At 46.4% G+C, this 144179-nt stretch overlaps 2 protein-coding genes and 1 long non-coding RNA gene across 27 annotated transcripts in view; 1 reads left to right on the forward strand and 2 right to left on the reverse strand.

Moving 5' to 3' along the window:
• The first annotated feature begins 12827 nt into the window (after window positions 1–12827).
• On the forward strand, window positions 12828–90647 carry LOC131501916 (uncharacterized). Of its 2 annotated transcripts, none has more exons than XR_009256925.1 (5): window positions 12828–13109; window positions 14514–14684; window positions 16611–16729; window positions 68513–68713; window positions 89994–90647. It is a non-coding gene; the product is annotated as an uncharacterized LOC131501916 (long non-coding RNA). The 2 variants fall into 2 exon arrangements; XR_009256926.1 differs by having other exon boundaries at window positions 12829–13109; window positions 14514–14609.
• Window positions 76643–77536, reverse strand: LOC131501915 (ferritin heavy chain-like). The gene has a single exon (XM_058712412.1). It carries the CDS (start codon window positions 77349–77351, stop codon window positions 76803–76805), a length of 549 nt encoding a protein of 182 aa, XP_058568395.1. The 5' UTR covers window positions 77352–77536; the 3' UTR covers window positions 76643–76802.
• A 29655-nt stretch (window positions 90648–120302) lies between the features above and the next one.
• The window catches only part of DMD (dystrophin), a 2138536-nt gene continuing 2114659 nt past the window's right edge, over window positions 120303–144179 (reverse strand). For 16 of the 24 annotated variants that reach the window (XM_058713880.1, XM_058713888.1, XM_058713891.1 and 13 more), the window contains 2 exons: window positions 135926–136018; window positions 120303–122588 (listed from right to left, as the gene is read on the reverse strand). In XM_058713880.1, coding sequence (XP_058569863.1) covers window positions 122491–122588; window positions 135926–136018 — 191 coding nt within the window. In that variant the 3' untranslated portion in view covers window positions 120303–122490. Of the gene's footprint in view, window positions 122589–127752; window positions 127785–135925; window positions 136019–144179 lie in introns of all 24 variants that reach the window. The other 8 variants (XM_058713887.1, XM_058713893.1, XM_058713886.1 and 5 more) reach the window with 1 other exon arrangement.

The raw sequence follows: 144179 nt of genomic DNA on the forward strand, positions 1-144179 counted from the left end.
TGGGACGATGACATAGAGAAAAGCAGGTGGGGTGGGGGGTAAACAACTCGTTTAAAGTCTTGGAGCTTCATTTGTCTCATCTGTAAAACGTGGCTAAGAATATTTAGCTCATGGGATTGTTGTCAGGATCAAAGAGATGATTTCTGTGAAGTGCTCCGTTCATAAGAGGGGCCCAGTCATACAGAATTGAGATCACTCGTGTGTGCAGTTGTTGATAATTTTTGTGTGCAGGTTGTCTGGAGTGTAGACCACCTACTACCAAGTCTCTGAGCATTTCTCCAAGGAGACAAGGGCATGCTGAAGGCCTCCTTCCTAGGGGTATGTGGAAACAGAAGCCAAGCTTGGCTTTAAGGCCCAGCAGATTGCCGGCCCCCTCTTGTTTTCCTGGTGGCAAACTTCCTTGTCATTAATAATTAGGCTCTGCTCTATTCTGATTATGTTTCTCCTTGTCAGCTTGATTTTCAGTCTCCCTCCTCTGCCTTGGCTCAACACATGACATCTACGTGCTTGAAGGACCACAAGGAAAGAGATTTCCATCAGCATTCCCAATAGCCTGAAGGACTCTGTCATGCTTTCTTCTGCTTTGGGGTCCTCGGATAAGACTCAGGGGTTCCAGAGGGCCCAGGAGGTTGAGTCTAGATGAATGGACCTGAGTGCATGGTTGCCAGGGAACAATTCGTGTTAAATCCTTTGATCCAAAATCTCAAGGACGTTCAAGGAATGAGTGGGACCAGGCCAATTCTAAAGGACTGAGATGGGGGCACCTGGGTGGCTCAGTCGGTTAAGCGTCTGACTTCGACTCAGGTCACGATCTCACAGTCCGTGAGTTCGAGCCCCGCGTCGGGCTCTGTGCTGACAGCTCGGAACCTGGAGCCTGCTTCGGATTCTGTGTCTCCCTCTCTCTCTGCCCCTCCCCTGCTCACACTCTGTCTCTCACTCTCAAAAATGAATACCCTTCAAAAAAATAAAATAAAGGACTGAAATGGATGCAGATTCCCTGGTAGGCCAGCATGGCCCCTGAGTGGAGGCAGTTAGGGCAGTGCTTCTCAAGCTATCTGTGGGAAAGGATTTGATATTTGAAACGTTTTCCAGCCCACAGTAAAGCAACACTTGTGTAAAAATGCAGTAAAACCAAAATACTAGAAAAATAAAAGAAAAAGACCCAAAGACATAAAATTCAAGTCTAAAATGTTTTATTAGATTCAACAGACGTCAAATTACATTTCAATAAATATAATCAAAGCAAATAACACATAAAAAAGAAAAGAATCACAGACGCTATGTATGTTGTTTATGAAAATGTGCATATAGGCTATTAATATAATCACCATCAGACATAACTTCTTGTTATTATTCCACAATCACAACTAAACAAAAGTTGAGCAAAGTAGCAGTTCCTTATGTTAAATGCCTATGCGCATTTTTAATTTTTTTTTTTCAATGTTTTTTATTTATTTTTGGGACAGAGAGAGACAGAGCATGAATGGGGAAGGGGCAGAGAGAGAGGGAGACACACAGAATTGGAAACAGGCTCCAGGCTCCGAGCCGTCAGCCCAGAGCCTGACGCGGGGCTCGAACTCACAGACCGCGAGATCGTGACCTGGCTGAAGTCGGACGCTTAACCGACTGCGCCACCCAGGCGCCCCCCTATGCGCATTTTTAAACAAGCATTGTATATATCAGTATTTGTGGTGCCCACATAACAAACAGGCACGCTTCTCGCTCGTTAACTAATCTAGACATGACTACTCCCAGAGCATAATGCATATCTAAAATGTTTCTGTGTTTTGTTTTAACAACACTCATAGTAGAGACCTCAGTCGTTTTTTAAAAAAAATGTTTATTTATTTATTTATTTATTTATTTTTGAGACAGAGACAGAGCATGAGCAGGGGAGGGGTAGAGAGAGAGAGACACACACACACACACACACACACACACACACACACACACACACAGAATTCGAAGCTGTCGGCACAAAGCCCAACCCGGGGCTCGAACTCACGGACTGTGAGATCGTGACCTGAGCTGAAGTCAGACGCTTAACCGACTGAGCCACCCAGGTGCCCCAAGACCTCAGTCTTAAGTAAGAGTGCTGAGGGAAATGGAAGAAGGTATTTTAAGGCAGTGTCAGCATGCTGGGGATATTTGTTTTTAACTTTTATCTGGAATGCATGAAGCAATGCTGTGTTTTCAAATTCATCTGCGATCTTTTATCAGCAGCCAGTTCTAACAATTAATCTTGTAAACTAGAATTGAATTTAAGATCTTAGTTATTTGCTTAATGCTTATTTATTTTTGAGAGAGAGCAGAGGGTGGGGAGGGGTAGAGAGAGGGAGACAGAGGATCCGAAGCAGGCTCCGCGCCGTGAGCACAGAGCCCAATGTGGGGCTCGTGAGATCAAGACCCGAGCGGAAATCAAGAGTCGGCTGGTTAACTGACTGAGCGACTCAGGTGCCCCTTACGTTCTTTAAAAAAGAATTTTTTTTTAACGTTTATTTTTGAGAGAGACAGAGACAGAATGCGAGTGGGTTACAGGCAGAGGGCGAGGGAGACGCAGAATCCGAAGCAGGCTCCAGGCTCCGGGCTCCGAGCTGTCAGCACAGAGCCCGACGTGGGGCTTGGGCTCACGAGCTGTGAGATCATGACCTGAGCTGAAGTCGGGCACTCAATCGACTGAGTCACCCAGGTGCCCCAAGTTTTTTTTAAAGAAAGGGATGGGGCAAGTGGGCCACTCAGTCGGTTGAGCGTCAGAGTTCAGCTCAGGTCATGATCTTGTAGTTCATGGATTCGAGCCCCGTGTCAGGCTCTGTGCTGACAGCTCAGAGCCCGGAGCCTGCTTCGGATTCCGTGTCTCCTTCTCTCTCTGCCCCTCCCCACTTGCACTCTGTCTCTGTCAAAAATGAATAAACGTTTAAAAAAAGTTAAAAAAAAAAAAGGCAGGGATGGGTTAAAGATCCACGAATTTCCTGTGTGTGATTTTTTTTTTTTGAAGGAAAATAAAACTCAAAATGTTCTATCAGATTTGTAACGTATTCAGAGAAAACTTTTTGCAGGTAGGCAATATCGAGGTCATTATTCAAGCCCATGATAATTGTTAAATTATGGGATATGCCATAACAGTCTCTGCAAACTTTGTTCTTCCAATGTTTTAACTTTCGTCTTGGTTTTTAGACCTTAAGTGCCATCAAAAAACACATCGTATGGTGTCCTTGCATGGGATCAGTACGGAGCTCAGATCATAATCATCCTGAAAGTTTAACACAAAAGTATCAAACGGGCTGTCCAATTTGTACCTTTAAAAAGCTGGATTAAACGGGTTTCCTATGTTGCAGAGGCAGTGAGCATTTATTCTATAGTTCAGACGTTCTCAACAAAACTTTTCTCAGCATGCACTAATCATTGTTTAGGTTCAGCTTCCATGTTAATCACAAAATATAGAGAACAATCTGAAATGTAATGCATCAGTTTTAATGTAATTATCAGATTGATCATGACAATAACCACACTGTTTAGTTCAGCTGACCTTATTTTCGTAGCAAGAGTTTCGTGATGAAGGGAAGCGCATTGATTTACATTCTGGAGACACCTTGATCTGAGTAACTACTTGGAATGTTTTTTTTTTTTTTTTTTTTTTTTTGTAATTGAGGGAGACACAGAATCCGAAGCAGGCTCCAGGCTCCGAGCCGTCAGCCCAGAGCCCGACGCGGGGCTCGAACCCACAGACCGCGAGATCGTGACCTGAGCTGAAGTCGGACGCTCAACCGACTGAGCCACCCAGGCGCCCCCGACTTTCTATTTAAAGTACTCTTTTTGTCTCAAAGATTTTTTTTCTTTATTTTCAACTTATTTCTTTAGGTCTGGCCTATAAAGGCTGCTTACGTTTTGAAATTTTTATTGCCTTTTTTAGCTAGAAAATCTCTACAACTAGCACACTTGGCTTGAAGCACGTTATCGTCAGTTACGGCTACAAAACTGAACTCACCACTTGAAGGAAAATACTTGTGAATAAAACCACTACAAATTCCTCTCGGCCTTCCTTTTTCGGGGCTCAACTTTGATTAGCATCATCTGGTTTATTACTCCTGCTGCAATCAGAAATGGTGTGTCCGCTTCACAAAAATGTTCCAGTGAAGCTTGTTTTGTCAAATGCAATTCAGCACTAAATTTTACTTCCTTAATTTAGTTAATGATGTTAATCTCTAAAAGTTAAAATGTTGTAAAAATGAAAAACTACGAAAAGAAATACATTCCTAAATTGCCTCTGATTTGTATTCACTGTAGAGTGACAGGTGACAGAGCAATCCTAAAACATGACCTATTGTAATGTGCTCCTACTGTGTAGGACTGCGCCCTGCTCCATGAGACGAGTCCACCAATAGACCCTTAGCTGTTGTGGCAATGTCAGGCTGTTCTAGAAGTTTCCAAACATTCACTCTTAATTTCGCTGACCTTGACGGTAACAATTCATGGAACAGCAGTGGTCTGGGGATCACTGTTTAAAGTCCAAGATTCTGGGGTGCCTGGGTGGCTCAGTCGGTTGAGTGCCCGACTCTTGATTTTGGCTCAGGTTATGATCTCGGGGTTGTGGGATCGAGCCCTGCATCGGGCTCCAAACTGCGTGTGGAGCCTGCTTAAGAGTCTCTCAGTCTCTCTGTCTCTCCTCCTCTGCCCCTCTCTCCCGCTCGCACTCTCTCTTAAACAAACAAAGTACAAGATTTGGAGTCTAGAGAGATTTGATTTCAAAACCAAAATTTTATTACTTACTACCTACGCGACCACAGGCATATTTTTGCAACCTCCTCTTTAAAACGGAACTCACAGCATCGATCTCATAGGGTTGTTGTGAAGGCGAAGCAAAGCGTTCACGCGTTTGTTCAGTAAACAAGCATTTCCCGAGCCCCTACCATGTGTCAGAAACTGAGGATCTTGGGTTCCGTCAATGAACAAAACAGACAATGGCATGGGAGAGAGAGAAAAAAACAACCAAAAGAGTAAAGTATAAGGTCTTTAAAGGGTGCTAAATGTTATGGGAAAGAATGCGCCGGAGAGTATGGTAAGGGGACGCGAGTGCTAGTACTTAGTAAATGGTAGCTTAAAAAAAAAATTCATATTTGAGAGAGAGAGCGTCAGTGGGGGAGGGCCGGACAGAGAGGGGACAGAGGATCTGAAGCAGGCTTTGCTGCAAGCCCGACGCGGGGCTCGAACTCACGAAGCGTGAGATCATGACCTGAGCCAAAGTCAGATGCTTAACCGACTAAGTCACCCAGGTGCCCCTAAATGGGAGCCTTTATAACTAATACATGATTACTTCGTGTTGCCCTTCGTGAGAAAGAGAAAATTTTGGGGGCGATCGGTAGAACTGAGTGTGTGCACACGTACAGACGGTCACGTGCCATAGAAATTTGGCGTGGATTTAGCCGTCTTCTAGAGCACATGTCCAATTGCATTCATGATCATTTGGGGGCCCAGATAAGTGGGAGTTAGATGGGTTTGGTGGTAGAATAGGATGAAATGAGAGGCTCGTGAAATTCTTTGCCAATTAACCCAGAGGAAGTGTCATCAGGCCAAGAGCAGCTTTTGGTTCCATCCTCTTTCTCTGTGCTTCTAACTTGACTCTTCCTCCTTATTTTGTTGAAGTGCCACTGTCTCTTGTGATCCTATAAGATGCATTGCATTTGGCCAAAGCCATGGGACAAAGTATATCAGACAAGTGAAAACTGTTGTCAGCGAACCTTTACAGTTGCTGTTTCTAGAAGATTTACCTGACCGTCGCTACCTTTTCAGGAATAACTTACTCTTACAAAATTGTACACGCAGCGTGATAAAACTTTCATTAAAAAAAAAAAATACAGGATGGGTGTCTGTAGAAAGAACGGTTACTTAGAGTGGGGGAATTATGGGTATTTTCCAATTTTCTACGATCAGTATTTTTTTTTTTTTTTTTTTTTAGTAATCAGAGCTAGCCGGGAAGTGTTATTAAAAAAAGAAGAGAGAGTGTGAAAACAGCCTACTCTTGCTGTTACAAAAAGGCTTATTCTTTTGTGCTTTCATTTTTATGCTGGGGGAGGTGCAGGAGTGGAATTTATTGGTTTGGGGACTGTTTTGAGAATTTCTCTTTCGGATTTTATCTTCACGTTCTCTGAAAACCTCTATGTGAATTTACTACTCAAACTGCTTTGCTGTGTTATTATTAGACCATCCTCCTCTAAACTTGGCCGGAAATCAAAGGCCCCTCCAGATAAGGATCTCCACAATGTGCATTTTCAGAGCAAGTCAGAAGCTGTTTTGTTCTAACACTCAAAGAAAGCTTTTGTATTTTCAATTTCAAGTGCTCTGCCGTAAACCAACGGTCTGTAAAGATTATACAAAAGGGTCATATGTTGGTTTGAGCTGGTTTCTGGGGGGAAAAAAATCACCACGGAGGAAGAGCAAGTGTTTAAACAATGAACTCACAGCTGCCGGTGCATTAGATCTGTCCACGGGGCCAACTCCCTCCCTCTTCGATTTCGCTGTGATCTGTAGACACGACTCTCTGTGGCTGAGCTGCTGGGGGCGGGCTCGATTCCAACAGCATCTGCACTTCTCAGAGCACTACCTTTCACCAGAGACCTTTCACATGAGGTCCTTTTTAAGGAAGACGAACAGTGCCAGCCTGCAAAGGTAGAAGAAGGAAATGTGTACCGATTTCGAGTTCCGTATTGGCCATTGAGGTCGTTGTAGAGTGAGCCCTAAAAGCTTGAAGCTCTTGAATTCCACTGCATTCCCGTGACCCTTCTCAGGAGTATCAGGATCCATCCTTAGCTGAAGTTGCGTGCAAAAAGCTAAACCTCATAGTTGGCTAAATTCAGTGCTAATTAATGATAATGTCTGTTTTTATTTATTTTTTTATAATTTTTTAATGTTTATTTTTTATTTATTTATTTATTTATTTTTAACGTTTGTTTATTTTTGAGACAGAGAGAGACAAAGCAGGAACGGGGGAGGGTCAGAGAGAGGGAGACACAGAATCTGAAACAGGCTCCAGGCTCCGAGCAGTCAGCACAGAGCCCGACGCGGGGCTCGAACTCACGGACCGCGAGATCGTGACCTGAGCCGAAGTCGGCCGCTTCACCGACTGAGCCACCCAGGCGCCCCTTTAATGTTTATTTTTGAGAGAGAGAGAGAGAGAGAGAGAGAGCACGAGTGGGGGAGAGGCTGAGAGAGGGAGACAAAGAATCTGAAGCAGGCTCCAGGCTCTGAGCTGTCAGTGCGAGCCCGATGAAGGGCTCGAACCCATGAACTGTGAGACCATGACCTGAGCCGAAGTTGGATGCTTAACCTACTGAGCCACCCAGACAGATAATGACTGTCTTTAAAAAATATCTTTGTGGTGATAGGCTCAAAGAGGCGAAGTGAAACTTTGGGAAACTGTCATCCTCTTAATTTTCTCTTCTCTGGAGTCCGATGTTAGTAATCATCAGCCCTTCCAGACAGCCCAGGGGTTTGGTCCAGGGTTTCACGGAAGAGTGAAAAGTTCTAGGTGAGGACAAGCCTTTGATTCTGTGGACCAAGGTCCTTCCTCATCTTTGATTTGATTCTCTGGTGCGTTGCTTTTTTCCATCAGTCTCTTCGAATGTCTGCCCTTGGGGTCTCTGGATTAGCTTTTCGGTGGATGTTTATACCTGTGTTCTGGCCCAATGCTTACCGTGACGTCACCTCAGCTTACTCCCTTCTTAGCCCCATTACTTCATCTCACCTCTGATCCTTAATAACTGTCCCTCCGCTTTCCTAGACAAAGCCGAACCTGCCGGAGGATTTAATCTTTGTGCAATTCGGGAGCAAACTTTTGTCCTGCACTAAATGGTAAAGTGAAAACAGAAAATCGGTCCTGTCTCAAACAATGTCAGTTTTTAGCCCTTCTTTTTCCCCCTGCAAGAATGCTGAGTACTGAGGACATTTGGTAGGTGTAGAGAATACCTTAAAAAAAAATTTTTTTTTGATCTTTATTCATTTTTGAGAGACAGAATGTGAGCGGGGAGGAACAGAGAGAGAGGGAGACAGAATCCGAAGCAGGCTCTAGGCTCCGAGCTGTCAGCACAGAGCCCGACGCGGGGCTCGAACTCACGAACTGCAAGATCATGACCTGAACCGAAGTCGGACGCCCAACCAACTGAGCCACCCGGGCGCCATGAGACTACCAATTTTAATTTCATGGTTTAAAGTTTCAGGGGCGCCTGGGTGGCTCAGTAAGTTGGGCATCTGACTTCGGCTCGGGTAATGATCTCACGGTTCGGTTTGTGGGTTCGAACTCCACATTGGGATCTGTGCTGACAGTGCAGAGCCTGGAGCCTGCTTTGAATTCTGTCTTCCTCTCTCTGTGCCCCCCCCCCCACCTTTCTCTCTCTCAAAAATAAACATTCAAACATTTAAAAACAAGTTTCATAGTTTGATCGCACAGCAGAAAGAGGCTGACTCCTTTATCAGACCCAAGTAGATAATGATAGCGGTAGTTTAATATGAACAGCCCAGGACACTCAAAATTGATGCTATGAGGCCTGCAGTGAGTAATCTCTCTGTTATCTAGAGCCCTCCGCCTAAGACCCTGTTCACACATTCGATTCCATTGGGTTGTTATTGGTGTTTGAGCTCTTGTTCCTCAGGACAAGCATAAACGCCTTGAGACTGGACACCTTCACACTCCTATCTGCACCTTTCACAATGCGTAGCTCCCAACCCGGTGCCCAGTTAAGTCTCCAGCAATCACTGGATTGAATTGAATTCATGGCTAACCTGAAGAAGGAAAAGGTTTGCGCTGAAAACTAGAGATTTGTGCGATTTCTTTAGGTGGTAACGCAGGAACGAAGGAGGATGTGAATAGTACCTTAGTGGAAGTGCCTCGAAAGAACCTCGAGGGAGCCTTTAACCGCTCGGAAGGCACCGATGTCATATCGCCTTGACTGTGGGGGAAGGAAATCAAAATAGCTGTAGTATTCAAACAGCCACCTAAAAAGTGAAAACTGCTGCTGACTAAATCCAGAACGATGTTTTTACCAAAAAGTCAGAAGGCACCGGATGGCAAAATAACATTAAAAGATTCATCAGTCCAGTTTAATTCATCTCGACTGAGATGAGCTGGGGGGCAGTTTTATCTGGTTGTGGAGGCATTCAGCCTCCTCTCTCTCAGACAGAAACAGTCAATCCAATGAGATGAAATGCAAACCCTGAAACATTCTCTGTGTATCATCAGAATACGGAGCAACAGAAGTTATAAAAAATGCTGAACCAAGTCTGAAGTACGGCCACTGTCAAAATGCTGACATTGATTTTATTCACTTCTTGAGATCTAAATTGGAAAATCAAAAAGGAGCAGATTGGACACAGGTCTTTATGATATACCATAATCAAAGACAATCCAGGGCTGGGACTACAATGCATAATGGAAGGTCTCGCGGGACGGAATGTGCTGATTCTGAGACGGAGGAATGAGCTGCCATTATCAGAATGAGTTTGTTCCACAACTTAGTGATTTATTACGCACGTTGCCAATTCACAGATCATTGTCACGTCACTCAGACAAAGACATCTGAAGCTCTGCCAGGAATAAATAAGCAAAAAGGAAAGACCCAAACCCACAAAATTATGCGCAAATAAAGAAGGGGGAAAACTCATTTGCTATCAAATGGCTTTTATCTTTACCTAAAAAAATATACAGAAGCACAACGAAGCGATTCTTCCCTGCAGTGTATATAAAAGAGTCGCTTAAAATTTTTTCAAGAAATCAGCTTTCACATAGAAATGTATTTATAGAGAAAATAGACATGCCAAAATGGAGTTGGGAGAGCTCCAGTCTGAAATCCCTGCTTCCTTTGTCAGATGATTGCTCTGTTAATTAATGCACTAGGTCAGGAGTTGGTAAACCATGGCTCACTGGCCAAATCTGCCCCGCAGCCTGTTTCTGTACAACCCAAGGGCTACCGATGGTTTTGACATTTGCAGATGGTTGCAAATTTTTTTTTAAAGAATAATATTTCGTGACGGCTGAAAATTAGATGAAATTCAGAATTCGGTGTCCATAAATAAAGTGTTATTGGAACACAGCCTCCCCGTGCTTACAGATTGTCCAGGCGGCTTTCATGCTACAAGAGCACAGCCGAGGAGTTGTGACAGACCGGCTGGCCTGAAAAGCCTAAAATGTGTGTCATCTGGCCCTCTATGGAAAAAGTTGGGCAACCCTTGTATTATAGCATCAATGACATATTTATGCTCAAAAGAGAACATGTTTAATTTTTTTTTTCATTTTTATTTTTGAGAGAGAGAAAGACAGGGTGTGAATCCAAAGCCGGCTCCAGGCTCTGAGCTGTCAGCACAGAACCCGACGCGGGGCTCGAACCCACAGATTGTGAGATCGTGACCTGAGCCGAAGTCAGACGCCCAACCGACTGAGCCACCCAGGCGCCCCATGGATACTTTTGGGCAATAGAAAGGTGAATTTACCTACTCCCTAGAGAACTACTTGTAAGAGGAGATCAGCATTTGGAACAGATCCCTGGTGGTTTTTCTCTGTTCTCTTTAGGACTGGAATAGATGGGCTGCATTTGACTGAGCTATTTCATAAAATTCTAGACATATACAGAAAGGAGGAACACCGAGGTCAGGGTCTTTCCAAATTTAAATACATCAAATGTCACCGGCACCAATGAAAACCCAATTATTCTTAGGAACTTGCCACGTTAAAAAACAAAAACAAAAACAAACCAGTGCAGCCTCTTTGGCTCCCGTAGCCCAGGATGCATGCTAGGTTGTGTGTTATCTGAGCACCGGAGGACGTGGCCCGAGAGAAAATGGAGCATGCGCGGGAAAATAGATCGTTGAGTTTCCCGGTTACGGCTTTCTTATTTTAGACAACTCAAGTGTAAATGCAGTCCTGACCTTTAAACATCCACCCGTTGATATATGAAAAATATATGATACAAGCAATAAACAACCGGCCAAGCATTCTATTTCTAACTAGTCTGCTGCTGTCTTACAGCATGCTGATTTGCTAAATATAATTCGTAGCGTTGCCATTGGGCAGAAAGCCGCTGCCCACAAAGCGGGCTCTCTGAGTAAAAGTGTCCCGTAAAATATCTTTAATCGAAAAACAATGCATTTTAAAACATTTCACTTGCTGTACGCATGAATGACCCCGAGGATAAAAATAACTCGCATGTGGATGCAATATATAAATCAGGAGATAATATGGAACGCTACTAGCTAGTTTTTTTTTAGAATATTCTCGTGCTGGAATATTGTGATGTCTCTGTAGGACCCAGTCACTGCAGAGGCAAAGCAAGCGACCGCGAAACAAGAAAGAGAAGCCGTGTGTCGTTCATGGGAAGGTTTACGCACACGGGACTTCGAAGAAAGTGCGTCTAGAGAGGATTTCTTCTGCCACAGACCGTGGGATCGATTGCAGAGAAGGCCCCAAACTCCTCCCATCTCTGTATGTTCTCTCTCTACAGCAGTTAACTTCGCTGCTTCTCCCAGCAAGAGAGTTTCCCACCCCCTCAATCTGGACTTGGCTGAAGGAAGGTAGCCGATACGACACCAACAGAATCTTCAAGAGCCTCCGGCCTCCCTCTGGACTCCGCCCTCTCTGGGTGCTCTTCGCAAATCTGAGCCCGCCGTGTGCAGAAGCCTAGGCTAGCCCGCTGGACTTGATGGGGCGGACAAACCATCCCAGCTGTGGCCCTGAGGCCAGCCACCCTGCCAACTGCCAGACACGTGAGAGAGACCACGCTAGGCAGGCCAGGGCGCAAGAACCTCTCTGCTGATCCACAGAATCAGGAGAATTAATAAACGCTTATTATTTTAAGCCGCCACATTTGAGAGTGGCTTGTATGCAGCACGAGCTAGAGTAGGTGCCCCGGTGGTGGGCCCCGAGTGGTTCCTGCCTCGGGGAGCCAATCGCGCTGCTCTTGCCAGAATGTGCCTGACTGTGGGAGCCGTTATTTACAAGTCTGTGAAGCCTGCTGGGCTACATGCTGATTGCTGGGGCTTGTTTATGGGGTACAGGGTTGCCGTAGGTAACATGTGATCGTGCCAAGCCCTAGGGGACCTTCTTGGGCTGGCAGCCACCTCCGTGAAGCGTCTTATACATTCTGGTTCCTTGGGGTTTCCTGCTGGCCTGCTGAAATGACTCAGGTCCTTGAAGTTGGGGACGTTCTGGGACTTTCTCCACCAGTTAAGAGTTCCTTATACTCCACAGCCTCTGAGGGTCCTCTGACATTTCCATATATTTCTTGGATTTGTCCTGACTCCAGCGAGAATCTTTGGGATTAGTCCCAGAAGCTCCAAGGACAGCGACAAGGGCAGACATCCAGACTCTAGCTCAGAGGGCAGGAGGGTGTCAGGCTCTCTGGGGGCAAACGTCACTCCTGAAGAGGGCGTTTGGCACTCCTCAGAGGCTGGCAGGTGCATTGAGTGCCTGGGTTCCACACTGGATTTGGCCACAAACTACCTCTACATTTCTGACCATAAATGAACAAACAAACAAACAAACAAGATGTGTCACTTTGCTGGGTTTCGGTTTCCCAAATCTATGAAGTGGGGAGAAGTGGGTTGGAGGCTATCTGCTGTCTTTGGTGGATTTCACCAACGGTCTCCGGGAGTCATCTCCCAGACTTCGCACCCTGCCCTTCTCCATCTCTCGCTTCTTTTGACTCTGCTCTGTCATCCCCCGCCGCCAGAATCATGACTTTCGGGATTTGGAGGGAGAAGGGAGGCTGGCCCATTTCAGGATGAGGACAGGAGCCACGCACGCAGGCTGTACCAGCGCTCACGTAACTGAGGTTAGTGACTTCTCTCAGGGGAACGTTAGCGAGGGTCTGGCAAAAACGGATGTAGTGTTGGAGGTCTGGCAGAAAAGGAAGTGTTGGAGGCGGAGGAGGGCGCCGCCCCAGAAGCAGCCTGGGAAGTGTCCGATCTATTACGCTGTCTTGTAAATAACCTCCTATCCGCGGAGGGGCGCTCTCTCTGGCACGCTCGCTCCCACTCCCGGTCCCCAAATCTCTCTCCCTCTCCTCTCTCCTGCTCCCGCTGCCGCTCCCTCCCACGCTGCCAGCTGATCAACTGTTTTGCAACACCAGGTAAGGACTTCAGCCTGTGGGTTTCCTTAATTCATTTTTCTCTGCGATTTCTGTTATCCTGACGAAGTTTTGGTTTCTACCCTCCATTCATAGACTAACCACGCTAAGTTAATATGTAGGGGTTTTCTTTTGCTTTTTAATGGGGTCAGGGCTTGGGTTTTTTCATATCCTGAAGGCTTACAAGCTAGTACCAGTTCAAAACCCGCCAGTGGCTCCCCATCAAATAAGACCCTTACTGGTTCCAGTGACCTGAACGTCGTCGCCCTGGAACAGCCTTTCCCGCCGCCCTTCCCACTCGGCTCTACCTGCGGATCCTGGAATACACCAACACTGTTCCCCCCCCGCACGTTGTGAACCCAGGTTCCTCTTGCGACACACTGCTCTAGGGGGAAGCAGGGCTTTTCAGATCCTCCAGGATGTTCTGACGTGTGACCAGGGTTGAGAATAACTGAACTAGAGTTCATTTAGGCTCAAAGCGTCTCCCATGTACACGTGGGTGTAAACCACCTGGGAATCTTGTCCCAGTGCAGGTCCTGATTCCAGAGTGGGGAGGGGCTCGGGCGTCCACAGTTCAACTCCACTCCCAGGTGATGCTCATCGCGACCCTGGGGTGAGTTTCCTAAGATCAGGGAACCCATCTCATTTCATGCCAACTGTGAAGGTTTGCCGACTGAAAGCCTTGCGAGTTGCCTCGGCCTCCAGTAGGTTCTCCTGACCTCACATAAGATGGCACGTGCCACCTAATCAAGACGTCGGGCTCTGTAACATGCATCTGGATGTTGTAACAGGACTTGACGTGGGTGAACATTTTGTCTTAAACCCTTACATTCTAGAGCCGTGACGGTTTTGTTCTGGACCACGAAGGAAGCTTTCATCTCTCCCGCGATCATAAAATGGGCTTTTGTTCTTCAGGTTCCTCCCCATGGCTGTTATCCCCTCCTCAGTCTTGCTGGGTTTGACACGGAGTGAGGTAGGCTTCAGCCCGAGAGATTTTCTGAGGGAAAAAGTGGCAAAGTAAGAGTGCCGCTCTCCTTTTGGTAGCTAGTATCCTTTGCGTGCTCATAAATAGCCCTGATTCCTGACACCCATGCTACATACTTAGATTTCCGAGTCTGTGTTGTGTCAACATCTTGATCAGGTGCCTGTATAGCGTTTTCTTCTGAATTCTTCTTTGTGCCACTTTATATAACTTCCCTGCCCAGAGCGCCCGCACCCAAAAGTCCTCCCTCAAGCACCCCACTTAGTCACCCACTAAATCCGAAACGAAGTCACCCCTGGTCTTGCCCCATCTTGTCCCGGCGGAGGAGATCATCGAATTTCCGCAGCTGCAGCCTCTCTCCTCCCCAGAGTATAAGAGAATGGCATTTCTTCCTAACGAGGCTAACAGGGGTATTGTTGTTTCAGGGTTTGTTGACAGGCGGAAGATTTATCCCCTCCGCTCTCCTTCCTGACTCAGAAGAGATTGCCGACCTGGAAGCTGCAGTGCCTCTGGGTCACTTGGTAATTTAAAATTGATGACTTGGAAAGAGAATGGAGATAAAGATGCTGTCCTGGGATGTGTCCTTTTATAGAGAGGTATTGTAATTCGGGGGCATGACGTTCCCTCATGCAGTCCTTTGGAAAAAAAAAAAAATAGCACGCAGTGGTTTATGGATGTACTCTGATCGCTGAGTTAGTCAGCCCGATACGCACGGCCACCCCTTTCTGAGCGTAGAGACAAAGATGTACCCCTTGCTGATTAGAACAGGGGATTGCGAGGGTGCTAATTAAAATCTTACAAGTAAAATAGTATGATTCCGTTCTGTCCCATTCAAAACCAGACATGGCTACTGTGCTCTTAGAAGTCAAAATAGAGGCTACCTTGGGGTGGGGGTTAAGGACTGGAAGGAAACACAAGGAGTGCTTCCTGTGGTTCTGAACATGTTCTGTTGCTTGATTCCTTTACCAATTCCACCAATCCGTACATACTTCTGGTTTGTGCACTTCTCTTTGCATACCGTCCTTCATTAAAAAGCTTACCAGTAAATATCCGGCCCCCTTAACACTCTTTTTAGTCAAGTTCTCTGCTTATGAGTACGTCATAAGTTGAAGAAATCACTGTCCGAAATGTATTTGGAAATCAGTGGTTTGATTAAAGGACAGACGCCCCCCTCCAACCGAGTGTTCAGTTTCCCACTCAGGCTTCAGTGCCGTGTGTGTGTCAGTCCTGTGCCTGATCCTAACAGCTTGGCTTTGGTGACGCTTTAACGCCGGAAAATCCATGACTTGGATGGAGCTGCGACCTTAACGGGCTTCTTTATCTTACTAATGAATTATATCTTAGATATGTGCTTGCGTTGAAATATGCAGCCTGCCATTTAGTTATTAGTCACTGAAACCGCCCCACATCTTGGTGACAGCACTCCCTCTCAGTGCCTGCAGGACAAGACGAGGGACCCTTGTGATCAAGCCTAGTGCTTCCTGGATGCGAATTCTTTCTCCACACAATGGCGCAGGCTTTGCTTTTACCACGTTACGGAACGAATCAAAACGTTGAGACGGATGATACGGGTGCCCGCTTTACTCCCTAGGAACAAACCAGATGTAATAAATGAATCCTTGGTGTGTTTTATTTTCCCCCCCTCCCTGCTGTAAATTTATTTATTTCATTTCTAGCGTGGCTATACCTTCACATGGCTCATGAATCACAAAGTACAGATCGTATATAGGCAATGGTATTTCTCCCACCTCTGTTCTCCGTCAGCCAGTGTCCACCCCCCACCATCGCTGTCGATAGTGTCTTTGTATCTTCCAGAGACTATTAGTGTATATTCAAATACAATTGGGAAATATTGGTAAGAGCATTCTGTCAGGCTTCTATGATCATTAAAAAAAAAAAAAAAAAAAAAAATCCCTGTTTCGGGATCTTGCTGCTCAACTTGTGATCTTCGGACCCGTAGCATCGGCGTCACTTGGGAATTTGCTAGAAATGCAGAATCTTAGGCCCCGGTCCAGAGCCACAAGTCAGAATCTGCAGTTTGCCAAGATCTCCAGGGGATCTGTGGAGCCTGAAAGCATGAGAAACAATGCTGTGGGGGAAAGGGACCTTGGGAGTTAGGAGATCGGTGGATTACAAAGGTACCCAGCTTATCCCAAAGGAATTCTTTGTTCTTGGGAGGAAAAACTAACTCAACAGAGCCTCATTATCCTTGTCACAGTTTCATCAGAGATTTTTTTTTTTTTTTAGGATTCTTTTTTACAAAGTTATTTATGTTGGGAGAGAGGCAGCACAAGTGGTGGAGGGGCAGAGAGCGAGGGAGAGACAGAGAATCTCAAGCAGGCTTGAACCCACGAACTGTGAGATCACGACCTGAGCCCACATCACGAGCCGGACGCTTCACCGACCGAGGCATCCAGGCGCCCCACATCAGAGAGTTTTCTGCTGTGCGGGTATGAGATGATGCTCAATTGTCTTCTTCGTGTATGGTTCTCTGAATGCCTGCCCGTCTCCTCTGGCCCTAGCGTTTGAGGACTTTCACCTGTGCGTGTCTGGACCGGCATGTTGGCTGGCTGGGTGTTGAGCAACGGACGTGGCCCCCCCCAGGGAGTCGGTGCCAGGGCCTGCCTAACAGGAGAATTTGGTAAGTTGCTGGCCTCCTAGTCCTCTTTCCCCAAAGTCCCTATCTCGCTCCCCCAGTCCGTTGCCGGCGTCTGCTTGCCTTCAAGCCTCTGTCCAGTGCTCTCAGTTGGAGGCAGCGCCAGACTGCTTTCCAGCTGCCACCCTCACCATCCTTTGTCTTCGCTCCGGGCTGTTCCTTTTGGGCTCAAGGATCCTACCCACAGACCTCAGACACGTTGTCCTGTTCCAGTCTGAGGATCTGGAGCCAGTTATCAACATGAAAAACAAGGGAAAGCAATTGCGTTTAGATTCTCATTGCTTCTTCGAATAAGAACATAATGATACTGTTTGCGGCTGTTAGCGGAGGGAAGAAATTCCACGGGTTGGTTGCGTCCCGCACTGCCGCGTGACCTTCTTTTTTGCTGGTTAAGTCTGTTGACGGGAGACATTTTTGGTATTGGTATTGGTATATCGTGGTTTTTCCAAGAAGGGACGTAGTAAAACTTGACACACTTCCTTTCCTCTACTTTTGCAAGTTCTTTCCTGAGTAGGTATCAGCCACAGAACATACCTTATACCACTCAACCATTGGCTGCTACTCTAGATTTCCTTCCCTGCAATTTACAGTCACTGGGCATCTGTCACAGTCTGATGCTGAGAATTTTGTCTAATGACCAAACCACATTTAAAAACTTTTTACTCCGGCAGGTGCGCTTAACATGCGACCTCCCCTCCTAACAGACTTTTAAGCGCGGGATACGTTATTGTTGACTGTTGGTACAGTGTTGCATAGCAGATCTGTAGAGCGCGTTCATCTTGCCTAACTGAAGCCTTATGCTTGTCAAATGAATTTTCATTACGTTATAAAACGTACGTATACGTACACGTATAAAACGTATACGTACGTTTTATACGTGTGCGTATACGTTACGATTTTTAAGCAGGATACGTTGTTGTTGACTGTTGGTACAGTGTTGCATAGCAGATCTGTAGAGCGTGTTCATCTTGCCTAACTGAAGCCTTATGCTTGTCAAATGAATTTTCGTTACGTTGTAATATACATACAATGGTGCACATCAGTGAGCTTTCAAAGCAGGTTGCTCCCACGAAACCAGCACCCAGATCAAAACAAAACAAAACAGAACATGAGCTCCCTGTGCCTCCTGCATGGTCACCACGTGCCTCCATGGGTCTTGAGTCGTAAAATCATACTAAACCGGACTGTGTATGCTTTACGTGAATGTCATCCTGGACTGTGCTCCCTTGCGCTTGGCTTCCGTCACTAAGCATGAGGCCTGTATGACGCTCCAACCGTATTATGTGCAAAGTTGATCATTCATTCTCGTCGCTGCATCATTTATCCATTGTCCTATTGCTGATTGTTTTGCGGTTTCCAGTTTGAGGCTATTATGACTAGCACTGTTATGAAACTTCCTATACGTGTCTCTTCATGAAAATACATTAAGTTTTTCTCTTGGGTATATACCAAAGATGGAAATTGCCGGGTGATGCTGACTTTTTAACGTATCAAGGCCGATTATCTCGTATGCGTGAGTGCCAAAGAAGCAAGGTATGTGATTAGACGGGTACGCACGCATTCAGACACCTAAGTGCAAGAATTGGAACTGGAATCTCCACCCCCCCCCCACCCCCCCCAGCCTTGTGAAAAAGGATCTTTTTGCCTACCAGCAATTTCTGAGCTCCTGCCTTATTCCAGCTTTCCAAGGATGCAGTGTTGATTGCTTTAGTTTATTTTATGATTTTAATGAGATCACCCCCTGCGCCAATAGCTTTTCCAAGCATGACATATCCCGGCTCCATAGCGAGAACCGAGTCAACTCTCAGCTGTGTGCCAGCAGCAGCTAAAAAATGGCTCTTCCTGATTTTCTGCCGTAGGGTCTCCATCCTTGAGGGTGAATAGTAGAGGCAGGACACGCCATAAGCAGAGGAGGTGGTCGTCTGCATGCTGTCACTGGAAGCTCTGCCTGGCCCTTAAATAGCGCTGCCGTAAGCACCCTCTTCCTAGAGGGCGTGGGACCCCCACCGCCCATGCTAGCGTTTTAGGTTAGACCACGGAGGCAGGGGAGATGCTGCTGGAAGGCTACTGCTGAAATGTATGTGCTTCCTGCAGAGAGAAGAAGGGTCTTTGTCCGTCTCCCAGGGGGGTTAATAACTCATAAACTTGGCAGTCAGGAGAACTCAGTGCGTGTGGCACAGGAAAGAGGGTTTTAATGGAGGTGACAAGGCTAGGAGGTGGAACAGTGGGGACCTGAGGGGGAGGAACAGAGTCTTAGGGCAGTGTAAGGAGAGCCCGGGCCTGGAGGGGATTCCTGGCAAGACCCTACGGACCACCTAGAAGGCAGGGCCGGGGTTAAGAGAACACCCAAGAACAAAACGTCTACTGAGAAATCACTCGGATCTTTAATGGTCTGTACTTTCGATTCTCTGACTTCATCCGTTGAATAAAACAGTATTTTGATTCTTATACTTAAAAATCTTTACTGTTTGTACTTTTTTTATTATGCTGATCTTATTTGGTATATTTTAGTCATTTCTTGTGGGAGAGGGTAATGGGGCCATAATTTGATAACTTCTCAGCTCCAGGCTGTTCAAGACTTTTTTCTGTCAAATGTGTAATATTTTCTCTTTATTTATGAATATATATATATATATATATATATATATGTATATACACACACACATAATACATACTATATATATATATGTATATATATATATATACATATATATATATATAGTGTTGGATATCATTAAATTCCATCATAATGGTGATTTTGAGGGAGAGGAGGCATGTTCTTAGAGATTCACCCACATTGAACAGACTTCAAGAACCTTTATTGTTTTTCTGATTATAAAATAAGGCATACTCATAGGAAATTCAAATTTTACAGAAGTGAAGAAAGTAGGAACCCAAAACCCTGGATACCTTGAGCGTATGTTAAAGGTATAGCGGGACTCAGGGATATCTGTTGCTCATATTTTTTGATAGTAAGGGCATACTTTTAAAGAAGTATTCTGACTACTTCTCATACAACAGGATTAAATGCATATATTAAATACATTCCTTATAACAAATGTCCGATTGGCCATGGGATGTGATGGCCCTTCTGGGAAACACAGCAGAGCCTGACTTTTTCCTTTGCCTCTTCCTGGCCCCTTCTCTGTCTTCCACTGAAATTTAGGAAGCAACGAGAGTAACTACATGACAAGACAACTCCATGTATTCAAAAGGAATTTTTAAAAACCTAAGAAATGTATAAAAATTGCCACAAAAGATTACATAAGAATGTTCATAAGTCTTCCTCATCTTAGCCAAAACCTGGCGATGATCCAAATTTCCATCAGTGGGATAATGAATAAACAGATTGTGGTGTATCTGTGGTGTATCATTTGACATTATCAGCAGTGAAAAGGAATAAGCTACTGATCAGGCAACATTAGGAGTGATTCTCAAGAGTGTTTTGTTGACAACAAAACTAAACAACAGAATGGGAGAAGATATTCGCAAATGGCATATCAGATAAAGGGTTGGTATCCAAAATCTATGAAGAACTTATCAAACTCAACACCCAAAACACAAATAATCCAGTGAAGAAATGGGAAAAAGACATGAACAGACACTTTTCCAAAGAAAACATCCAGATGGCCAACCGACACATGAAAAGATGCTCAACACCATGCATCATCAGGGAAATACAAATCAAAACCACAATGAGATACCACCTCCCGCCGGTCAGAATGGCTAAAATGAACAACTCGGGAAACAACGGATGTTGGTGAGGATGCGGAAAGAGGGGACCCCATTGCTGGTGGGAATGCAAACTAGTGCAGCCACTTTGGAAAACGGTATGGAGGTTCCTCAAAAAATTAAAAATAGAGCTATCCTATGACCCAGCAATTGTACTACTAGATGTTTATGCAAAACATGCTGACTTGAAGGGGCACATGCACCCCAGTGTTTATAGCAGCACTATCAACGATAGCCAAATTATGGAAACAGCCAGATGTCCATCAACTGAGGATAAAGAAGATGTGGTGTATATACAATGGAATATTACTCAGCCATCAAAAAGAATGAAATCTTGCCATTTGCAACAACGTGGAGGGAACTAGACCGTATCATGCTAAGCGAAATAAGTCAGACAAAGACAAATGTCATGATCTCACTCACACGTGGAATTTAAGAAACAAAACAGGCACACAGGGAGAGGAAAAATAAGATAAAAACAGAGAGGGAGGCAACCATAAGAGACTCTTAAATACAGAAAACAAACTGAGGGTTGCTGGAAGGGAGGGGGGTGGGGCGATGGGCTAAATGGGTGATAGGCCTTAAGGAGGCCACTTGTTGGCATGAGCACTGGGTGTCATATGTAAATGACGAATCACTAAGTTCTCCTGAAATTAAAAAAAAAAAAAAAAAAAAAGAATGTGTCTTTGAGCAAAAGAAACCAGAATCAAGAGTACCTAGTATATATGATTGAATTTATGTGCAGTTCTCAAACAGTTGAACCTAATCCGTGGTGACAGAAATCGGAACAGTTGTTGGCTGGGATGGGGACTGGGTTGGGGGAGGTCATGGGCAGGGATTGGCTACAAGGGGCACAAGGGACTTTGGGGGATAATGGAAAGGTTCCATATCTTAAATGAGGCGGTGTGTTCACAGGCATATACATTTGTCACAATTCACCATTGTGTCTTATTATGATCTGTCTTCTGTGTTGCATAGAAATTCTATTCCAGCAAAAACAATCTTTTAGTAACAATTTTAATGTTTGTTTATCTTTGAGAGAGACAGACAGACAGAGTGAGTGGGAGAGGGGCAGAGAGAGAGAGAGAGAGAGAGAGAGAGAGAATCTGAAGCAGGCTCCGGGCTCTGAGCTGTCAGCACAGAGCCCGAGGCGGGGCTTGAACTCATGAGCCGTGAGCTCATGGCCTGAGCTGAAGTCGGATCCCCAACTGACTGAGCCACCCAGGTGCCCCAGCAAAAGTAATTTTAAAAGAATCCCGTAGGGGCACCTGGGTGGCTCAGTCGGTTGGGCGTCCGACCTCAGCTCAGGTCACGATCTCCTGGTCTGTGAGTTCGAGCCCCGCGTCGGGCTCTGGGCTGATGGCTCAGAGCCTGGAGTCTGCTTCCGATTCTGTGTCTCCCTCTCTCTCTGCCCCTCCCCCATTCATGTTCTGTCTCTCTCTGTCTCAAAAATAAATAAACGTTAAAAAAAATTTATAAAATAAAAAAAAAATAAAAGAATCCCGTAGTAAGTGAGAGAGGGCATGTAGCACGTGGCTCCATTGTCCCACCGACACACCTCTTACTGCTCCTTCCCTTCTGCCCCAGGCCTTCCGCAATACCAGGGACATGCTGAATGCCCACTGAAGGACTTCCCATGAGTTACCATTCCTGGGGCCACCATCAAGCCCTGGGGGACAAGAGCCCGTGGATAAATACTCCAGCTTGTCAGGTGGACGATTCTGGAAGGTCTTCTATGGGCCGTTTGGTGGTCTTCATGGAATGGAGTCACCGTAAGCTGTGTAAAGCACCTTTACAGCGGCCAGTTCTCCTTCCCTCTCGCTCTCTCCCTTAACTTTCGCTCCTCCATTTTGGGATCCACTCCCAAACAAATGACCTGCCTCCCTACCTCAAGTTCTGTCGTCAGAGGAACCCAAACTGTGTAGGGCAGGAATTACTCCAGCATTCCCCTGCTTCCTTATTCCTTTCTTTCTCCCTTCTCCTTTCATTCTCTAAGACTGTGTTTTAGGGAAAATAGAGGGGAAAGAAGATGCATTAGAGGGAGGGTTAGTAAGAGATATATATATATATATATATATATATATATATATATATATATATATTCCCCATGAAAGCACCGTAATCTTTTTTTTTTTAATTTTTTTCAACGTTTTTTATTGATTTTTGGGACAGAGAGAGAGCATGAACGGGGGAGGGGCAGAGAGAGAGGGAGACACAGAATCGGAAACAGGTTCCAGGCTCCGAGCCATCAGCCCAGAGCCTGACGCGGGGCTCGAACTCACGGACCGCGAGATCGTGACCTGGCTGAAGTCGGACGCTTAACCGACTGCGCCACCCAGGCGCCCCGAAAGCACCGTAATCTAATTGCAGAACATTTTCATCGCCTCTGAAGAAAACCTTGTGCCCACGGGAAGTCACTTCCCACCCCCACTTGCCCCTGGCTCCTTCACTCTCCAGCCTCTGGCAGTTCCTAATCAGCTTTGTCTCTCCGTGGTCTGCCCATTCTGGACATTTCGTATAAATGTGTTTAGTCAGGAGGTATAAACAACCCAAGACCATCAAGAGATGATTGGATAAACGAAACGTAGTACATACGTACCACATAGTATTATCCAGTCACGAAAAGCACTGAAGCTCTGACACGTGCTACAACGTGGACCTTGAAAATATTATAATAAATGAAAAAAAAAACCCTCAATCATAAAAGACCACATCTTGTACTATTCTATTTGTAGGAGATGCCCATTTACGTGGATTGGCCCTACCTTTTGGCTGGTGCGAATAGTGTTGCCTGAACCTTCAAGTACCAGTTTTTGTTTGGACACCTGTTGTTAGTTCTTTGGAGGTGTATACCTAGATGTGGATTTGTTGGGTCATTTGACAGTTCTGTGTTCAGTTTTTCAAGGAACCACCAGACTTTTCCGTAGTGGCTGTGCCATTTTATATTCCCACTGGTAATATATGAGCGTTTCAATTCATACGTTGCCTTTTTTCTTAACCTATTCCCCAAGCTTTCCCTCAACGTTTGTGGGAAATACATATATAATCATCCCTCATTTACTTCTCGTAAAGTTGTAGATTTCTCTTACTAATCTTCCTCGAATGCACCTCCCTCCACCTCTAAAGTTCCTAAAATGCGGTCCTTCGTACTGACAGAATTCCATTGGGACGATTTCAAGCCCTGAAAGAAGTAAGACAGAGGTCACGGTCTCTTTTCTCCCAGAAGATTCTTTGGTCCCTGAGGACATTTACCCACCTCCTGCCCAGAACCAGCCCTGTGTCGTAGTGAGTACTGGGAGACAGAGCTTTCGGCAGCACCTAAAATGATAACGGTAGTTACCCCTTGATAGAGAAACTTCACCTGGCTTTTCCCCCCCTCCTCTCTCCTCCCTCCCTCAGAATATTTTGTATAACTTTTTATGTCATACTATAAGAATGTATTGTTTGTAACTAAAAAACAATCGAAGGAGAAAAAATGTGAGGCTTAAAAAAAAAATGTCCCCAGCGATGTCTCAGTATTTAAACATGCAACACCAGTTATGTTAACTTAAGGTTGCTTTTCAAATTCCCTGTAATTCACAACATGCTAAGTTGATGTTGGAGCCCCTCCCTCTGAATTGGAAGAAAGTCTCAGTTCTTTTAGCAAATACTTCTAAGAATCTCTTGGGATGCTCGTGATGCATGGTGTACAATTGTGAATACACTAAGAACCACTGAATTAGTGCATTTAAATCAGTGAAATTTCTAGTATGTAAGTCATCTGTCAGCAAAGCTGTTAAAAAAAAAAAAAAATTAGCCCTGGCCCAGGGAAGGGAATCAGCACCAATTTTAGCAAACAGTGTTCTTCCATTTTAAATTTGGTTGGTAAAATTCCAAGGATCATAAACAATGGAGAGAGAATTAGACACCTGTACTCATGTACTCTTTTCCCCAGATGTCCTCTTTTCTGCACCCATTCATTAGTTAAATTATTTAACAAATATTTAAGTATTAATTAGTACTGTGTGCATCTAGATCAGTTGTTAATTCAGAAAGAGAAACAAATTTCTTTAAAACAACACCCAAACCGGGACTATATGGAAAGGGGCCCTCTGACTTGAGAGCCTTGTGAGCCTTTGCTTTCGGGGGACAGATTTGGACTGTGGCCCCCTCTAGCCCCCTTCCTTTCAATGAGGAACAGGGACATAGAAACTCGCCTGATGCATCAGGATGGTCCCTAATCAAGGCTCATGTATTAGTGATATTTTCTCTCTTCTTTTTCTTTCTTTTGTCTCTATTCTCGATGCTGTGGAATCAGGGGCTGGGGTGGGGGTGGGGGTGGGGGACAGCTGACCCGAAAGGGATGGTCCCTCCCAGGGTTGGCTAATTCCTGGAGAAAACCGACAGTTCGACCTGGAGTGTGCCTTTCATATGCAAACGAACAAATCCAGACCCCATACCTCCTCCACCTCTTCCATCTCTCTTGGAAGAATGGCTCTTCCATTCCAGGCTGATATTCCCAGGTCCTAATCCCCCCGGGGGCCCAATCAGACAACTCAGGACAGCCCCAGACCACACTGCAGAGATTATCCAAACTAGGCAACCCTAAACCTGTTTATCCTGTCCTTGCAGCGAAAACCACAGTAAAGGCTTCTACCCACATTGTCTCTTTACTCTTTCTGCCTCCTGATCCACGCTGTTCTCTGTGCCTGTGCGACCCTGCGCGGTGTGGCGTGCCCCTTCTTTCCGGGATCTGTGAGTAACAAACTCTCTTTTCAATGGTAACATCTTTTGATCTGTTGGCTTCGTCATATATTACTTGAATAAGAAAAACCTTACCTTTTAAAATAGCCGGCCGTATTTAAGGCTGAGTCTTCAAAGAGCAAGAGAACCAGGCGTTGATATGGGTGGCTCCGTTCTGCCCTGGGCCTAAGTATTAGAGGGGAAGATTTGTTCTGCACATAAAATACAGTGACTATCAGGATAGATTCAGAGATGCTGATAAGCATCCCTTTAGACTGTAAGAAGTATTTGGTGTGTGTGTGTGTGTGTGTGTGTGTGTGTGTGTATAGGCCTTGATTCAATTTCAGTAGGTCAAGACTCCAACATCATTTTAACATGTCATGAATTACAGGGAATTTGATAAGCAACCTTAAGTTTGCATAATTTAATAGAGTTGCATGTTCAAATATTGAGACACCACTGGGGGGATTTTTTTTCAAAAACGCTCACATTCTTTTCTCCTTTGATTTATCGTTTTCTAGTTATAAATAATACATTCCTACAGTACAAAAAAATAGAAAGCTACACAGAATTTTCTGAGGGAGAAAGAGAAAGGAAGAGATTGAAACAAGAAGAAAAAAAAAAAAAACCAGGCGCAATTTCTCTACCAAAAAGTAACTACCGATATCCCTTTAGGTCCTGGTAAAGGCACTATCTCCCAGTACTCAGTACGGCCCAGAGCTGGTTCTGGGCAGGAGGTGGGCACATGTCCTCAGGGACCGAAGAACCTTCTGGGAGAAAAGAGACTGTGACTTCTGTCTTATTTCTTCCATGGTTTGAAATAGTCCCCGTGGGGGTTTGTCAGTGGGAGGGACATGGAAATCCCCAAAGGGACCATCACAGAGACGAACCCTTGATGGGTGATTGGGGTCCAGTACCAGGCCCTACATCTGGGCGGATGGGAGGTTGTCTCGGACACAGTGTGTGTGATCCGGCTCCGACAGCTTCCCTTACAAAGAAAAGGGGCTTTAGGGACAGTAACGGAGTGTGTGAATGTAAACTTGGTTAGAGCTCAATAACTAACTCGAGTGGTATTGCGTTTCCTTGAGAACCGGCTGTGGCTGGCAGAGATCTGGACGAGGGTGAGGGTCCCAGGTTCCCAATGGCACCTTATGGGGACCACAAAGGCAAGAAACAGAGGCTTACTAGGGGTCGAACAGAACATATCTAACTTTTGTGCCAAGTCTGAATGTGTCACATGCCTTTATTTATTTAACCCTTATACTTTAACACTCACAATACAATGAGAGGGTTGCAGTAAAGAAATCACTCCCGTTTACAGAGGAGCAGGTGACGCACAGAGCATTGAAATACTTCACAGCGCTCCTGAAGGGCTGCGCTAAACTGTACTCTTCGTCGGACATACTCACTTTCCTCTCCGCACACCTCCTTCTTGCTCTGTTGACTGGGGACTTGACCCCTGTCCTTCACTCACCTGTTCTCGCACCACGGACTACCCCAGAAGTTAGTGGCTTAAGACACGACTTGATTAGTCCTCATGATTCTGTGGTTTTGCTGGCGCTCAGCTGGAGTTTCCTCTGCTGGTCTCACTTAGGGTCTCTTCATGTACCCACCTCAGCTGGGATCTAGCTGAGGCCAGGATGGTCTCTTATCCTTCAGGACTCCCCTTCACATGGATTCTATTCACTCTGTTGTTCAGTCTGGATTTTCTTCCAACTTGTGCCCTAGGACACAGGAAGTTGAAGCTGCCAGCCTTCTTAAGAGCTGGGCTTAAAAAATCCTCAAGTGATGGGAATGCAGGCTGGTGCAGCCACTCTGGAAAACAGTATGGAGGTTCCTCGAAAAATTAAAAATAGAACTACCCTACAACCCAGCAATGGCACTACTAGGCATTTACCCACGGGATACAGGTGTGCTGTTTCGAAGGGACACACGCACCCCCGTGTTTATAGCAGCACTATCCACAAGAGCCAAAGTATGGAAAGAGCCCAAATGTCCATCGATGGACGAATGGGTAAAGAAGATGTGGTATATATACACAATGGAGTATTACTCGGCAATGAAAAAGAATGAAATCTTGCCATTTGCAGCCACGTGGATGGAACTGGAGGGCATTATGCTAAGTGAGATTAGTCAGTGAGAGAAAGACAAATATCCTATGACTTCACTCATATGAGGACTTTAAGAGACAAAACAGATGAACATAAGGGAAGGGAAACAAAAATAATATAAAAAATAGGGAGGGGGACAAAACATAAGAGACTCATAAATATGGAGAACAAACAGAGGGTTCCTGGAGGGGGTGTGGGGGGGGCTAAATGGGTCAGGGGCACTAAGGAATCTACTCCTGAAATCATTGTTGCACTATATGCTAACTAATTTGGATGTAAATTTAAAAAAAATAGAATTAAAAATAATACTAAAATAAAAAAAAAATCCTCAAGTGACCCTTCCTGCCACATTCTGTTGGTCCAAGCAAGTTCACAAGGCCAGTCCAGATTCAAGAGGATGGGAAACAGGCCCCACTTTTTGATGGACATAGCAGCATATACATACGGAAAAGGAAGGAATTGCTGGTAGAAACCATACCATGTGACTTACTTTATTTAGTAAAAAAAATATGAGTGGATGTGACATCCAAGCAGAAGCTTTAAGAGTGTTTGCAGAGTATAGTTTAGTCTCTGCTGTCTTCCACTAGAACATGTATTTCTCAAATCAAGATCCCTCCTTCAGTCAAGAAGGCACACGGTACAGAGCCTATCACGACCCAGAGTCAGGATCATAGTCAAGGCAGCTTACCTATGGCTACCTACACGTCGGATGAAGGAGAAATATGTATTTGTTGCTGTAATCAACATTTGTTTGTTAGGCAGCGTAACCCAGTGGTAACTGACTAGTACACACGTAGAGCTGGGATTTGAACTCAGGCAGCATAGTTTGGGAATCCAGACTCTCAGCCAGTACCCTCTACACTTGATGTGGATTCAGTGATAATCCAAGTTCAACTTTGGATTAAGGAGGCCTGGGATGTTCCGAGACAAACGGAAACCGTTGGGGAGGTGCTAAGAGAGACGTGGTGCAGGTGTGAGGAGGTATGGGCTACAGGAAGAAAGTGAACTGTTAGAAGGATATATGATCAAATTTGTATCAGAAGCTAGACAAGTGGGCCATTCTCCTTATTCAACTACGATGTGCAACCCAGCTCTTGCCTCAGCTGTACCTTAGCTCCCCTCCTAATTAAAGGAAGCTTTTACTTTTATTGTTTATCACTTTTAAAAACCTGAAAAACAGAACCAGGTTACCTTGTATGGGGGAGACATACTCCCTCTGGAGTCAGCATTGCAAACATGTTTACTGACGTTAAAGCCCGAGACAGAACTGTTAAAAATGTCATTTTATTTTATTTATTATTTTTTACGATTATTTTCTTTTTAGAGAGAGATAGAGAGAGAGCCTGAACCGGGGAGAGGGGCAGAGGGACAGAGAGAATCTCAAGCAGGCTCCACGCCGAGTGTGGAGCCTGATGGGGGGCTCGATCCCAGGACCTTGGGATCCTGACCTGAGCTGACATCAAGACTCAGATACTCAATTGGCTGAGCCACCCAGGTGCTCCTAAAAATTTCATTTTAAGTGCTGAGAGTTTTCTGTATACCAATGCAACGGTCACCTCTCAGGTCTCATGTTACCCGACCTGCGAGCATTATGAGACAGAGCCGAATGCCCCTCATCCATTAATTGCACTTCCTCCATGTGGCTTCTGAAACCCTGCGCCCTTGGGGTTCCTCCTCCCGCCCTGGTTGTTTTTTCTCCGTATCTTTGGCCAGGTCCTCCTTTCCCGAGCTCCATTTTCAGTCGTTATCTTTCCTCTGTCTACGCCCGCTTCTTTGGTGAACTCATTTGATCTTGAAATAGTTGACATTCTGTCCGTGTACCAATGACCCCAAATTTACCTGCAGCCCAGACCCCTCTCCTCAACTCGAGGCATGCTCGTGTGACTGCTTATTTGACATGTCCATTTGGACGTCAGACCTTTCAAAGTCAGCATTCCGAATGGAACTCCTGGTTTCCTCCCGCTCTACTGCTGGTGTTTCCATCTCAGTTGATGGCACCTCCATCCTTTGGGGAGTTACTTAGCCCCAGATCTTTGGAGCCATCTATATTCTTCCTTTTTACCCTCCGTATTCAGTCCATCAGGAAATTATGTTGATTCTACCTTCCACATATATTCACAATCCCCTTCCTTCTCATTACCTCCCCATAACCACGATGCTCTGAGCCCCAGTCGTCTCTCACCTGGTTCATTGCCATTGCCTCCCTATGGGTGCTCTTGCCTCTCCCTTCACTCCCTTGCAGTCACTGTCAACAGAGTCAACAGACTGATACTTTGAGACGTAAGATCACGGCACTTCTCTGCTTCAGTGGCTTTTCATTTCATATTAATACAAAGCCACAGTCCTTAATTTAACTTGCAAGGCTCTAGATACGATCTGTCTCCCGTCAGACAGAGAGCACTTCGTCTTGTACCCTGAGTGCAGGCATCGATCCAGACACATAGGAGGTATATAAATATGTACTGAATGGATAAATGAATGAAACTAGTTATAGGAGAAAAGCCTTCAGTCCCCCAGCGGAAGGTAAGATATGTTTGTTCAGAATAGAGGTGTTGTGTTTTGATCGTTCAAGTCAGAAGTCCAGCGGGGTGTGTTCCTGTTTTTCACAAAAGCTGGTAAGACAGTAAAGATGGAGAGGAGTTTAGCCTACCTCACCGAATTCTTTTCTTTTCTTCTGCTTCCAGGACTGGGTTGGATGAATTCAGCAGCCCTCAGCTACACTGTAATGGCCCATGGCCACATCTGGCTTCTCTGAGCTCACACAGCTGTTCTGTCAACTCCCTGTGGGTTTATGTCCCCTCCTCTTCTAGGAAACTGCACTGCCTATTGGCAATTAGCCCTAATGAAGCAGCAGGAGTTTCCTGAGGGGAATGCATTGCTGACAAGTATAATTACTATTCGCAGCTGTGGGGCCTCTGGCTCCGTGAAAGGAACCCATCCACCTGTCAGAGCGGGCAGCAGGACTGCTAAAGCCGCACCTAGCAGTCAGTTCATGTCTCTAAGCCAGGCCAACTCTGTGCCGAAAACAAGAGACTGGCATTTGGAAACCAATTGAGAGCACTTAACTTCAAATGTTCAAGTTTCTGCAGCCCAGCTGCATGGGTTGTGGAGCCGTAGCAAATCGCCAATTCACATCTCTCCGTTCAGTGCGATCCTGGTCTCTTCCAAGCATCCACAATGGCTGCCTATCCTTAGAAAGCAGTGGGGACCCCTCACAGGGATGCAGGAATGTCTAATTGTGTTTATTTTGGTCAAAAAAGAAAGGAGACAGGTTTTGCTGATAACTGACTGACCCTAGTTTCTTTAGTGGGTCAGCGTATGAGACCTTCCCGTCTCTTCTGGGAGAAGATGTGCAGTTCTCCAGTGAGGAGAGTTTATGGTGGCGCCCTTTTGGTGCCGTGTTTCCATGGAACTAAATGTGATTGCCGATTCTTTTCTGCGTCTGAAAGATGGAATCTAACTGTACTCCCACTTGAATCCAAGCTTAGTGACTTACTTGACCAACAGTGTATGATAGAAGTGACTCTGTGCCAGTTGTGGGGCTCGCGTATGAAGAGACTAAGCGCTTCTGCATTGCACTTTTAGAACCTCGGGCAACCATGCCGTGAGGAAGCGCAAGCTATGCAAATGGAGAGGCCGTGTGGGGAGATGGCTGGTGGCCCCGGTGTTCTGTCTCCCAGCCAACTCATCCTAGATGACGTCCCAAGCATCATGAAGCAGAGATGAGTTGTTCTCACTGTGCCTTGTCCAAATTGTTGACTGACAAAATTTTAATATTGAATAATACTGAATTATTGTTTTAAGCTCCTGTCCTTGGGCATAGTTGTACAGCAGTAGTTAGTAGAAACGATGGCCAGTTTTCATAATTGAGAGGATTTTGTGCTTGAGAGGATTTAGAGATTGTATTAAGAAGTTTAAATAAACTCTTGAGACACTGATAGGGACCTCAAGAGATTCTTACAAAGAATCCTCAGATGGATGAAAACACCAAGACTAATACAAGTAAACTTAGGAGCTGACCGTCGTCCTCGTTCGAACTAGGTTTTCATCACCCATATTGTGAGGTAAAAATGTGACACTTTTATGAAACCTAACAAGTAGTTATCCCCAAATCTGAGATTATTAGAGAAGACCATTTGAAAAATTAATAGACACCCGCTATCATTAACACTATACGTCACCCTGAGTATATACGAGTCTTCAGAAATTAGCTAACGTGAAGCTATCGTGATTAGCAAGACATTAAAAGCTAAGTGTTCAGAACATGAAACCAAACTACAGTTCACTAGAAGTATATTTTTGATACCATTAGTTAAAAGACTGTTTAGTTTATTTTACCCCGCCCTTTGAAATTGTCTGTTTTTATGTGTTTTGTAATTTCTACATAGTGTGAACTGTACCATACACGTAAACTACACATGTAACGGTGTAAAAGGTATATGTGCAAATTAAATAATAATAATCAAGTGCGCATTCCTGGACCTACCACCCAGCTTCAAAAATAGAACATCACCACCACCTTAGAAGCCCCCTTAGAAGGTCATGTTGCTCACCTTCCACGTGAACAGTAGCCTGGATTTGAGATTGCCGATCAGCTCATTTGCTTCATAGGGGTTTTCTTACCTCGGTGTGAATATATCTGTTAATGATACACTGCTTAGTCTTCCCCGGTTAGACCAGTAGACGATTGGATTTAAGCTGGATGGATTCTGTAGTGACCTGGCCTTTTCACTGAACTTTGTGTCTCTGAGTCTCATTCGTGTTGACGCATGCGGCTGTAGTTCATTCGCGTCCACTGTTGCAGCTCATTCCAGGGGATGAATGTCTCAGTCTGATGATCTTGTTACTTGTGATGGAGAGTTGGTTATTTTCAGCATTTTGTTGTCAGGGTGAAGACTGCTGTAAGCATTCTTTCTATACCTCCTCGCACATGTGCAAGAAGTTCTCTAGCTTACATATCTACAAGTGGGAACTACTGGGTCATAGATATGTACGTGTTCAACTTCGCTTTTCCAAAATCGATGAGCTTCTAGCAACAGCGGCTGAAAGCGCGTGTTGGTTTACATTTTTTGTCCACCCTTGTTATTACCTGACTTCAATCTTGCCATTCTAGCCTGTGCAAAATGGTAGTTTGTAGAGTCCGTTTGTGTTTCCCTGAATGATTAGTGATTTTAGCATCTTTGCGTGTTATGGCCATTTTTATTTCCTCTTTGGTGAGACGTCCGCATCCATTTGTCAGGAGCACCCTGTCTTAAATGTTACAGCCATTAAATAAGACTTGATGGCTCCTAGGGTATGTCTTTCCACCTTATTTTTCTTTTTCAGGAGTGCTGCGGTTATTGTTGGTCCTATTCTCTTCTATGTGATTTTAGAATCAGCTTGTCAAATTCCACCCTAACCCCACTGAGCCTTTGATTAAAAGAGCATTGACTGTATGGATTCGCCTGGGAAGAGTTGACATCTTTACAATGCTGAATCCTCCAAAACAAGAATTTGCTCTATGTCTCCATTTATTTAAGTCATCTTTGTGTTTCTATCTAGGATTCTAATTTTCCCATAAGGAACATACTCATCTGTTGCTAGATTTATTCCTGGAAACGTTTGTCTATACTGCTCATTTTAAATGGCAATTTTTAAAAAAATTGTATTTTCTAAGTACTTTTTTCCCGGGGCATAGAAAATCGATTGGTTTTCGTATTTTGTGTTCATATTCAGAAATCTCGCCAATCCATCTTTTATTTTTTCCCCAACTGAGCCGTTCTTTCTACCATGTTCGCTCCTAATAATGTATCCTGTCTCTCTCACTTCCCCACTGCGTACATTTTCCCCTTTCACGTCTTCATTCACCCAGGCTATTTTTACCACCACCCCCCCCCCCATTTCATCTTTTTTTACCCTCGGCGAACACTCACACCAGTATCTTTTTTCTGCTCCAGATTGCCAGCCCATCTTATTAATTCTAATAATTTATCCGTAAATTCTCCCGATTTTTCTGCATCGGAAGTTACAATCACATATCGAAAGAATTTTGTTTTTCCTTATCGATCCAAAACCATTTTGTTTTTTGCTCTTACTGTATTGGCTAAAAGTTCCAAAACAATGCTGACTGGAAGCTGTATCGGTGAGCTCAGTTATAATATAGTAACAAGAGCCCTGCAAATCTCAGTGGCTTACAAATTTTTTTTTTTTACTTGTGCTTCTTGTCTGCATTGGGCTGACCGTAGCCTCCAGTTTATTTTCATTCCGGAACCAAGGCTCAGTGGGCATCCTCTCTCTGGAGGATTGCTAGGAAGTTAAATATGGTAGAATCAACACTCTTGTTAAACCTAGAACTAGGTTTCTAGTTGGGCAGTGGGCGCATCACTTCTAATCACTTTCATTAGTCCAAGCAAGACTATTGGCCAAGGCCAACACCAGCAGGGCGGGGATGTAGAATCCTAAACAGGGAGCAGCAGCAAACATTGTGCGCAGTAAAGCAATCCACCACGGGGGCTGTACCCCCATTATTTTACTACTGGGAGTGCATCTTCAAAAAGTGCTTCACCTTTTGGAAGCAAGTTCAACTTCGTCTTGTGGGCATTTTGGCTTTCTCTGTCGCTTCCTTCTCGTAGCTGGCTGCATCTTTGTTGCTGCCTAATGTGGGGTCTGTTCTCCTGTCAGTGATCTCTCTTTATATTTCCCCACTCTCTTTTTCCTCACGTTCTTCAAGCCCTGGTGGAGGAACGACTCTTCCATGAATCCTTCACCGACTAAGCCCAGCTTTCCGTATTAGAATCCCTAGAATGTGCCCTCCATGTCACCAAGCCATTGACTGATTATATAGACCATTGTGCTCTTCTCGTATGAATCAGTGCTCCAACATACGTCTTTTTTTTTTTTACCTCATTAAATAAGCTGTAAGAATTAAATGAGATATGTGGAAACTTCCTCCTACGTAGTACCTAAATTATGTGTTTCCTTTATTATTTAAGAATATTTACTTATGCTCTACAGAGAACAACGGAAATAAAGGCAATAGGTGACATAAATAGAGAGGCTAGAGATTGCTAATAGATTGAGACATATTAGCCATGGTAAGGCAAGTAGAGCGTATATATTGAACATCGACAAGAAGGACCCAGTCAGACTAAATACCCACAAGAATTGTAGATTTCGTAAGTCAGCTACCCATTAGTGACTCCCGTTCTGGCCCCACATGTCCTCTGTTTGAGACACACAGACAAAAGCAGCAGAGTGGCAAATTGTAACAGTGGCCAGGCATACTTGTCCCCCTTTCTCACCGATAGAGCAAGAATATATTACCTCCAGGTGCTTTCTCTTTTTAAAAAATTTATTTATTTTGAGAGGGAAAGGGCTGGGGAGGGGCAGAGAGAGGGAGTGAATCCCAAGCAGGCTCCGCTCTGTTAGCACAGAGTCTGGCACGTGGTTGGAACTCATGAACGGTGACATCATGAGCTGAGCCGAGATCAGGAGCCAAACGCTTAACCAACTGAGCCACCCAGGTGCCTTGTCTCCAGGTCATCTCCATTTGCTGAGTCTCCTTGTTCATTTTTAACTCTGATCTTTTTTTTTAATTTTTTTTTTAACGTTTATTTATTTTTGAGACAGAGACAGGGCATGAACGGGGGAAGGGCGAAGAGAGAGGGAGACCCAGAATCGGAAGCAGGCTCCAGGCTCCGAGCCATCAGCCCAGGGCCCGACGCGGGGCTCGAACTCACGGACCGTGAGATCGTGACCTGAGCTGAAGTCGGACGCTTAACCGACTGAGCCACCCAGGCGCCCCTTAACTCTGATCTTTATAACCACGTCACCAGTAGGTGATGTGACAGTGGGATACAGGACGTACACATTTGGCGTAACTCCTGTTTCAGGCGGCGTGGTCCTTCTATCCCACGTGTACCCGATCCCAAATGTGTCAACCACTCTGTTTCTTTCCCTTTACTTCTCTCTTTTTCTAAGTCAACTCAAACTATGTGATTCGAGCACTCAAATTTGATCTGTGAGCCTTTCTGTTTCTTTTTTTTTTTTTTTAGTGCTTATTTATTTATTTTGAGAGAGGGGAGGGGCAGAGAGAGAGGGAGAGGGAATCCCAAGAAGGCTCCACTCCGTCAGCACGGGGCCCCGACGTGGGGCTCAAACTCAGGAACTGCAAGATCATGACCTGAGCCTTAATCAGGAGTCGGACACTTAAAACAAGTGAGCCACCTAGGCGCCCAAGCCTTTTTGTTCCTGATCCTTTGGTGTAGCTTGTCTGCTGATGTTCGTGGAGTCTCCGGATTCGTCAAGATAATTTCCTCCCCAAACAGTTTCTGTCACACAGGTGTCCGTCAGTATTAATTACTGTCAAAAACAAAAGCACAGACCCAAAATGGAGTCACTTAAGGTAGACCACATCACCAACGGGGCGGGGGGGGGGGGGGGGGGGTGCTTAATACCTAACCTAATTAGGGTACTTAGGCAGTTTTGACCCCCCCCTAGAAATGTAGTTTTTACTGGCCAGTCAAGAATTTTCGGGTCAGCACCGGTGGGGTCATCTGTCACACAGGGTCTCTCCATTCCCCAAAAGGAGGATGAGGTAATCTGCATGATAAGACCCCCAGCTTTTCCACCTAAGGGCAAGTGGCCTTGCCTGACACAGTCCTTTCTTATTGATGAACTTTCCTCCCAGTTTCATGTAGGCAAGATGTGAGAACCAAGGCATTACATTCCATCATATGAAGTTTTTGTTTTGTTTTGTTGTTGTTGTTTTTTTAAGTAATCTCTGTGCCCAGGGTGGGGCTTGAACTCTCAACTCCAAGATCAAGAGTACCATGCTGTACTGACTGAGCCAGCCAGGCGCCCCCGGCCATATGAAGGTTTACTTCCAGCTCTTAATGTATGTAATCTTGAAACGATAGTGTTTTCACGTACAGTATTCCAAGCAATTATCGAGGCGTGCGCGCGCGCGTGTGTGCGCGCGCACGCGCACGCACGCATCCACACTTCCGTGTGTTGGGAGAGTTGTGGGCAGTGGGGGAGGCGGAGGAGGGAGTAAAACTTACTGTGCAGTTACTCTGTGATGTGGCTGCTTGGCCTTGTGCCAGTTATTTATATACATCACATCCTTCAATCCATTACCACAACGGTTCTCAAACTTTAGCCCGGTGGAATCGCCTGGAGGGCTTGTTAAAATGCAGATGCCTGGGCCCTGCCCTCAGAATTCTTGATTCAGGGGCTCTCAGGTGAGGCCTGAGAATCTGCATCTCAGACCAGTGCCCAGGTGATGCTTCAGCTGCTGATTTGGGAACACACTTTAAGAGTTACTTGATAGCCAATGTGGAAAGTAATCACTATTCTACGGATGAGGAAATATAGTTGGACAAGTAAAGCACGTTTCCCAAATTCACACGGAGAGTCAGTTGGAAAGCTTGAATTTGAACCCTGGTCTTTCTGACATGAAATGCTGGGTAGGGTGGAAGGAAAGAGTCCCATGACTGGTTTCCTTGACTTCCAGGGAAGAAAAAGCCTTGGGGTCTTGCAGAGACAGATGTATGGTCTGCAAGTTAACAGCAAGGTGTTTTGAGAAAGCATTGTCTATGAAACACGTGTTGGATCGAGTTCAAGTGCTACTGAGTCACTGCTGTCGTCTGTGTTCGCTATATAGCCTTGACGGTGACGTGCCCAAATCCAAATCGTTCCTCTGTAGCCGCGCCTTGACTTTGAACAATTTCATGGTGTCAGGTGGTCCTCCTCTGCTTCCCATCTACCCTTGTACACCCACTTTCTGTTCCCATGGTCATTGGTTCAGTGGGGGTGCAACACAGTTTTAGTTCAGCATAAACATCATGGACATGTGTCTATTTAAAAAAAAATTTTTTTTTAACATCTATTCATTTTTGAGAGTGAGAGAGACAGAGCATAAGCCGGGAAGGGGCAGAGAGAGAGGGAGACAAAGAATCCAAAGCAGGCTCCAGGCTCCGAGCTGTCAACACGGCCCGTCGTGGGGCTTGAACTCACGGACCGCGATATCATGACCTGAGCCGAAGTCGGACGCTGAACCGACTGAGCCACCCAGGCGCCCTGACATGTGTCTATTTTTAAAAACAGTTTTTGTCATCCTAATCTAGGGTTTTTGGTCACTCGCTTCTCAAGTTCAACCTGAAGGGTCCTGATACCAGATATCATTATCAAGAATATGAACATTGGGGCACCTGGGTGGCTCACTGGGTTCAGGGTCCAACTTCGGCTTAGGTCATGATCTCACGGTTTGTGAGCTCGAGCCCGCATCGGGCTGTGTGCTGACAACTCAAAGCCTAGGCGTCCTTCGGATTCTGTGTCTCCCTCTCTCTCTGATCCTCTCCTGCTCACATTCTGCCTCTCTCTCATATAAATAAATACTAAAAAAAATAAAAAAAAAAAGAATATGAGCGTCTATTTATATGTGTATAGACCTTTCAAGTTTTGAAACTGTCTGAAGATCTATATTCTTCTTATCTGGTCTTTTCAGAAATTATTTGAAAATATTATTAATAATCCTCATGTGCAGAGGAAACCATAAGCTTGTAGATGAGAGAAGAAATTTGCCTGAGGTTTCCAGACACGTTCTAGGGATTCAATAAATATTTGCTAAATAAATTAATGAATAAAAATGAAAAAGCTAATACATTATGAAAGTAGGCCTCTACTTTATAACATTATCTTCATTTCCAGTGATTCCCTTTTATATACTTTTTAAACCCAAAACCCTTCCACAAAGAAATGTCTAGCAAAGTCCATTTTTTCCCTTTCTTCCATGTTACCCTAATATCCATTATTTATTGAGCTCTTGTCACATGCTAGGCATATCTCAAATTCCATCTTATTTATTCTGTAAACTAAGATTAGGAAAGAATCTCATTTAATCCTGTGAGGTGGATATTATTATTCCCATTCTAAATATAAGGAAGATCCCAACTGAAGGACATTCTATAAAATAATTGGCAGGTTCTCTAAAAAAAAAAAAAAAAAAAAAAAGTCAATATTACCAAAGACGAGGAATAGGAGGATAAAAACAGATGAAAATTAAACGCGATATGGGATCCTGGACTGGATCCTGGAGTGGAAGTTTTCTTTTGGGGACAGTTTATGCGTTTGGAATATAGACTGTTGATTAAATAAAAGTATCGTGTCAACGTTAACTTTCTTAAATTTGAATTATGGTCATATAAGAGCTTCTCCTTGTTCTAAGGATATCCACACTGAAATATTAAAGGGTTACGAAGCCTACAGCTGTAGTCTGCTTTCAAATGGTCCAGAAAAAAATGAAACCGAGAGAGAGAATAATAAAGCAAGTTATTTGGACTCTTGTTGATTTCTCTAGTCGAAACTTTTTCAAATTAAAAAGTAGAACAATAGCAATAATAATAAAGCTCAACAGGATCCAAACCTGTCCAAGGACGTTTCATAATCAGCACCACAGCCTGTCAGGTTCCTCACCACCCCCTCTCACCACTCAGGCCCTGCTTTCCTTACTGAACTTCCTCCACGGGGCTTCAAGGCCTTGAAGGTGTTAGGCCTCACAGGAGGTGATGAGCTGGCCCACTTTGGCTAGAACTGTCTCAGTTTTAATATTGAAACTCTTGTGTGCCCTGAAACCCTCAGCCCTGCCTGGGCAAACGGAGCGATTGGTCACCCTACCCCATGAGTAAGCTTTTACCATATGTACTGCAGAGTGAGTCTAGGACCCAGGAAGGAGGTTTTAAGGCCCCACTACACTCTGGGAGGTTAAAACCTGTTACCTGTTCCCCTTCAGCACCAGCCTGGCAAACCCCATCCACAGTGCCCTTGAAAGGGTCACTTAACTTGCCCAAGGTCTCACGGCTAGTAAATGGTATAGCTGAGCTAGAACCCAAGCTTGGGGCCAGTGCTCCATTTATTCATTCATCCATGAATCTGTCATCTAAAAACTGCATTTAGTGATCACTTACTATGTATCAGCCAGTGTTTTCGGGCCCTGGGATATAGGGGATATAGCTGTGAACGAAATAAACAAGATCCCAAACTACCTTAGAGTAGCGAGGAAGATGGGTAGTACACAAATGGACAAGTCAACAAGAAAGAGTGAGAAGGGATTTCCAGAGAATTAAAACAGAGTCCTGTGCTAGAGTGAGTATGCCTGGGTAACTGCTTTAAATTGGAAGAGTAAAACAAACATAGAATGACAAAAAGGAGACTGCCACGGAAGTTTAGGGAGGGACATTTCTGGCTGAAGGTAGAGCAAATGTAAATTCCCTGAGGCAAGAATGATGTTGACGTTTTCAAAGAACAAGAAGAAAGCCATGTGGCTGGTATATAGTGTGTGTGTGTGTGTGTGTGTGTGTGTGTGTGTGTGTGGTGTGTATCAGGCGGGAGAAGGAAGGAAAGGAAAGGGGAAAGAGAGAGAGGAGGGAGAAGGAGAGAGAGATAGAGCTTGCTCTAAGAACGGCGGGAAACCATTTGAAGGTTTTAAGCTAGGTCGGTGACATGACCTTGATATGTTATTTTTATTTTTTTTTAATGTTTATTTATTTATTTTGAGAGAGAGCAAGAGAGCAGGAAAGGGGCAGAGAGAGAGGGAGAGAGAGAATCCCAAGCAGGCTTTGTGCTATCAGCACAGATCCTGATGGGGGGCTCTATCCCATGAACCGTGAGATCATGACCTGAGCCGAAACCAAGAGTTGGACCCTTAACCGACGGAACCACTCAGGCGCCCCGACCTTGATATTTTAAAGGAGAGTGAATTTGTCAGAGTGCAGTGGTTCAAGTAAGATGATGGTGACCTGGATTATGTCACTGGTGACGGACATGGAGGGAAGTGGGATTTGCAGGAGGAGTTGGCAGAGCTTACCGACAGATTGGATAGAAAGGCTGAGAGAATAAAAAAAAAAAGCAATCAGGTCTAATTCCTAGAGTTTTGACTTGAGCACTTCTCTCTAAGGCAACTGTGTACTGAGATGGGGGAAGGCGGGCAGTGGTGGGGAAGCCGACTGAGAGGCGGCCACCCAAGGGTTGTGTTTTGGCCACGTCACGTCAGGTGTCTGTCGCAGAGCCCCACGGAGTGGTTAAATAGACACTAGGGGCTGTGAATCCGGTGTCCTAGAGAGGGATCAAAGCTGGAGATTTAGTGCTTGGAGTCTTCGGGATCTGGGGAACCTCAGCATAAACTTGGAATTGAACGAGGTGGCCCGTGCTTCTCCCTGGCTGCATGTGCTGCCTGGACTGAGAGGCTGGGCAGAGGGCTAGGAGCCAGCCCCGGAGACCTAGTGGAGCAAGAGAGGGACTGGAGGCCAAGCGAGGAAGCTCTTTGATTAAGGTCCGCTCCCCCTGTGGGCAGGGTAATTTACACATAGCCCGATATTTACACGAGGTCACAATAATCCTTTAAACTCAAAATAGCGCTGTAGGTGAGCGAGGGTTTTGGCCCAGGTTTTCTCAGGTAACCGGTGCGACAGTCCCGTGAGGTGTGTTTTATTATCGTCGTCTCGCATGTGAGGGACCTGCTAACGGACATGTCAAGTGAGTGTCCAGGGTCCAAGTGCATCTTAGGTCGGGTTCCCTAGAAGCAGAGCCTGAAGCGGGGGCTCTTGTTCGAGTGGCTTATTGAGCAAGTGCTCTTCGAAGGGGAGAAGGGAAGTGGAAAAGGGCAGAGGAAGAGAGCCCAACAAGGACGTGGTCTGGACTAGATAGAGGCTGATTTCTGCCGGATCCACAGGAGCCCCAGGGGCACACGAAGCACCACGAACTGGTCCTCCCTTGAGATAGTCGGCCTTTGGTACTCTTGTGGCATCACTCATTGGCTAGTGGCTGCCCCTGGGAGGGGAGGGGGCCTTAATGTCCTGGGACAAGGGACTCCCACTTGTCTGAGAGCAGTTGCCTGGAGAAGAAGACAGCCATGAGCGGGTAGCTGCCTACAGTGATAGCAGCTGGGGGACGAGCGAACCCGTCAGGGAGCCCAGTGCTAGTGGGCATTAGGATTTGAACCCAAGTCTCCTGGGGCTACGTCCCACGGAGTTTTACACCATGGTCACACGGCACTATGATGTCAATATGGGGTTCTTTATGGAGTGTGGCTTTTTACCATGGGGCGGGGGGTGGGGTGGTGGGTGGAAGAAAGAAAGAACTGAAGAGTAGGAAGAGGGCAGAATCGTAACTGAGAGGTTCTAGAACGTGAAGCAGGGGTGAGGTAAGATACTAGAAGTAAAGGATGAACTTGATCCTTTTATTAACATTCCATACATTGATGAAAATAAGTCCTAGGTTCCCATGTCTTCCATATTAGAAATTTAATCTGCGAAATGGGTAACATGAAAACAAAAGAGTCAAATGCCGGACAAGCGTCTTCTTGCTAATGGGAGGCAGTGCTGGTTGCTAGATGGTTCTTGTAAGCATTCAAAACATCTTCCTCTGCATAAGTCGCCTAGGTTGATTTCAGGTGTTTTCACTGGCTTCTTTTCACAAGCTCCCTTTTTGAAGACACTGCTGAAATTAGTGGTACTTTGCTATAAAACCCCTAACAACTTTCATGTCCATTTTTTCCTTCTGTGACCTCCGGATAATTAAGTGCCTTTTCCTCCCAAGAAGAAATGTGAAGCATGTGGCGAGCCTGCTGGCCTATTTGCTGATTTATGGGTCAAGTCTCCAGTTATTACAGACAAAATTTGAAAGTCTCGGCTTAAGAAGCCCTGCTGATTTAAGAATCTCGCGAGAAATATGTGCATAATGAATTATCTGCAGATAATAATTCAGATTGTCCCTGGGTGATTCATATCACCCGCTCTTATTAAATTATCCATTTTCTGGGAGATATTCAGGTCTGCACAAAGTAAGATGTAGGGATGCACATAATATTGTAAGAGGTTGAACAGAAAACAGTTTTACTGCAGAAGAGCGTTGACTCCAAATTTAAAGCTAATTTTCACAAGGCGAGGAGTATGTGTGTGTGACTTATACACATGTGTTGAAGAACATTTTCTGTCTGTACGTGTTGGAGCTCTTGGCGTGTTTAAAAATGGTTTTCGCAAAAAAAATAACCATTTCCTTGTGAGTGGTGATCGAGAGGAGCAGGATAAAAATAATCAAATTATTTCTTTAAAAAAAAAATGGAAACAGCAGTCATCAAGGTCCATTTTTAGCAAGGCACATGGGCCTGACAAGGCACTAGTTAGGAGAATGTGTCACCCTTAAATATGTGGGTTTATTTAACAATGGAACAAGTAGATATATAAAGAACAGAGCTCCAGTACCGAGAATTCAGAAGGACCTATTTTTCTTTGTTTCTTCCTTTTTCTTTGTTTCTTTCTTTTTCTTTCTTTCTTTTTTTCTTTCTTTCTTTCTTTCTTTCTTTCTTTCTTTCTTTCTTTCTTTCTTTCTTTTCTTTCTTTCTTTCTTTCTTTTCTTTCTTCCTTTTCTTTCTTTCTCTCTTCCTTCCTTCCTTTCTTTCTTTCTTTCTTTCTTTCTTTGGAACGAAGCTTATTTTTCCAATCTTGTTTTATATAACAAAAAGAAGGAAAGAAAACCTTCACAAAATAGATGCAGGAGTATTCCAGAAGGCAGATGCCAGAGTCAGTAAAGAGGTTCCCCCAGAGTCTCTGCTCTCCTCCGATGAACATGGGGGGGGGCGCACAAGCGGGTTGGGGGTGCCAGCTTTCAACGGGGTCTCGGCTCCTTTTCACCTGAAAACCTGATTGAGGTCTGCTCTTACAGAGCCCGGCTGGAGATATTGAGGGGGAGGAATTGCAAGCAAGCATACAAACCTTCTGGAAGCTCATCGAGGCCTTCCGCTTCTCCACGTTTTGATTTTTCGGGTTTTTTTTTTTAAGGTTTTCATACCTCGGGCAAGGTGATTTATTATTATTGGGACTTTATATAACTCTTTATTCTTGCAAACTGCTTTACAGTCATTTTTCTCTCCTTACTGAGCACCGTGCCTTTCCTGTCCGCCACTATAATTGGTTTTGGGGGAGGGGGCACTTCCTTTCCTGGGGAAAAGGAGATGCTGTTTCTGATAGTAGGCACCTTCTGAGGTTTTTTACCCTTGTTTCTCCTTTGCTGTTTCTTCCTTTGATCTCGTTCCCTCCAGCCACCTGTCACCTTGTTTCTTTGCTGCTCTTCAGACCTGCTCTCATTTCCTCCACCTCTGTCCTCAGGTCCCACGTAGCCCTCTTGTTCGGTCTCGCCCCCACCGCTGGATCCCTCTCTCCTCTCTGGACGCCAAGTGGTCCAGAGCCAGCCTGAGGTCTGTCCTTGGGAAGCGGGCGTTCCTCTCGTGCCCCACCTGCCCTTGGAGCTCCACCGATGGGATCTTACGTTAACAGAAGGGAGGAGCGCATTCGTCCCAGGCCACTGCTGAAAGTGTCATTCCCTTTTGTGTGCGGATACTCTCTTTTTTTTAATGTTTATTTATTTGTTCTGACAGAGAGGGGGGGAGAGAGAGAGAGAGAGAGAGAGAGAGCGCTCACGCACCTGCGCATGAGCGGGGGAGGGGCAGAGAGAGAGAGGGAGACAGAGAATCCGAAGCAGGCTCTGGGCTGTCAGCACCGAGCCCGACGCGGGGCTCGATCTCACGAACCGTGAGATCATGGCCTCAGCCGAAATCACGAGTCGGACACCGAACCACCTGAGCCACCCAGGTGCCCCCGGGAGGCAGATACTCTGAAGTTGAAGCCTGTGCCGTTATCATTTGGGTAGCGATTTGAATAGTAGTGATTTCACGTGCTTCAAACTAAATGCTATTCCCGCGTGACCTTACAGTTCATATGTGTGATGCCTGGGTTCCGGGAGAGCCAGCCCTACCCCTTCTCCTCAGCCACCAGGGAAAGTTGGGGTAAATTCTTTGAAAACTTTGTAGACGGTCAAAAGCCCCTCTGCCGGTTTTCTCTGGTCCCTGTTTGCTACGAGATGCGACTCCTTCCACTTACCTTTCCTGTCCGCTCACGCCGTCCCCTCCGCCCCCGGGAAGCTTGCAACTCGGATCCCGTGCTCTGCTTGTCCACGTCCTCGCTCGCTCTCCCTCAGTCCTAACTGAAGCCTCGTCCCCTGTGGGTCTTTCAGGCGGTGGTCCCCCAGCTCTCATTCACAGGGTGTCAGGTTGAAGGGGGGGGGGTGGCGGGTCCTCGCCTGGCTCTTCGTGCTTCTTCCAGACCATTTTCCACCCTCGGGGCTTCTGAGACTCAGGTGGGGTAACTGCCATTCTCTCAATGTCCTCATCTCTGTCAGCGTCCGGCTCGCTGGTCACTCTCCGTCAGTCAGTGACTGTCCGTTGTTTCCTCTACACCCCAGCCCTGCTGTCATCCTCTGAGCTCCATGGCCTGTGTAGATAACAAGCCACCCCTAGGCTTTCAAGGTGCGTATCTTCTTCTGTGACCTTTGCCTACACCCCCCTCCGGTCACGCGTTCCATGGCCTTGTTGTAGAACTTGTCACTCTTAGAACCGCACCCACTTCTGGTGTCCTTCGTTCGCATCGTCCGCTCTGACCACGGTCTCCTAAACGTCCCCTCCCGCTGCCTCCCTCAGTTGCTCCCTCTACCCCTGTTGGTCAACCTCAAGGGAGCGATCGTCGCTTGACCCACTTATTTCTCCCTGCGTGATACTGGCTCCCTCCTATCTTCCCTTTCTTGCTTTCGTGCATCTGGCGGTCTGTCACCCTAACCTCCCCCCTGCCAGGATTCTTAACGTCTTTGTTCTATCCCTTCTGTCAAATCCACGTGCCAAAACCCTATTCTCGCATGGACCCAACTTCTGCTGTTTGCTTACATCTAAACAGTTGAGCGCTTCTGGGCAAAATCTCGCCACTGGTACGACCATTAGCCCGTGACTCGTGAGTTCACCCAAGACTGCCCTCCGTGGCACCTAGAAGTCCCTCCGTGTTTCCATAGTCGACTCCGTCCTTCTCGGTCTCCGCTGTGACTGTTTGAAACCTTCACTCTCACCTTATCTCTGGTCTCTCCCTCACCCCTCAGTCTCTGCAGAGATGCCCTGGTTCCTAGTTCACTGAGAAAAAAGGTCACCAGGTAGGAGCGCACAGAATTTCTGCCCACCAGACTTACACATATCTCTGTAACTGCCCCCTTCTCTCTCATTCCACCTGTGATGATGGAAGAGATGTCCCTGCTTGCTATCAACCTTTAAAAACACTTAAGCCCTTCTACTCTTTTGTGGTGTGTGTGTGTGTGTGTGTGTGAGAGAGAGAGAGAGAGAGAGAGAGAGAGAGAGAGAGAGAGCGCGGGCAAGTGTGCCCATGAGAGAGAGAGAGAGAGAGAGAGAGAGAGAGAGAGAGAGAGAGAGAGAGCGGGCAAGCATGCCCATGAGCGAGGTAGAGGGGCAGAGAGGGAGAGAGAATCTTTTTAAAAAAGTTTTTTTTTTACTGTTTATATTTGATACAAAGAGACAGAGCATGAGTGAGGGAGGCGCAGGGAGAGAGGGAGACACAGAATCCGAAGCAGGCTCCAGGTTCCAAGCCGTCAGCCCAGAGCCCGACGCGGGGCTCGAACTCACGGACCGCGAGATCGTGACCTGAACTCAAGTGGGACGCTTCACCGACCGAGCCTCCCAGGCGCCCCAGACCTTTCTCCTCTTAATAAGCCCTTCTCATTCCATGTTCTCCGTCCTCTTCTTTTTCCCCATTCCCTCCCACACCTGAGGGCTAACTTTCCTAAAAGGCTTGTCCACACTTGCTGTCTTCATTTAATACCTGCCATAGCCTCCCCGACTCACTACGGTCTCCCTTCTGCCCTCACCACGCCACAAAAACTGCTCGGGCCAGAGTCACCAGGAACCTCTCGTGTTGGGGAACCCAGTGAAGTCCCTTCTCCTCAGTTCTCACTTGCTCTCTTGGCATCCTCCTTGTGTTGAAACACCCGTTTCCTTGAGTTCGGTGATATGGGCCACTCCAGCTTCTCCTCCCGCCTTTCTGGCCACTCCCTCTCAGGCTCAGGCTCAGCCTATACTTTTAGTATCGGTGCTCCCTGGAGTTTGGTCCTTGGCAGTCTTGTATTGCTAGTCCATAGATGCCCTGGGGAGACCTTGTCCATGCTCCTGCTTCGGTTATCGTCGGCACGCCTCTCTCTTCTCTTGTGTCCATGCGATGGTTTCCTGTTTTCTTTTCTCTCTACTCGTTATTCATTTCCTTCGTCATTTGGTGCCTGGATCGCTTTCAGCCACGGAGTGTATCCAGCTCCTAAGTATTTCCGACACAACTCCGGTCACTTTTTATTATCTGTCGGCCAAATGAAAGCTCACAGTTAACCAACTACGGTTCAGTGGCATTTGATTTGGTGTGAGAAAAATTTCAGTTAGATCCTGGTTCTAGAACCCATATTAATCGACTTCATGGTGATCATTTATTTGGACAAATTTTGGTTTTCTTGAATGAGCTTGAGATTCCAAATTATATCCAGAGAAATCTGTTAGGCTTTAAAAAAGGCATTTGAGGGGCGCCTGGGTGGCGCAGTCGGTTAAGCGTCCGACTTCAGCCAGGTCACGATCTCGCGGTCCGTGAGTTCGAGCCCCGCGTCAGGCTCTGGGCTGATGGCTCGGAGCCTGGAGCCTGTTTCCGATTCTGTGTCTCCCTCTCTCTCTTCCCCTCCCCCGTTCATGCTCTGTCTCTCTTTGTCCCAAAAATAAAATAAAAAATGTTGAAAAAAAAAAAATTTAAAAAAGGCATTTGAAATTCTTCCATGCAAATGAACATATTCCAGCCTGTGTATAAAAAGCAGAAGGAGCCTGAGACTTATTTTGGGTTACTCAGTGGTGTTCTGAGACGTCCCCCTGATTCAATACAGCTTGGAGAAGGATTTAAGAAAGTGGGTTATGGGGCGCCTGGGTGGCGCAGTCGGTTAAGCGTCCGACTTCAGCCAGGTCACGATCTCGCGGTCCGTGAGTTCGAGCCCCGCGTCAGGCTCTGGGCTGATGGCTCGGAGCCTGGAGCCTGTTTCCGATTCTGTGTCTCCCTCTCTCTCTGCCCCTCCCCCGTTCATGCTCTGTCTCTCTCTGTCCCAAAAATAAATAAAAAAACGTTGAAAAAAAAAAAAAAAGAAAGTGGGTTATGTGGTTATCCTCGACCAACAATAACACCATAACCATCTAATAAAGTGTGCATGGGGCGGGGGGGAGCTCAGAATGAGTATGTGATTTGAATGTGATGCATCAGCCTTGCAAATAGTTACTCCCAGAGTGAGTTGCAATTTGCTGTGTCAGATGAATGCTAAAACGGTTGTATTCATTCATTGCATGATCTCTAAATCTCCCGGGGGGAAGGAAAGGGAGATTTAAAAAGTTCTCGGTTTTATACTTACTTTTCAGGTTGCAGAATATGAGGTTGATAGAAAACCTTGTACCTTGTTCCACTGAATGGGGCTCCTCAGATAATGTTTACAGATGATGAGTCTTCTCTTGCCAAAATGTTCAGCAAGAGGAACAACACACTTTGAAACTGCCTATCAAAGGCATTTAATCATAGTATAAAGACTCCCGGAGTGAGCCTGGGCGGGTAGTGCGATCCTGCCCTGTTCACCATTACAGGCTTATCTAATATATTCTGCACAGTAACACTTCGTACGGCAGTGAGGGCGCTCGATTCAGGCTTCAGGACGTTTCTGATCCTCCGGGAAGCTTTTCGGCTTGGGCAAGATTTAGGTTCTATGTCCTTCCGCACCAGGCGGCTGAACTGCCTTTCTCGAAACACCGAGAGGGAGGTAGGGAGGGGTTCCTTCATCTCGGTCCCTTGCCGCGTCCAGAGTGCGCTTTGTCAGGAGAGACTGTCAGATAATTTGTGCGGGGACATCGTACCCATGTGATAAAAGACCTTGCCCGAAGATCAGCACAATAAGTTCTGCCCATCTGTGCAAAGCCCTTCTGGGCAGCATCTTAGTAAACTACAGAAGTCATGCTCTAGACACAAAACAACCCAACTGGAAGCATATGCATAGAGCCTGTATTAGATAGCTTTTGCCGTGTAACAAACTTTTCCAAAACTTGATGGCTCTGACCATCATTTTATTCTTTCTATCTATCTATCAATCTAAGAGAGAGTGCAAGTAGGGGAGAGGGGCAGAGGGGGAGGGAGAGAGAGAGAGAGAGAGAGAGAGAATCTTAAGCAGACTCCGCTTAAGGCATGGAACCTGATGCGGGGCTCAATCCCATGACCCTGGGATCGTGACCTGAGCCAAAACCCAGAGTCCGACGATCAGCCGACTGAGCCACCCAGGCGCCCCCATGATCATTTATTTAGCTCCCAATTTGGTGGGCTTCCGGGGCAGTTCTTCTGGTCTAGGCTAGCTCTACGGATTTCTGTGGGTTTTCTTCCTGAGTACACAGCTAGCTGGAAAGTTCGCAGGTGGCTGGGTGATCCAGAATGGCCTCATGTATGTGCCTGGCTGTTGACTGTCTATTGGCCAGTAGCTGACTGACTACAGTCCTTCTTCCTGTGGTCTCTTAACTTCCAGAAGGCGAGCTGAGTCAGTCACAAGGTAGCCTTAGGGTCCCAAGCATAGCAATAGGGCAAACCTCAGCGTGCGAGGACTAAAAGCGTCTGTCCGAGTCATGTTGGCTATTGTCCCATTGGCAAGAGCAAATCACATTCAAGGACTAGAACACGCCGTGATGGGGAGAGCTGCAACATGAATACTGCACGTGTGTGGATCTAGGGGTTGGGGGATGATTTGGGGCCATTTTTGCGATCAAGCACCCAGCTCTTTGGAACTTGCCAAGTGTTCTCGTGTGCGTTATCCTCGCTGCAATCATGTGGGATGGAAACTACGGTTCCCATTTTACAGATAAGTAAAGTGGCTCACAGAATCTAAACAGCCTAACCAGCATCCTTGCCCCACACAGCAGCCTGAAGTATAAAAAAAAAAACACAGAGAAACTCTCTGTTATACTGTTAGCTCTAAAAGCATATGCTCAGTATCTCAGCATTTTTTTTTTGTTTCTTATGTCACGTGGTTCCCAAATTTAATGAGAATCAGAGTCGTTTCCTGGCACTTGTTAAAATTCAAATTCCAGGGGCGCCTGGGTGGCTCAGTTGGTTGAGCGTCCGACTTCGGCTCAGGTCACGATCTCGCAGGCCGCGAGTTCGAACCCCGCGTCGGGCTCTGGACTGCTGGCTCAGAGCCTGGAGCCTGTTTCCGATTCTGTGTCTCCCTCTCTCTCTCTGCCCCTCCCCCGTTCATGTTCTGTCTCTCTCTGTCTCAAAAAGAAATAAACGTTTAAAAAAAAATTCAAATTCCAGGGATCCACCTGAGGTTCTGAATCCACACTGGCTTATGACACTGGGCGTTCCTAGCATGGTACATTTTTATGCTCCAGTGGACACTAAAATTCCTGTGGTTGGCTTTCCAGATCCACGAGTTCATAGCATTGGGACAGTGATTAATTTCTCTGAGACTTTGTCTTGTCGTCCGCGAAATAGGGTAATAAGAAAGACACCCCCCCACCCCCGCCCAGAGGGCTGGAGTGAAGACTAAATGAATAACCTAGGAAACGTTGAGCCTGGTGGCCGGGAGGTGCTCAGTAAGTGTTATTTTTTGATCTCTTCATCCTGACAGGCTGTAGGACCTGATGATGAGGAACATCAACGCGAGGGGGAGAAATTGTGTCCACTGTGCTTGGCAGACTTGCACGGTCAATGCCCATACCTGAGAAATGATGGTCAAATGTGCATCAGCACTTCAGAAAGCACATAGCTCTGGGGCACCTGCGGGGGGGCTCAGTCGGTTGAGCGTCCGACTTCGGCCCGGGTCGTGATCTCGCGGTCTGTGAGCTCGAGCCCCGCGTCGGGCTCCGCTGCTGACGGCTCGGAGCCCGGAGCCTGCTTCGGATTCTGGGTCTCCTTCTCTCTCTCTCTGCCCCTCCCCTGCTCCCACTGTGTCCCTCGCAAAAATAAATAAACATTAAAAACAAACAAAAAAAAAAAGAAAGCACATAGCTCTGTTTGAGGGGGAGAAGATACCAGATTCTTCAGAAGCCTAAGAATCATGACTGGAAAGAGTGACAGGCCTGGTAGGCAACAGCTGTTGTCATTAGAGACCAACTATATGCACAAGAGGCGCAGAAGGGCTGGTCATGCCTCAACCCCTCCAGTCTTTTCCAAATTGCTGCGAACTTCAGTGTCAGCACTATTGTCGGTGTGTCCCCAGACAGGGACAAAACGTACAATGATTCTCTGTTACGGCTTCGCCTCATCTGAGTCCGTTGTGTCAATGTGGAGAGAAGCCCACCACACAGTTTCTTCCAACAATTCCAAGGAAGGATCTAAAACGTGGCATGTAGTAGGTAATTTCCAAATAACTCGAGACATCCTCTTGAAGTCTCTGCGTCAAAATGATGATCAAACGGCCGGTTTCTTAAGGTTTTTTCATTTTGGCACGTTCTCTCCTATTTTTTATGCTGCTTCCCCCGTTGTGTCTCCGTCCGCTGTGTCTCCCTTTTCCTTCGTGGCTTCTGTCTTTGTAGATTTCATGGTTTTCTCTGCTGGTTCCTTCTTTCTCGTTTTTGAAAAGGAAAAGGTGCCTTTTTCCTTTTTGAACCCGAACGACCAGCATCCATTTTCAAACGTGTGCCTTTACTCTGTTTTTATGGTGTTTGCAGCTCATCTCCTATATTAACCTCCGTGGGGCGTAGGGTGGGGTGTTTTCCGCTCATCTGTCATTGTGGCTGCGGTGAAATCGTAGCTGCAAGCTGGAGTGATACAAAGCACACCTCCTAATCTTGGCTAGACTAGAACATCTACTCTTCTGACTCGTGTGAGCAGCGCAGGGCTTAACAGCCGCTGGTCCGGATAGGTGGTAGCTGAAAAATAACGAGGGGTCGTGCACGTGTGTGCGCCTGTGTGGCCAGCGTTTGTGTGTTGAAGACCGAGCAGCTTTGTGCCAGAGGGACCCTCTCTTCCCCGCTCGGTCCCTCCCTCTCCTCCCCAGTATTCCTTTTGGCTCTCCGGACTTCACCTCTTGGCCGTTTCTCCCGAGGTTCAAGGCTCCCGACACGCACCTGTCCCAGGACCTCAAAGCAACAGGGCCCAGGGCAACGGAGGACCCCCTGGTGGCACTTGGGGCAGCCCTTATCTCCGGTGGCACCGCTGTCACTGTCTTTCCTGCTGTTGAGCAGCCATCCGTTAATGGTGGGCTCAGGGCGGGGAGAATTTCCTGATTTGCCCGCTTTAACTAAAGTTACTCAACACTGCTATCAAACAGCTGATCTGATCTTTTTCATCAAATCAACCAGCTGTTGTAACTTCGCTGTATGTTGGGGAAGGTGCAAGCGTCAGCTTTTGAATGAATTTGTTCCGCATGTTGCCTGCCGTGGTATCGTGTGCATTTGGGGACTTGTGTTTAGAGTTGGCCAAAGGTCCATCTGAATCAGCTGGGGTACTTGAAATAAACCCACGAATTCACGGATGCTGTTTCTGTTCTGTAGCATTAGAATCTTTTGGCTTAGGGCTTGGGAAGTTGCATTTTTAACGGGTTTGAAGAAATACCTGAAGTTTGAGAACTTAAGAGATGTTGCTGATCACTGATTCTTTGGTGTACCTCACCTGTTTTGGCTGGGCGTCCGCTTTCCAGCCCCGTTCTGGGGAAAACAAAGCTTAGGGGCCATGTTCTGTGCAGGACAAGTTATTGTACATTTTTCTGAGTGAGGGCTGGGGTTTTCTTTTTCTTTCTTTCTTTCTCTTTCTTTCTCTCTTTCTTTCTTTCTTTCTTTCTTTCTTTCTTTCTTTCTTTCTTTCTTTCTTTCTTTCTTTCTTTCTTTCTTTCTTGTTAGAAGTTTATTTATTTTGAGAGACAGAGCAAGAAAGCACACAGGGAAGGGCAGAAAGAGAGAGAGAGAGTGAGAGAGAGAGAGTCCCAAGCAGGCTCTGTGCAATCAGAGCCCGACACAGGGCTCGATCGCACGAATAGTGAGGTCACAACTTGAGCCCAAATCAAGAGGCGGACCCTTAACAGATTGAGCCACTCAGGTGCCCCGGGACTTCCTTTTGTAAACATAGTTTAGAAAAGCTCGTTTGAATAACTTCTCTTTGGGGGAAGCCAACCACTTGCTTCTATCGTAATTAAAGGACGTTTGCCCTGAAACTTTCTTAGAACCCTGGGCTGGCATCTTACGACACCACCACCAACCTCTCTCCTTCAACATATTTGAAGATCCTAATATTTATTATCTACGACCAGGGCCTTCCTACTAAAAGGCCAAAATACTTACTGCCTTAAACGGATTAGTGTAGAAATGTGAAGATTTGGCTGATACCAAGATGTTTTCCAAGTTTCCAGGATTCTGCCAGCTGCCTCCGAGGGGTCTGTGGCAAAGGCTCACGGGTGTCATGTCGCCTTCTCCCTTTTCCTTTAGAAAAGAACCCTTGTTGCCTTCAAGGGGTTCACACACTGCCCTGAATCTGATCGAAGGCCGCGTTTTCCAGCCTCTTTTGTGCACGGTCGAGGCCATGTAACTAAGTTCCGGGCGATTCAACGTAAACGGAAATGTCCCATGGGATTTCTGCTTCAAGGTCACGGCCTAATTTGGGAGGGTTTCCCCTTCCGTCTTTTTTCTGTTGTTCCTTCCTGTTCCTCTGAATGTGACATGTGAGTGCTAGAGCTTGACTGGTCGTCTTGGACTGTGACGCGCCCTTCGGGGCGAGAGGCAGGGCTGAGGGTGGCCAACCTGCAGACTTTCTCGACATAAAAGAATAAATCTGCTGTGTTTCGCCACTAATATTCTGAGTTTTACATTCTATGTGCAGCTGAAACTAGTTCCGATACACATTATAAACCTCCTTCTGCTTCCCTTCTGTGCTCAAACTTTATCCTGTACGAGAATTGCCTGGTGGGGGTTGGGGGGGTGCTGGGTGGCTCAGTGGGTTAAGCTTCCGACTCTTGATATCGGCTCAGGTCGTGATTTCGTGGTCGTGCGACTGAGGCCCGGCCCGAGTTGGGCTCCGCGCTGACAGCGTGGAGCCGGCTTGGGATTCTCTCTCGGCCCCTTCCCTGTGCTCTCTTTCTCTCTCACTCTCTCTCAAAATAAAGAAGGAAACACTTAAAAAAACCAAAAACCAAAAAAAAAACCCCACGGTCACCCGGAAGGCTTTTAGACGCACAGGTTTCTGGGGCCATCCCCGGAGTTTTGGAGTCAGTAGATGTGGGGTGGGGTCTGAGAACTGGCATTTCTAACAACCTCAGTGTGAGGCTGACGCTGCGGTCCCGGGGCTGCGCTTTGAGAACCACTGTCCTCTCGAGATGATCTTGCATCGTCGGGCAGCTTCCGACTCCAATCACTGAGAGTGAGCACAGGTCAGCTAAATTTCACATCTCTCAGCTGATAGTGCAAGTGCGTGCTCCCCAGCTCAGGGAAATTAATACAAATGCCACAGTTGATTGGCTTTTGGAGCCAAGTCGCTTCGATCCCTGGGTTCAAGAGCACGGCCGTGTGCGCGTTCTTCGCGGTTGGCCCGCCCCTCCGGCTCCAGACCCCCCGATACCAACTCCTCTCTCATCCTCTTCACCACAATATGCAGACAACTTCCGGAGAAGCCCCCCTACATTCCACAGGGAACTCCTTGGCTGTCGTCCGTTCGTCCCAAGTTCGAGATGGAGGGGGAAAGCATTGCATTGTCTTCCTTCATGCTGGGCAAGACCATTTTCTTATATAGCTGATGGGGGGCAAAATGTCTGCCGGCGGAAAGGACGCCTGTGTTCGTGCTCAAATGCGAAAGTGCTGACTCGAACTTGGGATCTCATTGGTGTTTCCTACCCCCGGTCAGTGCCGACGTGCCGTTCGTCACTGCTGCTTGCCAGGAACTGCTCCTTCTTTACACCGTTTTGCTGGATGGGTTAAGTCCAGTCTTTCCCTTATGACCCTTCCCACCTCCCGTATCCCACCCCAAGTCCTGAGGAGATCCTCTCTCAGTTAACATTCCCCAGTCTTTTTTCCTAAGTCCGTTATACCATGTACTTTGGAGTCAGACGTACCTGAGTTTGAAGCCAGTCTTGACTACTTCCTCACCGTATGAGCTTCAGCAAGTGACTGACCCAGCTAAGATTCCGTCACCTCATTTGTCATAGTGCGGCTAATCATGTGGACTCCACAGGGCTGAGGTGAAGATTAAGGTAGGCAATGCTTACGAAGGGCTTAACCCAGTTCCCGGTTCCTGGTACGTGCATAATACCTGGTGTTCATTATCATGAATGGTGGCCTTTCAATCCGCTGAAGAAGAGTTTAGTCCCCCTGTGATACCAAAAGCATGCGCCACGAAAGAAAAAAAATGGACACGTTGGACTTCGTCAAATGAAAACCTTTTGCTTTACAAAAGCCCCTCTTATAAGAACGAAAAGACAGAGAATATTTGCAAATCACACGTGCCACAAAAAACTCACATCCACAGTATATAAAGAATTCTCTCAATTCAACGGTAAGGAAACAAACAGTCCGATTAGAAAATGGACAAAAGACTTGAACAGAAATTTCAGCAAAGAAGATAAACGGGTGGCGAGGAAGCGCATGAAGAGTTAGTCGACATCACTGGCCGTTAGCGGAAGGCAAAGTAAAATCACGAGAAGATCCCACTACAGTAGAAGGGCGAAAACGAACGTTACCCATCATACCAGATTCTGGCAAGAACGCAGAGATGTAGGGGCGCCTGGCTGGCTCAGTCGGTGGAGTGTGCCACTCTTGATCTCAGGGTTGTGAGTTCGAGCCCCATTTTGGGTGTAGAGATTACTGAAAAAATAAAATCCTAAAAAACAAACAAACAAACAACCCAAAACAAAAGAAGAATGCTGAGACACTGGATCTTTCGTAATTGGTGGAAATGTAAAGTTGTACAATCATCTAGAAAGCAGTATGGCAATCATCACACACCTGGGCGTTTATCTTAGAGAATGAAAACTTATGTTTACGTAAAAACATGTACGTGAGTACTCATGGAAGCTTTATTTGTAGCCCCAAACTGGAAACAGCCCGAACGTCCTTCACCAAGTGAATGGTTGAACACATTATGGTACGTCCAATCCAATGGAATACTAGTCAGCAATAAAAAGGAATCGACTATTGATAGAACAACTTGGATGGATTTTAGGGGAGTTGTGTCCAGTGTCTCAATCCATTTGGGCTCCTGTAACAAAATACCACAAGCTAAGTAGCTTATGAACAACAGAAGTTTACTTACCACAGTTCTGGAAACTGGCAAGTCCAAGATCAAGGGGCCAGCACGATCTCACTCTGGTGAAGGTCCCTTTCTGTGTTCATAGCCTGAACCATCTTGCCATGAAGGAAGGGGCAAGGGACCTTAGTGAGGTCTTTTAAAAAAAACTTTTTTTTAATGTTTATTTATCTTTTTGAGAGAGAGAGTGTGTGTGAGCAGGGGAGGGGCAGAGAGAGAGGGAGACGCAGAATCGGAAACAGGCTCCAGGCTCCGAGCCGTCGGCACAGAGCCCGACGCGGGGCTCGAACCCACAGTCCGTGAGATCGCGACCTGAGCCGAAGTCGGACGCTTCACCGACTGAGCCACCCAGGCGCCCCGTGGGATCTCTTTTATGAAAGCAAGAATCCCGTTCACAACAGCCCTCCCGGCACGATCTAAGCACCTCCCAAACACTTCCTAACAGCCTCATCTTTGGGGGCTGGGATTTCAGCGTGAGAATATGGTGGAGTTGGGGCACAACATTCAGATCATAGCGCTCAGTGAAAAAGGCTAGTCTCAAAAAGCCTTACATTTTATGGTTTCACTTATGTAACCTCCTCAATGTTACATAACATTTGTAATGGCAAAATTACGTTTTTTTGGAGACGGAGAACAGACAGGCGGTTTCCAGGGGTGAGGGAAGGGCGGGGGGGGGGGGGAAGGAAGGAAGGAGGTGTGACTAAAAAAAGGAGACGGCTCAAGGGAGTTCCTTTGTGGTGGTGATGTCGCACGTTCCTACGTGTGACAAGATGCCACGGAACTCTACACGGACACGGAAAGATGATCGCAGGCAGAAACTGGTGAAACCAGAATGAGATATGTGGTCTGATAACTTAGGCCATCTCGTCGCCCAGTTTTGACGATGCGTGATAGCCTTGTAAGTTGTCACCGCAAGGGGAAGCCCCGTGATGGGCACATTGTGTCGTACTGTTTTTGCAACTTCCCGTGAATCTCTAATCATTTCAAAATTGAAAGTGAAAAAAAACAAAAAAATTAGCGGCAACAAAATTGCAGCCCCAGTCGCCGAGTCCACGGCCCGTTCAGTCGGCAAAATGAGAGAACAAAATTACCCTCCTGCTATTGGTTTTCGTGGTGACTTCCGTGGAGACGAGCTACACTCTGGAGAGATCGATGCTTGATACTGGATTTTCCTTCAGACAGTTACTAGGTTGTGTTTTTTGCTTTCTAGAACTGGATACGTGTCGTGTTCTCATCAGAGCTTTACCGATCCTACGGAACACTGAGTGGGAATACAGTTTTAAAAGGAATTTAGCGTTGGAATCATTCTCTGATCGCCATATAGGCTTCTTCCCGTGGTACCCATGTCTCTTTTTCTGGCCACGTTGCAGAAAGGTCTAATGTTCTGCCCACTTCTCAGTTGCAGGCAGCAAGGACCAGGTGACTTTGGTAGTGGCTTTTCCTAACCAGGAAGAGTTAAAAGTGGGTGGTGAAAAAGTCACCCAAGAGCTGTATGTGGTGAAAGGACAGCTTTAAAAGAGCAACAGAACGATTCAACCCTTAAGCAGAGACCTTATTTATATGCCACGTTTCGGCTGGGGAGAGATTTTATGACCAAATCTCGGAGCCTTAAAGATGAAGTCTATAATATAAACACACTAGCAGCGTTAACTCTCACGTCGCAAGGTGGGCTTGACCCACAAGCCCCATGTATTATTTTGGTTCCCTCTGGCATGGGAGACGTTTCAATAGTCAGTGTCATGCTTGCATTTCTATGCTTTTCATCTGTGACCTTTCAGACGTGGCCCAGAACTACATGCACAATTAAACCGTAAACCCCCATGTGTGTATTCTAACCCACAGACTAGATTCAGACTTTGGGTTCTAGAATGGACTCTTGTCACTTCCTTCCCTCCGACAAAACGGACTTTGGGATATAGGCTGGGCAAGCCGAGGCTTCCTTCCGATTTGTTCTGGCTATTCTTTCCGGCAAGAAGTAAGCGACTGGGAACTATCCTTTTTCTTCCCGGTTGCCGGTGAGGTTGGCTTGGTTACATTGCAGTAAGGTCTCCGGTGGAGGAAGCAACAAAAACTCTCAGTTACCTGCTTTCTAGAAGTCCTGCTTCTGAGCCCTCGTATATACTGTTCCCTCTCTTTGCAGTGCTCTTCCGTCTTTCTACTTCAAGCTTTGCCCCTGCCCTTGAGAGGTCAGTTTTTGTCCATCCTTTCAGAATTGGCTCAAAACGTACTTCCGGGAGGAAGCCCTAAATTAGATCAAGTCCCCCCGTCCACTCTCTCCTGGCAGCCTGGACTTTTCTTTCGTAGCATTTATGACAGGTGTAATTAGACAATTAATGCGGTAGTCACATTCCGCATGATGTCTTTTCTACCGTAAAGGCTGCAAGGGCAGAGAGATGTCTCACTGAACACAGACGCTCATCCCCGGTACCCAGCACCGTGCCTGGCATATACTAGGGGCTCAACGAACGTTGGTGCTCTTTAATTAAATGTTGTGCTCTTCAATTCTTACCATAACTCTCATCCCCCATTTAACAGATAAGGAAACCGAGGCGTTAGAGAGTTTAAGGAAGTTGCTCAAGGCTACGTAGGTGGTAACATTTTTGAATCCTGCACTAGCTTCTCTCGTATCCCTTTTCGCCCCCTTCCCCCTCCTCTGTCCGCTTTATAGCCACACTCACCCTTTCTCAGCGGAGAGCATCCCTGACGTCGATGATGGAAAGAAGTTCCTTTGTCCCGGACATTCTCCGAGGACATTGCTCCTGGGGGACGAGCTGCTTCTGGAGCACATGTTTGATGGGGTGGCCAAGGGCAGGTCAAGTTGCCTGATTCAAGACATCAGTATCTCTCTCTGGCAGCCGGCGGGTGTTTGGATGATACGCTGAGGCAGGTTCAAAAGCACCGTTCTGCTCATTCTAATATATATGATAATACTGTACTTTAGTTATAGGGTACTTTTTTTTTTTTTTCTTTTTATCCCAGGGTCTAAAAGTTCTTTGTCAACGGATCAGTTTCGAACAACACGACGCGGTTTTAAACACGGACTCATAATGCTGTTGGAGACCCAAAATTTGAGACGCTAACGGCCACTATTTAATATTTTTCAAATCTGACTCATGGCTCTCCCCTCCCTGATGCTAGCTAGTGCCATCATCCTGACTCTCACGGTTTAGCGGTTTTAAAATACACGTTACATACCAAGCAGGCTGCGGTAGCTTTCTCAGTGACATTTGGAAACACGCTAAAAATATGCAGCTTGACTTTTCATCCCCTTCACACCCTCTGCATTTCCCTTTTGGAGAGCTCAGAGGGCGGCAGAGTGGGAAGAAAATCGGCCGAAAGAAAAGGAAAATAGCATTTACCCCCGTCGCGAAACAACGTGCAAACACAGACCTATTGTTCTCGCTTCAGGCTCCGGCTTCCATGCTTGCCTTTTTGCGTCTTGCATTTTATTTGTGTTTAATCGTGCTTTTGCCAGCTTCGGGTGTCCTCTTGCTTAACCTCTCCTCCTGCCTGTCTTGCTGGCCCTGCTGTTCCGTTGGCTGCTGCAGCTCTGCTCATTTTTATGCCGTTCTTGATGATCCTTGCTTTTCGTTCGCCCCGTTCATTCACTTTGTCTGCGTCCCTCGTAGTTTCTCAGATCTCAGACAGGTCTTGCTTCCAACTCCAAGAATATATTGATTCTAAACCTTGACCCCTTTCGTTAACTAATGTTGTTTCTTTAATTAATCCCTCTGCGTTTTATTCTTAAGACTCTATCTACAATTTTCTCTAATTGAATTTCCAGCTCCCGTATTTTCTTGTGAGGTTTCTTTCTGGCAAGAGCATTTACTTGGTTTCTTTTTTCCTTCATCACTGAATTTAATTGGAGAGGCTTTTTTTTTCTTTTTTTCTGTCTGTCTCTGCTTTTGGTCTTCCGATGTACGTGGACTCAACAACGGGAAGCAGTGAGTGAGCGGGGCACGTCGAAGGAGCACTGGATTTGGAGTCCGAAGGTCTGCGCTCCTGTCTCGACTCTGCCACTTAACCATCAGACGCTCACGTGTACAATGGAAATAATGGTCTTACCGGCCCTGCTAAGGGATCAAATGAGATAAAATGATGCACACAGATGGCAAATGTCTCCTCCTCCAGGGATTTTTAGGCCTTGTGGATGCATTCATTTCCTTTCAACGGCACCTCTTTTCCAGTTAGCTCAGGGCCAAACTAAAACCATGGCAAATGTGAACGTAAGCACTAGAAGTTTAAAATCTTATCCAATTCTCTCAGAAGCTCTAATTAGCCTCTTGGTAAAAATATCCTGGTCACGGTGGCACAGAGGATGCTGACCATATCTCCGTTTCTTGGCGGAAGCATGCATCCCAAGAAGCCTGTTAAATTTTTTTTTTTTAGTGTTTATTTATTTTTGAGACAGAGAGAGACAGAGCATGAATGGGGGAGGGTCAGACAGAGAGGGAGACACAGAATCTGAAGCAGGCTCCAGGCTCTGAGCCGTCAGCACAGAGCCCGACGCGGGGCTCGAACTCGCGGACCGTGAGACCATGACCTGAGTGAAGTCGGACGCTCAACCGACTGAGCCACCCAGGCGCCCCAACCAAGAAGCCTGTTAAACTAGAATTAAAAGAGATCTTAGGTTCCAGGATCTGGAAATTGTAATTCTCGTTTCCCAAACAAAGATGGAGACTTGTCTTCATCATTTCCTTAAGTCGGTTGTCCAAACTTGGCATAAATACATTTTAGTTATGGCTACTTGCTCTTTCGGAAAGCAGCCCGTTTCACTGCCCGATATTTTGTGCAAAATGATCCATAGTGTTCATCCCCTGCTGCCACTGACTTCCTGAACTAGTCCAATTCTTCTTACTTGCGACAGCTCTTTGATGTTTCTGGGCAGTTTCTATGCTCTTCTTTTCTAGAGGCTACAATCCCTGTCCCTTGGATGGTTTTTCGTATAACGTGGATTTTCATGTCCTTCGACATTCTAGATTGCGCCATTTGTCAGTGGCCTCTACAAAACCGACCCTCCGGAGCTGGATGCAGTACTCTGGATGTGTTTCCACCATAGAGATCTGGACGTTATGCTATCGCCGAGGAGGCTCACGCGCCTTGGGAACATGGGTGCTTTTGTCGGTTTGAGAAAGCTGCATTACGGTCCATAAAATTCTCTCGCAAGAGCCAATAAGCCAGTTTTTATGCGTGTGTCAAGAACTTGCATAGAGAAATTTATTTTCGGTAGGACTGTAGAGGGCTCTAAGTTACACTATGGATAATGAATTTCTTCTTATTATGTAGAAACCCGAGGTGTCCATTCAGTGTAATTGGAACTACTTTATGCAAAGGATAGAATGCTAGGTGTCGGGTTCTTATCTGTCATTATTCTTTAACCTTTATTGAGTTTTTACTCTGCACTCTGCATGTGAAGTATTTTACAGATACAACAGCCCTGCGAGGCAAGACAATTATTACTCCTATTTTATAGAGAAGGATACTGAGGCACAGAGAGATTTATTAATTTGTCCAGGGTCAGCCAGCAAGTAGATCCGAACCCAGGAAGTCTGACTCTGAACTCTATTCAGCCTCCCCTCCCTATGCAGTGCATGATTGGAAAACATTACTTAGGGTGATTGGTTAGTTTGTATTAAAGGAAACGGTCTGAACAAGTCCTTATCCTCAGATTTCTCTCTCCCAAGTCTCCAAGGTCCGTTCCAGGGAACGTTGGTACCTTAAGATGACATGAGGGGGGAAAAGGAGTTCCCACGGTGAAAGCCACATAGTTAGTTACCATTTTTTTTTTTTCAACGTTTTTTTTTAAATTTATTTTTGGGACAGAGAGAGACAGAGCATGAACGGGGGAGGGGCAGAGAGAGAGGGAGACACAGAATCGGAAACAGGCTCCAGGCTCCGAGCCATCAGCCCAGAGCCTGACGCGGGGCTCGAACTCACTGACCGCGAGATCGTGACCTGGCTGAAGTCGGACGCTTAACCGACTGCGCCACCCAGGCGCCCCAAGTTAGTTACCATTTTTAACGTAGCCCCTTGGACCATGCTACACTAAAGGCCTGCTTCAAATAAAAGTGACAGGTTTCCGTGAGATGCTATACGCGAGAACGCTTTGTAGATGCCGAACACGTGGTCCATGTATATGGCCTCTCAGATCGTTCATGAATTTTACATGCCTAAAAATGCCGCTTAAAACAGTTACTTCTCTGATCATTTACATGTCCTTTACGGAGTATTTTAAAACTTGCCGCACTTATGGTTATCAGTCGTTGCGACACACGTAATTATAATGAATTAGGAAGTTTAAGATCCCAACGTGGAGGCTGTGTTAGAATAGGAACACTGGTAAGGGACAGGAAATGGGAAACATTTGAAATCCTATCATGGTCTTTTGTAACTCTCTGGAATTCCATTAAGTTCAACCGTCGATGCTCAAAGAAGCATGGACGAGAAATGTACGTTAGTTATGTTGAGCCACTCCTGTATATATATACTTCAGTAGCAACCGTAACAGCAACAATAAAGCTCTAAAGGCACGTAGAAATTCTCTAAATTAACTCTGTGTTTTAATAGAACCACGAATGTGACTACTCTAGATCCGTCTTTATTCTGTCATTACAGTCCAGTTTGCTCTCTAGCTTCCTTTTATCCATTTTTGTTCCCCACACACTATGAATAATTCTTTCGGTTGTTCATACCGTCCTCCTTCACACGATATATTTACTGAATGATCGTGGCCCACTTAGAAGCATCACTTCGGGAGACTAAACAAATTAAGTGCATTCAATCTCTTTGTGTAAATGACATTTTCAAAGACAAGTTGGGAAAAAAAATCAATCCATTCCATATAAGACACAATAAAAATGTCACAAAAACTGGGTGTAAAGTCAAACCAAGCAAGTTTGTACATTTTTATTATTATTATCTTTCCAAAATGAAAAGGGAAATCGAAAATACATGAACCTTAATTTTTGAGACCAGTCCGGGAAACTGTAATTACATTAGCAACATCCAACAGTGTTATCAACAGTGAGCGATTCCTCTCATCTCAACACAGCAGCCGACTCAGAAAATCACACCTTCCAGCTCATGGGATTTGTGACACTTAGTAATGCATGTGTAATTGGGTAAAAATAGTCATTACTGCAATCTTGATTTTTGTTTGCTTCTGTATTTCTCTAAAGGAAGAAATACTCATGAGTCTCTTCCTGCTTCTTCAAAAAGGCTGTGGTCCGATCCCCTTGCAAGGAGTATCTAGCATGACCTTTTTCAATCCCAGTCATGCAGAGGCTGCCATATTCCTGACGGGACAGCTGTGCCAGCAGAAGCCCTGGAAGCTCTTCCTCCCCCTACAAAGAAGCTGGAGGTGCTGGGAGATCCCAGTCATCTGTTGGCTAGATCTCTTTGCCCCCACTTGAGCCTACTTTTTCTCCTGGATGCTATTTCCAGACCATATTCCTAAAATATGAATCATATCATGTTCCTCCTCTGTTCGGACACCTACCATGGCTTTTAATTGCTGAATGCTTCAAGTCTAAACTTCCCAGCATCCATCCAGAGAACAAATTTATTAGGAAATCCAGTGCCATCCTCTTGGTAATGTTCATTTTCCTCTTCTCTACATCTTGAACCTTCTGCCCTTGCCTTGCTTGGTACCAGTGTTCTGCCTTCGTTGATTCTGCGTTGCCTCCCTGAACTGACTTTTCTTCTCTCTTCTGCTTGTTCACATCCCGGCCTTTCTTCCAGTTCCCATTCACCTTCCACACCATCCACAAAGCCTTTTCTCTTTATCTTCCTATCATTTGGTTGGAGATTTCCTGCAGGAGAGGAGCCAGGATATACAAAGGCAGAAGGGAATTAGGTATTGGAACATTTACCCCTCACCTTTCGTTCCATGTAGTCTAAATGTATAATTGCTACATTTCATTCCTTTTTCAGCTCCACCTACATGTCCCATGGCATCTTGAACTTGGGAAGAGTCCCTGCTTTGTCCCAACATCCCCATACCCCTCTTCGGTCCCCTCTTTCTAACAATGATGTTACCCTGTATCCAGATGCCCAGAGCTAGAAATCCAAACACTATGCTTCAAAATCCTTTCCTTTCCTTTCCTTTCCTGCCCATCTGGTCACCAAGAACTACAATTTCTCATCTTCCATATCTCTCAACACCACTCTCTCCTCTCTTCTTAACTGGCTGAACTGCCAGATTTTCTCTGATCTCTCCTGGTTCTTTTCCAGTATCTTTTCTCTTTCCTTACCCTCTGCCTTACGCTTCTCCACTTTTACCCTAAACATGGGAAGGTCGATGTGGCCCACACCACTCTCTCTATCTGCGATGTATTCCCCTGTTTCTTCTCTTCAACATCTCCTATTCAGTCTTCAAAATTCTGTTCAGGTATCACCGTGCCCGAGGAAGCTTCCAGGATACCCACCACTCCCAAGGCAAGATAACGTTCCATTTCTCTGTGGGTCCGTAATTCGAACATAGCACTCACATAATCGGTTTTTATGTTGGTCTCTCCAACTTAAATATGAACGTCTTGAGGGTAGAACGCCTACCACCTCGCACAGTACTTGACCATAATGAAGCCCTCATAAATAATTATTGAACGAATGAATAGCATATAGTTCTAGTATTCTCTCCTTGGCTTTTTAAGAATTATTCGTTGGTTCACATACATAAATATATCTTTCTAAGGTTATAAGGATCTCAATAATAAAAAACGCTGTGTATCTAAAACTGCCCTGGAATCACCCCCCGCACGTGAACAACTATGATAGATACACTAGAGATCATGACTGGGAGTAAGAGGTCAAATATGTGAATTGATCAAGAGGCTCTGTTTAAACTTTCATTCCCCCTTCCTGCTCAGCTTTTAATGGATCCATCTTTGGCTTATTGAGTAGAAGTGTAATTTTTCAGGACATCACTTTCAGGTCTAGCCAAGGGCACCCATCAACAGAGCCCATCATCAGCTGCGGTTGACCAGGGCTCTAATTTGGCTGTTATCACTGAACTCTTTTGTAAGAAAGGTTGACTAAGCAGTGACCTTGTCTATTTCACAAGATATAGAGAGCTCTCCCTCTAAACTTCTCCCATAAGTTTCAAGACCTTTCATTTTAATGTCTGGGAGCTGTAGACGAGGCATAAATAACCACCGAGGAAGTGGTGTGGTAGATAAATAATAGCGGATCAACAATCCCACAAGCCAGAATTCTGCTCTTGATGAAACTATTGACATAAAAAAATCTATTGCCACGGTGGTTTCAGTTTCTTAAAACTATGCCAAATTTAGAATGAAAAAGAAAGTATATGTAATTCAGTAACACGGATAAATGCAAGAACCAAAATGCATAAGGAAAGTTCACATATTGCCAAACTATTCCGGTTTCATGTATTCCTTTGGACATCTGGTGGACCCGGGGCTTGATCATGCTGTATGATAATTCAAAACATGGCACTTCCCATGCATTTGCCACACTCCTGCTGTATTATATGGCATCATATGGCTCCTCTGTCCCAGCCAAATTGCTCCACAACTTGTTCCTGAAAATGCTTCACATTCTGGCTCCTGCCTAGATACCCCCACCCCTCATGTCACCCTTTTCTAAGTCATGCTCTTTCAAGATGTAGCTAAACCCGTCAAGAGTGTATAATGCTTCAAAGGCAAAAGGGATACTAATTTGGGAGAACTGAATTCTGCAGGCAGAAAAAAATCCCAACGTGGTTGCGTATGGGGTATATTCAATGCGGCCGGCGCGTCGTCTTAGGAATAACCTCTCCTCCAAGAAATTACTCTGCCAAAATAGATCATTGCAGTGCCCTGCCCTCCACTAAGAGGCTTTAATATAATAACTAGTGACTGTTACCTGTTGAGTGACTTAAGACCAAACTTATCTAAGGAATGAAAAGCGAAGCAATGGTAATTCTGTTCTTACGCTCTTGATGTTTTCACGGTGCTTAATATACATCATTCCATCACGATGCTGGCACTGCTTCCCTAAGAAGAACAACTGGTGGGCTGTAGACCCAAACATCAATAATGCTGTCGTGGCTGGCAAGGACTTTTCCTGCTTCAAATCCTAAAGAGCATCCGATCATTCACTCATTCCGTCAGACATATTTTCTGACCATCTCCTCTGTTCTAGGCAGTATTCTAAGCATCTAAAATAAAACCGTGGACAAAACAGCTAAAAATCCCTGCTTTCATGAATTTTATATTCTAGAAGGAGAAGACAGACAATGAACAGAACAAATAAGTAAGGTAAGAAAGTGATAGTTGTTACAGAGGGACATTAAACAGAAAGAGGGGGGCATAGGAAATAGAGAAGGGGAGTTCAAGGAAGGCTCACTAGACAGGTGATAGCGGCGCATAGGGTGGAAGGAGGTGAGGCAACAATTCAGGAAGGAGGAATAATATGGACGGTAGATTGTTTGCAAAAGTGGCCACAAAAATTCCCATTCCTACAGCCACATCTTTGGGTAGGCCCTTCCACATCGATTCTAGGCTTAGCCACGTGTTCTTCTTTGACCTATGGGACAATATCAAATGTGATCCAATTGATCTCAGAAACTCTTGTGACCACCATATGTAAGCAAACCTGGGCTACCCTGATGGATGATGAGAAACATATAGCTAAGCGGGTTAATATTGCCCCATTAACATCAAGCCACTCCTATTATACTATGGAAGCAGTCACAGATGATACGTAAACATAGAGGCATGGTTGTGCTCCAGCGTAACGTTATTTACAAAAAGAGGTGGTGGCAGGCCAGATTTGGCTGGCAGCCTATAGCCTGCCAAGTCCTCTCCTAGACGATCTCGTCTTAGCCAAGCTGGCCTAGGCAAAAACGGTCCAGTCAACCCAGAGAACCATGAGAGGCAACCGTTGTTATTTTAAGCCATTGTGTTTTGGATTGGTTTGTTACACAGCAAAAGCTGACTGCTACAGTGTTCCAGACAGAGAACACCAGATACAAAACCCTAACAAATTATAAAGGGAGCAATGTCACTGGAGCCAAGTGAGCAAGGAGGCGAGCAATAAAACATAAGTACAGAAGAAACAGAATAGAGGAATAGGACAGGCAGATTGTAAGAGCTGCGAGGGCCACCGTAGCAGAGGAGTGACGTGATTTGACTTACGTTTTTAATCTGTTTTAACGTTTATTCATTTTTGAGAGACAGGGAGAACAGAGCACGAGCGGGGGAGGGGCAGAGAGAGAGGGAGTCACAAAATCCGAAACAGGCTCCGGGCTCTGAGCGGTCGGCACACAGCCCGACGCGGGGCTCGAACCCACGCACCGCGAGATCGTGACCTGAGCCGAAGTCGGACGCTCAACCGACTGAGCCACCCAGGCGCCCCTGATTTGACTTATGTTTTCAAAAGCTCAGTCTAGTTGCTGTGTTGAAAATAGACTGTAGCGGGCAAGGGCAGAGGCAGGGAGGTCACTTAGCCTGTTGCAATCACCTGGGTGGGAGGTTTGGTAGGCTGGAGATGGGTAGTAACCCTAAAGGTTGCAAGAGGGATCCAAATTTGGGTATATTTTTCATGAGATGCACTAATAATTTGGATGTGGACTATAGGAGACAGAAGGCAATTAAAGATCACATCACGGCCTTTGTCCTAAAAAATTGGAAATTGCCATTAATTTGAGATGAAGAAAATCGTAGGTAGAGAAGTTCTGGGGCGAAGTATGAGGAGTTCTATGCAGCACGTCAAATTTAAGATGCCTGTTGGGCGTTCGAGTAGGTATTTGTGTACCCGGGTCTAAAGTTCAAAAAAGAAGATTAGATTGAGGTACAAACTTGGAATCATCAGCACAGAGAGGACATTTCATATGCATGAAAATGATGCTATTGCCAAAGGAGTGCATGTACACAGTGAAGAGAAAAGCCTTAGGAAGCGAGCCTTGGGACATTCCAATTCTAAGATATCAGGGAGATGATGAAGAGGAATTGATCGCTAAAGGAGCAGGTGACCGAGAAGGAGAGGCCAGAGAAGTATAAAGGAAACCAGGAGAGTGAAATATCCTGAAGGTCAACTCAAGAAAGTGTTCAAGGAGGATGAGGGCTGAGAATTAACCCTTGGATTTATCGGTACAGAGGAAATTAGAGACTACGACAAAGTCCGTTTTGGTGGAGTTATGGACACGTAAGCCTGATAGGCATGGGTTTGGGAAGAGATTGTGAGTATGGAGAGCACTTTCAAGGAATTTAGCCATGAAGTAGAACAGAGAAACCAATCAGTAGCCAGAGGGTAATTAGAGGGATATTTTAGAGTAAGATAAAAGATATCATGGTTTTGTTCTGAAGAGAATGATCCAGTGAAGAGAGAGCAAGTGATGATGTAGAAAAGGGAGTGAGGGGGGCGCGTGGGTGGCTCAGTCAGTTAAGCGTCGACTTCGGCTCAGGTCACGATCTCGCGGTCCGTGAGTTCAAGCCCCGCGTCGGGCTCTGTGCCGACAGCACAGAGCCTGGAGCCTGTTTCGGATTCTGTGTCTCCCTTTCTCTCTGACCTTCCCTTGTTCATGCTCTCTGTCTCAAAAATAAATAAACGTTAAAAAAAAAAAAAAAGCAAAGGGAGTGAGGCCGTCCTAGACCACGATGTCCATTAAAGCCACCAGATTACTGCATCAGCCTGAGTACCTCCAGATGAGACACAGAAGGAAAGTCTTTGAGTGGACAAGAAGAGATGGGCTTTAGGGGTTAACCTTAGAGAGGGGCATGGAGAGTTCATCTGGTAGCAGGAGAGACAGTAGAGTAAATGGGCCCACGTGCTGGTGGGTGGGAGGTATGGTGGCAGATGGGAGTCTTCAGATGTCCTTATACTTTGTATTTGTTCAGTGAAATAGGAAGCAAGGTTACCAGCCAAGAGTGAGGTTTGGGAGGATGTGTGAGTGGTTAGAGACTGGAGAGGGTAGTAGATTGTTCCAGTAACAACTCCCAGCGCCTAAGACCCTTGACATTCCTCTCCTCCGCTGATTCTGGGCTGGCCATGTGATTTTCTGTAGCTAACTGGACATTGGCAAATATGATACAAGCAGTGGCTTACAAGATGCCTCTTTCTAGGAGCTGCCACCCCCACTTGAGGCTGCTCAGGCTAGCCTGCTGGGGACATGTGACCCATCCACTAGCAAGTGCCAACTGCCGTCTTAGACCAGCCAGCCGCATTCAAGTCACTAGATGACCACAGCCACGTGAGTGACCCCACACAAATGCAGCAGAGGAACCGTGCGACTGATCCCGACCCAACTGGTGACCCACAAAATCGTGAGCAAATAAAATGATTACCGCCTTTAAGACGCTATTTACTGGGATGGCTTGCTGTATAGCCAAGGTTAACAGATACAGAGGAGAATTACGGAAAAAGGTCCTGTCCTTTTTCCATAACTGGTAGAGTTGGTAGAATAGGGACATACAGTATGGATGGCTGGTGTTACTAAGGGACCACTTAAGAGTCCGACTCATTGAGTTTAAGGACATTCAGTCAGTCTGGTTGGGCTTTTTTCTAGCCACATTCAGTTACATGGGTGCAGGTGTGGTCTAGGGGAGAAATGAATATAATCAGGGTAGGGATTTTTGCCGAGCAAGTACAACAATGCCAGAGGAACAGGTGGGGTGGACATATCTACAAGGGAATGATGATCGTCACTTACCATGGGCTGCAGCCTCAGAAAATACAGGAGATCAAGGAGTTCAGATGAAGTGAAAAAGCCGTTGGACCAATTGATAGGATTTCCCAGAGGGGTTAAAGGATTTTGTTTTGTTTTGTTTTGTTTTGTTTTTGGCATCAGGACACCAGGGAGCATGAACTAGAAAAAGAGGAAGTGGTGGTCAGAGAGTCTGCTACATGAACTAGAGATTATGAGAAGAGAGTAGTTATTGCGGGTGACAAGGTTTATGATACGACTATAGCAATAAGTGGCCGAAAAGATAGGACAAGATGGTGGGAGCAGAAACAGCAAGAAAGTAAGAGGCCAGGTTGTGGCGGGATCATCTCTGTGGATATTGAAATCACCAGGAATTAGGCCAGCGCTAATACTGGGGAAGGTTGCCGTTGGCCAGGAGCTAAGATAGTCGAGAAGTGTCGGGTGGGGGTCCCTAGGTAACTGTAACAAGAAAGCATCGTGTCGGGCCATTATGCGGTGGCATTCGATTCTAAGCTGGGGCATTTAAGGGCAGAGGGCCAAGAGGAAGAATGGCCTGGAAGTGTGAACAAGGAAGAAGGAGGACACCTGTCTTACTTTCAGGCCCAGCGGTACTGGGGGGGGCGGGGGATGGCTATGACTCAGTGGGGCTGCACCAGAAGGAGTGTGCTTAGGGGCATTGCTGATTTCCCACGGAGCAAGAAAGTGAAGAAGACAGCGTTCAGAAAAGAGGTTGCGAATGTAGGAGATTGTGCTAATGATGGCCCCTGAGTTCCAAACAGCTCAGGGGAAGGCTTTCAAGAGTTGGGGGAGGGTGAGAGAAGGGGACGGACAGGGGAAGTGGCCAGCCTCGTGGGGATTAGAGCGTGAGGGTAGAGGCGTGTTTCGGGAAAGGGCTGGGCAGTCCAGTTCTCGCGGCGACAAACGCAAGCGGAGGTGAAGACCGCTTGAGGTTAGACCTTGCCAGGGCGAGGCGGACCGTCCTGGTAAGGCATCAGTTTTGGAGGCTGGGGAGTTTCCAGGGGACCCCTTTTCACATCTGCCGGGAGAGATGTCAAGTCGGGCGACGGTGGTCACGTGTTGTTCGTTGGAGAGGCACGCGGGTGAGTGCCCGCCGTCCAGCCTCCCCGTCATTGCTGGATTCCGTCTGGACACGCACATGTTCCCTGGGAACGGCCTGGCGGGAGAAGGTGTGCCGGCATCTGGTAAACCTCGGGGGTGGCTGATAAAACTTCCTTCTTCCTCGTGTCTGACACAAACAGCGAATGGCTTTTTAAGAGCGGCCCGACGGGCCCGAGCGGGGCGTGATGTTCTTTCTCTGGGAGCAAGGGTGCGGGGCCCGCCTTTCTTCGATGTTGCTCTGAGACGCTTGTGCCGTCACCACGGGAGGCTTGGATGCTCCCCCGGCACTTCTGACGTTCTGACGTCTGGACTTGGACTCTTCCGAAGCAGCAAATTGGAACCATAGCGAAACTCTGGTATGAAAGGCGAACGGACAGCAAGGCCTTATACAGAACTTTTTTTTTTTTTAATGTTTATTTATTTATTTGAGAGTGAGAGAGACAGAGCATGAGTGGGGGAGGGGCAGAGAGAGAGAGAGAGAGAGAGAGAGAGAGAGAGAATCCAAAGCGGGCTCCAGGCCCCGAGCCGTCAGCCCAGAGCCCGACGCGGGGCTCGAACTCATGCACCGCGAGATCGTGACCTGAGCCGAAGTCGGTCGCTCAGCGGACTGAGCCACCCCGGCGCCCCTATACAGAACGTTTTGATGTCGCTCGCCTCATCAGAGAGAATACTCTCTCTGCCTCTTCAAACGCAAGATCATTAGGTTTCACGTTTTAATATTCATCCCAAGCGTCTGTCGCCGGGCACCCTCATTAGCCCAGGATTTCTCCAAGAAGGGATTTAGCAACCCCCTCCTGAAGCCCAGATCCAAATCTGTGGCTGCCTCAAATGGCCTTTTCGTTAAACCTAAAAACTTCATGCTTGGCCTTCAGCCGTCCCGAATGCTTCGTCTTTTATCAGCTGACCTTGAGTTGTATACTTCTTCCCTTCACACCAGGCGGACTCTCTCTCTGGCCTTCGTCCTGGTCAGTCAGGCCCAGATTCGGAAAACTGGTCTCACGTCGTACACTCTCTTCTTGACATCTGTCAGGCCAGCTCTCGCCCGTCTCGCGAGGTTCTGCGTAAAGCTAACCGTCTCCCAGAGAATGATCCATATATGGCTTTTTAATCAACAGGGCACTCTTTTCCTTCATTTCTTTGTTCTCCATTTTCCATACACGTTCACATACTTGGCAGAACAAGTGGAGGGAAAAAAGCAGACATTGTTTTGGTATTAAAGTTGCTTCGTTCAATGTGGACCTATCATGTTTTCTTCTTTTAAGTTTATTTAGTTCCTTCGAGGGAGAGAGAGCGAGCTGGGGAGGGGCAGAGAGAGGGGGACAGAGAGAGAGAGAGCTGGAGAGGAGCAGAGAGAGGGAGAGAGAGAGAATCCCAAGCAGGTGGAGCCCCATGTGGGGCCTGAACTCAGAACCATGATGTTATGACCTGAGCCCAAATCTAGAGTCGGACACTTAACCTATGGAGTCACCCAGGCGCCCCTGGACCTATCACGTTTTTATATGTGAAATCTTCTGGGCCAGAGCGTGCCTTTCTGCCAACCGTAACACCGTTATGAGTTGGGCTGTAATGATTATGATCGGGTTCTCCGTCTTCCTGACACCTTCAAGGTCCCCACTTCTCTTCCTAGCCTCTTGGGTAAGTGGGGCATTTTCTTTTTCTCGGACCTCCTTTCCCAGAAGGCCACGCTCCCTTTGCTGCCACGAACAGATCAGATAAATGTCTTCTTCCTGGTGTGCTGATGTCATGCTCGGAGGTCTGTTAGTCATATTGGAATGTGAGGTAAACAACACTGGAAGCAAGCTCTGTCCCAGAGAGCAACAGACAAATACATTTTATCAAATCAAACGTCTCAATTGTAAGGCACACCGTTATTTTATGCACCATAAAGAAGGAAAGAAGATGCTATCACATTCGGACGCAATTTTTTTTCCCCTCCGTTAGATTTTCCTTAGATTTTTCAAATTATACTTATTAGAAGTTCTCTTGTACATTGACTTAGACACATACCTTTTTGTCATTGGATCACTCATGTGTACACACAAAAGGGCAACTATGGGAGGTGATGAAGGTGTCACCTACCCTTATTGTGGTGCTCATTTCACATTACATCCGCCTATCAAGTCATGTCGTATGCCTTAAACTTATACAGTGCCGTACGTCAATAACACCTCAATAAAGTTGGAATAAAACATAAAATATTTTAGGGGCACCTGGGTGGCTCAGTGGGTTAATTGGCTGACTTCAGCTCAGGTCATGATCTCACGGTTCTCGGGTTCGAGCCCCACGTCCGGCTCTGTAGTGACAGCACAAAGGCTGCGTGGGATTCTCTCTTTCCTTCTCTCTCTCTCTGCCCCTCCCCTGCTCTCTCTCTCTCTCTCTCTCTCAAAAATAGACATTAAAAAAAAAACTTAAAAAATCATTTAAAAAAACCAAATCTGAACTCTTCTAAATTGCTTTTGTACTCTGCATCGTTGATGGCTCTTGCTGTCATCCTCTGTGCCATCAAGAGTGCAGCATTTCGGGGCGCCTGGGTGGCTCAGTCGGTTAAGCGGCCAACTTCGGCTCAGGTCATGATCTCGCGGTCTGTGAGTTCGAGCCCCGCGTCGGGCTCCGTGCTGACGGCTCAGAGCCTGGAGCCTGTTTCGGATTCTGTGTCTCACTCTCTCTGACCCTCCCCCGTTCATGCTCTGTCTCTCCCTGTCTCAAAAATAAATAAAACGTTAAAAAAAAAAAATTAAAAAAAAAAAGAGTGCAGCATTTCTCAAAAGTCCTCTTTTGGAGGACAAAATGCCCCCAGGATTTTGTTCCTGGCCAACAATGCCACTCTGTCGAATCTTGATGTGCCTGCTGAGGCATTGACAGCTATGGCCAACAGCGATTGTAAGATGCATCCCGATGTCGAAGATGTGAAAAAATGTACCGCTTGGAATCAGTGAAATCATATTTGGAAGGAGCTCCCACGGCAGCCCGAACTATTCTCCTCCATACTTGTTTTACATATAGGGGAGAAACCCTATCTTTTTAAAGCTACTGCTTTTGTGAGCTTTGTTACTCATAACCGAACCCAATCCAAACTTATATAGGATTCTTTTTTTTTAAGTTTATTTATTTATTTTGAGAGAGACAGAGACAGCGCAAGTCGGTGGGGGGGGGGGGGTGCAGAGAGGCAGAGAGAGAGGGGGAGAGAGAGAATCCTAAGCAGGCTCTGTGAGCACAGAGCGGGGCTCGATGCGGGGCTCGAACCCATGGAGCCATGAGATCGTGACCTGAGCTGAAACCAAGAGTTGGACGCTTAACGGACTAAGCCACCCGGGCGCCCGCAAACTGACATACGATTCTTAAAAACAGGTTAGCCACTCTTGCTTTGCTTTCTCACCATAACATACACCACTCTTAGATCCTCCTTGACTAGTCAGTCGAGGCGTCATTTTTTCTTGACCTTCTCCGTCTTCTAACACTTTGCTAACGACCCTCATTTTACCCTTCACCTCAGCCTTGCTGAAGCGGATTCTCCATCAATATCCCTCTGAATCTGAACTCAGGACTGCAAGCAAACGATGTGTAATAACAACGTTCATCATTTTAAAGGAGTCAGAAGCAATTAGCGGGTGCTTGGTACTTCTTGTCACACGTTTCCGAGGGGGGAAAAACACCTGCTTTTTCCTTTTTCTGGAAAATGAAGTACAAGCTGTCAGTGACAACAGTCTATTAAGAAGTTTTCTTTTGTGATACAGTGAGGACTTTCAACGCGGTTAATTTGAATCCGTGTTTGAGCCTGAGATGAAGTTATCAGTTTTATCATCTTCCCCCCCAGTCTGTCCTGGTGGGATCATTGCCTGCGACCCCCGTACCCGTAGCAACAGCGCTCATTTCCGACATCATTCCTTAAAGCAACAGACTGACCACGACAACGGCCAACGGCTGACACGCGTCCAGCTGTGTGTCTCGGGGTGGTATTTTCCAGGCCTGGAAGAGACCAAGTCACGAGTCACTCAGACGTCCTGAAGGTCAGGCGATCGGGGGGTTGGAAGGCTGTGAGGACGCAGGAAGGGGGGGCACCCACCAGGGTGGTGTTTGAAGGGCGCTCACCCCTTCTGAGGGGCACGTGGCAGAGGAGGGCGGGAAAACGCGACAGCACCGGACGGGAGAAGAGGACCCTCGGAAACTTCAGTGGCCGTCGCGTGAATTCTCACATCGTTCTGCCACCGCCCCACGTGTTCAAAAGGCTGCTCGTGGACCCCAAAATGGAACCTAAAGGAGGGGATTTCGAAAATTCCTCTTGTCCCGCAGAACAAGAAGGAGGGCAACAATTGAGCTGCCACCGTTTCTAGACTTCCCTGCCCGGGATGCTTAAAGAAAAGCTGTGAAACGCTACAGCACAAGCAGTGGCTTGTAATAGGCGCTGGAGTGTAATCGCAATTCTCTTTGAGTCTCGAGGGCGAGGAAATCCTTCGTTTCCGGGTACAATAAGAGGATGTAGGTCTAAGCGGACTTCTCCGCGTTATCTCGGGGAGTCCCTCTGAATCACAGCAAAGGGAAGGATGGGATAAAGGGGGCGCCCAGCGGCCAAGACAGAACCAGACTGGGGTCAGCTTTACATCCCAGGGAAGAGACCACAACGGGCCATGGTTCGGCACGTACAGTCGGGTACCCTGTGTGTGGCTAGGATTCAGGCTATCTCTGTGCAGCTGAGCTGGATGTGCAGGCCGAACAGGTATGTTTTGCAGCCTCCCCTCTAAAACCTATTGTGCCCAGGGGCGCCTGCGTGGCTCAGTCGGTCAAGTGTCTGACCGCGGCTCAGATCATGATCTCGAGGTTCGTGGGTTCGAGCCCCGCCTCGGGCTCTGTGCCGACAGCTCGGAGCCTGGCGCCTGCTTCGGATTCCGTGGCTCCTCCTCTCCCTTTGCCCCTCTCCCCTGCTCACGCTCTGTCTCTCTCCCTCTCCCTCTCTCAAAAAATAAATAAACACTAAAAAAAAAAAAATATCCTGTCGTGCCTGTGCAGAAGCCACTCAGAGTGAAGCCATCTGGATGGAGAGTATGCCCTGGGGATTTCCAGTCCTGAGGTCTTCCTAGGTGCTCGGTGCCAATTCAGGTAACGCCGTGGCTGGCTGCTGCCTGAACGGAGGGAGTCAGGCGTACAGGTGCCGACTAGCTCTAGCCCTTATAAATTCTGTCACTGGTTCTAAGGACTCCTGGCGTAGGGGAAGGGTTTGGCTGAGGTTTAGAGGCTGTCCCCACCCCGAGACTGCAAGGCATCCCTGTAATTAGGGGAGGGACTAGAGTGATCAGGGCTGTCTTTAAGAGTGTTGGGGATTTCCCTCCCTTCCGGGTCTGGTTATCTGGCTGGATTTCCAGTCTACCCACACAGTCTTGCTTAACCCATTGATATACCTGTGGGGCAAGAGGAAAAAAAAAAAAAAAAAAAAAAAATGGAACACGGCATCGGAAAATCGATGTTCGTGTCCACAGTCTGTAATGTATTTGTGTGGCCTCCCTTTTTCTCGCTGGTTAAGACTTGCTCGTGACACCTGCCCTTCTTACTTCCCGAGGGTCCTATAAAAATAAAATACGCCAATGTTAAATAAAAGGACTTGGACTTGCAAAGTGCCATTGTTATTTTAGTTTGTCACACCCCCGTCCTTGAGGGAGGCGGCCTAAGGGTCATTTCCCATAATCACTGCAGCCTAGAGTGGATCCACGCGCAATCCCATTCCCTCTACCTCGTTCCCAGAGACAACTACTATGATGAATTCTAGACCATGTTCTTTTATATTTTTATTTTTATTTATTTTTTAAATTTTATTTAATTTTAATTTTTTTAATATGAAATTTATTGTCAGATGGGTTTCCATACAACACCCAGTGCTCATCCCAAGAGGTGCCCTCCTCAATACCCATCACCCACCCTCCCCTTTTATATTTTTATCATACATATGCACCCACCCGACACCAGGGTCCCAGACCACCCAGACGACCTTACCTCACCCCACTCCACTCCACCCCACCCTACCCCACCCCACCCCACTCCACCCCACCCTACCCCACCCCACTCCACCCCACCCTACCCCACCCCACTCCACCCCACCCTACCCCACCCCACTCCACCCCACCCTACCCCACCCCCCTCCACCCCACCCTACCCCACCCCCCTCCACCCCACCCCCCTCCACTCCACCCCACCCCACCCCCCTCCACTCCACCCCACCCCACCCCACTCCACCCCGCCCCCATCCTCAGAACCATTGATCAGGGGATTGGTTTGTCTTTTCTAGGGTCCCACAGAATGTCTTCTCCCTCCATTTCTGGAGATCCTGAGCTGCATACGGATGGGGCTGGGTGGGTGGAGAGACTCCTGGATACCTGTTTAAAACCTTAAAAGGTGAGAGATTTGCACACGAATCACCCAGAGACCTTTATTTCTTTAGGAACCAAATAACTTTATTGAAACAAAATAACTTTATTTATTTATGGAAAACTGGAAGAAGAAACTGGAACGTTTTGCAAGCGCAATACTGCAAAATGCATGCCCGGCATGGTGACCACGGGAAGTCACCATGCACCCTGTGGCTATGGGAAGGCAGTCCCAACTCAGTTCTTGTCGCTGTTGCCCAGGGTGAGCTTGTCAAAGAGGTACTCTGCCATGCCGGCTTCCGGGGCCCCCATCTTGCGCAGGCTGGTGATGTAGCCCCCCAGCTCTTTGATGACCTTGACTTGCTCGTGGAGGTAGTTGGTCTCCAGGAAGCTGCACAGATGGGCGTCGTTCTTGTCGGTGGCCAGCTGGTGCAGGTCGAGCAGGCTCTGGTTCAGGCTCTTCTCCAGGTGAAAGGCGCACTCCATGGCGTTGAGGCCGCTCTCCCAGTTGTCGCGGTCAGGCCTCACGATGTCGTGGAGGCGGATGCGGCCCCCACGCTGGTTCTGCAGCTGCATCAGCTTCTCGACACGCTCCTTCTCCTCGTGGGACTGGCGCAGGAAGAACTTGGAGAAATTCTTCAGGGCCACGTCGGCGCGGTCGAAATAGAAGGCCATCGACAGGTACACGTAGGAGGCGTAGAGCTCCAGGTTGATCTGGCTGTTGATGGCGGCCTCGCACTGCGGGTGGTAGTTCTGGCGCACTTGAGAGGACGGCGCGGTGGCCATGGCTGGCGGCGCTGGCACCAAGGCGAAGGCGAAGGCGGCTCAGAAACGAGGGCGGCGAGGCGGAAGGCGGTGGCGGCGGGTCTCCGGCGCTTTTTCAGAGTAGCCGACCAGGCAGGCCTGGCGGCAGTCTCCGAGATGCGGCTGGAATGAAGTCCGTTACTCCGGAGGTGGGGGTTTGAATCCGTTACGCGAATCCGTTACGAGAAGGGGCGTGGTCACGAAGGCGAGGGAGGGGTGGTGGGCGGGGCCCCGCGTTCAAGGTTCCACCCGAGCCCGAGGTCCGGGGCGCCTGCGCGCTGAGTGTCTTGAAGCCGTTAAAAAAAAAAAAAAAAAAAGTTACGAGAGGGAAGGAGGCAAACCCTAAGTGACTCTGAATTACTGAGAACAAACTGACGGTTGATGGGGGGGGGGGGGGCAGACGGGAAAGTGGGTGACGGGCATGGAGGAGGGCATCTGCTGGGATGAGCACCGAGTGTTGTCTGGAAACGAATTTGACAATAAATCATATATAAAAAAATAAAGCCATAAATCCTAAAAAAAAATAAAAATAAAAACATAACTCTTGTTAAAATATATATTTAATATATTTTAATATGTTGCCGTGGTTTGTGAATATATCTCACGAGAAAAAAAAACACTGGATTTTTTTTTTTACCCGTATTTTTCAAACATTCGTAAAATAACTCTTGAGATACAATTCACATACTATAAACTCGACCTTTTGAAAGTGATTAGCTACCCGGTTTATAGGATGTTCATGGCGTTAGGCAGCCATCACCACAATCTAATTTCACAGTTTCGTCACTCCAAAATGAAAATTCCCTACCCATGAGCTGTTACTCCCCAGACCTGGCTACCGCTGATCTCTCTTCTGTCTCTACAGGTTTGCCTATTTGGGATATTTCAAATAAAGGGAATCCTACAGCATGTGGACTTTTGTGTCTGATTTCTGCATTTAGCAGAATGTCTCTAATCTTCCTTTTTTCATTGCTGAATAGTGTTCCATAATATGGATATGTCACATTTTCTTTATCCTTTCATCAGTTGACGGACATTTGGGGTTTTTTTCCATTTTGTGGTTATTATGAATAGTGTTGCTATGAATATTTGTGTGCAGGTATTTGCGTAGACATATTTCTATTCTCTTGGGACTATGCCTAGGAGGGAATTGCTAGGTCATATGACAACTCTGTGTTTAATATGTTGAGGAACGGCCACATCTTTTCCAAAGCGGCTGCACCATTTTACATTCTCACCAATGACGTGTGAAGTTTCCAACAGTGTTATTGTCTGTTACTGCAAAGTAATATCACGTTGTGGCTTTGATTCGCGTTTCTCTAATGACTAAGCATGTTGAGCATCTTTGTATGTCCTTATTGGCCGTTTGTATATCTTCTTTTTCTCTTGGCTGCTTCTTTTCTTTTTAAAAATTGCAATTCCAGTATGGCTACCATACACTGTTATATTAATTTCAGGTATACGATATAGTGATTCCATAATTCTGTGCAGTACTCAGTGCTCATCATAAGTGTACTCTTAACCCCCTATCCCTATTTCACCCACTTCCCCCCACCCCGCACCTCCCCATTGGTAACTATCAGTTCTCTTTAGTTACAAGTCTGATTTTTTGGGTTTGTCTATTTTTTTCTTTGTTCGTTTGCTTTGTTTCCTGAATTCCACATATGAGTGAAACAATATGGCATTCGTCTTCCTCTGACTGGCTTAGTTTGCTTAGCGTAATACCCTCTAGATCCATCCATGTTGTTGCGGACGGCAAGATTTCATTCTTTTTTATGGCTGAGTAATATTTCATTGGCTGTTGTAGATAATGCTGCTCTAAACACGGAAACATTGGGGCTCATGTATCCCTTTGAATTCGTATTTTGGCATTCTTTGGGCAAATATCTAGTAGTGCAATTGCTGGATCATAGGGTAGTTCTATGTTTCACTTTTTGAGGAATCTCCATACTATTTTCCAGAGGGGCTACCCCAGTCAGCATTCCCACCAACGATGCCAGAGGGTTCCCCTTTCTCCACATCCTCACCAACACTTGTTGTTTCTTGTGTTGTTGATTCTAGCCTTTCTGACAGGTGTGAGGTGATATCTCATTGTGGTTTTGATTTGCATGTCCCTGATGCTCAGCGATGTTGAGCATCTTTTCCTGTTTTTGTTGGCCGTCTGTCTGTCTTCTTTAGAAAAATGTCTGTCTATGTATTCTGCCTGTTTCTTAATTGGATTATTTGGGGTTTTTTGGTGTTGAGTTATATACCTTTATATATTTTGGATACTAACCCTTTATCAGATATGTCATTTGCAAGTATCTTCTCTCGTTTAGTAGGTTGTTTTTTAGTTTTGCTGATTGTTTCCTTTGCCCTGCTTTTTATTTCGATGTAATCCTGATTGTTTTTGTTCTGGTTTCCCTTGCCTCAAGAGACATATCAGGAAAAATGTTGCTATGCCCAACGTCAGAAAAAATTACTGCCTCTGCTCCCCTCTGGGATTTTTTTTTTAAATTTTTTTTTTAATGTTTATTTATTTTTGAGAGAGAGAGACAGAGTGTGAGCAGGGGAGGGGCGGAGAGAGTGGGAGACACAGAATCGGAAGCAGGCTCCAGGCTCCAAGCTGTCAGCACGGAGCCCGATGTGGGGCTCGAACTCACAGACTGTGAGGTCATGACCTGAGCTGAAGTCGGATGCCTAACCGACTAAGCCACCCAGGCGCCCCTCCCCTCTGGGATTTTTATGGTTTCAGGTGTCACATTTCAAACTTCCAGTTCTAGGGGTGCCTGGGTGGTTCAGTCGGTGAAACATCTGAGTCCGGCTCAGGTCACGATCTTTCGGTTCGTGAGCTCAAGCCCTGCGTCGGGCTCTGTGCTGACAGCTTGGAGCCTGGAGCCTGCTTCAGAATCTGTGTCTCCCTCTCTCTCTGCCTCTCCCCCGCTAACGCTCTGTCTCTCTCTCAGAAATGAATAAACATTAAAAAAATTTAAAAAAAGAAAAGAAATGCAAGTGAGTTGTGTTGAGTGGAATGCAACTTATTCGGGGCTCATTTTGCATCACTTGGGTGCATTTATCTCAACATTCTTTATTTCCTGCCTAGCCAAATAGGGCTCTTCTCCTTTGAATCATTGCTAACATCTTACTGGTTTTCTCATTAATTAATGAGTTCAATAAAATCTTTGACCTGTAGTATCTCATATTTGCGAGAGATTTCAGTTTCTTTTTCTTTAATTATCCTTTAACAGTCCCCACTGTCATCCCCACCCCACTGGGAACATAACAAACCCCACAGGAGCTGTCTTACTTAGTAGGGTAAGCACTCTTGGGGGGTGCTCACCAGAGCTGTGAATCCTGAAAAGTATTGGAGACCTAAAGGCATAGCATCCCTGAGTGGGATATGGAGTGAGAGCATCTCTGAGGAGAAGGAGGCCGAGTGTAACTCTGGGAAAACAGAGAGCCAAAGCAAACCAGTGGAGGAAGGTAGCACGTATAGAGAGCGGGCCACAGGAGGGACCTCATCCAGGGGACACTGGAATCCCTGCGGGGCTGAGGCTGGCCCAGGGCATGTTAGGGAGGGCAGAGAAGTAAGCATGAGCAGTAAAGGTCTGTACGGAACCAGAAGCGGCTGAGAACCAGGGGAGTGTTGAAAGCTTCCAGGCAGGGGAAGTGGTCAGCAGAGACTTGAGGGGATCTGACAGGCTGAGAGGCACGATCTGGCTAAAATTAACCCTGGAAGGAGGTAGGGACGTGAGCTTTTGCAGCCAGGAGAAAGGATCCCATCATCAGCGATTTCACGCTTCCTAAGTCACAGCCCTGAAAAGGGTGTTGGGACCCACAGATACTGAGGGTGTAGAATACTTGGGACTGGGCCATGAACTCTGTTTTCCAGAGAAGCTTCCTTCCAGCTGGTGATCAGAAGTAGGGAAGCTCTCGCGCATCTGGCTGGCTCAACCGAAGGGCATAGCAAAGTTCGGTGAGGGCTCCTGTTTGGTTGGGTACCGATACGACGTCCAACACCCGCACGCGTTGTGTTCTGAAGAGGGGAGTGCTCCTTCTGGTCTCCACTTCTTCACTGTTCTGATGTGGGGTGGGCGGAGAGGGAGATCGCAACCTTGAGAGGCAAAGCAGAGGCCGCTCCACTTAAACACGCCTGTCGTGCGTCCCGGTGTGTGTCAGCTGATGACTGACAGTAGTTGAGCTAAACGTAAATTTGCTCTCAAGTTGTCACCTTTCGGTTTTATTCAGCGTGCTACGCATTCTCCATGTGCTTCTCCAGTGCTCTTTTCTGCCCTTCTCCGTCTTCCTCTGAGCTCTGGATCCCGGCTTGTATGGATGGCATCCACGGGGCCCTGGCCCTCTGGCCCCTGGTTGAGCTCAGCCAATGGGCGGCACTGGCAGGAGACGGGAAGGCAGGAGGAGAGGGAGTTTGGGATACTTATTTTCTTGGCTCTCTCTCTTTAGGGAAGATCAGGAAGAGGCAAACCTATTACCTCTTTGTAGCTCTAGCTCCCCGGATGAAGTAGGGACCGTTCTCAGGAGGGGCTTTCTGCAAACATTGCTCCCGTCGGAGGAATTTACCCCAAAGAACAGGCGTTCTTTGGGTCAGGTTTAATGCACAGCCTAAGAAATTCATGAGGACCCACAATCCAGTATGCAGCGCTACATTGCTTCGGCCCAGAGAATCAATGGAACACAGAGACTAAGTAGAAATCAAGAAGAAATGAAGTCCCTCATCGACAACAGTCTCAAGCAACAAAACAGCAGCCCAGGTGAAGCTGCCACTCGGGATTCAGCCTCCAGTTGTGTAGCCTGTGGATTTCTCTAGCTCCTGGCCGCCTTGTTTCCTTAGGTGACTGATCTTTTGGTTACCCCTCACCCAATTAGGAGACCTGTTAGAGGGGCGCCTGGGTGGCTCAGTCGGTGAAGCGGCCGACTTCGGCTCAGGTCGTGATCTCGCGGTCTGTGAGTTCGGGCCCCGCGTCGGGCTCTGTGCTGACGGCTGGGAGCCCGGAGCCTGCTTCGGATTCCGGGTCTCCCTCTCTCTGCCCCTCCCCCACTCATGCTCTGTGTCTCTCCGTCTCTCAATAATAAATAAACGTTAAAAAAATTTTTTTTTACAGTCTGGTTAGGGAAGATGTTGAGTTAGTAAGGTTTGAGGATTAACTGTTTATTTCAAGTGAACCTTTGTCCTTCCTTGCTCACCTTCTCCTGATCAGAGCTGTTTCAGACTGCTCTGCACAGCAGTGCATGGGTGGGTCCAGTGAATGTATGCAAGGGATTATAGATGCTGACTAATTAGCTACCTCTTAATCATTTACTCCCAGACAGGAAGGCGTAACCCTCAATTGCAGATAGCCAAAAGGAGATTTTAAAAGTTTTCTTTGCTTGTTATCTTTTCTAAATAGGAGATGAGGGGCGCCTGGGTGGCGCAGTCGGTTAAGCGTCCGACTTCAGCCAGGTCACGATCTCGCCGTCTGTGAGTTCGAGCCCCGCGTCAGGCTCTGGGCTGATGGCTCGGAGCTTGGAGCCTGTTTCCAATTCTGTGTGTCTCCCTCTCTCTCTGCCCCTTCCCCGTTCATGCTCTGTCTCTCTCTGTCCCAAAAATAAATAAAAAACCGTTGAAAAAAAAAATTAAAAAAAAAAAAAAATAGGAGATGAATAATTTTTATTTTGTGACCTTCCATTCCTTCATAGAAAACACAAGGTGTAATAGTCAGGATAGGGAAAGCTATGTTGTAGTAACAAACCAGACCTAAAAAACTCAATGGCGGAAGACAATATGTATTTTTTGCTCACATCACAGCCCGAAGCAGGTGAAGTGACTCTCTTTCGTGACTCTTCGCCAATGGTTAACTTACCAGTGCAGGCTAAATTCCACCCTTTAGTTGCACCTTCCCAGAATTCTTCACTTCAAACTGCACGGAGGGAAACAAGAAGCATGGAGACCTCCCACTTACTCTTTTATTGCCCTGGACCAGAAATCATATTCACTGCAGCCCAAACCAACTTCAAGGAGGCTGGGAAATGTAGGGAAAACATGTGGTATCCAGTGAGCAAAATTTTCTGCCATGCATGTTGTATCCATTTCTCTTATTTTATTTTTTAATGTTCACTTATTTTATTTTGAGAAAGAGAGAGAGAGAGGGGTAGTAAGAGAGGGAGAGAGAGAATCCTAAGCAGGGCTTGATCCCACAAACCGCGAGATCGTGACCTGAGCCGAAATCAAGAGTCGGACACTTAACCGACTGAGCCACCCAGGCACCCCTCTCTTATTTAAAAAAAAATTATTTAGAACTCACATTGTTGGCCAGTGTTATTTATGTACTTATTAGAGTGTGATTGTAGCAAGAATTCTTCTGAAAAACATTTACCAGCGTGTGTGTATGTGTGTGTGTTAGCGTGCTAAGTAATAACAACTTGTGTGGTCCCATTTCTATATAATTGCTTCTGTGATGTTTTGCATCGCAGGTCCTAGCTTGACATTCACACTCAGATTCAACCCCATGTCCTACCTAAAATCTCTTCTGTCTGAAGTGAACACAGACTTCTCTGAAGATCTCTAGGGTTTGGTGCCCACGCAATCAGCATGGCAGTCAATCACGGACCACCCCTCGTTGGCTTGTCTTCAATTGCGCTGAACTTTTTTTTTTTTTTTTTTATAACGTTTATTTATTTTTGAGACAGAGAGAGACAGAGCATGAACGGGGGAGGGTCAGAGAGAGAGGGAGACACAGAATCGGAAACAGGCTCCGGGCTCTGAGCTGTCAGCACAGAGCCCGACGCGGGGCTCGAACTCACGGACCGCGAGATCGTGACCTGAGCCGAAGTCGGACGCTCAACCGACTGAGCCACCCAGGCGCCCCAATTGCGCTGAACTCTTAATCCTCTCCTTTTCTGTTGTGTCCCTTTGGTGCAGTGTCGTCCTGACTTATAACCTGTCGGAGGGCAGATGCCCTTTCTTCACCTCCAGAGCACCCAACAAGACAGAACAGCACAGGCCAGGTGCTCAAAGACCATGGGCTGATTTAATCTGATTTAATAGGACTGATACAGTCAGCAAATGTGTATTAAGCTTCTAAGTGCCATGTTCTAGGATCTGTGCAAAGAATTGTGGGTAGAGAGATTATTAAAACATAGTGACTGTCCTTAAGGGGCTTTCAGAATTTTAAAGATAGAACGAACTCAAACCAACAGAATGTGGTAGCTAGTCTCCAGACATGGCTCCAACGGTTCCTTCCCTCCCAGTTCCAGAGCGCTGCTCCTCATTTAGAGCTGGCACTTATTTTTGCTGCCAGTGACTACCTTGGCCGATGGAACGTGTCGGAAGCAGCATTCTGGGACTTCCAAGAGGATGGCGAGAATTGTCTTCTTTCCGCTCAGAAGTTTCGCCCTCCTCCTCTGAATTCCAGTCTCCCTCTGAATCCAGCCACCATGCCGTGAAAAGACCAAACCACGTGAAGCGGCAACAAGGAGGGGAAAAGAGGCTGAGTTCCCAGCCAACGGCCAACCTCAACTGGCAGCCATGAGCGAGACATTTTAGATATTCCAGATGACCACGGCCCCAGCTGAATAATAATGATAATAACAATAACAATAATAATAAAATGAATAATAATAATAAAATGGTTGTCGTTTTAAACCACTATGTTTCACCAGCGACGGGGGTTGAGTTGTAGCCGAAGAGAACTGAAACCCAGGGTCAGAAATATATGGGTCAGTATAATGGCTCCACACAGGAAGGAAAAGGATGAAGGAAGTTCAGGAATGCCCTCCGAGAGGTGATGTTTGAGCTGATGAGTAAAAACACCCCAGCAGAACTGAAGGTTCTTTTCAGAACAGAAGAATGTCCAAATCGGATTTTTGTCTCCGACTGCTCTGGCATGAGTGAGAGGTATTTCAGAGGGCCATGACACTAAGGGGAGGACAGCCAGGCATCTTCCGTAGGGACTCGGGGTTGGGGTTGGGGGTGGGGGGGAGGGGAGGCACGGGGTGGCACAGAGGCGAGGGAAATGTAGAGGAAGGACGGGACACGAATGTCACTGAGGTGGAAAATCAATAGCCCTTGAAGATGGACGCAGGTAACGAGGGAAAGAGAGGAATCGGACGCCCAGCCGTCAGGCTTTGGCTCACCATTCTCGACCTGGGCGAATGCCGGAGACCAAGGAGGACGGCAAAGAAGGTGGCGACCTGGGTTTTAACCGAGCTCTGCGAGATCTGGGACATCCAAGAGGCACTGGAGGACGGCGGCCGCTGGGTTCGAAGCTCAGGCGAGGGGGCTAAATTAAGATAATAAACTTAAAAAAAAAAAGAAGTTGTCCAGGACCTGTGCCGAAGTGAAGCTCCCTCGTGGGTATTTATCCTGTTGTAAAGTAGTCGTGTTTTAGAGAAGATCGTCTATGAAAGGTAGCATGTCAGTGGCCGGGACCCTGGAGAGGTGACGTAACCAGCGAGAGGAGGGCGAGGACTCATTTTTTTCCCGTTAGCAACGATGGGCTGTGGAAAGCTGTAGGCAGTGCTTATCCAGGCTCCTTTGTGGCTAATTTGACCGAATTTGTCCCGAGACCGCAATCGTGGGTGTAGTTTGTGGCTGCGAAGGGTTTTCTCTGTGTGAAGCTAACTGACCCACCTGGACTGGCGCTCCGCCGTGGTCTCATTAGGCCCACTCTCCAGACACCTGAGCCGTCTCCCCCCTAAGGCCACTTGCAATGCCAGTCACCCTAATCCTGACGCATCTAAAGGTGCACAGCACGGGGACGTTACTTTGATGTTTTAGAAAAGGCCTGAGAGCTCATCACAGTTTTGTGAGTCCAAAGAACCCAACGTTGTCACCATGTGGTACTTAAGTAGGTGATTATTTAGAAGCCAAATGGAAGCTTCTAGGCGGGTGCCTGGAGCTCAGGAACAGAGAGAATGGCAGGCTTCCCGGGCTCTGCTGGGGGAGAAGCAAGTACCCCGTCCCCGTTGCTGTGTATGTGAAGAGCCTGGTTTGACCCCGGCAGGTACGTCGTGGCAGATCCGTGTGCAGGTTATAAATGGGCCTTGACTACTTTTGTTTTTAGATGTTTATTTATTTTTGAAAGACAGGGACGGACAGGGTGGGAGCGGGGAAGGGACCGAGAGAGAGGGAGACACAGAATCCAAAGCGGGCCCCGGGCTCCGAGCTGTCAGCACAGAGCCCCACGCGGGGCTCCAACTCAGGAACCACGAGGTCATGACCTGAGCCAAAGTCGGACGCTTCACCGACTGAGCCACCCAGGTGCCCTGGAATTTGACTGCTTTTAACGCGTCCTGAGAAGAGCACCGCAGGCATTCGATCTGAATCTGGACCAGGCTGTTTGCTTATTCGTTTCTATTTCTGTACACTCTACCCTGGGACCATCTTCAATGATGTTGTTAAGTTGCTCATTTTTCTTCCCCCTGGCCGTGCCTATCCCATACAGGAATCCCTGTAAATTCACTTAATCCGATTACTTCACGTGATTGTATTTTCCCAAACGTCAAGGCTTACTTACGAGCAAAAACAGACCTGATTTTTGAGCTGGGGCCTCCAGGTCACGGAAAGCCCAGGCCCAGTGCTAGTGTCTCTCTCCTCTTTCTAGTCCTGACCAGGGATGTGTCATCAGGCAGCGTGAGCTACACCCTCGATCTCAGTGTGGTAACTCGATACGAGCTTAATTCTCGCTCAGGACCAGTGAGGCCAGAGAAGTGCCTGGGACACAAAACGTAAGGAGGCGCCTACCGTCAGGGTCCTGAAAGCACAGGGTCTTGCTTTTGCTAGGTCTCCGTGGCGTGTCAGTGACCAGGACCCGCTCGTTACTGCCACGCAGAGATCCAGACTGATGACGGCGGTGTCACCGCAGTGGTGGAACAAAAACATGGCGGATTGCACACGGGCCGTTAGAGTGACACGTGTCACTTGTGGTTACGTTTCATTGGCCAAAGACCATCACGTGCTCTGGTTTCCGAGGCGACAGAGAAATGCCACCTCGTCACATGCCTGGGGAGGGGTGACCCGAGAGCATTTGGCGAACACTCCAAATGGTTTCCGTAGTTTTATTTCCCAAGTTCTCTAGCATAGAGGCCACCGGCACCCTGAGCTCCTTGCCCTGGGCCCGTAGCTCTCCGGACTTGCCCCCCGGGAGTGTCATGAATTCCCGGGGTAGGTAGCTGATCGGGACTGGATGCACAGGGAGGCCCGGTAGGGGGATAGGCTGTGCACCTTGGTATCATCCGCTCTGCCGAGGAAGGCGTTCGCAATGTGCCAGGACAGCAGCGGCCCCGGCGCCGAGCTCTTCCCTTGTCTCGGTGCCACGTGCACAGGCTCTAGTTCCCAAGGCTTGTCACACCTCAGCTGAAGAGAGGGCACCGCTCCTCTCTCTCTCTGCCTCTTCATCTCTCGTGCGATCTCTTTTTCATTGCTTATTTATTCAGCTCACGGACCCTTTGGGATCTATTCTGCAAAGAAGGTATTATCCTAAAGAGAGCTGCTATCTGTCCCACTTGAGGGAAGTGAAGGTCAGTCCACGGGCGTGACGTAGGAGTAGACACAGCCAGACAGAAAGGACAAAATATAAAATAACGAGGAAAGACCAAAGCCACGGGACCCTGCCTTTGCCTGTTTATCGTTATCTTTTCCTCTTCGTTAAACGCAAAGTAAAGCATAGTTGTGAAGCAAAAGAAGAAAAAATCTTGTATTTTGTAGGAAACCTTTTTCCAGAAAGTCTGAAGGTTTTTTTTTTTTTTTTCTTCATAATTAATCCGTTCTCAGCCGATACCGCGACTCCCAGGTTGGGCACACCCGTTTTATAGATGAGTACTCGGGAGCGCTGGCCGGTGAAGGTGCAAAGTCGTTTCAGGACGGCTGTCTTTTAGGGTTTACAACTTAGCCTTCGGCTTTCCTGTGGCAATAAATCCATGGGTTTCATTTCAGCGGTGAATTTGAACGTGGTTTTGGATGGAAGAGGCAATACGTGGAAAGTGCGATTTCAGCCCGTTTCGGTCAGAGTAGTGATCAGTTGCCCGTCATATATTTGGTTGAATATTCGCGTTGAGATTTAGAGGGAAAGGGGCAATGGAAGATGGAAGGTAGCTCAGTTCTACTGAATATAGTGTGATGTCAACTTTTCAGAGCCCTTTGCTTCTGAAACGCCAAGTGTATGCTTACCCAGGCAGAGTGGGAGTTGAGTGTGGCCGTACATCTGCGCCTACATCCGGGTTGACCGGGAAGGGCTTGGGCTGACATTTTTCTACTTCCAACTTTCGGGCTCCCCAGATTTTCAAGGTAACGGTCCAGTGTGTCAACAACGAGATGCTATTTTAGCTTTATTTTTTTTTGTATGTTTATTTATTTTTGAGAGCGAGCGAGCGTGCATGAGAGAGCGGGGGAGGGGCAGAGCGAGAGGGAGACAGGGGATCCGAAGTGGGCTCTGTGCTGGCAGGCTGACAGCCCGATGCGGGGCTTGAACTCCTGAACTGAGAGATCATAACCTGAGCTGAAGTCGGATGCTCAGCCGACTGAGCCACCTAGGGTGCCCCCTATTTTAGCGTTAGAATTATTAAAACACAACGCCAAGTATTGGTGAGTAAGCGGTGAGGACGTGAAGTGGTACAACCGCTTTGGCAAATGGTATGGCAGTTTCTTATAAAGTTACATGGGGACCTACCCCACGACCCAGAAATTCTACTCCTAAGTATGTAGGATGTGAAATAGAACACACGTGCACTGGAAGGACCGTAGGGGGAGCCTAGGTGGCTCGGTCAGTTAAGTGTCTGACTTTTTTTTCTTTCTTACGTTTATTTATTGATTTTGACAGAAAGAGAGAGACGGAGCAAGAGCAGGGGAGGCAGAGAGAGAGAGAGAATCCCAAGCAGGCTCTGCACTGTCAGCACAGAGCCCAATGTGGGGCTTGAACCCACAAACCGTGAGATCATGACCTGAGCAGAAACCAAGAGTCGGACGCTTAAATGACTGAGCCACCCAAGCGCCCCAAGCATCGGATTCCTGACTTTGGCCCCGGGCCGTGATCTCCCCGTTTGGGAGTTCGAGCCTGATATCAGGCTGTGCCCTGACAGCACGGAACCTGCTTGGGATTCTCTCTCTCCCGCTCTCTCTGCCCCTCCCCAGCTTGTGCTCTCTCTCTCTCAATATAGATAAAAATAAACTTAAAAAAAAAAAACAAAAGAAAGCAGTAATATCTAAGAAAACCAAGAATGATAAAAGAATGTTCATGGCAGCTTCATTCATAATATCCTCACCCCGGACATAACTCAAATTGTCCATCCGTGAGTGAATGGATACGTAAATTGTGGTATACTCATACAGTTATATAATACTGAACGATATAAAGGAACGAGCCACAGATGCACTCAACAGTACGTATGACTCTCTAACAGACTGCGTTGAGCAAAAGAAGTCTAAGACACGCACAATACTAGATATTTCGACTTAGGTGCCGTTCGGGAGCTGGCCGGACTAAACTATGGCTACAAAAGTTAGGAAGTGGTTGTCTTTGGCAGGGGGGTTGACTAGGCAGAAATGTTGAAGAGGTAGGTCCTAGACCCTAGACCCTAGACCAGATCGCTCTCTGGTCATTTGAGTCGGAGGAAATCGATTTTCACTGTCCCAACTTTACTTTCTTCCAGGAGGAGCGTGAGAGCGAGAGTGGGGTTTGACGCACCACGCGGGGCTGGCCGGCCTTGACTTCGCTCATCTCCTGTTAACAGCTCAGGGTCAAAATAGTGGCGGGGCACGGTTACAGAAAAGCTCCCTCTTCGTCTGCTCAGGCTCAGTAGAAATCCTTGATGTTGCGAAAGATTAAAGCCAAACCGCCGGTCCTCCAGGGGTTGAGAATGGAACGCACTACGGTCCTTGGTCTTCCGCGTGTCAAGCGTGGTTCTGGCAGGTGAAAGGAGCTGTGTCAGGTAAGGCAAAGCTGCGGTGACTGCAGACAGACATGTGCAGAAAGAGGACAGAAGGGAAGCAAGGGTGACCAGTATGTTCCCTTTGAATGCCACAAAGGATCACATTATAAGCTTGCAGAGGCGCTGGATCGCTGTCTAGTCTGCATTGACTGAAATGTGAAACTTCCACGCGAAGAGGAGGAAAAATCCCCCCGCCGTCTGATATTCTGCCTTGGAACGCTGTTAAGAACTACGTCTTTTTGGGGCGCCTGGGTGGTTCAGTCGGTGAAGCGTCCGACTTCGGCTCAGGGCACGATCTCGCGGTCCGCGAGTTCGAGCCCCACATCGGGCTCTGGGCTGACGGCTCGGAGCCTGGAGCCTGCTTCCCGTTCTGTGTCTCCCTCTCTCTCTGCCCCTCCCCCGTTCATGCTGTGTCTCTCTCTGTCCCAAAAATAAATAAACGTTAAAAAAAAATTAAAAAAAAAACAAACAAACAAAACAAGAACTACGTCTTTTTTTTCTTTTTCTTTCCTCCCTTCGTGCTTTCTAACTTTCTGAAAATGAACAACCACCGTTATGACCTGTTGTCTTTTTATATCGTGTTAAGTATTTACATTTTTATGTATTTGCAACCATGAATGAGATACATATAAAAAAGGTGAATGCCATAGGTGCTGAAAAGAAGTCTAGGCAGTTATTTATAGCAAAGAGATTTTGAAAAATGAACCTGTTTTTTTGTACCACAAACCTTCCCCTTGACTATTAGAGCAAGTGTGAAAACCAGTGGGTTTATTTTATTTTATTATTCTTTTAAAGTTCATTTCTTTATTTTGAGAAAGAGGGAGAGAGGGAGTGAGGGAGGGGCAGAGAGCGAGGTATTGAGAATTCCCAAGCAGGGATCCCAAGGCTGGGCTCGCCTCAGGGCTCGAACTCACAAACTATAAGGTCATGACCGGAGGCGAAATCAAGAGTCAGATGCTTAATGGACCGAGCCACCGAGGCACCCCATCTGTGGGTTCCTTTTAAAAGTTCACTTATGGGAGCCTGGGTGGCTCAGTCTGGTAAGCATCTGACTTTGGCTCAGGTCATGATCTGATGGTCGTGAGTTCGAGTCCTGCTTTGGGTGAACATGAGTCCCTCTCTGGGTGAGCCCCACCTCTCTCTCCCTCTTGCTCTCTTTCTCTCTCTGCCCCTTGTGGAATTCTCTCTCTCTCTCTCTCCCTCTGTCTCTCTCTCTCTCTGCCCCTTGCTCATTTGCACCCTTTCTCTGTCTCTCTCTCTCTCTCTCTCTCTCTCTCTCTCAAAAAACCGATTCATTTGAAGTTTGATTTGGTCTGGCTTTCGTTTTGTGACATCATTGACCCCCAAGAGATTGCACCCACCCGGTATTCATGCCCTTGGATATTCCCCACCCCCAACGTTGCCTCTGGGGTTGGCCTGTGACTACATGCGGCCAGTGGGAAACTCGCAAGTGTGATGCACGCAGAGGCTTGATAAGCATTTACACACTGGGGCTTGTCCTCTTATAAAGCTTGCTCTTAGAACCCAGCCACCAAGCTGTGAGAAAGTCCAAGTGGCCACCTGGAGAGTCTTAGGTGGACGACAACAAAGGCCCCCGGCCAACAGTTAGCCCCAACTTGCCGGCTCTGTGAATGGGGCCACCGTGGAAATGGATCCTCCAACCCCCGGTGGAGCCCCCCCCCCAGCTGATTCCACACGGAACAGAGATGAGCTTTCCCCATCAAGTCCTGGCCAAATTGCAGACGTGTGAGTCAGTGAATGGTGGTTGTTGTTTTGAGCCGTTGAGTTTTGGGGTACTTTGTTACGTACGCGTGAAATGGTACCTAAGCTATTTTATGTATGGATTGTATCTAGTTGTCTATCAATCCCTAAATTTAAGTTGGCATAAAGATCGTAACTGTTTCGTAGTTCAGGAACTCTGGGTCGAGGGAGGTTCCGAGACTGCATCCTGGTTTAGCAGAAAGGTATGCAAGTCCCTTATTCTATCGATTCTCCACCCACCAGCCCGCGTGATCTTTTAAAAATCAGTGCGATTGGGTCACTACATTGCTTATATCCTTCTGCGCTTTCCTCTGCACCTGTAAGGAAAACCGAATTCCTCATTCCAGTTTGCAGGTCCCTCTGGCCTGTGCTTGATTCCCCTTCGTTCTCGTCTCGTGCCACCCTCCCTCCACTCCACCACTTGCACAGTCCAGCCTCACACGTGGCCTTCCAAGTCCCCGAGCATGCCAAGCTGGTGCCCACCTTTGCATCTTTTTACCCACGTTAGATGTTCTTCCTGCCTGGAACAGCCATCACGGGACTGGCTTCTTACCATTCAGATCTCAGCTGAAACGTCACCTCCTCAGAGAAGCTTCCCTGACTGTGACGATCGGTCACAGACCACCTCAAAATGCACAAGCATGAATCTCTGCTTCGCAGGCCCGTGTGGCGATTGGGGCAGCCGTCCGCGCTGTCTCGGGCTACGGTCCGCATTGCCTCCCAGGTGAGCAGTTGAAAACCCTCAAGCCTCCACGGCCCCAACTCAGAACTCACACACTGCTCCCTCCACATGGTTCAGATCACTTCACACGGCCAACATCACTGGAGAGGGGAAGTACTCTTCCCATGAGGGAGATGTTTGCACAACAACAATCAAATGTATGATATTGTCAAACCTAAAGCAGGCGCACCATCAGCCCTTACCTTCATTTCACCCGATTTTAATTCTCTGCAAATAATTGATCACTCTCTGATATTTTTTGTGGTTATTTATTATTGCCTGTCTTGTATATTGTATTAATATTGCATTAATATTATTATTATTATTATTGCCTGTCTTCCTTTGTTAGATCACGTGTGCTACGAAAGCAAAGATATTATGTGTCTTCTTCAATGCCCTATTCCCCCACCCCTTGGAACAGTTTCTGGCTGAGACAAGGGGCCTGATAAGAACGAATGTTAGTTGCAGGTATTCGTTTGGGGAGAAGGACCTTGAAAGCCACTTATTTTTTTTCCAAACCTAACTTACATAAGTATCTTTAAAAAAAAAAAAACAAAACATCTTATCTTAAAGTAATCTCTACACCCAAAGTGGGGCTCGAACCCGCAACCCTGAGATCGAGAGTCGCATACTCCAGTGACTGAGCCAGCCAGGCGCCCCCAAATATCTTGATATTTTATTTTATTTTATTATTTTTTTTTTCAACGTTTTTTATTTATTTTTGGGACAGAGAGAGACAGAGCATGAACGGGGGAGGGGCAGAGAGAGAGGGAGACACAGAATCGGAAACAGGCTCCAGGCTCCGAGCCATCAGCCCAGAGCCTGACGCGGGGCTCGAACTCACAGACCGCGAGATCGTGACCCGGCTGAAGTCGGCCGCTTAACCGACTGCGCCACCCAGGCGCCCCATTTTTTTTTTTTTCTTGATATTTTAAATCAGTGGTTCCTCTTCCTAGAATTTCTCTGTCTCTTCCAGTATTATCTTTCAGAAACATAAGAGAGATCACAATAACCTCCCTTTAATGCTTTGTTTTTGTTACCCATCCATTGTTGCGAAAACCTTTTTGTGCCAGACGTTAGCTTTAGAAACTGTGCTTTAACTCAAAGGGATCTTCAAAGGTCCTTCAAACTCAAATCCTCAAATCAATCTTCCTCTAGTTTCCAGGGGGAAATCCTCACGAGACCTTTGACCCTGTCTAAATTGGGCTTTCCCAGAAGCTGACCTTGGGATAAGGACTGGAGTGCATGTAATTTATTTGGGTGCATGGACCTGGGTAGGGCAGTGGAGAAGTGATAAAGGGAATAGAAGACAGCCCGTCATTGGGGTCCTTATGAGGCCAGCTACCGTGAGGAGGTTCTAGAATTTAACCCCAATTGGATTAACAATCCACCCCAGAATTATCCTGGCCAAGGCTCAAGGGTGCTGGGCATTTATGCCCTTGTACTTGTCAGCCATTAAAGGCTGCCCAGGGTACTGGGGGCAAAGAGGTGGGAGAGGTGGGAGTCGCTAACTCCTGGGCACTTTCACCTAGTTTGTAGAACAATGTGGGTTCAGGCAGCCCGAGGGCAGACTTCCCACAAAGATGGGGGTGTTAGCCATTGGAAGTTAGGCTGGGCGCATGAGAAGTTTAAGGAGACCGCAAGGGATAGGAGTACAGAAGACCCTGAGTGGTCTTTTTCCTTGAACCAGTTTTATTGTGGTGTAACTGACATGCAGTAAACTGCATCCATTTCAAGTGGATTGATTGTTAAATTTTGACATCGGTGTATCCCCAGGAAACTATCGCCACAGGCAAGATAATGAACAGAGGCGTCACCTCCAAAAGTTTTCTCTTGCTCTTTGGCAGTCCCTCCCTCTGCCTCCTTCCCACGCCCCACACAAACACTGATCAGTTTTCGGTCACAATAACTTGCATTGTGTCGAATTGTATGTAAGTGGAATCGTACGATGCGTACTTTTATTTTGCCTCTTTCTTCCATTCGGTGTTCATCCAGGTTGTTGCCTGCATCAATAGTTCCTATCTTTTTGCTGCTGAGTAGTACTGCATTGATTGCATATATTGTCGTCGAGCCCCTCCCTAAGGAACGTGGTGGAGGCCTTCTCAGAACAAAGGAAGGCAACGTGCACTTGGCCCCATCAACTCCTATACACAATGGCGTAACTCCGACACAACCCTGACTTGGACCGTGTCTACTCAGACGACATGTGTCACCGTATATGGGAGACAAAGAGGTAGACATTGCATAAAAGGCTACACCCTGCTGCATCCGGGACTCAGTCTTTTTTGCTTCCTGAAGTTGCTTCCTGGACGAAGAGAGCCTCGCGGTCCCGTCTCTCTGTGCGAGAATCCTGCTGTAATATCACAATTCGCTTATCCATTGACTGGTTGATGAGTATTTGGATTGCGTCTACCTTTTGGCCATTTTGAATGATGCTGCTGTGAACATTTGTGTACGAGTCTTTGTGTGGACGCATGTGTGCGTATCTCTTGACATCACATTGGTAATTTGGAATTGGCCACGAGAGGGGTATTTGCACCATAGAAATTGGCAAGCACTACAGATCCAAGGCTTTTCCCCCAGAGATCTGGTTGTTGAACATTTGCCACCACAGCACTAGGTACAGCCTAGAATTGCAATTTCTGAATCGAAGAATGTACACTTTTAAAAAAGCTGTTGATATGTTACCGAGGAGGCTTTCTACAAAGGTTGTCACTTTCTTGTTTATTAAAATACGTATGTCCTTTATGTCATTTCAAAGTGTTCAACTCCAAGTCAAAGATCCACAGAGTCTAAAATGCTGGTCTTTCCTCAGGGTGATACTGCTATTTTTTCTCGTTGTAGTTAAGAGCAGGAGTTTCTGAATATTTCTAAAAGGCTTCCAAAATATTTCTAGGCTGGTGCATGCATGGATAAGGCTTTCATAACGGGGAAAGGAGGATATTTTTAAAAATCAGGCCAGAAAGGTGACACACTCAAATAGGGGAAAAGGGGCAGAAAGGACACATGACACATTAAATTCTTGTTCCTCTGGTACGCAGAGTTTTCTTGGTCATTGTTTATCAAGGCACACATTTTCATAGAGTCAGAGCCCAGTGAGCGGGCACCATTTCTGCATTACTCATTTAATATTACTTCACATTTCCACAAATGGGTGGAATGTGCATTACTTCCATTTAGACTACTTTGCAATATTCTATTATTATCCTTCCCCTATTGTTGAGCGTTTGGGTTATTTCCAGTTTTGCAACTTTATAAATAGAATGGCTTCCTGCAAATTCCTCCTCTTGCCTTGTAGATTACTATTTCCTTGGATTCGCTTTCTTGAAGTCCTCTTTTTCCCTGTCCGTGACTCTTCTCTTTTGTTCCACGTGGACACTTCTTTTCTTCTCTCTCCTGTCCTAACCCTACACTCGACAGGGTTAGGTGTTCTTGTTCTGTCATGACACCCTATGTCCCCCCCATTACTAACCTACCACATTTTCTCTAATAGTGTATTTGCTTGTTTTCCCAGTTCGACTGTGGGCTTCTGGGGCGGGTGGGGAGGCGTGTTGTTTTTCCCTCTTTCTTGGTAACCAATTGCTTCTACTGTAGGTGCTCACCCTGTAGTTATGGATTTATCCAACGATCTATTTCTCTTTCTTTTCCTTCTTTTTTTCCTAGTGGAATTGACATTAATTCCCTCGGGAATTAATACAGGCCCAACCCTTAGTGTCCTACCCCCACCCTGTTGGCTTTGCTGTGGTTCGATAATTGCAAATCCTGAACGAAACCTTTATCTGGCACCAGGCCAGGCCTGCAGTAACCATGAGTCAAAGTTCAGGGCCAGTCAGTATTTCCCTCAGAGATGAGTTAATTATAGGCAATAAAAATGTAAAAGAATTAGTTAGACCCGTAAGATCATCTTTTCGACTCTTCCTCGTGCACCTGGTCCTTCAAATGGGTGTGTCTTAGGTCAGGTTCCCTGGAAACAGGCTGTAGGATGGAGATTAGTGGACCGGAACTTCCCTGAGGAATTATCTAGGGAGATACACTTGTGGGGGGAATGAGGGCAGCAGGGCCGGGCAGAGGGAGAAGTTAAACTGTGATGCGGACCCCTCAGCCACCTCCATGGGGAGTTGTAGGCCTCGGGTGGCCCTTCAGAGCTCTCCTAAGTTGAGGTGAGGGAACAGGGCCCTCAGGCCTACCCCGCATTGGCCAGGCGTTGGATGCAGGCTGCGGCCAGGAAGCGGGCACAGCTTTGGATGAGAAAGCGACTCTCAACAGAGCAGTTCCCAGGGAGGGACTGAGCCGTGAGCTTCAGAGGAGGTAATGGCCAAAATAGCTCAAGTTTGTGTGGTCTCAGGATATTGTTTGTTTGCGTGTTTTTTAAACCATAGCAATCACCAGCCTCCTTTCCCTCAAGGTGTTTTCCCCCATACGCGTCCCTCCACAGCTGTTTCCTCGAGTTGAAGGCCCAAGAGACGGAGGCAGGAAGGTGTTATGATATAATCAGGAAGTCTGCCCGCAAAAGTTGAGGATCGTCTCGGGATCCCTAAAGATGCCCTGAGGTTGGGGAGGGCCGTGCCTTACCACAGATACCTTTCCCTCAGCAAACCACCACCTGCCAGAAACAGTTTCAAAGGGAACCATAGACACGAATCCCATTACACAAGCTTCTTTACAAGGCGGAATTAGCTCACGTCTGCAAAGCACTCTGAGCAATTTGGATCGACTTCCTAAATTGTTTACTTAAAGTATTACCTCATCCTTAAGTCAATTTCCTAGAGGTAGGATGGGCTGAACAGTTTCTATTAGAAAATAATCTCACGAGCTTTTCGAACATCTAATACGTATTATCGTTAGCGGTTTGGGGTGAGGGTCTACTTGTCGAGGCAAGACCATTGTTTTTTACACATTTTTACACATTTTTATATACTGTCTTTTAAGACTGGATTATGATTTGTGTTCTAAAAAAGTTATGCCTTGGTGCAGCCCACATTTAAGTGAACACTTTCAGGCTCAAAGAACCACAATTCCAACATAATGTAGCCAGATGTCTTAATTATATGTGTGTATGCAAGGTTTAGCAAGTTCCATGTTAGAATCCCAGTTCCCGGGATACAAATAGCCCTGAACGTCCTCCAGGATCTCAGGCAAAAGACGGTCATAAACACTGAGTCACTTTCTGGTACGCATAGAATATTCTGATGCGTAACGTCACCACGATGGTCAAATGTTTTAAAAAGCTGGTTAGAAGTATATCTGATTGCTGTGACTCTGGCCTGCTGCCGCTTCACTACAGAGGGTGGGGATTTCTCCTTCCCGCTAATATGTGACTGGTAAGCGTCTCACAGTATTCGACTACTCGTGAGTGGGTTGGTCTTGGGGGATGGGTGGTATGGCTTGGTAGAGCCAATCTAGCTCTTGTTCGTAATCAATGCCCAGTAAGGACCGCGAGGTGAGAGCCCCTGACAGGGGCCGAGGCTGGGTGAATTCTCACCGCCCCCAGGCCCACCAGGCCAGCAAGACCAACCTAGGCACCCAGTGCCCTGAGGTTCTATTTTCCGTAGCCACTCCTGCCCTTGCTTCCACACCCTTCAGTTTTCTTCGTTGCAAACAACGTCACCCCTCTTGTTAGTTTCAGCCAGGAGAGACATCAGAAGGTTCACATGCTTTCCAGTGGGGCTGCAATCACCCAGCAGAACTGCTCTGGTGGAGGCCACGTCGCCGCCATTCCTGGGGACAGGCTGCCCTGATCACATCACTAATGCTGGGCGTGGGCACAGCTGCAGGCGACTCTGCCACTGATGCTTCTGGAAACTGGGTTTATCTGCTGCGACCTTGTCGCAGGGACTCGGGCAGTGTCTGCTTCTCTAGACCACCAACCCCTCTCTCTCTCTAGACATTTTGTTTATGTTATTTGTAAACTTATTTTTTATTTTACAGCCCAATACTTGGTTGAAAGGGTCACCGATTTCTGATTCAAAGGCTGGCCTAGATGTATCTCATTGGTGAAGGTTAGGGTCCTATGTCTATATTCTTGAGTCTTCTGCCTCCCCAATTTACCTCCCCTTCTATTTTGAATTAGTTAGTTAGAAGGGAGAGAGAGAGAAAGAGAGAGAGAGAGAGAGGGAGGGAGAGAGAGGGAGTGTCTGCAGAGCAAGAAGGCCAAATTTCAGAAATTACGCCAAAACCCATTTTTGCTACTTTATCGTCCCATCAGAAAGGCAATTTTAAACCTCTGAGTACTACTTTTTACAAACCATTAAACTTTCAGCTGTTACATGTTTTTTCCCAAGGAATGTGTAAAACAGTCCTTCTTACTCTTAGAAGAAAATTTATGTGATTATTTATATATTCTTGGGGGAGGAACGTCTAAGCCATGACACCAAAGCCAGAGACCATAAAGAAAAATATTGGTAACCTTTGCTACTTCAGAAAAAAAAAAAAAAACCCACCATAAACAATGTTAAAACATTTGACAAACGGGCAAACATGTGCAACTCCTATGACAGAAGACTAATGTCCTTAATATAATAAGATCTCTTACAAACCGATAAGAAAGCTTTTAACACCATAGTATAAAAATGGTCAGAAGATATGTACAAGTAATTCACAAAAGAAGGCACCAGCCATATGAAAGACACTCGACCTAACTAGTAATAAAAATGCAAATGAAAACAATAAGGCATAATCTCCCTTTCAGACTGGCAGGGACAAGAAGGATGTTGCAAACAGATCTTAACCAATTGGGCAGTCCAGCAAATGTCAAGGTCCTTTAGTGAACATATTAAAGCTGGGTGGTGGCCGTACGTACCTGTCCTCACCACCTTGGGAGGGGCTGGTGGGTCAACTATGAAATTAAATTTTAAACCCACTTCTCCAAATTCCCGCAAGCGTACAAACAGTTATTAGCAAGCAAGTCCTTAAGAGGTAGGAAGGCTTGTTCCCTGCTGGATGCGCCTCTACTCCTGATCACGTGACTGGCTTGTTTTGCAGCCGAGTCAGCGTCTGGCAGAATCTGAGCGAGGATGCTCCTTCAGTGGATCACGCACCTGGGCTGGAATTTCAGACCTTGTTCCCGCAAGGGAGCACCACCTCCGTGGATGTCAGTTGTCGTCATCTAGTGCCCATCACCTGCTGTGTAAGCGTCTCCGGATGTGTCAAGTGCGAGCCCACACTCGACACTCGCGACTTGAGCACGTGGCCTTACCTTGGGTCGATCCGGAAACGGCGTCAACGTAACAAGTGAAAATAAGCGAGGAGAGACAGTCATTGCCGACCGGTACCTTTCTGAAAGGCAACCTGTCAACATGTATAACAGTACGAAGTGAACGTACCCTACAAATCGGGGATCCTACATGTGGCATTTTATCCTAAGGAAGTAACTGAACACATAGGCAGGAGTCCCAGGGGCGGATGAAGCTTTTGGGGTGATGGACGGATTCACCGTCTTTGACTGTGGTCATGATTTCATGAGCGTATCGATCTGTTAAAGCTCTTCAAGTTGTATACTTTAAATATACGCAGTTTATTGTACGTCAATTATATCCTAATGAAGGTGTTTAAAAACTTCTGTCAGTAGATCATGCACAAATGACAATGAGGGGAAGATTTGTTGGGCACTTAACACATGCCTGGTCTTGGGCCAGGTGTTCGACAGGTACTGTCTCTTGATTCGCACGTGAGCCCTTTGAATTCAGAACTATGATCATCCCCGGTTCCCACAGATGAGAAAACTGAGGTTTAAAGGACGGATAGGACCCCTCCAAGGTTGCACGGTTAGAAAGTAGCCAAGAGTAGGACTCAACGAACTACGGCTCATGGGCCAAAGCCAGCCTGCCACCTGTTTCTATAAATAAAGTTTTGTTGAGACACAGCCATGCCCTTTTGTTTACATATGGTATATACCTGCCCTCACACCACAGTGAAAGAGGTGGGTAGATCGCCACGGAAATCACGTGGCTCATGGGATGGTTAATTGTATGTGTCACCTTGGGTAGGCCACGGTCTCTAGATATTTGGTCAGACGTTATTCTAGATGTTTCCGTGAAGGCGTTTTTCAGATGAGATTGACAGTTAAATCGCTAGACTTTGAGTAAAGCAGGTTACCCTTCGTGGAATGGGTAGGCCTCCTACAATCAATTCATAGAGAAAGAGGGAATTCTGCCAGCAGACAGCCTTCAGATTGCAACAGTTCCCTGGGTTTCTAGCATGCTGGTCCACTCTGTATATTCTGCACCTTCACCATCATGTGGTCTAATTCCTTAAAATATCTCTCTTCTTCATATAGAAATATATAGATAAGGAGACAGAGACAGAAATAGAAGTATCTATCTATAGACACAAAGTTATAGATATCTATAGGTAGAGACATTGAGATACAGATCTATCTTTCTGTAGATATCTACATAGATCGGTATCTCTGCGTCTCTATCTATCTGTATATCTTGTTGGTTCTCTTTCTCTGGAGGACCCTGATCAATATAGCCCACAAAATCTCTAACATTTATTTGGCCCTTTACAGATTTCGTTTGCCGACCCTTAGCTTGGAGCCGGGATTGCAATCCAGACAATTCAGGGCACCCTGGTGACTCAGTCGGTGAAGCATCCGACTTTGGCTCAGGTCATGGTCTTGTGGTCTGTGACCCTGAGCCCCACATTGGGCCCTGTGCTGACAGCTCAGATCCTGGAGCCTGTTTTGGATTCTGTGTCTCCCTCTTTCTCTGCCCCTGCCTCTCTCTCTCTCTCTCTCTCTCAAAAATAAATAAACATTAAAAAAAAAAAAAAGAATCCAGACAATTCAGATGTGGAGCTTATACTCTTAGCCACCACCATACACGGACGTCCAACCCATGGAATTCTCTGTGGCCATTAAAAATTATGATAGCCAGACTTAGTGCTTTGAGAAAATGTTCCGAATTGCTTGCTAAACAAAGAAAGCAGGTTATATCTGTGTTTATGGTGTTATCACATTTCTATTAGAAGAGGTATGCTTGGGGAAAGTAATAAAGATATATACACTGAACATGTCAACAGTGGTCTTCACCGGGCACTGGGTTATGAGTGATTTTTACTTTTCCTCTCTACCTCCTCGTATTGTCTGAATATTTCACAATGGGCACATAATCAGAGGGAAAAGCAACAAAGCAATTTTCATTCTGAAAAGAGAAAGAGAAGGTCTAATGATTTGTTTTTCATTCTGCCTCAAAATCACCCCGTGGAAAATACCCCCTGCACAAAGGTGTCCACATCAAAACGTCCTTGATGGCAAAACAGTCACAGCTGCCCAGCGGCCACATCCCTCTCCACCGTGTCCTCCTAGTTCATTTTCCATACAGCAGGCGGTCTGAGTGGTCTCTCAAAAGTACCCATCTGATTGCCTCACTCCTTTCAGTGGATCCCCATTTAAGGCCCAAACTGTCAGCATGACACACAGCGTCTCGTTCCATGGACCTTGCTGCGCTTGTCTTGCCCACTCTGTTCCAGCCCTACCGATGTACGTGCAATTTCTGAAAACACCTTGGCTCTTATCTCGGTCTGACGGGGGTTGGTTTTGTGATCGCCGCTGGGAGCAAAGACCAGATCTTATCTCCGCTTTTCAGTGCCCAGATCAGCGCCTGCCACAGGAAGGTGCAGTAAATGTGGAAGAAAAGATGAGCGAAGGTACAGAATGCAGAACCTCTATTATGTTAACGAGTTTTCAACTTGGGCCTCGGTAGACAAGATGGCCAGAGAGGTGACATTCGTGTCACTGGGGTGTTACTCTATCAGCGCTGATTTTCAGTTGCATTTTGGGTGGGTTAACTCGGGAACCTCATCACAGTATACAACACTGCTTGCATACAAAGTGTGTTTTAAGTTCTTTCCCTTTGTATCAAAGACTGGCTACCTCTTCACCAGTCCATTTTCTTTTCCTGGGCACCCAGAAAGACTGTATTTCTTAGGCTTCCTTGCAGTGGGTTTGGGAACTTGTGACTGAATTCCGGCCAATGGGAATATGAACAGAAGTGATCTGTGCCTCCCACAAATGTGCTTTCTACACATCCTCATTTTCTGCTCCATGTGGCTGGACTCAAAGGCTTCTGAAATGGTGGAGTTGCAGGGTGTTGGGAGACTGGTCCCTGACCCGTGATGTGGCCTAGAAAGAAATCTTTGTTGAGGTTAGCAACTGAGATAGTGGGGTCTATTTGTTACTGCAGCCCAGCCTGGCTTCTCCTGACTGCACCGTTTGCCAGAGAAACTTTTGTCACTCTGCTTGTTTTTAAGTTGGGCAGGACTTCCCTGGTCACTTTGATTTGACACGTCAGAATGCAGATGTTGGGTCCTATCTCCTTATTCAGCTTCTTCGTTTTTGTTTTCCAAATGATTTGAAAGAGAAACATGGAGTAAGATAATGACTACTCAGTAGAAAGCAAAAAATGGTACAGAGCACAAATAACTCACAATTAGCATAGCAATTCTTGCTATTAATATGAATCCTGCACTTCTTCTCTAATTTTTTTATAGTTTAGAAATCTGCAACGTCTAACCGAAAGCTCCAAATACCCGGCCTTTTTGATGAAAGAGGGGTTGTATCAGTTTATCAAATACAGGCACACGTTATGTGTTTAATTTGTTGATTCACTTATGTAAGAATGAAATCCAACCAAAAATTAGTGAGGACCTACTATGTGTGTTTTGTTGTACAGCAATGCTCTTGGGCTGGTATTCAGATAGGGTCGTTGCTGGATTCAAGCTGCTTTTCTGTTAAATAATCCTTGCTGGATGTGACCAGAAATGGGGAATTCCGTGTTGGCAGTGACGATCCTTGGGCTGCATGTACTCTATTAGACATCTGGTGCCAATTCCATGCAGGATCTTTTCATGACCATCGGATACTGCAGGCAACGCTCATTCACTCTAAAGATCAAATTAATGGAAAAGGGGCTTTTCCAAACAAAACGCAGGAAAGGATATTATCATAGTGCTGGCAAATGTAAGTGTCTGACCCGGTGCAGGGGTCCTCCCTATGGAATTTTGCCCGATTCTCCGTATTTCCTTAGCGAAGGATCCTGGTACTGCCACTCGTAGCTCGTGTGAGCCTAATCATGACCTACAGCAATTACTTCCTTTTTAAACTATTGTTAAGAATTTTTTTTTAATGTTTATTTTTGAGAGAGACGGAGACAGAGCCTGTGGCGGGGGAGGGGCAGAGAGGGAGGGAGACACAGAATCCGAAACAGGCTCCAGGCTCCGAGCCGTCAGCACAGAGCCCGACGCGGGGCTCGAACTCACGGACCGCGAGATCGTGCCCTGAGCCGACGTCGGAGGCTTAACCGCCTGAGCCACCCGGGCGCCCCTAGAGCAAGTACTTCTTACCTCTATCCTCTAGTAGACTGGAAATTACACACCAACCGCCTTTGAACTTCATATCCTAAGTGCCTGGCGTGAAGTACAAACCCAGTAAATGCGTATTTTATGAATATTGACATAATTGTTTAGACTGTTGTATTTTTGGAGTTAGAAAAAACCCCTTTAAAATAAACGAACCCCTACTTTACAGTTACAACCATTTACAAAAATTTTTGTATGTTGTACATATATAAATAGGCTGAGTTTTGCATCAGTACATCAGGGTATTATATACAGTTTGTGGATACCGAAAATATTTATTTATTCAGGCATAATTGACCTGTAACATCATGTTAGTTTCAGATGTACAACATAATGATTCGACATTTGTATACACTGCCAAATGATCACCACAATAAGTGTCATTACCATCTGTCACCATAATTATGCATTTTTTTCTTATGATGAGAACATTTAAGATCTCTGGCCAAGTCGGTTAAGCGTCCAACTCTCGATTTCGGCTCAGGTCACAAACTCATGGTTCATGAGTTCGAGCCGTGCATCGGACTCTGTGCTGACGGCGTGGACCCTGCTTGGGATTCTCTCTCTCTCCCTCTCTCTCTCTCTCTCTCTCTGCCCCTCCCCTGCTTTCCCTCTCTGCATCTCTCCAAAAATAAAAAAAGATCTCTCCTAGTAACTGAAATCTTGTTAACTACAGTCACCAGGCTGTACATTACATCCCCAGGACTTACTTATTTTATAAGTGGACGTTTGTACCTTTTGTCCCCCTTCACCCATTTGCCCACCCCCCCCCCCAGCCCCCACCTCTGGCAACCGCCGATCTGTTTTCTGTATCTAGGAGCTGGGATGCCAAACATGTTTAAGTGAAACACGGTGGGAGGATGGGAGGAGGTGGAGGGAAGATTCAAGGAAGACTTGAACATTCCTTACGGAGCTGTGTTTGATCAAAATGCCAGAATGGGCTGCAGGGTGCTAACTAAGTTGCGAGGTGGGCTGTGAAGTGTTGTCATATGCGGAAAAGGCCAGGCTTAGACAAGACGTCCGGCCAAAGAAGGCGGAGGAGGGGAAGATTTGTTCTGAGGCCATCAGACATTCTGGTTTTAGCTTTTACCCACGTTGCTATCGAGTAGGACCAGACTTGAAGGGGAATCCTTTCTCCTGTAACAGCTTCCAGCGGAAGATGAATCCACTGCAACCGGTATTTGGCCAGGGTGGGTGTTACTGAATTCTTCCTCGTAGATCCTCCCAAATTCTTTAAGTTCTCACTGAAACTCTTTTGGGGGTTGGAGGGGGTGGGTGGTTCTCTCCTCAGCAGGGCTGGAGAACAACTCGTCATCGTCTTTAATGTAGGACGTTAAATCACCCTCGTTAGTTTTTTTTTTTTTTCCCCTTCTTCTGTATGAAATTCCACTTCCCTTACTGGTTCCTCTTAGGATCTTACTTCCCGAGCAGTCACGCCTGTGACTGCCGGAACGTGGCTGCGGCTGTCTCTTTTGTCCTCAAGCTCTGAACACCACTCCATGAAAAGAACATGACAAATGCCTAGGAAAGAAAAGCTAGAGATGAGATCCCTAAATGTGACTTTTCAAACTGTACTCTCTCTCCTCCCTAGTAGCTTCATCCACTCCGAGCACGTTCTATGGGCCGGGAGGTCTAGATGCTCTGGCATATCATAGTGGACAAAAACGACCCAAATCCCTACCCTCACAAACTTTACCTTCTAGCTAGGGGAGACAGAGAACACACAAATATAGAAGTAAAGAATTATAGTATGCCAGCTGGTAATAAATGTGATGTAGTCAACTGAAGTGGGGACAGGGTGCAGACAGTGTTTGGGGGTTGCAGTTCTTAAAATTGTTTCTAACGTTTCTTTATTTTTGAGAGACAGAGTGAGTGTGGGGGAGGGGCAGAGAGCGAGAGAGAGGGAGACGCAGCCCCCGAAACAGGTTCTAGGCCCTGAGCTGTCAGCAGAGCCCCGTGCGGGGCGTGAGCTCATGACCCCCGAGGTCACGACCTGAGCCGAAGTCAGATGCCCAGCCTACTGAGCCACCCAGATGCCCTGGGGTTTGCGATTCTAACAGTGGCCAGGGTAGGTGCGACTGAGAAGGTTGTTAACAGATGGTGAAAGAAAGGGGCGCCTGGGTGGCTCAGTCGGTTAAGCGCCCAACTCTTGGTTTCGGCTCAGGTCATGATCTCGTCGTTTCCTGGGTCTGAGCCCCGCGTCAGGCTCTACGCTGACGGTGCTGGAGCCCGCTTGGGATTCTGTCTCCTCTCTCTCTGCCCCTCCCCGACTCGCACTGTCTCTCTCAAAATAAATAAATAAACTTAAGAAGATGATTCACGAAGACAATTTAGGTGAAACAGACAAACCATTACACTTTATGAAGTGGGTGGCCCCCATTTCCAAGGGTCCAGAGAAGAGCAGAATCGGGCAGAAGGCAGGAAACTTTATAGGATAAAGAGAAAGGAGTGAGGAACCAAGTATAGAGCCCAGAGTTGGCTTGGCAGGTGGGGACTGGCTGACCGGATATACTGTGTTTCTGGCCAAGCAGAGCATTTGAAGGAACACAAAACTTGATCTAAGTTTCAGTCTGCTTACGTGTCTCCCGAGCAGAAGTGGCTCCATGTTGGGCCCAGACGTTTGTTGCAACAACGTGAGTTTTGAGTAAAGACCCCACGGAAGTGAGGAAGCCAGCAAAACAGGCCTCCGGGGCAGAGCCAACAGCCAGCACAGAGGCCCTGAGGTCAGAACTGGTGGTTTCAGAAACGGTAAGGTGGCAGTAAGGTGCATGTAGCAGAGTGGACGAGGGGACAGGTAGCAGGGCTGGGGACAGAGGCACAGGTCAGACTGTGTTAGAACCTTGCAGATGGCTACAAGGACTTGAGCTTTTATTCTGGGTCGGGGGAGCCGTTGGTGGGCTTTAAGCCCCAAACTGGCCAGATCTGATCATGCCTTAAAAGGATCCCTCTGGGGGCGCCTGGGTGGCGCAGTCGGTTAAGCGCCCGACTTCAGCCAGGTCACGATCTCGCGGTCCGTGAGTTCGAGCCCCGCGTCGGGCTCTGGGCTGACGGCTCGGAGCCTGGAGCCTGTTTCCGATTCTGTGTCTCCCTCTCTCTCTGCCCCTCCCCCGTTCATGCTCTGTCTCTCTCTGTCCCAAAAATAAATAAAAAATGTTGAAAAAAAAAAAAATTTAAAAAAAGGATCCCTCTGCAGGAGGCCCGGGTGGCTCAGTCAGTTAAGCGTCCGACTTCGGCTCAGGTCACGATCCCACGGTCCGTGAGTTCGAGCCCCGCGTCCGGCTCTGTGCTGACCGCTCAGAGCCCGGAGCCTGCTTCGGATTCTGTGTCTCCCTCTCTCCGCCCCTCCCCTGCTCGTGCTCTCTTTCTTTCTCTCTCAAAAAAAATAAATAAACAAACAAAAAGGATCACTCTGTGTGAAGCAGAGGGTGAAGGAGGAAAGGTAGCAGCTGGGAGACCAGCTGAAGACTATTGTAATGATCCAGTAGCGTGATGATGACGTTTCCGATCAGAGCAGGGGAAGCAGGCATGGGGAGAAGTAACCAGATTCTAGATATATGATGAAGGCAGGGCCCACGGCATTTGCTGATGTGAATGAGAAAGAAAAACAGTTGAGGACCATGATGCTTTTTGGGCTGAGAAACTGGAAGGATGGAGTTGCCATTAACGGCTGGGGTAGAGAACGTTCTAGATGGTGGCCGGGGGTGGTTGTGGTGGGTACCTCAGGAGCTCAGTTTCAGACGTGGGAAGTTAGAGAAGCCCGACCAGGAGACCTCCAGGGAGGGATGTTGAGGAAGCAGCTGAATGTACCTGCAAGGAAGGAGTTCACGGACGAAATTCCGGCTGGAGACGTCAACCTGAGACATCATCATATTGAAGGTATTTATGGCCCTGAGACTGAATGAGTTTACCAAGCTGGCATTCACGTTAAAGACAAGTGGCTCAAAGAGTGAGCCCGGGGGCGTACCACAGGGGGGATGGACTGTAAAAATAGAAGCGCACGGACATGCACATCACACAGAAGCGTTTTGGTGGGAGCAACCACGAGTGAGTAAACTCTGCAGGAGGAGGGTGATTCCGCTCAGTACGGAGGAAGGGAGGGACACTGATGTGCAGAGCCCGCGCGGCGACAGGAAACCTTGCGGGGTAGGAAGGCAGCAGTGACTGCAGGCCAGGCTGAGGGCTAGGAGCAGGGGGACGGAGCGGCTGACGGTCCGCTGATGGAGAGACAGGTAGAATGGTTTTACGTTACTCTCGGTTTGCAAGGCTGTTTCCCAGGAAAGCTAAGGGCAGGCTTTGGGGCCGCCCTCCCTGGAATCGAGCTCTGAGATGGAGTGTTTTCGCGGACGGAGTACTCAGCTGCAGGAAGTTCGCTGGGATTGTTCACGCGCGGGCTTCCTGGGCGAGCTGGTGGGAGAAACAGGTGAAGGAAGTGAGGCAGGCAGGGGGCGCCGAGGAGGTCAATCGAGGTGTGTCTGCCACTGAGGCCCCAGCGGATCCCGCAGGGTGCTCTGGAGCTGGGGTGGCCCTTCAACATTGTCCCAAATTGAAACCGGGGGACTAGGTTTTTGTGTCATCCCATCAGCCAGTCACTGGCCCAGGCTGTTGCTTCAAGAGAGGCGGTGTTACCTTGCACAAGGCCGTTCCCTGTGGCCGAAGGCGATGCCCAGAGAGGGACGCGGCTGTGAGCCATCACCGGCCCGCCGGCATCCTCTGAAGCTGGGGTGTGGGAGTGCTGGCCCTGAAGACAAGGGGGAAAGCGGCCAGAGCACTGAGGTCTGCGCTGTAAGTAGCTACAAGTTGTAAATGCACTGAGGTCAGAGGTTACATTTCAGTGAATGCAAAGGAATGGGGATAACTTCTTTCTCCACCCTCGGAAACCATCTCTGTTACGCGGCTTTTCTCAGATCGTCAGCGTTTCTATCTGGGGTAGTGTCATGAAATTACTTTAGAGAAGTGACTACAGGGTTGGACAAAGTGGGAAAAGTATGCAAGAACTAAGGCCATTAAAATGTCTCCAGGAGCTGGAGACCGCCCGTGTGGGAGAATATGCAAAGAATACAGCCTGTATTGGGGTTGGAAAGAGAACTGGTAATTCCCTGCCTCTTTCCTAAGAGGCCCCTGGAAATGGCTTGAGGAGACTGTGTCATCCCAATGACCGGGGGACTGCTAAGTGGGGGAGAGTCGTGTGTGATGAATGGTCGTTCCCCAAAGGCTAAAACCATGTCTACTGAGAAACTCTTGTGGTTGAAACAATTTAGGTGCAGCCTGATTACAGGTAGGTGGCCAGGCAGTTGATTCCACTAACCAGGACATTGTTGAGAGTGAAAAGGTTTCACTAGTAATTCTCTCAAGGGCGCCTGGGTGGCTCAGTTGGTTAAGCGTCTGACTCCCGGCTTCGGCTCAGGTCGTGATCTCACGGTTTGTGAGTTTCAGCCCCACGCTGGGCTCTGCAGTGACAGGGCAGAGCCTGCTCGGGATTCTCTCTCCCTCTGTCTCGGCCCCTCCCCTGCTTGCTCTCTCTCTCTCTCTCTCAAAAACTAAACTAAAAAAAAAAAAAAAAATTCTGTAAAGACAACCAGCATAAACCATGAATGAGGCTGGTGAGCTAGGACTTAATCGGAGCCCTAGTATAGGGGCTTGTGGTTATGCAGGCAAGTTAAAGGCGAAATCAAACCCGGGACCCCGGGGTGTGAAGGATGTATGCAGAAACTTCCTTGATGGCTTGGAGTCCCCTGTTGCTGTCTTGACTGTGAAAAGGGGTTGAATGTTGATCGTCTTCTGGCTTAAGAAGAGTTACCCATTTTAGCCACAGACACCTGACTGATGAAAATTGTCAGCATGCCTCGGATGTTCAGCTGTAGTACGGACGGGAATTGGCGAACCAGTAACCTCGACTCGTGGGGGTTCACGTATTGCCCCAGTGCAGTATTTCCCAAGTGCTTGCACGTCGCAAGTGCACGTCCCAAGTGTTTGCACGGCTTACCGAGAGATTGCTTGTTAATTGCAGGGCGTCCTGGGTTAACTGCGGGAGGCTGAAGGTTACAGGCTCCATCTGGCCACCCTCAAGCCTTCAAGGTTTAAGACGTCGCCACACCGGGGACGTGTTGGCGTGCACCACTGGGGAGCTCTGCCTTACCAAGTCAGTCTTGGAAGCCTCAGAAGGTAAGGATAAAACACACGGTGAAGGATACCTAATCCATGGTTTTAATGCTTTGTCGAGTTTAGCGACAACTTGTTCAAGTGCTTAAAATGTTTGTGGCAGTTTGGCGAGATTGGCCTTAGGGTCCCATGGAAAAAAATGTGTCTTGTTAAAATTGGGCTGCGCAGCGAACGGTATGAAGACACGGCCTCGTGTCATACGCTGTACGGTATCAAAATGTTTTCGAGACGCGCCCCGTCCCCGTGTGCGTCGCCGGCGCCTGCGTCGTTCACTCCACCAGTTGGCCAATGGGTGCAGGGCGGGGCGTGGCGGGGCGTCAGGCAGTAAATACGGGTCCAGAGAGGGGGGCAGGGAGAGGATGGCCTGGGGCTCCCTGAGCTTCAGAGCAGGGTGGAGTCAAGCTGCAGGCGCCGCTGCCCGGGGCGTTGTTTCCAGAGGCAGTCAAATCTCTTGGCATCCGGGACCCCATGCGTCCCGCTCCGGAGGCCCCACCAGGTGTGAGAGACCGGAATGTGGCCCAAAGGCCCTGCAGGGGTGCGAACACCCAAAGCCAAAAAGGAGGACTGAGCTGCGCCAGCCCAAAGTCTGGTGCCTTCCAGGAGGCGAAAGGACCTTGGGCAGCCAGGCTTCTGGCGTGGGCCCCTGGGGTGGGGTGGGGGGGTGAACCCCCCCCCCCCCCCCATCTGCTGTCTGCCAAGATTTAAAGCCACAGCAACCCAAATTCACGGTCCCGTTAGTCTCAGGGCCCGTGTTTATCCTAGCAGCAGGGGAATGTCTGAGGTGTCTGGAATTCTAGGAGAGTATCACTTCCTGTTCCTCAGACCTCTCCCCTGAGCAGCAGTCACGGGTATTGCTGGCTTTCTGACCCAGCCCGACTGCTTGTCTTTTTGTTAATACGACGCTAACAGGTGTGAGGTGATAGCTCATTGTGTTTTTTTGACTTGCGTTTCCCTGATGCTTAGTGATGTTCAAAACCGTTTCATGTATGCGTTGACCATCTCTGTGGCATGTTTGGAAACGTGTCTATTTAGATGTTCTGCCCATTTTTAAGTAGGATTGTTGGGGATACATAGATATAGATATAGATATAGATATATACATATACATATACATATAGATGTATGTATGTATGTATATATTTGCCATTGAATTGCATGAATTCTTAATATATTTTGGATATTAACCTCTTATTTGATGTATACTTTGCAAAAAATTCTCCCCTTCCATAGGTTGCCCTGTAATTTTGTTAATGGTTGCCTTTCCCGTGCAGAAGCGTTTTCGTTTGCCGTCCCGCTGGTTTATTTTTGCTTTTGTTGGCGTTGCTTTTGGTGTTAAATCTGAAAAATCACTGCTGAGACTGATGTCAAGGATATTATCTCCCTGTATGTTCTTCTAGGAGTTTTGTGGTTTCAGGTCTTAGGTTCAAACCGTTAATCCATTTTGACTTAGTATATGAATATGCTGTAAGATAACAGTCCCATTTCTTTCTCTTGCACGCGGCTGTCCATTTTTTCCAGCACCATTTGCCGAAGAGACTGCTCTTTCCCCACTCTCTGTTCCTGGCACCTTTGTTGTAAATGACCATATATGTGTGGGCTCATTTCTGGGCTCTCTATTCGGCTCCGTCGATCTATATGTCTGTGTTTATGCCAGTACCATACTGTTTTGACTACTATAGCTTCATAATCTAGTTTGAAATGAGGGCGTGTGATGCCTCCAGCTTTGTTCTTCTTTCCAAAAATAGCTTTGACTCTTCAGGGTCTTTTGTGGTTCCATATAAATTTTAGGATTGTTTGTTCTATTTCTGTGAAAATGTCTTTGGAATTTAGTTGCATTAAATCTGGAGCTTTCTGGGGCACCTGCGTGGCTCAGTCGGTTAAACGGCTGACTTTGGCTCAGGTCACGATCTCACAGTTCATGAGTCCGAGCCCCGTGTCGGGCTCTGGGCTGACAGCTCGGAGCTTGGAGCCTGCTTTGGATTCTGTGTCTCCTTCTCTCCCTGCCCCTCCCCCACTTATGCTCTGTCTTGCTCAAAAATGAATACACATAAAATTTTTTTCAAAAGATCTGCAGATTTCTTTGGGAAGTATGGACATTTTAAGGACGTTAGTTCTTCCAGTCCAAGAACACAAAATACATGGTCGCCACAGTAAGTGTGCTTAACATCCGTTGCCCTATATAGTTCAAAGGTTTTTTTCCCCTTGCAATGAAACCTTTGAAGATGTATCTCTTAGCGATTTCAAATATGCAACACGGTAGTATTAACTATAGTCACTATGCTGTACATTACATCCCCGCAACTTATTTTATAAATGAAAATTTGACCCCCTTCACCACTCTCTGCCCCCACAACCACACGTCTGTTCTGTGCATCTATCTTTGTATCTGTGAGCACCGGGCTTCTTTTTAGATTCCACCTATAAGTGAGATCATACAGTATTTGTCTTTTTCTGCGTGACTGACTTAGCATAATGCCCTCAAGTTTCACCTACGTTGTTGCAAATGGCAAGATTTCATTCTTTTTTTTTATCCGTTCGTCTATCGAGGGGCACTTAGGTTATTTCCGTATCTTGGCTGTTAGAAATAATGCCACAAGGAGGGTGCGTATATGGTGGTCCAGATAGCTTTTTAAGTTGGTTGTTTTCGGGGCGCCTGGGTGGCTTGGTCGGTTAAGCGTCCGACTTCAGCTCAGGTCATGATCTCACGGTCTGTGAGTGCGAGCCCCGCGTCGGGCTCTGTGCTGACCGCTCAGAGCCCGGAGCCTGTTTCCGATTCTGTGTCTCCCTCTCTCTGCCCCTCCCCTGTTCATGCTCTGTCTCTCTCTGTCTCAAAAATAAATAAACGTTAAGTTGGTTGTTTTCATCTTGTTCAGATAAATACACAAAAGTAGAGTTGGTTGATCATAAGGGAGTTCTCTTTTTACTTTTTTTTTTTTTTTTTTTAAGGTTTGTTTCCAGAGAGAGGGAGAGCGTATGTGTGAGTGGCTGAGGGGCAGAGAGAGAGAGAAAGATGGAGAATGAGAATCTTCAGCGGGCTCCATGCTGTCAGCACAGAGCCCAACACGGGGCTCCATCCTGCCAACCGTGAGATCATGATCTGAGTTGAGATCAAGAGTTGGACGCTGAACTGACTGAGCCACCCAGACACCCTGGTAGTTTTCTTTTTAAGGTTTTGAGAAACCTCATACTGTTTTCCATAGTGGCTGTATAAATTTACATTCCCACCACAGTGCACGCAGTTGCCCTTTGCTTCCTTGCCAACACTTGTTATTTCTTGTCAGGGGGATTGTTTTCTGATCTCTCTTTCTGCTAAGCACAACGGATTTGTGTACGCTGATTTTGTTCTTGCAACTTGACTGAATTTGGGGGTTTTTCCTATAGTTTTTGGTGGGCTTTTTCAGGTTTTTTAGTGCTCTCTCTACATAATATGTCATCTGCCAATAGAAACAGCCGCACTTCTTCCTTTCTGATGGGGATGCCTTGAATTTTGTTTTTTCTGACCTACTGCTCTGCCTGGGATTTTCGATACTATGTTGAATAAAAGTAGTGAGAGTGGACCTCCTTGTCATGTTTCTGATCTTCGAGGAAGAGTTTTCATTGTTTTTTTTTTCAATCACTGAGTGTGATATTGGCCTTTGTCACGTTGAGGTATGTTCTGTCCATAGCACCTGCTCCCCAGAGTTTTTATCATAAATGGTGGTTGAATTTTGTCAATGTGTTTGCTTCATCTTTTGAGATTGTCAGATGGTTTTTTAATCATTCATTTTGTTCATGTGGTCTATCACATTGATTTGTGGATGGTGAACCGTGGTTGCGGACCTGAAATAAATCCCGCTGGATCATGGTATATGATCCTTTAACGTATTACTCAGTTTGGTTTGCTAATATTTTGCTGTTGATTTTTGCATCTGTGTTCATGAGGGATATTGGTCTATAATTGATTTTTCTTGCGGGGTCACTGTATGGTCTTTGGGTCCGGTGAATGTTGGCTTTGTAAAATGAGTTTGGAAGTATTTCCCCTTTTATTTATTTTTTTTTTATTTTAAAAAAAAAATTTTTTTTTAATGTTTATTTTTGAGACAGAGAGAGACAGAGCATGAACAGGGGAGGGTCAGAGAGAGAGGGAGACACAGCATCGGAAACAGGCTCCAGGCTCTGAGCCGTCAGCACAGAGCCTGATGCGGGGCTTGAACTCACGGACCGTGAGATCATGACCTGAGCCGAAGTCGGACGCTCAACCGACTGAACCACCCAGGTGCCCCATCTTTTTTTTTTTTTTTTTTTTTTAATCTTTTCAGCCACTCTTTTGTCTTTCAGCTAGAGAATTTAGTCCCCTAACATTTAAAGTACCTGTTCATAGGTATGGACTTAATGCCACTTGGCTCATTGTTTTTTGGTTGTTTTGGAATTCCTTTGTTCATTTCTTCGCATGTTCTCTGCCTTTGTGATATGATGCTTTTCTGTAGCAGTATGCTTAACTTCGTTATTTTTTATCTTTTGTGTATTGACTACGGGTTTTTGCTTCCTGGTCAGCAGGAGGCCTCCATAAGGCATCTTACATTTATAGCAGTCTATTCTCAGTCGTTACCAACTTACGTTCACGTGCATTCTAAAGCTCCACGTTTTTACCTTCACCCCCACAGTTTATATTATTCATGTCACAATTTACATCTGTCTTGTATACCCATTTGTAAGTGATTAACCCACCGCTGTTACATTAGATTACTCGGAATTCAACTCTTTACTATTTACCATTTACCGGTGAGATTTATACTTTCAGGTTTTCCTGTTGCTAATCTGTGCCCTTTTGTTTGAGCTTTATGCAGTCCATTTAACGTGTCTTAGAAGGCCCGTCTGGGGCTACACTCCTTCAGCTTTTGCTTCTCTGGAAAACTCTGTCTTTCACTTCTGAAGGACAACTTTGTTGGATAGAGTATTCTGGTTGGCAATTTTTTTCTTTCAGCACTTTGAATATAACATGAAACTCCCTTCTGGCCTGTGAATTTCTGCTAAAAAAAAATCTGCTAATGGTCTTACGGGCGTTCCCTTGAATGTAACCATTTATTTTTCCCTTGCAGTTTTAAGAGTTCTCTTGTCTTTAACTCATCTTCTTTGGAACTCTCTGGGTGTCCTGGATTTGGAGGTCTCTCTCTCTTCCTGAGGTTGGGGTAGTTTTCTGCCCCTTTCTCTCTGTCCTCCTCCGGGACCCTCCTAATACTTGCCGTGTCCCATAAGTCTCTCGAGCGATCTTGACTTTTCTATGTTTTTTGTTCATGCTCCTCTGGATCAATTCCACTGCCCTGTTGCCAAGTTCGTGGGGGTCTTTTTACACTTCATTGACCCTGTTGTTGAACACTATTGAGTGTTTCAGTTCAGTCATTGCATTCTTTTTTAAATTTTGAAAAAAGTTTATTTATTTATTGAGAGAGAGAGAGAGAGAGAGAGAGAGACGGAGGCAGAGACATAGAGCAAGTGGGGTAGGGACAGAGAGAGAGAGGGAGACAGAGAATCCCAAGCAGTGTCTGCACAGAGCCGGATGTGGGCCTTGAATCCGGGAACCACGAGGTCGTGACCCGAGCCGAAATCAAGAGTCAGATGCTGCACCCAGCCACCCAGGTGCCCCCAGTTATGGTATTCTTAAGCTCTGGGACTTATGGGAGACACCGGTGAGCTGGAGTGAAACAGAGGGACAGCACAGAGATGGCATCCCCTGGTTTCTCTAGAGTATCACGGTCTGCCCCGCACGTCCGTGAAATTAGAAGCCGGTCTCTCAGGCCACGTGGGGCCATTACGATAAACAAATGGGCCTCTTTTAAGGAAGGACCAGATGTTTCTGTATGCCGCCTCTGTGCCTCACCCCGGGAGGACAGCTGGTGAAGAGCCACTTCTCTGTCTGTCACGGGCCCGTGGCACCCACGAAGGGGGGCCCCATTGGGCCCGCGGGCCAGAGGACGGAGGGGCGTCCCCTGGCCAGTGGCCGCGGCAAGCGGAGTGCCACGCGTGAGCAGGAGCTCTTGCTGGGAGATCCCGGCAGGCTGGAGCCGGGCCGGGGACGAGCACGGGAATCGCAGCGGCCGCCGTCCCGGCTCTCCGGGGAGTGTCATCCAGTCAGTCCCTGGATGTGCGTTAAATTAGAAGCGTGCCCCTTGGGCCACAGCTATTAATATAAGCACCGGGGCCTCTTTCAAGGGGATCGGCCGTGCCGGGTGTGCTTGAACCCTTTCACACCTGTCTCCTAGTTCCCCATAGCCTTGTGCGTCTCCCGGGTATCAGCCCCATTGGCTCTCAAACCCAGATGTCTTGGGGTCCCATAGCTCTCAAGGAAGTTGGGGTGCCAGATGTGGGGTCCCCACCCATCCCCCCCCCCCCCCCCCCCGGGAGAAGCCGGGGGTTGGGAGTTTGCTCCTGGTTGTGTGTCTCGCCACGTTGAGGGATGGGCTTTGTGGCGAGATCGTGTGTTAGCCTCTCCTGTCGTTTTTCTCGTTGGCCTGACGCGTATAGGAGCCGCTCGGCTAGTTTCCGGGTTTCTTTGAGGGGGACTTGTCCTGCGCGTAGCTGTGGATGCGCTGTGTCCGTGGGAGCAGGTGAATTCGGAAGGCTGCTCTCTTGCCATCTCTGCAAGTCTGCATTGTCTCTCTGCAAGTGACTGTGCTTATTTGACACAGATCGTGTCCACGAACACATAGGAAAATACTGCGATTTCCCAGGTGAACCCAAAGGTTTAAGCATAATGAGGTTTCAAAATGTATGCCAAGCGGAGAAACCTGGAGATCCCACGTTCACCAGGGGATAAAGTGAACATCACAGAGAATGGCACCGACCGCCATAACGTGCCTCCTGCTACGGTGTGCTGAGGGCACATCATGCCTCATGTCCTGGTCCTGCTAAAACACACACCCTGGATCTGATCGTGAAGGGCGCAAAAGACAAATCAAACCTGAGGCACATCCTACAGCGTGACTGGATTGTACTCTTAAAAAAAAAAAAAAATCAAGGTCTTCCAGGGTAGAGCTCGCTTTTGGTCTTTGTCTCCCTCCGTGCCCCCCCCCCCCCCACCCCCGGCATCCGCCCCTCAGCTGCTCACATGCTTGCTCTTCCTCTCAAAGAGAAATAAACATTAAAAAAACAAAAACAAAAACAGGGTGGCTGGGTTGGTTAAGCATCTGACTGTTGGTTTTGGCTCAGGTCATAATGCCACAGTTTGTGGGTTCGAGTCCCGCCTGGGGGTCGGCACTGACAGCACGGAGCCTGCTTGGGATTCTCTCTCTCGGTCTGTCTCTACCCCTCCCTGGCTCGGTCTCTTGCTTTCTCTCTCTCTCTCTCTCTCTCTCTCTCTCTCTCCCCCCCTCTCCCTCCCTCTTTCAAAAAACAAATACATAAACATAATAAAAATTAAAAAACAAAACAAAACACCAAAACCCAAAGAAAGGCGGAGAAACCATTCCCCATCAAAGATTAAGGAGACCTGACTAAATGTCACAAGATCGTGACTTAGATCCTAGACCAGATCAGGGAAACACGCACAACTACAAAAGACATTGCAAACTGACAGCAGTTGAATATGGCCGTGTAGATGGTATCTTTGTTGAATGTGTGAAGTTTCTTTATTCTGATAATGATAAGGTGCTTATGCAAGAGCATGTTCTAGTTCTCAGAAACTTCACATGAAGTATTTAAGCATAAAGGGGCATGATGCTTCAAACGTAACTCTCACAATGGTTCAGGAGGCAAATAGACTATATATGGAAGGAGAAAGTCAGTGGTGCAATGTGTAAACAGTTGTCGAATTGGGATAAAGGGGAGATAGGGGTTCTTGGCGCTAGTCTTGTCATGTTTCTTTTAGCTTGAGTTAGAATAGTCCTGGAAGAGCTGAAACTTGATCCTGTGCGTGCGTGTGTGTTACTCTACGTAATCTTTGCTGCCTATGAAAGCCACGCTCGGACATCCCCCCCCCCCCCCAGGATATTGTTTCGTATGGAAAGTCAGATGTGTTGCTGCTCACAGGTTATCAAGGGAGTTCATGAGCTCCTGGCACCCTGCTGCCCAAGGAGTGATGGAGAATGTGTTTGTGGTTCCCAGTCTGGGGGCTTTGCTACCGTGGGAAAGAATCCGAGGCACGTCCTTGCTACCCTTGATCGGAAGGGAAGTCTTTGCACGTGCACCGCGCCGGTTTTTGTATTCGTTCCCCCGTCAGAGGATTGCAAATTCAGGGAGATCCCAGCCCGGCTCCGCAGAAGACAGCCACTCGTCTTGGTACTTTCCCCCAAACACGCATTTTGCTTGCTCGTGCACAACCTGCACCAGCGTGATCCATTCTACATTGTAAGCGAAACGATTCCCTCCCCGCCGGCCTGTGCCCAGGGGAGAGCGGACAGCCAAACGCCCTCCTCACAGTCCTCCCCGTGCAGTCGTCCATCAAAACAGCCAGTCTCCGAAACCAACGCAGGTCTGGGGAGGTTATGGTGGGAGGGATAAATGATTGATGGCAATATGGTGAAAATTAAGTCTCGGTGTATGTGGCCTTCAGGCCGGTGTCATCAGCCCACCTGGAGAAACTGAGCAGCGATTCCTATCAGAGATGCCATACGTACTCGGTATGGTCCCTTTTATTTTTTAAAGTTTATTTACGTACTTTGAGAGAGACGGAGCACTTGCGAGTGGAGGAGGGGCAGAGAGCAAGGGAGAGGCAGAACCCCAGGCAGGCTCTGTGCTGTTAGTGCAGAGCCCGACGTGGGGCTTGAACCCACAACCTGTGAGATCGTGACCTGAGCCAAGATCAAGGGTCAGACGCTCAACCAACTGGGCCACCCAGGCGCCCCTCTCTTGGCATCATTCTTAATAAGCTTGACCATCTCCTGTTACATCCAGAGTGCGCTTTGCAATGTCTTTGGACCTCTGTCTGCCATGTGAACACTGCTGGGGAACTCCGCTCCAGGAATCTTGGCCAGAGGCAAAAAGGACCCGTCCTAAGGGGAGCCGATGGGCTACTCCTTTCGCTAGCCTCCTCTGCAGTTGGGGCAGGGGTGAGGGGATCTCCTTCTGTGGTGATCGTGACTTGGGCGTAGGAGGGCTATCCTCCCCAGAACCAGTTCTGAGGTATACCCTTTTAGGTGGGACCCCCGTCGCTCAGACTGCCCTTCGGCTGTGAGGAAGTGTCGTGAGAAGCAAATGCCGCCTTTGACCGAGAAATCTCAGCTATAGGAATGTGTCCCCCGGCCCAAGTTTTGCACAGGTGTCCTGATGAAATGGAAGATGTGGAGGACTCTGTGTCACAGGAAAAGACTGGAAACAACCCACACATCCTACCAAAGAGGACAGCCTAAATACTATCCCACTAACATACACTGGGATATTATTAGCTATAAAAAAAAAAAAAACAACGAGAAAGCATTTGATATATCGAAACGGAAAAAATTGTTTCAATATAATTAAGAATGTGGCTCTCTTGCGCCCATAAGAGCAAGGTATATAACTGGGTGCATAGAAAGCGATCTTAGGTGTAGTAAAAGAAAAGGAGGCACAGATCTTTGCTAACTGCTTTCTCAATAATGGTAGTGTGGAAGGATACACAAGAAAGCAACATTCACTCACAGGCCAGTGTGGATGGCATGGGAATAGGGGATTTTCACCATTTGGCTTCCTCGATTTTTTTCACCCTTCCACCATGTGACTGTATTACATATTTAACAACGAAAAACAAAGCACCACACTCAACACTTTTTTTTTTTTTTTTGTAACATAACTGCGTGCTTTATTGAGATACACAGTAAAGCAGTAATATAATACAATAGTAAGGCATATATTTGGTGAAGTCTGATATGTTGTGAAAATGCAGTAAAACTGAAGTTTAAAAAAATAATTAGTAAATGTTACAGTGTTGGTGTTAAAACACAATCTATCATGATACTCAAGTAAGAACCCAGTACCTGAAAACAATGACAGAACATGCCACATGATGTTTATGCTTCAGTTACATTATGATTTACAGTTTAATACTTGGTGGTTATAAAGAACACGAAGTAATGTCCAAATTATGCTTAAAATGTAGCAGTAAAGCTCTCAATTTTTATTCAAATATTTTGACAGACTCACTCCAGAACTAATGTCTAAAAGATAAAACAAAAAGATTAAAATAAAATTATGCACTCTATTTACCTCTGCTTTTAGAAGGAAACTCAAAACCGCTTAGTAGGAAGTAACACAACCCCTTGTGTTTAATCATGGTTAAACAAACAAACACACAAACAAAAAAACCAAACTTGTGGGTAAAGGAAAAAGTCCGGTGTCACAGAAAGGAAAAAATGCAAGACTAAAACCGAATCTTCAGGTCGTTTTGTTACCTTAGAGCTTTGGGTTTTCTTGTGGAAATTACAACGGGGGGGAAAAAAAATCGAGAAAAATGTTGACGCAGGAGACAAGTGGGTGAAAGCATGTGTGCACGATTATTAGGAACACCCCAAAACCAAAGTGAGGTAGAAATAGCATGAGAAGCCATGTTGGATGTTAATCATCATTAATAAAATAATACCCAAAACCCACTCCCCAAAAGTTAACACTTGACCTAAGAGGTAACAGATTTGCAAAATAATAGGTCACACGGTGATTTCTATTGAATGAAATGATTAACAAAAAAAAATGAAAGGCTAAGAACACGAAAGAGTAAAGCTTGTTCCTACCAGTTAGTCCTCTTGGGTTATTCTTTTTGAACAATCTTTGTATCGTTAACCTTCCTCGTCCACCAGCCAAGGGTTTGGAGTACTTTTCGGAACGCGCGAATCCGTCTCCGTTCCCCCTTACAAACCTGTGTGGAATTGCTTGTAGACAAATGTGAAGTAGGGCAACCAAGTTCATGGGCGTGTGGGTGGATATTTAACAGTAACACACCGTGATGAGGCTGTCTTACACATTTTCCCGAGGGTTATTTTAAATGAAGTCTTGTGGCATTTAAAAACTCATTGCAATGGGGAAAGTCCTTAAGAAAAAAAAAAAAAAAGAAAGAAAAGAAAAAACCCCCTAAAATAACCACTGCTGTTGGTGAGAAGAGGGCAGAGGGGATTCGTTGTAATTACCAAGATCTCTCAGTGTGGTTAGGAACATTCATCCAGCCCTTTACTTCAAGAGTGGCCTCCCTCCCTCGCAGGGATCGGCTGGCAATCCACAGCCTTCCAGCCCTACCAGAAGGATCTCCTACTGTCTGCGAGTGAAAAACATCTTCTGATGTCGTGACTTCCGCTGAAGCATCGTTAAATGTAGATGGTGGCCTTGCCAGCGGCCGGAAGCTGAATGTATCAACTAACGGATCACTCGGACACAGTTAAGTCCTGTGTATTCATTCACATGTCCCTTTGCAAAAATTCGGTACCGTCGCTGTCAGTGGAAAGTTGCAAATGAGAAACATCTGGGGCCCCAGACAGTGTTTCAGTGTGGTAGCTGCCCCCTGGTTTCAGGCTCCAGGGAGAATTCATTCTAGACCAAGCAGGTAAGCCTGCGGGACCGGAGGCAATCTCTTTGCATTAGGAAGTGGCCAGGTCATTTGAACAAGAAATGTCAAAGGTCTCCAGAAATTCAGATCTGTTTATCTATATCCCTACAGTATTTACATACTTCTAGACATATAGATGCAGAAAGCGAAAAACCACAGCCAGTCCCACTCGGCCAGCGATTCCAAAAAGAGCACTGTGAAGTAATCATCTGGTGGTGTTAGAGGAAGTGTCCTATCTTTAATATGCAAGAAAAAGAAAAAAGCATGGATTTCATATGGATATCACGCTAAAACGATGCAAAACAATGCGCTGCCTCCAAGTGTGTGTGTGTGTGTGTGTGTGTGTGTGTGTGTGTGTGTGTCTGTTTTTAGGGGTTTTTATAAACAACTTTTTTTTTTTATAAAGCACACTTTAGTTTACAATCTTTCTTTATAACTGTTATAAATTTTTAAACAACCCAAAATGCGTTCCATATAAAGAAATGGCAAGTTATTTAGCTATCAAGATTTTACATGTAGTTTTCTTATAACTTTTTTGTACAATTGCATAGACGTGTAAAACCTGCCATTGTTAACAAAACAATAACAGACTTAGAAACTACTGAAATCTACAGTATAGTACCACTACCCTTCACAAAAATATAGATTTTTTTTTTTCTTGTAAACTCTTACTGTCTAATCCTCTTTGTTGTATGAATATTATAAAAACCATGCGGGAATCAGGAGTTGTAAAACATTTATTCTGCCCCTTCTTCATCTGTCATGACTGACACTAAGGACTCCATCGCTCTGCCCAAATCATCTGCCAAGTGGAAAAGGCTTCCTACATTGTGTCCTGGAAAACAAAGAGAAAGAAAGACTTGACACTAGGTGCAGGGAACAGGAGCCTGACTCTGTGCCGTTCGGGAAATCCTTCCCCGCTTCTAGGTGAAGACAACACAGAAGCCGCATCGAGGTCTTACACGACACGATTGGATTTGTCACCACTTTCCCGGAAGAAGCAAAGCCTTGTTAATGAAGCCATTCTGCGTGGTTAGTATCGGCTGACTACCGGATAGGGCTACTGGGGTCGTTGGCGTGGACGAGTGTCAGAGAGTGCACTCATCTTCCCCATGGAAGGATCTAGCAAAAGGATCGCACGGGGAAGCACAAGGTTCCCTTGATAACAGGAGTGCTGCATGATGGGGTGTCCCTTTTCCACCTTGTTGTGGGAGATGACGTACTGTGTCCTTGTACTCCAAGTTTTGTAGTCCCAAACCACCGCCACCCCGACTACCTCCGCTGCCACCGTGACTCTATCTACTGCCTTTGCCATTATCATGGCCACCACCGTGACCAAGACATGGAGTCTTCATTTCCGTGCCGTCTCCAGCTGCTGCCTCCTTCCGAGGCCACGGGAGAGGAGGCTGTTTGCTCTCTGCTTTTACTGGAATTGGAAAACAAACTCTGGAATCAACCTTTTGGGATATGAGCCTTTGAATCTGGAAGCTGCTTCTTAAAAAAAAAAAAAAAAAATCCCTTTTCATTCCAAATTGCTCTCAAGCCTAATTATGATCCGACCCACATGCAAAGCATGGACTTGGGGATCCTGTGAATGCGTTTTTTGTTCTCCTCCTCAATGAGGGTGGACTATCAGAACAGCCTTTTAGTAGTAATGTGACATGACCTAGCATGAATCCCCCAGCAGGGAGCACAAAAGCCGCAGTGTCTCTGGTACTCTGTGGCCAAATTCAGATGTAGAGTCAGATCATCTGAGACCGAGTTTATGACTTGCCTTTTCATACGTGTCCCATATTTTCATGTGGCTGATTTTCATTCGCGGACATTAGTAAATCATTGTACTCTTGGAGCACTGCCTTCGGAACTAAAAATGCTTTACTAGGCTATTACTCCTTTGCCATGTATCAACCTTATATACATTATCAGTGTTAGACTAGGGCGGGTGTTCTGCTCTCATATTTATTTCAAGAGACCTAGCATTTTAGAAATCCACATGACAGAGGGACGCCCGCGTGGCTCAGTCGGTTCAACGCCCGACTTGGGCTCAGGTCGTGATCTTGAGGTTGTTGAGTTCAAGCCCCACATCGGTCTCTGTGCTGACAGCTCACAGCCGGGAGCCTGCCTCGGCTTCTGTGTCTCCCTCTCTCTCTGCCCCTCTCCTGCTCATGTTCTCTCTCTCTCAAAAATAAATAAACATTAAAACAATTTTTTTAAATGAGAGCAAGGGGGAGGGGTCTGCGGAGGATTTACAGGCAGGCACCTGCCCAGCGATGGCACCAGATCAAGTTAAGACTTAGAACAAACTGAACACCATTCTGCCATTGACTTGGAGGTGATGAAGTTTGTAAGTCTCGTGGAGCTTTGTATTAACGTGAAGAGTTCCAATGAGAACTGGCTGTTTAAAAAAAAAAAAAAACAACAAAAACAACACTCTGGATGTTGGTTGAGGCTGCAAACAGAAAAACTTGGAGCAAAGCAGGTGTACCGTTCCTCGAGTGAGCCAGCAGTGTGGCAGTCCTCAGTGAAGCACGGAAATCAGCTTTGGCTTTTCTAAACCATACAAACCGCTGGAGGACACGGTGGGCCCCTGGCTGCTCCTTAAGAGCACAGACACTTAACTGATGCTGCCAGGTTGAAGGGCTTCCCTTGTATCTGGTTTTTTTTTTTTTTTTTTTTTTTTTTGAGGTTATTTATTTATTCTGAGAGAGCAGGCAAGGGGCAGGGAGACAGGGAATCCCCAGCAGGGTCCACGCTGTCGGCACAGAGCCTGATGCGGGCCTCGGACCCATGAGCCGTGAGATCATGACCTGAGCCGAAGTCGGACGCTTAATGGACTGAGCCACCCAGCGGCCCCCTCGTATCTCTTTTGGACTGCCGGGAAACCCAGGGAGATCTACCCAATTACTCGTGTGGACTACCTGCAAGTTTGCAATTACTTGCAGTCTTCGCAGCTATCAATGAAGCCAGTAAAAACAAAACCTGAGACCCTTACAAGCTGGTAAGTGACTAGAACTCAAAACTATTTCTCATCACCCACATCCAACTAGGGGCTAGCCCACCTGGGAGACAGACCATGTATTACAAAACACAAACCGAACAGGGAAGAACTCCTTTTCCCCGCGGGCTTACTGATCATAATCAAAAAGTACCTATTTTACTTTAGCTTGTGTGCTAGGGAACACGGACTGCAGTTCGAGAGGAAATGCGCTCATGGATTATACAGCCACGTACGTGTCGCTTCTACTCCTTGCAATGGTGTTCAGTTTACTACCCGGAAGGCAAATTCTCGAGCCTCTCCAGAGGCATCACTTCTAGGGGTGTCTGCTATTTAAAAAGTTACTAGGTAAAAGAGACGTCCGTGACTCTTAAATACACCACGCCCACGCCCACAAAACACCAGGTGGCCTGTAACCTGTCTGGACGGTCTACAAGGTTCACAAGTGCCCTCACGGCTGTCCCTGTGCTAGAAAAATGAAGAACGTTCAGAGTCCCCTCACGGCATCTGTATTCTGCCTTTGGTTGCTTTATTTACAAATACCTGTTTCAGCAGAGTAATGACTGCAATGTTTTTCACGGAGGTTTTCATTAGAGCCAGAAAAAAAAAAATTCTATCTCTTTGACAAAATACTGCCCCAAAGAATCATAACTCAATCCCCCGGAGGCATAAAACTACAGCTTGATAGGGATACAGAAAACAGATTTGGATCCTGGTTCTATTATCCATGTGTGGAAGGCAGAACATTAGTGAGGTCATTAATTTTACCTGACAGATTTTTCCGAAGTCAAAATTAAAATCTCGCACTAGGAACGTGAGGGGCACTGAAAAGCAGGCAGGATTTAGGGGTTTGCAGTCAGCTTCAGGCACGAGTTGACATAAAAATACGTCTGTAGAAAGTATTAATTTAATCCATTCTTAAGCAAGGATTGTTGAACACAAAGGCACCATGCATCGAACATTAGGGCGGTTGTGTGTTTTTCCAAGTTGGCGCTAACCACAACACATTTAGTCTCACGAGCCACCACGGCCGGAGGGAGTCGTTTTCCACAGTGATTGGAATTGAGACTTTCTGGCAGAGATCCAAGACCTCAATAGCAATCTGGCACCCTATTTGTCAAAAATACAGTTCCCAAATAAATGGTTCGCATTCAGTTGGCCACAGCAAGGCCAGAATACTGCAGTGACATTCGTGTTTTTCTTCTCTATAATTTAATCTTTGAAAAAAAATATCTAATCTACTGTACATGTGAGGTCATTTTGGTAGCACTAAAAAATCACTTCGGTTCTCTGGATTTCTGGAAACTTGTCTGACTCGAATATACAACTCAGGTGGTAAAGTTTCCAAATGCCCGTGTGACTCGAATGATAGGTATTGCTGGCCTGGTGTAAAATTCATTCACGAGAGAAACAGGTTCAGGGTGGTCAAAATTCAGGTGCAACTTTTCATAGCACGTCAAAATCGATTGTAAGGGGCACTTACCATAAGAATGAACCCAAGAAGCCTCACATAAGAAGTATGTGAGCCAGGCAAACGGTCAGGAGCATTCACTGCTTCACCAACTCAGGTGTCCTCAGTTTCTCCTCCCAGCCTGCCACGCCCCCCCCCCCCCCCCCTCCAGGACCCCACTGTCCCAAGCCTTGGAAGAAAGCATGGGTACAGACACACCGAAGGACCGTTCAATTCATTAGACTTGCATGGCATGGTGTTGGCAGACTTTCCAGTAGGACTCCTTATGTTTAAATGAATCCGGGATGACTCTTGGCTATCCTGTTGCTAAGGATCTAGAATCTTCTCACATGAGAACTCTCTACCTGTCCAACCTGTGTCCCGGAACAGCATAGGTTGGCGCTACCCATCAAGGACCTTTCCTTCTCCCATCCTTCACGCTAAACTCTAGGTAAGGACAAGCTTGTTTCACTTGAGCTGTCATTCAACACTGTCCTCCAATAGCCGTTGATCAGGTAATGCAATGTTGAGACAATGTTTCTGACAGAAGTATGGAGGAGCTTTGCCTGTCAAATCTCAAGCCACGTTCAGTGATAATACTGTACCTTACCCGCTTCGAACCCATCAATAGGCGCTTAGAAAAAGCCTCAAGTCTCCAACATTCAATTTTTATCCCTCCTTGGATGTGTTCTATCTGGTTCCAAATGCCAGGGAGAGAAAGCGCACTCTCGAAAGGGCCAGTTGAGATGGCACGAGCCTTTCAAACACCATTTGCTAAGGCGGCGATGAAGACTGAGAGTGTGGCTCTGGGCCCAGACTGCCTGGATTCAAATTCTGGCTCTGTCATTTGGAACACCCTGCTTGCTTACTCTCTCACGGACTCAGTTTCCTTATTTGGAAAACGGGGTTAATAAGAGTACCTACCTCACAGGTTTGTCATGAAGATTACACTATGAAAAAGATGGCAAGTGCTTACAACAGTGCTTGGCCCAGTAAGTGCTCAAAAAAAAAAAAAAAAAGGTTAGCTGAAGTGGGAAAGGAGGGTGGGGATGAGGAAAAAGGAAAACAAAAACAAAACGAACTCATTCTGGAAGAATAAAAACCAAGGGCACTGGCAGAAAACGCCAAGGTCCTGGAAGTAGACAGAAACTTCACGACTCGTCGGTTATGTTCAAGGCTAAATTCATTGTTTTGAGGATTCTGTTCATGTGACAAATGGCGAGAGACGATGAACTGCAGGATTCCAACCTGGGGACCACGTAGGGCTGCCATTTTAGTATATGTGCTGCCGAAGGGAGCACGAGGGCTGCCATTTTAGAGAGATTCCTGCTCCCCCAACCCCTGCTCCTGTCGTCATGGTGATGACAATGGCGGTGAACATTTGAAGAATGTTCCTCATGAGCTGCAAGTGGAGAGGTGACTACCGTCCTTACGGGATGACACATTGTAGTACATACATGCGCGTGCACACACACAATTCTTACACAAGCGCCAAACATAGAAAGCGTGATGAGACACACAGAAGCCATGGCCGTGAGCCTGAATCTCACTAACCTCTCTCATTGGCTTCCCAGGGGTATTTCTTCCTTTAATAACGGGAGAGAGGAAGAGGCAGAGATATCAGAAAGGAAAAAAATGCATAAATAAACAGTTTCATACCCGTCTTGCTGCTTTTACCAAACAAATGTTGAGATGACAATTCATTTATTCCCTTCTGGAAAAAAATAAAAACCAAAACAAAAAAAAAAATCCGAAAGACACATCCAGTCAAATAACCTTTACATACACTTAAAATCAGTGTAAACAGATAACATGATCCAGGAGACATCACTTACAGAATCCATAGAGTTCATGTGTTAAACTGGATGGAAGCGAGCACAGCGGAGAAATCTGACTAAGTGAGCCTTGTTTTCAAGGACGGCTTTAGAACCTCAGGCTGCACGTCCAAAAATCCCCATCTCTTCACTCTCAACTTCACAACTTACTGGCATGTGAACAGCAGCTGACTGTGTGTTTCAAAAGTCTGCACCCCAAATGCGAGGCAAAACGCCACAGAAGCGAGACTCCATCCCCTTGGGACAATCTGTTCTGTCTGTCTGGCAGAGGCCGAGCATGCCCAGGATGATGGGGGTGGGGGGCGTTTGAGAAAAGAGAAGGAAAAAAAGGGCGGGGGGGGGCGAGGCGGGGGGGGGAAGGAGAGGAGCCCCACTAATGGGCAAGCCACAGAGCCAGATCCGGGAATGAGCCTTCAACTTCCTCCCCATAATGCGACAGGTAGCAGGCGCCTTGAGAGTCAGTGGCAAAAGACCCAGTCGCCGTGTTTGTTTTATGGAATCCTCCATGGGTATGCTTAGTTTTGGAGAGTAGGTTCTGATAAAATCTTGTATGATAATATCCATAAGTGGACAGAAAATTCGGGACCTCTGACCATACCCAGCAGGTCTTGGGCTTGGAATTTCCTCTGACCACGAGGGCCTTCGGGTGAAATACTGGTTTTCAAACTTCGACTTGAGCAGTGAGACACATCTTGCGACAGTCTGAGGTGAAATCCCAGAATGTAGGACGGAGCCACGAGAACCCCGAGTACGTCACCTCCTTTCCCCCGGGGTCCACCATGCTCAGGGGCCGCAAGGACCGAAACACCCCACAACGATGTGAGGACTACTCGTGCAGACCAAAGAAGTAGGGAACTTCTATTCCAAAAGAAATCGTTCCAAATTCAAGGTCAGGGTCTAAAACCTCTAGTAGGCATTTACAGGTTCTCTAAGTAGGACTCTCCGTCCCTTCCTCCCTCCCTCTTTTCCTTCGTGCTGAATTTTCCCACGTGACTCCCAAGATTTCTTACAAGTATGAAAACTGCACGCTCGACCACGTAAGCATGGCCAAGGTATTCAGGACGTTCCTCAAAGCAGGGAAGAGAGAAAAAAGGGCACTGGCTCCTCAGCAGTGGGTGTTGCCAGTGGTAGGCCCAAACGAGAGGACAGGAAAAAGGAGAGGGAGGAGAACCTCATTTCCTTCTTGATAGTTCAAAAGAGTCCCAGCATGAGTGACTTATCCATTGCTTTGGACTCCTTGAGCAAGTTTTTTGTTTTCTAATCTTTCTATTTCATGGTTATACTGTCTGGTGGTAGAATTTATTCCCTTCCCCTACAGGGCTGTGAGTCCTTGAGGGCAGGGCCCACATGTGGCTTAGCCGTCCTCTCTAGCTTCAATAACGTCTGCACCCCAACACTATGGGCATCTGATAAGGACGGGCTGAAATGAATTAGTAAGGTAGCCACGAGATCATGGTCAAGAGTTCTTTGGTGTTTTAGGCCACCTGGCCTTGCCCATTACCGTTTAACTTGCGTCCCAAGGGCTGGTAACTTATACTGGCTTGTAACTTAGGTCTATTTCTAAAACGAAAGAGCCTTAGGAAAGAGTGCCGTTAGAAAGTAACGGCATTTAGTCTCAGAATGTAATTATGGTTCCTAGAGTGATAAGGGTTACCTGTCTTTATTCTACGCCAAGCCATATTCAGAGCTTGGTATCTGCTGGTCATCACCGAATATGCAGCAAATGACTTGGGTTTTGCTTCGGGCACTTCTTCAGAAACCACGTTTCACGTACAACGGACCTTCTAGAGCTACGTCAATCCTAATCTCTTTCACAATCCGCCCTCATCGCTCGGGTCCTGATGTGCTCATTCCCACAGCACAAAAGGAAGTTCCGCTTTTAGTTTAAACAAAGTTAAAACAAATAACGTTTTCCACTGCGGTGGACTAGTTTCTCCAGTGACAAGACACGGGCTAACTGCCTGCACCGCTTCAAAATATTCTCTACCAGTAAAAATAAATAATAAATAAAGGCGCCCCATAAGTTTTATTTCACAAATACATTCTTCGGAAACGAGTTTCCTAAGAGCTTCACTTAGGCTGTCCATCTGGCACTGTGATATGTTGTCAGGAAATGAATCAGGAGTAAAATGAAGTACACTGGGGGAAGTCCTGAGTCTGAGTAAAGGGCTCGGTCGGGTCTGGAGAAGTCAAGTTTCCTCCCACAGTATGAATTTGAGATGATGCATCCTTTAGGGTCAGAATCCCAAGACGTTACCACTTTGGGGGTAACTTCGGCTTTGTAATCTCAGTTTACCAACTGTTTTAAAAAGCTCAGGAAGAACGAGCCCCTTTTTAGGGTTCCTGTTTTATCACAAGCGAAAGAAGATTCAAACGGCTATACTTTCAGGCTTAAAGCACGTGTGGTCTCTGGTGAACGTGGACACAAATACACACGTCCATCCAAAAGCACGGTTCTGTTGAGCTGAAAGTTGACCAGCACTGAAGTGTGTTAACTGTGCGTATGTAATGAGCTTAGAATGGACCGCAACAGTGTAAGGCAGGGGTCGGCAAGCTGTGCGTGTCAGGGGCCAGACGGTGGATATTTTAGGCTTTGCAAGCCACCCAGTCTGTTTAGCAAATGTTCAACTCTGCCGCAACTACTGCGTCCTTGGAGTGAGAAAGCAACCATAGATAGAGCATAAGTGAAGGGGCATAGCTATGTTCTAATAAAACTTTATTTATAAGAACAGGGAGTGGGCCAGGTTTGGCTCCTAGCCTGTAGTTTGTCGGCCCGTGGTATAAAGGGCTAACGGCTCAAAATGCACGGAAGCTAGAGGGAAACAGCGTGGTGCCTGAAAGGGGGCACATGAATGCTTCCGTCTTTATGCTGCTCTTGCATAAAAGAACCACAGACAAGACTTGAATTTGAGAAGATGGCAGGTTTTGTAAAGCTGTTGGGTTGCTAAGTTAGAGGCATCTGACAGAATGCGTGTGGGCTTTATGGAGGCTTGGGTGACATGAGAGGAAGGCGTGGACGTTGGGGGTAAAAACGCGGCACACAGGTCAGCAGGTACGAGATTGTGCAGGCAGCAGAAATGCCTGCACGGCACTGTTAACTGTGCTGTAAATTGTCTTCATTGCAGTACGAGCTTCTCTCGAATCCTATCGTTCGTTAATTAGTATAGAGCGGCACCCCATTTTTAGAGAAGCCAATCCCATACCACTGACAAGGGAAGCATTTTTTCCGTAAATGCACATACATGGAAAAACGCTTTTGTTAGGATGCGAGATGCTCAGAGACATAGGGGCGAATCACTGAAATTGTTTATTTTTAAGTGATGTCTGTTGTTCATTCTACCCATGTACTGTTCCTATAGAATAATGGTGGAGAATCAGAAAGTGTCTTATAGTAGATAACGATTTTTATTACAGTGGAATTCCACTTCTACAGATACTTAACAGACGGAGGGACGGCTTATTGGTAGATAGAGAGATCCGATAGAAATTGGCTAACGTTCTGTGTTTAATATACACTGAGCCGCTCAAATCCCTCAAGTGGTTGTGAATAACGAACTATATCCCGAGATTCATCAGGAAAGATATCACCACAAAGCTACACATGCACGGGTTCACACCTTGAACGCCCTGAAATTTATATTGGCTAGGAGGCAGGCCAGTGCTGGCTAGCAGTTTTTTCACGAGCCGGAGGGGCACGTAACCCCCTGATGAATTCGGGTCACAGTTCGGCAAGGCCAGAGAGATAAGATCAGGAGCCTAATTTCACTTGGTGAGTGGCCATGAGCAAGGCACTTGGGGCTTCCGGGGGTGAGAAGGCGAGGTGAGGATTAGTGGATACCTTAAGACTGGAGCCTGAAGTCAAAACTGTGGCCCACGGCAACAAAAAAGCTGTAAACGTATAATGCAAAACAACTCCCCTCTCTATATACGTTACATTTATGAAAAACATACTATTCTATTGAAAAAGTCTTTTCCCCTGGTGGCAATTATCTAGCAGGGTTAAGTAAACCACGAGGTGGTAGTTAACAGTGCATTTCCACTAAATGTCAGACCTCTGGCTCCGGCATCTGTCCCGAGTTACCCAGACAGCTGTCCGAAACAGCTGTAGCAACCGTGAACTTCATTCATCCTAACACAGCAATGGGAACACGGGTGGCCGACTCAGAGTAAAAGTACAGCGTCCTCTAAGCTATCAGGAAGGTCTTGGCAGAAACTTCCACCGTTTCCATTGGTAAAATGTTTCCAATAAGTGTAACTTTCTTTTAAAAAAGATGTTCATCTGGGCAAGGAAAACTGAGATCACTTGGATCGCTATTCTTCAAACCACTGCGTCCGAAAATCAGTTTAGTGGGTTGCAGCCAGCGTTTGATTTTGGAATCAATAAAGCAGAGACACGGTGTGCGTTCTACGTAGTATAGGAAGCAGTGCTTCACGAAACTTTGCTGATCTTCGTACGTATATGTGACCAGACACATATATCTGTGGCATATATACATGGTGTATACGTATGTGTTTCTGTACACACATACACACATCCAATGTATCTTATATCCTTAATCCAGTTTGAGATGTGAAATGTTTCTCTTACTATGGAGAGTGGTCAAAAAGGTCAAAAGCCACTGCTGTGGTTATCAGAAGTGCTCAAATGACCCTCTGAGGCCTTTCCACGTACGAGAGCCTGTAATCCTGAGATGTTAGGGCTCAAAATGCTCTTCTCGGTATCAACCCAGCGTACCTACTAGCTGGTAAGATGCGCCCACTAAAACCTACCGTATATATATTTTCCATCCTAGTTTTCTAATGATGAGACTTTTTATCCAGTTGAACTTGAGGGAAACAAGCTGTGATACTGTGATTTAGAATGAAGAAATGCGTATTAGGTCTCAATTCCCTTTCAGGGCACAGAGCTCCTAAAACCTTTGAAAAGTTCCTCTGAAGTAATGAGGCAAGTCTAGGAAAACACCTAAACGTAGGGGCTGGGTCCCAGGGAAGCCAACCCTGGGTTTAGGGGGGTGGAACTTTGAGCCTTACCCCCTGACCTCGGGGGAGGGAAACTGGGGGTGCTGGAGACTGAGTTGCCTCACCACTGGCCAGTGATGTGATCAATCACACCTTTGGAATGAAGCCTCCCTAAAAACCCAGGGGGAGGGAGAACTTCTTGGGTTGGTGAACAGTGGAGGTCCTGGGAGGGCAGTGCACCCCGAGAGAGCACGGCACCTCCACACCCTTGCCCCACGCCTCGCCCTGTGCACCTCTCCCGTCCGGCTGTTCGGGAGTTCCGGCCTTTCGTAATACACGCTGATCTAGTGAAGGAAGCGTTTCTGAGTTGTGTGAGCCGCCGTACCACCCCAGAAGTGGGTCACTGGAACCCCTAAGTCTACAGCGGGTCAGAAGCCCAGGTGAAGGGGGAGGGCAGTCTTGCGGGACCGAAGCCCTAAACTTGTGGCACGTGATGCTCTCTCTGGGCAGATGGTGTCCAAATTGCTTGGTGCCGTGAGAGGAGCCCCCACACGCTGGAAATGGGTGCGCAATAGTAGGGGCTCAGTGGTAAGGCCTAACGTGGCAGGAAGTAGCAAAAAAAGAAAAAAAAGAAGTCAAGGTAACAGCATCGCAGAAAGAACGGCCAGATCTTCATTGCTTTCCTCAGGAAAATAAATGACTTCTCTCAGGCTTCCGGCCTACGGTTAGGTAGGAACTCAGTTAAGGGAACTGGTCAGACAAAGCCTCCTTATCCTCTGAGAACTCAAATCAGCACTCGGTGGAAGGTATGCTTCTCTAAGCGCGAAGTGAGTAAACACTATCGGGGTGGCCTGAAGCTCCCCCAAGTTTCCACAGAAGGAGCTCACCATCACAGAAGTAAATTTAACGTCAGAGGTGCTAACTGCCACATAAATCGGAGGAGGTAAATTTGCCCTCTTCCAGGTGGCGGCTTCCATACCCGTGTGGTATCTAGCTTCACGCACCAAAAGGGGGGGATGCAGGGAGAGTGTGCAAAGGACTTGAAGATAATTCGGATGGGTCACAGGCCCAGGACACAAAGGCTGCCTGAAGGGAAGCGGGGCCATGGGCCCTTCTATGGCCTCCACTCGACTCTAGTTTAAATGTGGAGGAAATGCCCAGGGCATCGACGAAGCAGCCACCAACTTCCCGCAGAGCAGGTAAGTGAGCTTTCATTTTAAGGGTCTGGGACGAGGAAGCCATCTGTGACCTTCAAGGGATAGGACGGCATCAACGAAACGTGTGCTACGTGTGGGGCCCAAAGTTCTGGCTGTGTGAACTTGAGAAAGACCCTCGCTGCGCCTGAGGCTAACCCCTCTTATCCAAAAGGGTGCCTCTGGGATTCCCTCATGTCCTAGAGCCCTAGGTCAGAGCAGTAATACTATACTTTAATGTGAACTTCGGAAGTCCACAGTTGACCGTAAGCGCCTCGAGGGCAAGGGATCTGGCATTTCTTTGCATCCCTAACACCTCCAGTGGTCCAAAGTTAGGTGCCGGTAAAAGCTGGCGGGATAAAAGGGAGAGCATGTAATTGACATCAAACCAACGTGTGGTCTTCTCGTGAACCATGGCCTCTAGGGACAAAAGACCGCTAAGACAGTCAAGATGGAGGTGGGGGTGGGTGGAAGACTGCTGAGATTTTTAGGTGTTAAAATCAACACATCAGAGGCACTCAGCAGGGAAAAGATGGCTGGTGCAGACATTTAAAATTAGCTTCCCCCAACAGTTCCTTAGCAACGCTCCATCAGAACCTTAGTGCTTTTAATGTGCACCGTACAACGTTCACGCATACAGCAAAGAGCTAGGAACCGGCCACCGGGGGCTGACACTGAACAAAAAGATCAGAAAAACACAGGACTCAAAATATCCTCCTCGTGGCCCTTACGGAGAGGAACAAACAGCCAGATTCTCTGCTGCCCTTCCCTCCGGGGCTGCCCACGAGGGATGCCAATCCCTGCCCACCGAGACTTGTGTCCTCCGCTTTGGCTTGTCGAGGTGTTCCATCTACTTGCTTACAGGTGACTGCAGCCATTCTTTTTGTTCATTGAAGGGAGGGGGGTCAGTGACTCTGGTTTATGTCACAAAATATGTCAAAGTAAAATATGTTATGTCAAAGTAAAATAAACACTCCCAAATGCTAGCAATGGGAGCCAAGTACCTCCTCGGATGAAGGAAGACATCTGAAGCTCCTACAGGCTAGTGGGAAAATCTGGCGGGGGTAAAATGCTGCTTTTATAGGAGGGGCAAAATACGCAAGGTCAAAGTGACGCTGAGAAATAAAGGCATTAATAGAATTAACATCTTTCTTTACAGAGATGGTATTCTACCTAGGAAAGTGAAGTCAACAACAAAGTAGCATACAAAGAGTTCACTGTACCTGTACTTAACAAATGGGGTAAGATACAATTTTTGAATATAAAGGGCATCAGATTGGAAGTCAGAGTCCCCCCACCCCCCCAACCATATACTAGGCACGTTCTGGATTTCACCGTATCGTGCGTATGGACTGTGTGTCCCCGGCAAAGGTGCCATGGGGCATGAATTTCTTTGTAAAAGTCATATCATCGTTGCTCTTAAGAATAAGCTATCTTATCTCATAATTAACGCTTCAGACTAATGCGCAAAGCAAGTAAGATAAAGTAAGTTGATAGTCTTATTTCTAGAGACAATGCTATTATACCCCGGTGTTTGAATTCAACCAGCATCCAAAACCAGTCAATTCAGTCATCCAAACCAGAACTCGACACTCAACAATATTCTCTTCGCACAATGACCCCAGACTGGCACTCTGTTAGCAAGTGTCTCCTTAAACACGGGAAATACGTGGGCTAGGGTACAGAAACAAGGGGTCTAATTCCAGTAGGTGTGAGTTACTTGCACGTCGTGGGCCTTACCTCTGGAACTAGGGAAGGAGTTGTTGAGCTGTTCCATCACTTCCTCTAACCCTGTGCTTGTGTCCTGGGGAGGACTGAGCAGGTCTTCCTCGCCTTAACGAAAGCAAGCACAAATAATGGCCAGTTAGGCTTACGGAAAACAGACATTTTGAGAAAAAGCCCACGGTCCCAGTTAAAAAGTCGGGGTGCCTGGGTGGCTCATTCGGTAGAGCATGTGACTTTTGATCTTGGGGTCATGAGTTTGAACCCCAGATTGGGTGCAGAGATTACTATAAAATACAAAATAAGGGGTGCCTGGATGGCTCCGTCGGTTAAGCGTCCAACTTTGACTCAGGTCGTGATCTTCCGGTTTGTGGGTTCGAGCTCCGCATTGGGCTCTACGCTGATAGCTCAGAGCCTGCATCGGATGCTGTGTCTCCCTCCCTCTCTGCCCCTCCCCGGCTTGCGCTCTGTCTCCCAAAAAGAAATAAAAACATCGTTTAAAAAATTTTAAAAATGTTTAAAAAGTCATTTTAGAATCATTTCCATTTGCTCATAAATAACATCAATAAAAATAACCCCTCAAGCTGAATAATTGGGGAATGACTTCTTCAAGGGAAGAACTCCACGCGGGGATCTATATTCTGGTCTTGGGATAAGGAAATGGTTTACCTGTTTAGAAGCCAAGATAAAATCGACCTAAGTTTCTTAGGCCCCATTAATAAAGGTGAAATGTTTTCCTTTGTAATGAAAAAATTATTAGACCCTTGCAGTGTGCCTGTTCAACAAAAGGAACTAAGAACGTGACATTTTGCCTGCACTTTAGGAAGGAAAGGAAGAAGTGGAGACAGAGGGGTTTTCTCCACTCTTTCCTTTGACATTCAACCAAAGGTAACAAATAAAACTCAAGTACTTTTAAAGTCCAAGGAAATAGGGAGAAATAAAAGTTGCACGTGACCTATGTAGGGAGTGAAATATTACTATTCCAAGGACCGTGGATACGGAGGATACTGGGGAGGAATGTTCCTTTCCTCTTTGTTACACGGGCCTGCTTTATCATCATCGTGTTTTTGGAGGCTTCTAAAGGGGAAATTGTGGTTTTTTTTCCTTCTCATTTTTAAGAATCTGTTTACGTGAGGGGAGAAGGATGTTTTGGAAGAAAAAGGAATTAGGGATGGACGGTCCTCGTCTGAGATAGGGAGTCCTCTTGAAAATGATGTCGATCTGTATGTCTCTACTGATGATGGTTCATGGGTTGACAGGAACGCACCTCAGACATTTGCAGCAAGGGAGAGATTTCTTCACTGAGAACAAAATTACTTGCAACTCTCAAAGTCTCTGCAAACTGAGTTTCTGATGTTCTTAAGTTCAAGCTCTATTCGTTCAGGACAATGTCACTTGCATCTAAAGCAAGACCTTGCTTCCAGATCAACAGTAATGAAGATGCTTAAGGACAACCTCAGGTTCACATCGGACTTGGAAATGACTGGACAGCCGGCGATTTAGTGACGTAAACATGCTTGTTATCTCCTTTTGTCTATGCCACTGGGATCTTCATTTACGATTATAATCCTGCATTCATTACTAAGTTTTCACCTTGTTTTTATTTTTTTTTAAGTGTAAGCTCAAACAATCCTTGGCCCAATGTTCACCGCAAAGACAGAGTCCTATCCCAGTGGATGTAAGGCTGTACGTCAACATCAGAGTGGAGAGCTTAGGGGCACAGGACAGACAAAGAGCCTCTACTTCTGTGAGTCTCATGGTAATATACCATAGAAAACCTCTTTCAGATACTAAGGACAAGAAATAAGTGGTGAAAATTAAGATCACAAGATAGAAAAAGAAGTTACGGTAGCTACCTTCCAATCTACACACACACACACACACACACACACACACACACACACACACACACACTACTTCCTTCTATTTATGTGTTTAGGAATGAAAACAATGAAATAGAGCACCTTTAATTTCTTTTTTCCTGAGAGTTCAAACTACCATTATGTGGTGAGGGTGGAATGAATGAAACGATGCCAGCAGGAACAGAATCCTGACAACTGCAGAGGCGAATGCACGTCTTCATCCCATTACTGATGCAAATTTTGCCAAGTTGTGGAACATGAGGCATTTTGAATGGCAGTAAGTCTGCTTGAGCCAGAATACGCCTTACAGAATAAATCCGAACCAACAGAGGCAAGCGTGACCAGCCTGACAGGTGAATTACATTACCCTGGAGCTCCAGGAACTGAATAGTAGTGTGGTAAGATTCAAATACAGTTCAGGGATGGGGTAGGCCTTCGTCTGCCTCAGTTATTTCAGGGATCAAAGTTTAAAGCATAAACCTAATGGTGTCGACCGGGTTCATCTTTACAGATGAACTATTATCTGTAAGTTTCAAATCCAAGTGTCCAAGTACGAATCTAAAATTGGCTGGCTTTAACGGAAAACTTTCAGGACAGTGATGAAGGTATCCCTTCCAATATTTTTCAAGTGCCTCGTACATCCTGCACAGTACATACACGAATAAAGTATCATCTTGTTTTCTTCGTTGCTCGAGACTGCCTCACTAAGTAAAAAGTCCTCTGGGCTTAACTACTCCTTTTAAGAATCAACATCAGAGTTCTCACGTGTGTGCATGAGTAGAGCTGAATCGACGCTGAAACATGCTTGACGGCTAATATTTTCTGTGTCAATTATACTGAAAAGCGAAGACTGCTAAATGGCACCTGAAATTGGAGCAACACCATTGGATTCTTTGATATTGAGCCAGATTTTAAATGTCTAAAAAAATAGCCATACAGATGACCACACGGCAAGATTAGTTTCTTTATACTAACATTTATCAAGAGCCAACTCTATGTCAGGTGCTGTTGTGAGTGTTGGGGAGATAGCAGTCAACAACAAAAAAGCCCTGTATCCATGGAACGCCCATTCATATGGAGGTACACAGTCTAAACAAGTAAGTTAGGTATGTCACATGGTGAGGAACCTTCACGAGAGAGGATGAGTGGGGAACCTTCAGAAAGGGGAATCTTGGAAGCCTTGGTTGATGAGGTGCAGTCGGGCAAAAACTGTAAGCACGTGAGGGCATGACCCATGGATATATAAGACAGGAAAGCAAACACAAAGACTTTGAGAGGGGAGTGTGACTGGCTTGCTCAAACAGCAAGAAGGTCAGTGTAGACAGAAGGGAGTGACCGAGTACTGGGGGGGAGCATGCTTCCCTGCCCCAGGAATTTGGACTTGGTCACGTGACCTTCTTTGGCCAATGGAATGTTGGCAGATAGAAGGGGAGTTCTGTAACGTCCTTGGGTTGTTGGGCTTGTCCTCTTGTGCCGATGTCCTGTGAGGAGCGCATGAGACAGCTACTCCTGTAAGGAGTAGCCCAGAGAGCCTACTCATCCAGGAAGGAGAGGGAGGTGGGACAGACCTGAATCCACCCTACAACTTGGAGTCAAGCCTAGATGAGCTGCAGCAGAACTCCAGCCAACCAAGAGGCGCATGAACGAGAAATATGTAACCTGAGAATTTTGTAATTATTTTGTCACACGGCCATAGGTGACTGTTACATACCATTGTAAGACATCAAACCAGAAAGCTACTAGTATTTATACATCTTCTAATCACATACTCATGTGTAGCTATCACAGGCAACCCAGAAATGTGTTAAATAACACCAGTGACCACAGGTTCTCCCTTACCCCACCCCCCCCCCCCAAAGCCAGTTATTGAACAAGAAAATATTAAGTCCCAACTGTATACCCTAGGAATTTGGCCAGCCTTTAATCCTATTATACTGTTTCACGGCCTGCTCAAACAGCATATTGTTAATGGTCAATGGATTCCATACTTAGTTAATGAAAGTGCTTTAACAATGATTCAAGTAGATTCTACTCCACTCTGATTCCCACAAACATGTAAAACAAAATCCTTTCTGAATTATTAGCTATAGCCTCCATAGCCTGTCTGAAGGTGGTCCAACAAAATGATTGATACATTTACAAAAAAAATGAACGCACCAAAGTAATACAGGGTAAAGTTGGTTTTGCTAGGGACAAAATAATCTTTAAATTCTGACACTCACCATGGTTTTAGGCTTTACTTGAAGGCGTGATAGCCCATGTGACCCAATTCCCTTTGCTTGACTGAAATGATCATGGTTCTACTTGCTAAAAAGCGACTTCGGCCAGGGCGGTTCAGTCATTTGAGCATCCCTGACTTGGGCTCAGGTCATGATCTCACAGTTTGTGGGTGTAAGCCCCATGCCGGGCTCTGTGCTAATGTGTGGAGCCTGCTTCAGATTCTGTCTCCCTCTTTCTCTGTCCCTCCCCTGCTTGTGCGCTCTCAAAATTAAACATTAAAGAAAAAAAAAAGGCGACCAGCCAGAACCTATGTAGCCTATGCTGAAAAGATCTGCAAATCCTTTTATCTGTGATTTTGATGATACCTAAGCCAACTGCTTTCTCTGTATCAAATAGGAACAGTGTGCTAGATTTTCTCTTAAAAGGGGGGCTGTATACAAACAGCTACGCCCACCATTATTTTTCTTTAGATTACTAATGTAAATCACGTTATGTCTTGAACCAGTTTCCAACTCGATGTACGATTACCTTATTACTTCTATCTTTACTGCCTTTCTCCGATGGCTTTTTAAATTAGGATTTAGGGTACCTGGTTTCAATTTTGAATACAATTGCTTTGTACAGGTTTTTAAATATATTCTGGTGTCTAATGATGATACCAATGATTAGCTGGTCAGTATGGAAGGGGGTCATTCCACACTGTGAATGATACAGTGAAAAGTAGTGACATTCAGAGCCAATATTCAATTTATTTTTTTAGGTGTACAACATAATGATTTGAAATATGTATATATTGCAAATTGATGACTGTAACATTGGTTGCCAAAATACCTACACATTTTGTCTTGTGACAAGAACTTTTTAAGATTTACTCACTTAGCCACTTTCAATTATACAGCACAGTACAGTATTGTTAATTGTCTCTATGCTGTATGTTACATCGCCAAAACTTATCGACGGAAGTTTCTATTTTTTTTTTTTTAATTTTTTTTTAACGTTTATTTATTTTTGAGACAGAGAGAGACAAAGCATGAACGGGGGAGGGGCAGAGACAGAGAGGGAGACACAGAATCGGAAGCAGGCTCCAGGCTCTGGGCCATCAGCCCAGAGCCCGACGCGGGGCTCGAACTCACGGACCGCGAGATTGTGACCTGAGCCGAAGTCGGACGCTCAACCGACTGAGCCACCCAGGCGCCCCTCTACCTTTTGACCACCTTCACTCATTTCTCCCAACCCTGCCTATGGCCATCACTCATCTGGTTCTGTGTATCTAGGAGTTTCCTTTCCTTTAGAGTTCACATATAAGTGAGATCATGTATTTATCGTTTTCTAACTGAGTGTAGTTAGCATCATGCCTGCAAGGTCCATCCATGTTGTCACAAATGGCAGGATTTTAGTCTCTTTGATGGTTTAATTTTCATTGAATATACACACACACACACACATTACATTTTCTTTATCGGTCATTGGACATGAAGGTTGATGCCATGTCTTGGCTATTATAACTGATGCTGCAGTGAACACTGTGGTTCAGATATTTTTTTGAGATCGTGATTATGCTTCCTTCAGATAAATACCCAGAACTGGAATTACTGGATCGTGTAGTACTTGAACTTCTAAATTTTTGAGGAACCTCCATACTGTTTTCCATAGTGGCTGCACCAGTTTGCATTCCTGCCACAATGCCCAAGAATTCCCTTTGCTCCACATCCTTACCAACACTTGTTATCTCTGGTCTTTTTGATAACAGCCATTCCACCAGCTGTGAGGTGAAATCTCATTATGATTTTGACTTGTATTTCCCTGGACATGAGTGATGTTCAGCACTTTTTCATGTACCTTTTGGCCATCTATTTGAGAGCAGGAAGCATGTACCTGTTGGACATAAACATTGGAAAATGTCTATTTAGCTCTTCTGCCTATTTGAAAATCAGATTTTCTTTTCTATTGAGTTGTAGGAGTTCATATATTTTGGATGATAATCTCTTATCAGATAAAGGATTTGCAAATATCTTCTTCCATTCCATAGGTTGCCTTTTTCGCTGACGGTGTCTTCTGCCGTGCAGAAGGTTTTCAGCTGAATGTAGTCCTACTTGTTTGCTTTTGCTTAACTGTGCTTGTGGTGCTAAATCTAAAAAGTCCTTGCTGAGGCAGATGGCAAGGAGCTTACCTCCTGAGACTTGTATTGTTTCAGGTCATAGGTTCAAGTCTTTAACCCATTTCGAGTTGGGTTTTGTGCAAGGTACAAGATAGTAGTCTAGCTTCATTCTTTTGCCTACGGATATCCAGTTTTCCCAACACCATTCACTGAAGAGACTTTCTTTTCCCCATTGTATATCCTTGGCTCCTTTGTCATAGATAAATTGAGTATATATGCATGGGTTTATTTCTGGGCTTTCTACTCCGTTGCGTTGATCTTTCTGTTTGATTTTAAATGTCAATACCACATTGTCTGGACCATTATGGCTTAGTAATATGGTTTGAGATCAGGAACCATCATGCCTCCAGCTTTGGTCTTTGTCAAGATTGCTTTGGCTATTGGGGGTCTTTGGTGGTTCCATGCCTATTTTAGGATTGTTCTGTTTCTGTGAAAAATACCATTGGGATTTTGATAGGGACTGCCTTAACTCAAATGCTTTATGTAGGATGGATATTTTAACAATATTCTTCTAACCCATGAGCATAAAATAGCTCTCCATTGTTTGCATCTTCTTTCATCATTCTTCCATCGATGGTTGATAGCTTTCACTGTACAGGTCTTTCAGCACCTTCATTAAATGTATTCCCAGGTGTTTTATGTATTTACTTCTTGATGTAAATGGGGTTGTTGTCTTAATTTCTCTTTCTGATAGCTTGTTATTAGCGTAGAGAAACAACAGGTTTCTGGATATTGATTTTGTATCCTGCAACTTTACTGAATTCAATTATTAGTGCTAACTAATCATTAGTTAGCGGGTGGAGTGCCTGCTAAAAATTAGTCCCGCTAAAAATTAGTGGGTGGAGTCTTTAGGCTTTTCTCTATATAAAACACATTGCAAACTGGGGTCATTTTTGTCCGTCCTTTATGATTTGGATGGCTGGTTTTTGTTTTTCTTCAGTGATTGTTCTGGCTACGACTTCCAATACTATGTTGAATCAAAGCAGTGGGAGTGGACACCCTTGTGTTGTTCCCGGTCCTGGAGGAAAAGCTTTGTTTTTCACTGTGGAGCATGATGTTGGCGGTGGGTTTGTTCCATATGGCCTCTATTATGTTGACGTATATTCCCTCTATGCCCATTTGGTGATAGTTTTTATCATGGATGGATGTTGAATTTTGTCATATGCTTTTTCTTCCCCTGCTGAAAGGATTGTCTGATTTTAATCCTCGGTGGCATTGCTGTGTTGTGTCATATTGATTTGCAGACGTTGAACCATTCTTGCATCCCTGGAATAAATCCCACTGGATCGTGGTATACGATCCTTGTATTATATTGTTGAATTTGGCTAACATTTGCCGAGGTTTTTGCATCTGTCTTGATCGTGGATATTGGCCTATCATTTTCTTCTTTTGTGGTGTCCTTGTCCGGTTGTGGTAGCAAGGTAATGCTACCCTCGTAAAATGAGTCTGGGAGTGTGTCTTTTAAGCGTGTCTTACGATCCTTTGTATTTCGGACAGCCTGTTTTATTATCTCCTTTTCTTGTTTTAATTTTAAATTCCAGTACACATACAGTGTTATGTTAGTTTCAGGTGTTCAATATAGTGATTCAACAATTCCATGCATCCGTGATGCTCATCATAATAAGTAAACTCCTTAATCCCCATCACCTATTACTTCTCCTCTTTGATTTCTAATTTTGACTCCTTTTCTTTTGGTGAGTGTAGCTAAACGTTTGTCTATTTTTATCTTTTCAAAAACTGAGCTCTTAGTGTCATTGATCTTGCCTTTTTTTGATGCTATTCCCTTTATTTCCACTCTGATCTTTATTTCCTTCCTTCTCTTAACTTTGGACTTTGTTCTTCTTTTTCTACTTCCGTGAACTGTAAAGTTAGGTTGTTTGAGACTTCTCTGGTGTCATGGTGTAAGTATTTATCACTGTGAACTCCCTCTTTGAACTACTTTTGCTGTGTCCCATACATTTTGGTATGTTGTTTCCCCTTTCATTTGTCTCAAGGTATTTTTTAAATTTCTCTTTTGATTTCTCTTTGACCC

The sequence above is a fragment of the Neofelis nebulosa genome, chromosome X, assembly GCF_028018385.1.
Source record: "Neofelis nebulosa isolate mNeoNeb1 chromosome X, mNeoNeb1.pri, whole genome shotgun sequence".
Lineage (NCBI taxonomy): Eukaryota > Metazoa > Chordata > Mammalia > Carnivora > Felidae > Neofelis > Neofelis nebulosa.

What these genes read in the sequence shown, in the direction of transcription:
- LOC131501915 (XM_058712412.1), bottom strand. Translation starts at nt 77,351, where the DNA reads ATGGCCACCGCGCCGTCCTCTCAAGTGCGCCAGAACTACCACCCGCAG.